This window comes from Musa acuminata, chromosome BXJ3-3 (assembly GCF_036884655.1).
Source record: "Musa acuminata AAA Group cultivar baxijiao chromosome BXJ3-3, Cavendish_Baxijiao_AAA, whole genome shotgun sequence".
NCBI lineage: Eukaryota > Viridiplantae > Streptophyta > Magnoliopsida > Zingiberales > Musaceae > Musa > Musa acuminata.
Genome location: NC_088351.1, coordinates 25,024,012 through 25,168,190, shown reverse-complemented (window position 1 = coordinate 25,168,190; position 144,179 = coordinate 25,024,012). Strand labels below are relative to the sequence as shown.

General features: G+C 39.2%; 2 protein-coding genes, 2 long non-coding RNA genes and 2 pseudogenes across 6 annotated transcripts; 3 read left to right on the top strand and 3 right to left on the bottom strand.

Annotated features, from left to right (window-relative positions):
- Positions 1–24,990: 24,990 nt before the first annotated feature.
- On the bottom strand, positions 24,991–27,879 carry LOC135633192 (uncharacterized). The gene is made up of 2 exons (XR_010494934.1): positions 27,553–27,879; positions 24,991–25,408 (listed from the first exon to the last, which is right to left on the bottom strand). It is a non-coding gene; the product is annotated as an uncharacterized LOC135633192 (long non-coding RNA).
- Positions 27,880–31,376: 3,497 nt separating this feature from the next.
- On the bottom strand, positions 31,377–69,840 carry LOC103978348 (protein SPIRRIG-like; annotated as a pseudogene).
- A 2,943-nt stretch (positions 69,841–72,783) lies between these two features.
- Positions 72,784–77,296, bottom strand: LOC135632965 (uncharacterized). 3 transcript variants are annotated; one of them, XR_010494859.1, is made up of 4 exons: positions 77,172–77,296; positions 74,033–74,257; positions 73,028–73,657; positions 72,784–72,922 (listed from the first exon to the last, which is right to left on the bottom strand). It is a non-coding gene; the product is annotated as an uncharacterized LOC135632965 (long non-coding RNA). The 3 variants fall into 3 exon arrangements; XR_010494858.1 differs by having other exon boundaries at positions 72,785–72,922; positions 73,129–73,657; XR_010494860.1 differs by having other exon boundaries at positions 72,791–72,925; positions 73,129–73,657.
- Positions 73,197–75,467, top strand: LOC135632964 (protein IQ-DOMAIN 19-like). The gene is made up of 4 exons (XM_065141891.1): positions 73,197–73,619; positions 74,038–74,271; positions 74,397–75,041; positions 75,143–75,467. The coding sequence occupies exons 1-4, from the start codon at positions 73,197–73,199 to the stop codon at positions 75,161–75,163; spliced, it is 1,323 nt and encodes a 440-aa protein (XP_064997963.1). The 3' UTR covers positions 75,164–75,467.
- Positions 77,297–89,293: 11,997 nt separating the features above from the next.
- Positions 89,294–93,124, top strand: LOC135633172 (sulfate transporter 3.1-like; annotated as a pseudogene).
- A 44,008-nt stretch (positions 93,125–137,132) lies between these two features.
- Positions 137,133–141,716, top strand: LOC135632797 (type IV inositol polyphosphate 5-phosphatase 7-like). The gene is made up of 13 exons (XM_065141578.1): positions 137,133–137,162; positions 137,283–137,364; positions 137,606–137,674; positions 137,788–137,875; positions 137,963–138,067; positions 138,139–138,642; positions 138,727–138,862; positions 138,986–139,170; positions 139,264–139,372; positions 139,457–139,605; positions 139,696–139,994; positions 140,066–140,151; positions 140,360–141,716. The coding sequence occupies exons 1-11, from the start codon at positions 137,133–137,135 to the stop codon at positions 139,916–139,918; spliced, it is 1,680 nt and encodes a 559-aa protein (XP_064997650.1). The 3' UTR covers positions 139,919–139,994; positions 140,066–140,151; positions 140,360–141,716.
- The last annotated feature ends 2,463 nt before the right edge of the window (positions 141,717–144,179 follow it).

Below are 144,179 nucleotides of genomic sequence, written 5' to 3'. Positions count from 1 at the left end.
TCGAGCTCTGCCAGGTGATGCAACCATCGAGCTCAGTCTTCGAGCTCTGGCAGAGAGAAGCAATCGGCAGAGCTCAGTCTTCGAGCTCTGCCAGGCGGTGCCACCTCTCCAGTCGAGAGGTGCAACCGCCTGATCCCAGAATTCTGGGATTTGATCGATTTGATCGTTTTGAGCTCGAATTTTGAATTGGGTTGGGGCCTATAAATACCCCACCCATTCAGCACTGAAAAGATACAGACCTATACCGAAATCGTGATCTTTTCTGTGATTCTAAAGAGCTCAAAAGTGTTGTAAAGCCTTTAAGTCTCCTCCTTCTGTTCTTCAAGTTTTCAATTGTAAAGTGAGGAGAGAAAGGTCTGTAAAGGTTGTCTCCTAAGCCTGCCAAAAGGAGAGAAATTGTAAGAGGGAAGTTTGGCCTTCGCCCATTGAAGGAAGGCACCTAGTTGACGTCGGCAACCTCATCGGTGGAGGAAGCCAAAAGTGGAGTAGGTCAAGGCTGACCGAACCACTCTAAATCTCTGGTTTGCGTTTATTTTCGAGCACTTTATCATTACTGCAAACCTCCCTCATCACTACTGCTCTCTGCGCTTTCACGAACAAGATCTAAGTGCTGTTCTTCCAAATCTGCATTCAGACGTAAACTCGTATTTTCATACATTACAGTTTACGTTTACGTTTGATTCTGCAGAACTGTTTTCCGTGCTTTTACGAACGAGCTTCCTTGCAGTTTACGCTTACATCTTAATCCTATTAATAACTGCAATCTGTCCTCTACGATTTTACGAACGAGTTTCAACATTTAGACGTAAAACTGCATTCAGACGTAAATCGGCTTTCTTCGCTCAATCATCAGATTTCAGTTCACGTTTACGTCTTAGTTTCAACTGCATACTGCCTTCTGCGAGTATACAAACGAGTTTCAAAGTTTAGACGTAAATCTGCGTCTAACTGCGTTTAGACGTAAATCTGCGTTTAGACGTAAAACTGCGTTTAGACGTAAAACTGCGTTTAGACGTAAAACTGCATTTAGACGTAAAACTGCGTTTAGACATAAATCTGCGTTTAGACGTAAAACTACGTTTAGACGTAAAACTGCGTTTAGACGTAAATCTGCGTTTAGACGTAAATCTGCATTTAGACGTAAATCTGAGTTTAGACGCAAAACTGCGCTTAGACGCAATCTGCGCTTAGACGCAAAACTGCGCTTAGACGCAAAACTGCGCTTAGACGCAATCTGCGCTTAGACGCAAAACTGCGCTTAGACGCAATCTGCGCTTAGACGCAAACTGCACTTAGATACAAACTGAGAATTTGCTTTTGCATCATAATAGTTTTTCAACAAACGCAGCTTTTGGTTTTTAATCGTTATAAGATTTCCGCTGCACTAATTCACCCCCCCCCCCCCTCTTAGTGCTCTCGATCCTAACAATTGGTATCAGAGCAAGGTTAACTCTCTAAAGGATTAAAACCCAAGAGAGATGGCATACGCCGGAAACCAAGAGGGGCATTCGATTACACGTCCACCCATGTTCAGTGGAACGGACTACACTTACTGGAAGACCCGAATGAGGATCTTTCTTATTTCTATGGATTTTGAACTGTGGAACCTTGTTGAAAATGGATTTTCAAAATCTTCTCTTCCAATGATCGATTGGAACGATTTGGAGAAGAAGGCTTTCGCTCTTAATGCAAAGGCTATGAATGCCTTATTTTGCACTCTTGATAAAAACGAGTTTAATCGTGTTTCAACTTGCGAAACTGCTTTTGATATTTGGCACACACTTGAAGTGACCCACGAGGGCACAAGTAGAGTGAAAGAGTCAAAAATCAATCTGTTGCTGCATTCTTTTGAACTTTTCCGAATGAAACCGAGTGAAACCATTGGCGACATGTTTACCCGTTTCACGGATGTCGTCAACGGTCTAAAAGGACTCGGAAAGAGCTTTTCGGATTTTGAGCTTGTTAATAAGATACTAAGATCCCTTCCTAAGTGTTGGGATCCTAAAGTCACCGCCATTCAAGAGGCAAAAGATCTGCGAAATTTCCCTCTTGAAGAACTAATCGGGTCATTAATGACCTACGAAATGACCTGCAAAGCTCATGAAGAGCAAGAAGACATCCTTCCAAAGAACAGGAAGGATATGGCACTTAAAACTTCTGAATGCCACTTGAGAGAAAACTCAAGTGATGAGGATTGTGACGATGACTTGGCACTTTTGACAAGAAAGTTTAAGAAATTCTTCAAAAGAAACAAGTTTAAAAACGATGTGAAAAATAAACTTGAATCAAAGAAGGACCAAGTGATCTGCTACGAATGTAAAAAGCCGGGACACTACAAAAGTGATTGTCCCCAAGTCAAGAAAAGAACAACAAAGAAGAAGGCGCTCCAAGCAACATGGGATGATTCGAGCGCATCTGAGGAAGAGGAGTCCAACACCGAGCAAGTTGCTCATTACGCCTTTATGGCCATCGAAGAGGAGGTAACGGATTTATTAGATGCTGATTTATCTTTCGATGAATTACTAAATGCCTTCCATGATTTATTTGATGAATGCAAAGTTATAAATAGAAAATACAAGTTGCTAAAAAAGGTACATGATAATCTTACTTGTGAGTTTGATAAATTAAAAATCGAACATCATGATAGTTTAAAGTCATGTATCAAATGTCATGAGTTAGAAACTATACAAAAAGAGAACTTGCTACTTAAGGACACCTTGAAGAAATTCGAGGTTGGTAGCAAGTCATTAAACATGATCCTTACAAACAAGGGTCATGCTCCCAAAAGAAGTGGGATTGGATTTGTGAGGAGTCCTCACCGAAATCCAACTACCTTTGTAAAAGGCCCCATCTTACACGTTCAACACCAAACCAAGTGCAACTTTTGTTGCAAATCTGGACACAAGACACATTGTTGTCCATTCAAGAAAATAAGTCCAAACAAATTAATTTGGGTTCCTAAAGGAACCATGATAAACTCTATGCAACATGATAGAAAATGTAGATCTATTTATGAGGCACCCAAAAGCAAATGGGTACCTAAACGTCATCCTTTCTTGTAGAAAACTAAACAATCGCAAGCTAGGAGCAAGAAATGGTACCTTGATAGTGGATGCTCAAGGCACATGACCGGAGATCCATCTCAATTCTCTAAGCTCTCTAGCATAGACGAAGGATATGTCACCTTCGGAGACAACAACAAGGGTAAAATCATTGGCAAAGGAACCATAGGTAACAAATCCAACCTCTCTATTGAAGATGTTTTACTAGTTGATGGTTTAAAACATAACCTCTTGAGCATTAGTCAATTATGTGATAAAGGATATATTATAAGATTTGAATCTAATGCCTGCATCATTGAAAAACCACACAAAAATGTATCTATGATTGCATTAAAACAAAACAACGTATACACTATTGACATCAATGACTTATGTGATGAAATGTGCTTTGCCGTTATGAATGAGGATGCTTGGCTATGGCATAGAAGATTAGGTCATGCTAGCATGAAACTAATCAATCAAGTATCATCTAGAGAACTTGTAAGAGGAATTCCTCATATCAAGTTCATCAAAGATAATGTATGTGATGCTTGCCAATTAGGTAAGCAAATTAGGGGTAGCTTCAAAGCTAAGAATCAAATAAGCACCTCTAGGCCCTTACAATTGATCCATATAGACTTGTTCGGACCAATCTCTACATCGAGTCTAGGAGGTAGCAAATACGCCTTTGTCATTATTGATGACTACAGCAGATATACATGGACCTACTTCTTAAAACAAAAAAATGAATGCTTTAGACATTTTACCAAGTTTTGTAAACTTGTTCAAAATGAGAAGGAATCTATGATTTCGTCAATTAGAAGTGATCACGGTGGAGAATTTCAAAACCATGACTTCCAAGAATTCTGTGAACTCAACGGATACAACCATAACTTCTCTACTCCAAGAAATCCTCAACAAAATGGGGTAGTAGAAAGAAAAAATCGAAATTTACAAGAAATGGCAAGAACCATGTTGAATGAACATAGCCTACCCAAATATTTTTGGGCCGAAGCTGTAAACACTGCATGTTATATTTTAAATAGAGTCCTAGTAAGACCCTTACTCACCAAAACTCCTTATGAGTTATGGAATAACAAAAAACCCAATGTCTCATATTTTAAAGTCTTTGGGTGTAAGTGTTTTATCTTGAATGAAAAGGATAACTTAGGAAAATTCGATGCTAAATCTGATGAAGGAATCTTTCTTGGTTATTCTTCGGTTTCTAAAGCTTTTCGCATCTTCAATAAAAGAACCTTAATTATTGAAGAATCCATCCATGTTGTTTTCAATGAGATTTCAGAAATTAAGAAAAATGATCTTGATGATGATGTTAATTTTGATTCCTTGAATTTAAACGAAACCCCGTCTCCAACTAGCAACTTGGTTGCATCCACTTCCAAAACATCCTTACCCAAGGATTGGAAGTATATAGATGCTCATCCTAAGGAGCTAATCCTAGGAGACACATCAAAGGGGGTTCAAACACGATCTTCTTTTAAAAACTTTTGTGCCAACGCCGCTTTTCTCTCCCAAATTGAACCCAAATGTGTTGATGAAGCCATGAAAGATGATTCATGGATTATCGCAATGCAAGATGAATTAAATCAATTTGAGAGAAATGAGGTGTGGACGCTTGTTCCTAGGCCAAATGACCATTTAGTAATTGGTACTAAATGGGTCTTTAGAAACAAGCAAGATGAAAATGGTATCGTGGTTAGAAACAAGGCTAGATTAGTGGCCAAAGGTTTCAACCAAGAAGAAGGTATCGATTACGAAGAAACCTTCGCACCTGTGGCTCGATTGGAAGCCATAAGGATGCTCCTTGCCTACGCTAGTTGCAATAATTTTAAGTTATTTCAAATGGATGTTAAAAGCGCTTTTCTAAATGGTTTCATTTCCGAAGAAGTTTATGTTGAACAACCTCCTGGATTTGAAAATAATGGCTACCCTAATCATGTGTTTAGATTAACTAAAGCTCTCTATGGTTTAAAACAAGCCCCAAGGGCTTGGTATGAGAGACTTAGCTCTTTTCTCATTGAAAATAATTTCATAAAAGGCAAGGTTGATACTACATTGTTTATCAAGAATTTTGAAAATGATTTTCTCATTGTTCAGATTTATGTTGATGATATTATCTTTGGTTCTACAAATGAATCTCTTTGTGAATCCTTTGCGAAAACTATGAGTCATGAATTCGAAATGAGTCTAATGGGAGAGTTAACATTCTTCTTAGGCCTACAAATCAAACAACTAAGCAATGGCATCTTTATTAGTCAAACCAAATATGCTGTGAGTTTGCTAAAGAAGTTCAAAATGAATAATTCAAAAGCCATTGACACCCCTATGAGCACCTCCACTAAGTTAGAAATTGATGAGAATGGAGAAAGCTTCGATCAAAAAGCCTATAGGGGTATGATAGGAAGTTTACTTTACCTCACTGCCACCAGACCAGACATCATGTTCAGTGTAGGACTTTGTGCTAGATTTCAATCAGACCCTAAGATATCTCATCTCAAAGCAGTCAAAAGAATACTCAGATATCTTAATGGAACTACCAATCTAGGATTATGGTACCCAAAATCAGAAAATTTTGAATTAACAGCCTATGCTGATGCGGACTTCGCTGGCTGTAAACTAGACAGAAAAAGCACATCAGGATCATGTCAATTTTTAGGACATGCCCTTGTATCCTGGTCATCTAAGAAACAAAACTCGGTTGCCCTATCAACAACCGAAGCTGAATACATTGCAGCAAGTGCATGCTGTGTACAAGTTGTATGGATGAAAAACACTTTAGAAGATTACAAAGTGAATCTTAAAGATATTCCCATTAAATGTGATAACACGAGTGCAATATGCTTAACTAAAAATCCTATACAACACTCAAGAACAAAACACATTGATATTAGACATCACTTTATACGAGATCATGTCACTAATCATGATGTAACCATAGAGTTTATTGATACCAAACATCAACTAGCTGATATCTTCACAAAACCCCTATGTGAAGAACAATTTGATTACATAAGAAGAGAATTAGGAATGTTGATGTGTCCGAATACTTAAATTTATTTTTCAAATGTTATTACTATTACATGCCTTGACAACGCTTGATCAAATAACATGTTGCAAATTATGTGACAAATATTTTTAAACCAAATGCATGTAAGAAGTTCATTTTTCGGGTTGTATGCTAAAAATGGGATGTTCCCGTACACTCTTATGAAAACTCTTTGGAAAATGACTTTCCTCCGTCAAGCAAAAACAATAAAGAGATATATGTGTCATGACTTCCTTTATATGCTTGATAATGCTATCATGCTTTTTGTTGATGACAAAGGGGGAGAAAAATATGAATTGATAAACACTATGTCATAGCTGAACTGCCATAATCATATCTATGTCATAGTTGCAAATACTTGAGTGATGCTATAAACAATGTTATGCCATCCTTGCATCACCAAGAGATATGTGAACATGTACTATAGTTTGCATCATATCTTGATTTGATATTGTGAAGAAAATGCAAACGTACTAGAAAATCTCAAATGTGAGCATCATGTCAAAAGTCCTTCGTAGCTTTATATGATTACATGATGATTGGTTACAAACACTATCATACAAACTTGATGTTGTATGTCATGCCTTGACATAATTCTTGAAGAGATACATCATGATAGGCATCATGATGGGAGCATTGATAAGTTTAACTGATCTAACTTATCAATACGTCACTTGAATTCTTAGGTCTTGAATTCAAGGTTGACTTATCTCAACTATGGCATATAGATAGGGGGAGTTAAGGACAACTCCTTTATCAATTGATTGTCATCATCAAAAAGGGGGAGATTGTTGAATCTCGGATTTTGATGATGAAGTCAATTGTCATTTGTTATCTAATCTATGTGTTGAGATAAGTGTGCAGGATTAACTACGATGAGAGTAAGACAAGCAGCAGGAGTTGCGCCGGAGTCAAGATCATGATCACGTTGGGAGTTCGAGAGTTCGACGGAAGTTCGGACGGTCGTCGGAGGTTCAGAGAGAACAGATCCGAGAAGTCCAGAAGCTTGCCAAGCGAAGCTCGTCGGAACTCGCCAAGTGGATCGTCGCAAAGTCCAGGAGTATGCCGGATGTCCGCAGAAGGATCACCGAGGGTTATCGGTTGATCGACGGAAGTTGGCAGGAAACTCGCCGGAAGAAGCGATTGACGCATCGGAGCAAAGCTGCAGAAGTTGTCTTAGAGTTAATCGTAGTTAGCACGATGATTAAGCATGAAAATGGGAGGTGATCCCATTAGCTTAATCTTGGGGCAATTGGGCCCCTGAAAAGATTCAAACTGGGCCGAATGGAGTGAACCATTCGGACCCTGATTGCACCAGGAGGTGCAACCGCCCTAGCCAGGAGGTGCAACCGCCTGGGCTGTGGGGTTGAGAGGTGCAACCGCCCCAGCCAGGAGGTGCAACCGCCTGGGCTGTGGGGTTGAGAGGTGCAACCGCCCCAGCCAGGAGGTGCAACCGCCTGGGCTGCGAGGCTGGGAGGTGCAACCGCCCCAGCCAAGAGGTTGCACCGCCAGAGCTCAAGTTCCGAGCTCTGCCAGGCGATGCAACCACCAAGCTCAGTCTTCGAGCTCTGGCAGAGAGGTGCATCAGCCTGAGCTCAGTCTCGAGCTCTGCCAGGTGATGCATTCACCAAGCTCAGTCTTCGAGCTCTGGCAGAGAGGTGAATCAGCCTGAGCTCAGCTTGGAGCTCTGCCAGGTGATGCAACCACCGAGCTCAGTTTCGAGCTCTGCTAGGTGATGCAATCACCAAGCTCAGTCTTCGAGCTCTGCCAGGTGATGCAACCATCGAGCTCAGTCTTCGAGCTCTGGCAGAGAGAAGCAATCGGCAGAGCTCAGTCTTCGAGCTCTGCCAGGCGGTGCCACCTCTCCAGTCGAGAGGTGCAACCGCCTGATCCCAGAATTCTGGGATTTGATCGATTTGATCGTTTTGAGCTCGAATTTTGAATTGGGTTGGGGCCTATAAATATCCCACCCATTCAGCACTGAAAAGATACAGACCTATACCGAAATCGTGATCTTTTCTGTGATTCTAAAGAGCTCAAAAGTGTTGTAAAGCCTTTAAGTCTCCTCCTTCTGTTCTTCAAGTTTTCAATTGTAAAGTGAGGAGAGAAAGGTCTGTAAAGGTTGTCTCCTAAGCCTGCCAAAAGGAGAGAAATTGTAAGAGGGAAGTTTGGCCTTCGCCCATTGAAGGAAGGCACCTAGTTGACGTCGGCAACCTCATCGGTGGAGGAAGCCAAAAGTGGAGTAGGTCAAGGCTGACCGAACCACTCTAAATCTCTGGTTTGCGTTTATTTTCGAGCACTTTATCATTACTGTAAACCTCCCTCATCACTACTGCTCTCTGCGCTTTCACGAACAAGATCTAAGTGCTGTTCTTCCAAATCTGCATTCAGACGTAAACTCGTATTTTCATACATTACAGTTTACGTTTACGTTTGATTCTGCAGAACTGTTTTCCGTGCTTTTACGAACGAGCTTCCTTGCAGTTTACGCTTACATCTTAATCCTATTAATAACTGCAATCTGTCCTCTACGATTTTACGAACGAGTTTCAACATTTAGACGTAAAACTGCATTCAGACGTAAATCGGCTTTCTTCGCTCAATCATCAGATTTTAGTTCACGTTTACGTCTTAGTTTCAACTGCATACTGCCTTCTGCGAGTATACAAACGAGTTTCAAAGTTTAGACGTAAATCTGCGTCTAACTGCGTTTAGACGTAAATCTACGTTTAGACGTAAAACTGCGTTTAGACGTAAAACTGCGTTTAGACGTAAAACTGCATTTAGACGTAAAACTGCGTTTAGACGTAAATCTGCGTTTAGATGTAAAACTATGTTTAGACGTAAAACTGCATTTAGACGTAAATCTGCGTTTAGACGTAAATCTGCATTTAGACGTAAATCTGAGTTTAGACGCAAAACTGTGCTTAGACGCAAAACTGCGCTTAGACGCAATCTGCGCTTAGACGCAAAACTGCGCTTAGACGCAAAACTGCGCTTAGACGCAATCTGCGCTTAGACGCAAAACTGCGCTTAGACGCAATCTGCGCTTAGACGCAAACTGCACTTAGATACAAACTGAGAATTTGCTTTTGCATCATAATAGTTTTTCAACAAACGCAGCTTTTGGTTTTTAATCGTTATAAGATTTCCGCTGCACTAATTCACCCCCCCCCCCTCTTAGTACTCTCGATCCTAACACAATCGCCTGAGCTCAGTCTTCGAGCTCTGCCAGGCGGTGCCACCTCTCCAGTCAAGAGGTGCAACCGCCTGATCCCGGAATTCCGGGATGTGATCGTTTTGAGCTCCAAATTTGAATTGGGTTGGGGCCTATAAATACCCCACCCATTCAACACTGAATTGACAACAGATCCACACCGAATTCTTGATCTTTTCAGTGATTCTAAGAGCTCAAATTTGTGTAAAGTCCTAAAGTTCTCCTCCTTCTGTTCTTCAAGTCTTGAGTTGTAAAGAGAGGAGAGAAAGGATCTGTAAAGGTTGTCTCCTGAGCCTGTCAAAAGGAGAGAAACTATAAAAGGGCAGTTAGCCTTCGCCCATTGAAGGAAGGCAGCTAGTTGACGTCGGTGACCTCGTCGGAGGAGGAAGCCAAAAGTGGAGTAGGTCAAGACTGACCGAACCACTCTAAATCTCTGGTTTGCTTTTACCTTGAGCACTTTATCATTACTGCAAACCTCCTACATTGCTACTGCCCTCTGCGCCTTTACGAACGAGTTTCTAAGCTCTGATCTTTCAGAATCTGCATTCAAACGTAAATCGTGTTTTCGTACGATCTTCACACTGCAGTTTACGCTTACATTCGGATTCCATTTATAACTGCAAACTGCTTTCTACGTAAAACGCTTTTCAAGGTTCAAAACTACATTTAGACGTAAAATTACGTTTAGACGTAAAACTGCGTTTAGACGCAAAACTGCGTTTAGACGTAAAACTGCGTTTAGACGTAAAACTGCGTTTAGACGTAAAACTGCGTTTAGACGCAAAACTGCGTTTAGACGTAAAACTGCATTTAGACATAAAACTGCGTTTAGACGTAAAACTACGTTTGGACGTAAAACTGAGTTTAGACGCAAACTGCGCTTAGACGCAAACTGTGCTTAGACGCAAACTGTGTTTAGACGCAAACTGCGCTTAGACGCAAAACTGCGCTTAGACGCAAACTGCACTGTGATTCTGCTTTTATATCGAAATCGTTTTTTATCGGATGAACGCAGCTTTCGTTTTTAAATTACTGTAAGATTTCCGCTGCACTAATTCACCCCCCCCCCCCCCTCTTAGTGCTCTCGATCCTAACAAGTACCACCCAGTAATGGCGGTGGTACAGCCAAGACCTTGGAAATCTAGGAATGGATACTTTTATGCTCCATTTTTGAACTTATTGGGGTCTATAAATACTGTTGAATCTCGGATTTTGATGATGAAGTCAATTGTCATTTGTTATCTAATCTATGTGTTGAGATAAGTGTGCAGGATTAACTACGATGAGATTAAGACAAGCAGCAGGAGTTGCCCCGGAGTCAAGATCATGATCACGTTGGGAGTTCGAGAGTTCGACGGAAGTTCGGACGGTCGTCGGAGGTTCAGAGAGAACAGATCCGAGAAGTCCAGAAGCTTGCCAAGCGAAGCTCGTCGGAACTCGCCAAGTGGATCGTCGCAAAGTCCAGGAGTATGCCGGATGTCCGCAGAAGGATCACCGAGGGTCATCGGTTGATCGACGGAAGTTGGCCGGAAACTCGCCGGAAGAAGCGATTGACGCATCGGAGCAAGCTGCAGAAGTTGTCTTAGAGATAATCGTAGTTAGCACGATGATTAAGCATGAAAATGGGAGGTAATCCCATTAGCTTAATCTTGGGGCAATTGGGCCCCTGAAAAGATTCAAAGTGGGTCGAATGGAGTGAACCATTCGGACCCTGATTGCACCAGGAGGTGCAACCGCCCCAGCCAGGAGGTGCAACCGCCTGGGCTGAGGGGTTGAGAGGTGCAACCGCCCCAGCCAGGAGGTGCAACCGCCTGGGCTGAGGGGCTGGGAGGTGCAACCGCCCCAGCCAGGAGGTGCAACCGCCAGGGCTGAACGGCTGGGAGGTGCAACCGCTCCAGCCAAGAGGTTGCACCGCCAGAGCTCAAGTTCCGAGCTCTGCCAGGCGATGCAACCACCAAGCTCAGTCTTCGAGCTTTGGCAGAGTGGTGCATCAGCCTGAGCTCAGTCTCGAGCTTTGCCAGGTGATGCATTCACCAAGCTCAGTCTTCGAGCTCTGGCAGAATGGTGCATCAGCTTGAGCTCAGTTTGGAGCTCTGCCAAGTGATGCAACCACCAAGCTCAGATTTCGAGCTCTGCCAGGTGATGCAACCACCAAGCTCAGTCTTCGAGCTCTGCCAGGTGATGCAACCATCGAGCTCAGTCTTCGAGCTCTGGCAGAGAGAAGCAATCGGCAGAGCTCAGTCTTCGAGCTCTGCCAGGCGGTGCCACCTCTCCAGTCGAGAGGTGCAACCGCCTGATCCCAGAAATTCTGGGATTTGATCGATTTGATCGTTTTGAGCTCGAATTTTGAATTGGGTTGGGGCCTATAAATACCCCACCCATTCAGCACTGAAAAGACACAGACCTATACCGAAATTGTGATCTTTTCTGTGATTCTAAAGAGCTCAAAAGTGTTGTAAAGCCTTGAGTCTCCTCCTTCTGTTCTTCAAGTTTTCAATTGTAAAGTGAGGAGAGAAAGGTCTGTAAAGGTTGTCTCCTAAGCCTGTCAAAAGGAGAGAAACTGTAAGAGGGAAGTTTGGCCTTCGCCCATTGAAGGAAGGCAGCTAGTTGACGTCGGCAACCTCATCGGTGGAGGAAGCCAAAAGTGGAGTAGGTCAAGGCTGACCGAACCACTCTAAATCTCTGGTTTGCATTTAATTTCGAGCACTTTATCATTACTGCAAACCTCCCTCATCACTACTGCTCTCTGCGCTTTCACGAACAAGTTCTAAGTGCTGTTCTACCAAATCTGGATTCAGACGTAAACTCGTATTTTCGTACATTACAGTTTACGTTTACGTTTGATTCTGCAGAACTGTTTTCCGCGCTTTTACGAACAAGCTTCCTTGCAGTTTACGCTTACATTTTAATCCTATTAATAACTGCAATCTGTCCTCTACGATTTTACGAACGAGTTTCAACATTTAGACGTAAAACTGCATTCAGACGTAAATCGGCTTTCTTCGCTCAATCATCAGATTTCAGTTTACGTTTACGTCTTGATTTCAACTGCATACTGCCTTCTGCGAATATACAAACGAGTTTCAAAGTTTAGACGTAAATCTGCGTCTAGACGTAAAACTGCGTTTAGACGTAAAACTGCGTTTAGACGTAAATCTGCGTTTAGACGTAAAACTGCGTTTAGACGTAAAACTGCGTTTAGACGTAAATCTGCGTTTAGACGTATAACTGCGTTTAGACGTAAAACTGCGTTTAGACGTAAATCTGCGTTTAGACGTAAATCTGCATTTAGACGTAAATCTGAGTTTAGACGCAAAACTGCGCTTAGACGCAAAACTGCGCTTAGACGCAATCTGCGCTTAGACGCAAACTGCACTTAGATACAAACTGAGAATTTGCTTTTGCATCATAATTGTTTTTGAACGAACGCAGCTTTTTGTTTTTAAATTATTATAAGATTTCCGCTGCACTAATTCACCCCCCCCTCTTAGTGCTCTTGATCCTAACAATTGGTATCAGAGCTCGGTTAACTCTCTAAAGGATTAAAACCCAAGAGAGATGGCATACGCCGGAAACCAAGAGGGGCATTCGATTACACGTCCACCCATGTTCAGTGGAACGGACTACACTTACTGGAAGACCCGAATGAGGATCTTTCTTATTTCTATGGATTTTGAACTATGGAACCTTGTTGAAAATGGATTTTCAAAATCTTCTCTTCCAATGATCGATTGGAACGATTTGGAGAAGAAGGCTTTCGCTCTTAATGCAAAGGCTATGAATGCCTTATTTTGCGCACTAGATAAAAACGAATTTAATCGTGTTTCAACTTGCAAAACTGCTTTTGATATTTGGCACACACTTGAAGTGACCCACGAGGGCACAAGTAGAGTGAAAGAGTCAAAAATCAATCTGTTGCTGCATTCTTTTGAACTTTTTCGAATGAAACCGAGTGAAACCATTGGCGACATGTTTACCCGTTTCACGGATGTCGTCAACGGTTTAAAAGGTCTCGGAAAGAGCTTCTCGGATTTTGAGCTTGTTAATAAGATACTAAGATCCCTTCCTAAGAGTTGGGATCCTAAAGTCACCGCCATTCAAGAGGCAAAAGATCTGCAAAATTTCCCTCTTGAAGAACTAATCGGGTCATTAATGACCTACGAAATGACCTGCAAAGCTCATGAAGAGCAGGAAGACATCCTTCCAAAGAACAGGAAGGATATGGCACTTAAAACTTCTGAATGCCACTTGAGAGAAAACTCAAGTGATGAGGATTGTGACGATGACTTGGCACTTTTGACAAGAAAGTTTAAAAAATTCTTCAAAAGAAACAAGTTTAAAAACGATGTGAAAAATAAACTTGAACCTAAGAAGGACCAAGTGATCTGCTATGAATGTAAAAAGCCGGGACATTACAAAAGTGATTGTCCCCAAGTCAAGAAAAGAACAACCAAGAAGAAGGCGCTCCAAGCAACATGGGATGATTCGAGCGCATCTGAGGAAGAAGAATCCAACACCGAGCAAGTTGCTCATTACGCCTTTATGGCCATCGAAGAGGAGGTAACGGATTTATTAGATGCTGATTTATCTTTCGATGAATTATTAAATGCCTTCCATGATTTATTTGATGAATGCAAAGTTATAAATAGAAAATACAAGTTGCTAAAAAGGGTACATGATAATCTTACCTGTGAGTTTGATAAATTAAAAGCCGAACATCATGATAGTTTAAACTCATGTATCAAATGTCATGATTTAGAAACCATACAAAAAGAAAACTTGCTGCTTAAGGACACCTTGAAGAAATTCGAGGTTGGTAGCAAGTCATTAAACATGATCCTTACAAACAAGGGTCATGCTCCCAAAAGAAGTGGGATTGGATTTGTGAGGAGTCCTCACCGATATCCAACTACCTCTGTAAAAGGCCCCATCTTACATGTTCAAAACCAAACCAAGTGCAACTTTTGTTGCAAATCTGGACACAAGACACATTGTTGTCCATTCAAGAAAATAAGTCCAAACAAATTAATTTGGGTTCCTAAAGGAACCATGATAAACTCTATGCAACATGATAGAAAATGTAGATCTATTTATGAGGCACCCAAAAGCAAATGGGTACCTAAACGTCATCCTTTCTTGTAGAAAACTAAACAATCGCAAGCTAGGAGCAAGAAATGGTACCTTGATAGTGGATGCTCAAGGCATATGACCGGAGATCCATCTCAATTCTCTAAGCTCTCTAGCATAGACGAAGGATATGTCACCTTCGGAGACAACAACAAGGGTAAAATCATTGGCAAGGGAACCATAGGTAACAAATCCAACCTCTCTATTGAAGATGTTTTACTAGTTGATGGTTTAAAACATAACCTCTTGAGCATTAGTCAATTATGTGATAAAGGATATATTATAAGATTTGAATCTAATGCCTGCATCATTGAAAAACCACACAAAAATATATCTATGATTGCATTAAAACAAAACAACGTATACACTATTGACATCAATGACTTATGTGATGAAATGTGCTTTGCCGTTATGAATGAGGATGCTTGGCTATGGCATAGAAGATTGGGTCATGCTAGCATGAAACTAATCAATCAAGTATCATCTAGAGAACTTGTAAGAGGAATTCCTCATATCAAGTTCATCAACGATAATGTATGTGATGCTTGCCAATTAGGTAAGCAAATTAGGGGTAGCTTCAAAGCTAAGAATCAAATAAGCACCTCTAGGCCCTTACAATTGATCCATATGGACTTGTTCGGACCAATCTCTACATCGAGTCTAGGAGGTAGCAAATACGCCTTTGTCATTATTGATGACTACAGCAGATATACATGGACCTACTTCTTAAAACAAAAAAATGAATGCTTTAGACATTTTACCAAGTTTTGTAAACTTGTTCAAAATGAGAAGGAATCTATGATTTCGTCAATTAGAAGTGATCACGGTGGAGAATTTCAAAACCATGACTTCCAAGAATTCTGTGAACTCAACGGATACAACCATAACTTCTCTACTCTAAGAAATCCTCAACAAAATGGGGTAGTAGAAAGAAAAAATCGAAATTTGCAAGAAATGGCTAGAACCATGTTGAATGAACATAGCCTACCCAAATATTTTTGGGCCGAAGCTGTAAACACTGCATGTTATATTTTAAATAGAGTCCTAGTAAGACCCTTACTCACCAAAACTCCTTATGAGTTATGGAATAACAAAAAACCCAATGTCTCATATTTTAAAGTCTTTGGGTGCAAGTGTTTTATCTTGAATGAAAAGGATAACTTAGGAAAATTCGATGCTAAATCTGATGAAGGAATTTTTCTTGGTTATTCTTCGGTTTCTAAAGCTTTTCGCATCTTCAATAAAAGAACCTTAATTATTGAAGAATCCATCCATGTCGTTTTCAATGAGATTTCAGAAATTAAGAAAAATGATCTTGATGATGATATTAATTTTGATTCCTTGAATTTAAACGAAACCCCGTCTCCAACTAGCAACTTGGTTGCATCCACTTCCAAAACATCCTTACCCAAGGATTGGAAGTATATAGATGCTCATCCTAAGGAGCTAATCCTAGGAGACACATCAAAAGGGGTTCAAACACGATCTTCTTTTAAAAATTTTTGTGCCAACGCCGCTTTTCTCTCCCAAATTGAACCCAAATGTGTTGATGAAGCCATGAAAGATGATTCATGGATTATCGCAATGCAAGATGAATTAAATCAATTTGAGAGAAATGAGGTGTGGACGCTTGTTCCTAGGCCAAATGACCATTTAGTAATTGGTACTAAATGGGTCTTTAGAAACAAGCAAGATGAAAATGGTATCGTGGTTAGAAACAAGGCTAGATTAGTGGCCAAAGGTTTCAACCAAGAAGAAGGTATCGATTACGAAGAAACCTTCGCACCTGTGGCTCGATTGGAAGCCATAAGGATGCTCCTTGCCTATGCTAGTTGCAATAATTTTAAGTTATTTCAAATGGATGTTAAAAGCGCTTTTCTAAATGGTTTCATTTCCGAAGAAGTTTATGTTGAACAACCTCCTGGATTTGAAAACAATGGCTACCCTAATCATGTGTTTAGATTGACTAAAGCTCTCTATGGTTTAAAACAAGCCCCAAGGGCTTGGTATGAGAGACTTAGCTCTTTTCTCATTGAAAATAATTTCATTAAAGGCAAGGTTGATACTACATTATTTATCAAGAATTTTGAAGATAATTTTCTCATTGTTCAGATTTATGTTGATGATATTATCTTTGGTTCTACAAATGAATCTCTTTGTGAATCCTTTTCGAAAACTATGAGTCATGAATTCGAAATGAGTCTAATGGGAGAGTTAACATTCTTCTTAGGCCTACAAATCAAACAACTAAGCAATGGCATCTTTATTAGTCAAACCAAATATGCTGTAAGTTTGCTAAAGAAGTTCAAAATGAATAATTCAAAAGCCATTGACACTCCTATGAGCACCTCCACTAAGTTAGAAATTGATGAGAATGGAGAAAGCTTCGATCAAAAAACCTATAGGGGTATGATAGGAAGTTTACTTTACCTCACTGCCACCAGACCAGACATTATGTTCAGTGTAGGACTTTGTGCTAGATTTCAATCAGACCCTAAGATATCTCATCTCAAAGCTGTCAAAAGAATACTCAGATATCTTAATGGAACTACCAATCTAGGATTATGGTACCCAAAATCAGAAAATTTTGAATTAACAGCCTATGCTGATGCGGACTTCGCTGGCTGTAAACTAGACAGAAAAAGCACATCAGGATCATGTCAATTTTTAGGACATGCCCTTGTATCCTGGTCATCTAAGAAACAAAACTCGGTTGCCCTATCAACAACCGAAGCTGAATACATTGCAGTAAGTGCATGCTGTGCACAAGTTGTATGGATGAAAAACACTTTAGAAGATTACAAAGTGAATCTTAAAGATATTCCCATTAAATGTGATAACACGAGTGCAATATGCTTAACTAAAAATCCTATACAACACTCAAGAACAAAACACATTGATATTAGACATCACTTTATACGTGATCATGTCACTAATCATGACGTGACCATAGAGTTTATTGATACCAAACATCAACTGGCTGATATCTTCACAAAACCCCTATGTGAAGAACAATTTGATTACATAAGAAGAGAATTAGGTATGTTGATATGTCCAAATACTTGAGTTATTACTATTACATGCTTTGACAACGCTTGATCAAATAACATGTTGCAAATTATGTGACAAATATTCTTAACCAAATGCATGTAAAAAGTTCATTTTTCGGGTTGTATGCTAAAAATGGGATGTTCCCGTACACTCTTATGAAAACTCGTTGGAAAATGACTTTCCTCCGTAAAAAAAAAAGATATATGTGTCATGACTTTCTTTATATGCTTGATCATGCTATCATGCTTATTGTTGATGACAAAGGGGGAGAAAAATATGAATTGATATACACTATGTCATAGCTGAACTGCCATAATCATATCTATGTCATAGTTGCAAATACTTGAGTGATGCTATAAACAATGTTATGCCATCCTTGCATCACCAAGAGATATGTGAACATGTACTATAGTTTGCATCATATCTTGATTTGATATTGTGAAGAAAATGCAAACTTGCTAGACAATCTCAAATGTGAGCATCATGTAAAAAGTCCTTCGTTGTTTTATGATTACATGATGAATGGTTACAAACACTATCATACAAACTTGTTGATGTATGTCATGCCTTGACATAATTCTTGAAGAGATACATCATGATAGGCATCATGATGGGAGCATTGATAAGTTTAACTGATCTAACTTATCAATGCGTCACTTGAATTCTTAGATCTTGAATTCAAGGTTGACTTATCTCAACTATGGCATATAGATAGGGGGAGTTAAGGATAACTCCTTTATCAATTGATTGTCATCATCAAAAAGGGGGAGATTGTTGAATCTCGGATTTTGATGATGAAGTCAATTGTCATTTGTTATCTAATCTATGTGTTGAGATAAGTGTGCAGGATTAACTACGATGAGATTAAGACAAGCAGCAGGAGTTGCCCCGGAGTCAAGATCATGATCACGTTGGGAGTTCGAGAGTTCGACGGAAGTTCGGACGGTCGTCGGAGGTTCAGAGAGAACAGATCCGAGAAGTCCAGAAGCTTGCCAAGCGAAGCTCGTCGGAACTCGCCAAGTGGATCGTCGCAAAGTCCAGGAGTATGCCGGATGTCCGCAGAAGGATCACCGAGGGTCATCGGTTGATCGACGGAAGTTGGCCGGAAACTCGCCGGAAGAAGCGATTGACGCATCGGAGCAAGCTGCAGAAGTTGTCTTAGAGATAATCGTAGTTAGCACGATGATTAAGCATGAAAATGGGAGGTAATCCCATTAGCTTAATCTTGGGGCAATTGGGCCCCTGAAAAGATTCAAAGTGGGTCGAATGGAGTGAACCATTCGGACCCTGATTGCACCAGGAGGTGCAACCGCCCCAGCCAGGAGGTGCAACCGCCTGGGCTGAGGGGTTGAGAGGTGCAACCGCCCCAGCCAGGAGGTGCAACCGCCTGGGCTGAGGGGCTGGGAGGTGCAACCGCCCCAGCCAGGAGGTGCAACCGCCAGGGCTGCACGGCTGGGAGGTGCAACCGCTCCAGCCAAGAGGTTGCACCGCCAGAGCTCAAGTTCCGAGCTCTGCCAGGCGATGCAACCACCAAGCTCAGTCTTCGAGCTTTGGCAGAGTGGTGCATCAGCCTGAGCTCAGTCTCGAGCTTTGCCAGGTGATGCATTCACCAAGCTCAGTCTTCGAGCTCTGGCAGAATGGTGCATCAGCTTGAGCTCAGTTTGGAGCTCTGCCAAGTGATGCAACCACCAAGCTCAGATTTCGAGCTCTGCCAGGTGATGCAACCACCAAGCTCAGTCTTCGAGCTCTGCCAGGTGATGCAACCATCGAGCTCAGTCTTCGAGCTCTGGCAGAGAGAAGCAATCGGCAGAGCTCAGTCTTCGAGCTCTGCCAGGCGGTGCCACCTCTCCAGTCGAGAGGTGCAACCGCCTGATCCCAGAAATTCTGGGATTTGATCGATTTGATCGTTTTGAGCTCGAATTTTGAATTGGGTTGGGGCCTATAAATACCCCACCCATTCAGCACTGAAAAGACACAGACCTATACCGAAATTGTGATCTTTTCTGTGATTCTAAAGAGCTCAAAAGTGTTGTAAAGCCTTGAGTCTCCTCCTTCTGTTCTTCAAGTTTTCAATTGTAAAGTGAGGAGAGAAAGGTCTGTAAAGGTTGTCTCCTAAGCCTGTCAAAAGGAGAGAAACTGTAAGAGGGAAGTTTGGCCTTCGCCCATTGAAGGAAGGCAGCTAGTTGACGTCGGCAACCTCATCGGTGGAGGAAGCCAAAAGTGGAGTAGGTCAAGGCTGACCGAACCACTCTAAATCTCTGGTTTGCGTTTAATTTCGAGCACTTTATCATTACTGCAAACCTCCCTCATCACTACTGCTCTCTGCGCTTTCACGAACAAGTTCTAAGTGCTGTTCTACCAAATCTGGATTCAGACGTAAACTCGTATTTTCGTACATTACAGTTTACGTTTACGTTTGATTCTGCAGAACTGTTTTCCGCGCTTTTACGAACGAGCTTCCTTGCAGTTTACGCTTACATTTTAATCCTATTAATAACTGCAATCTGTCCTCTACGATTTTACGAACGAGTTTCAACATTTAGACGTAAAACTGCATTCAGACGTAAATCGGCTTTCTTCGCTCAATCATCAGATTTCAGTTTACGTTTACGTCTTGATTTCAACTGCATACTGCCTTCTGCGAATATACAAACGAGTTTCAAAGTTTAGACGTAAATCTGCGTCTAGACGTAAAACTGCGTTTAGACGTAAAACTGCGTTTAGACGTAAATCTGCGTTTAGACGTAAAACTGCGTTTAAACGTAAAACTGCGTTTAGACGTAAATCTGCGTTTAGACGTATAACTGCGTTTAGACGTAAAACTGCGTTTAGACGTAAATCTGCGTTTAGACGTAAATCTGCATTTAGACGTAAATCTGAGTTTAGACGCAAAACTGCGCTTAGACGCAAAACTGCGCTTAGACGCAATCTGCGCTTAGACGCAAACTGCACTTAGATACAAACTGAGAATTTGCTTTTGCATCATAATTGTTTTTGAACGAACGCAGCTTTTTGTTTTTAAATTATTATAAGATTTCCGCTGCACTAATTCACCCCCCCCCTCTTATTGCTCTTGATCCTAACAAATACCTCATCCTTTTCTGCATGAAAGGGCACCGAAATCTTGACATTATCTTGAGTCGTTGAGGCCTTAAAGTGTTGTAAAAGCTAGAGTTCTCCTCCTTCTTTCTTTCTAAGTGTTGAGATCATCCAAGAGATGAGTGAAAACTTGTAAGGATTATCTCCTAAACCCATCAAAAGGAGAAAAGCTGTAAAAGGGTGGTTGGCCTTCACCTATTGAAGGAAGGCCTCTAGTGGACGCTGGTGACCTCATCAGAGGAGGAAGCCGATAGTGGATGTAGGTCACGTTGACCGAACCACTCTAAAATCTTGGTTTGCCTTTACTTTGAGTATCTTTCCTTTATAACAAATTGCCTCTCCTCCTTACTGTGCTTTAAATACGTCTACATTCACTTTGACGTAAAACATCTTCTGAGATCGACTTTCTACGAAGACTTTATAAAATCTATGTTTTTTCATTTATGTGATTTACATTGCTGCAAATCACTTAGTCTTCTCTTGCATTTTCACTTAAGACTTCAAGCTTAAATTTCTTCCGAAACGAATTGAGTTGAGATCATTTTTGTTGAATCGGTTTTAATCAAAATAAGGTTTTTTGAAATAGCGAAAGTTTTCCGCTGCACTAATTCAAACCCCCCCCCCCCCCCCCCCCCCTCTTAGTGCGTTCTTGATCCTAACATAGATCACCCTTAGAGAGGAGGGTAGTTGACCTCCTTTATCTTCTTTCATAAATTTGTAGGTTTTCATGGATATACGATCTCCCTAGGTAACACATCTTTCTTATACGTGTAGTTTTTCGATTTTACGGGTTTTTGCGCACCAATCTTCGCACGACAATGAACATCTTTTTGGAAAATTTGATTTTTATTTTTCTATTCTTCTACTATGCATGTGATATCACCCCTAGATTTCCCAACAGTGTCAATGGCCTGAGACTTTTTATATATTAGATAAACATAGCTATATCTGGACAGGTCATCTATAAATATGATTAAATACCTTTCTCCACTAAAACAAGGAATATGGAGATAATCTCAAGTAATTCTTTACTTCTTGTGGTATTTTTCTTTGTATATTTAGTTTATTTGTGTCAATGGCCTGAGACTTTTTATATATTAGATAAACATAGCTATATTTGGACAGGTCATCTATAAATATGATTAAATACCTTTCTCCACTAAAACAAGGAATATGGAGATAATCTCAAGTAATTCTTTACTTCTTGTGGTATTTTCTTTGTATATTTAGTTTATTTTTCCTTAGCATTCTATACAAACATCAAAATCAGTAAAGTCTAAATGTTCCAAAATATTTTTCTTCACTAATCTTTCAATTCTTTCCTTGGAGATATGCATCAATCATCTATGTTATAATATAGAAGATCTTTCATTATTGAAATTATATTTCAATCCAACACTTGATTGTTGGGTCAATAATGCCTTTGTAAACTTAAGAGTCAAATTAATTCTGTACAAACCATCACACAGAATTCTAGAACCAACTTTTATTGAATCATAAAATATATTGAATTTACCATTACCAAAAGAAAGATAATATCTTAACTCATTAATTCTAGATAGAGAAACTAAATTTCTAGAAATAGTAAGAATACTATATGTGTTAACAAAATCCATCAGATGACCCATCTCTAGGCATAGACGATAAGTCCCCACTGACATCACTTTCACTTTGAGACGATTTCTCATAATAATGAATCTTTTATGTTATTTTGGTTTTCGGATTGAAAGAAATCCTTGCATATTATTGGTAACATGAGTTGAAGCACTAGATTCAATCCACAAGTATTAGAAAGAATTTTTGTAATGTTTGATTTAAAACATAAAAATGCCAAGTTTATACCTTTCTTTTTTAACTAACTCTTATATTTAATGCAATCCTTTTTCACATGTCTTTTCTTGCCACAAAAGAAACACTTTACTATAGAAGCTTTATTTTCATTAGTCTATTTAACATTTCTAGACCTATAAATTTCTTTGATGGATGATGCTTTGATTTTCTTTTTTTGTTACTAACTCGCTGAGTAGTAGTCATGATATTATATGAACTTTCCTACCTTAATTTCAATTCTTTATGAACACACATACTAGTTAACTCATTCAAGTCTTACTTATCCTTATTTATATTGTAGTGAATCTTGAATGAGCCAGAAGGAAGAGAATTAAGAATGAATTGCATGAGGAAAGACTCATCAACATTCATGCCTACTTTAAGTTTTATAACTTTATCAGCCATATTAAGGATGTGATCTTGAATTCCTCGAGTACCATCATACTAAACTGTAGTCAGTTTTTCATTAGTGTACCAGCTAATGACTTATCAACAAATTTAAATATGTCTTCAATAACCTTTAAATATTCTCGTGTGCTAGTTGCAATTGGTAATGAAGTGTTTATGTTATTTATAATTGTCATTCTCATAGACATTAAACTAAGCCTATCATATCTTTCCCAAGCCTTCATTTTATTAACTTTTTCCATAGTACTTTCATCAGTTAAGCTTGTATGCTTTTCAACAAGCAATACTAAGTTAAGATCTAATATGCCAAGCGTGAATTTTATATGCTTTAACCATTCTAAATAATTTGATCGTACAATGACATTAGAAGCATAAGAATGTATGGACGAAAGTATCACTGCAAAATATAAAATAACATTAATGCTTTGAGTTTTTCAAAATTTGATGAATTATTGATATCATCCTTATTTCATCTTTGGATAAAATATTGACATATCTAGTGTTCACTCAAGATCATTTATAAATGGCTAATACTATCCTTATGGAATAGTATTGTTACCTTTGGGTATATAACCTTAAACTATAAGGATATTCAAAATAGTATCATCCTATCCCATCACATAATTATTTGAAGTAGATTTTCCTTTGAGATTATCTAAATCTCCTAATTATATATGTCATTATAAATATTATTTTCTTAATATCATTTAGGATTAAGTTCTTAATATAATTTTATAAGTTATTGGTTTATGTCACTTTGATGGTTGCAAGACCAATACAATAATATAAAATATAATTTAAAATATCCTATAAATGATAAAATTTTTATTGTAATTCACATCTCAAAACCCTATCATCCTATGCTACTTTGGTAGCTACAAGTTAGATAAAAGTTAGGGACATGAGTTACAAATAATATTCATCAAATTTTTTCAATTTAATTTATAATAAGCAGTTCAATAATAGAATAACAACCATAATAATAATTAAACATTAATCAATAAAAGAAAGAAAAAACTTATATGATAATTATGATAATATATAAATCATGCCTTCATGTGAAAGATAAATATTATTTTATAATTTCAAATATATACATGAGAATAACCAAATGAATATCCAAGAACAATAATTAGATTTTATTTACCACATGTACAAATATAATCAATAAGTGAGAAAACTATAAAAGAAAACCGTAATTTATATTTTTAATAATCAAAATTAAATCCAATCAAATAATTAAAATATAATCATGATCAAATTCAATCACAATTATAATAAATCATACTTATCAATTTTATAATTGAGGATAAAAATTATAAATTCTCAATTTGATAAGGGCAAAATTGTAAATATGTTGATAGGACATAAATTGAAATTACCAGATTTGTAAAGGCCAGAGCTATAATTTGATTTTTTTTAAAAAACCTAGTCTCAAGGGCAAAACTATAATTTTGCCTAAAACCCCCTTGAGCCCCGCCGGTGTGGCTTGCCCGCCGACGTGGTTTCTACCGTCACGCGACCGTCACATGTGCGCATTGCCGCCTGTGCGGTTGCCTGCACGATCAACCCAATGCTCGGCTTGTGCCCATGGGTGGTTGTCGTCTGGGCGTGGCCTGTGCCCGTGAGTGGTTGCCACCTGCGTGGTTGTTGTTACCTGCGTACAGTTGGCCACGACCCCTGCCTGTGCATGGCCATTGCCTAAGCATAACCACTGCCCACGCATGACTGCCGCTTGGAAAGTTAGACTCTTTTCCTCTTTTCTTATCATGTTAATATGCTCTCTTCCTATCTTTTTATCTTATCTTTTTAAAGGATCACTTAGATTGATAGTTCAAGAAGGTTGAGAGAAACTCATTTATTAGATGTTTTATTTAGTTCTTAGAGATCCTGTTTAGTTATAGATGAGAGTAGAGGATCTCTGATAAGTTATTATGAAAGTTTCTCCCATCAAGGATATCCTCTCAGGAATCCTTGGTCAATATTTATTATCAGAATTCAAATAGTTCTATTATCAGGATATCCCCTCACGAACCCACTGCAACAGTTCCTTCAGTGGGAGCAACGGATTGACTGCTTGATCTAATTGGATGCATGACTCACAAAGCAAGCAGACTCTGCCCGGGCTGTTCCCTCTGAACAAAGTAGAGTTCTTCAAAACCCAAAGCATAAATTTGGTGAAGGAAGAGAATGACAACAGCTTTTGAGCTTGTTTTAGAACAGATTTTGGGCTCTGATAGAATTGGGACATGTTTTCATTTGATAGTTAGAACAGTACTTTCGTGCTGCATCGCCTGCAAAAAGGACACAAAACATCGAATTCTGACTACCAGCTAACGGTCCTTTGAGGGCCTCAAATTGATGTTGATTAGCTACCAAGTGGCAACAAACAGGCATTAATAGCCACCTGATGAGTTCTTTCCCAGGTTTCAAGCTGCTTCCTCCTGCTTCACATCTGCAGCATTTGTGCCACACTTGACCTAATTGATCATTAATTTCCTTCATTACTAGCATCTCTTTCTAAGAAATGTCTCACTTTTGCTGCTGATGCTATGTTTTGTGCTTAAGCTGCCTCCTTCCAAGAAAATGTAGTTTGTTGTGAGATGTAGACAAGTTTCATGTGAAATTAACAGCAGCACTGTAATTGAACATAATTTGAGCTTTGAAAGTGATGAAATCACATACAAGAAATAAATATGAGTGATGAACTGAGGATTGTTTTCTTCAAGATCATCAGCGTGCATCTGCTTTCGATCAATGTGAGAAAAATGAATCACAATTACTTGATTCGAATATTTGAAAGGAATGTAAGAAATTGCTTCATTACTACATATGAGTTGAAGAACTCTTCGAGTGCTTTCTAGGAGACATTTTTTGCAGCAATAGTTTAGCCATTACTGCTGCCTGTATAAGAAAATGGTCAAGAAATACTGGATGCATGTAAAGACACATACAGAAAGAGGGAAGAAGTGGAAAGGAAAAGCATCTCATGGTGCTCAAGAATTTGGTGTGTTTTTCTTCTCTAGAAGCAAAACCAAATCCATCCATGTTTGCTAGCCTATGGACTAAAGACAACAAATCCAACCACAATTACGTACTGTCAACTTTGAGTAAAACCTTTTGCCGATGATCTAATTGTTAGTGCAGCACTGCACAGACAGGAGTATTATGACACAAAAGTTAGTATGATAAACTTGATAATGATATAGAAAATGTCACATCCTGCATGCATTATTTGCAGCAATAAAAACAGAGTTTTTAGTCAAGGAATTTTGGATTGATCAAGTAGATATCTTGCTAAAAGTTTAGCCATATCAAAGCCAATGGCTATTTGCCTTTATCATCAAGAAAGTGGAAATCATCAACAATTGAGCCTCCCTATCTTCCTGAGGTTGCAAACGGGTTTTCCAACGCAGCAACAAAGATGATTAACTGGTCTAATGGTTGTCAAACCGAAAGATAGACCTCAAGCACTTGATCTGCTGTGATGAACAAGCTAATGGTTGTCAATCCAAGAGCCTCTCATCTTCAGTTCCACACTGTCCAATAAATGCAACTTCGAGTTCTTCATCTTCTGCAGTCGTGTCTTTTCAACCAACCATACAAATAAGCTGAGCTAAACAAGTCAACTGAAAGGCCACTTTTGCCATCTTGATGTTAGGATCAAGTGACAAGGTATTGCTCGTCATTTCATAAGGACAACCCAAAGATGCATGCTTGCAAACACTAAAGAGGAGATACAGTTCTCGATCCCCTCCATGCAGTAGCAGTAAAGATAACGCAAAGGTGGATGACTTCCAAAGTTTTTGTGGCATGGATAGCAATTCTTCAGCTTCTTTGAGATAGTATGGAAAAGGGATTAGTGCTCTTTAAAATGAGAGGAGAGAATTGAAGAGAGAGAGAGAGAGAGAGGTATCAGGAGTGTTTGCACCAAGGAAGGGAAGGGAAGATGTGGATAAGACTATCTAGATTTGAAGCCTCAGTGCATGCTTGGGAATCTATAAGCATCAACTCCAATGAAACAAATGCTACAAAACAAACTATATCCAAGTGGATGTGCAGGATAGGGTCCTTTAAGAATATGGCAGGAGTGACCAGTGTTTAGGAAAAGATGAGTCTTCCTGTGTGCTTCACAGAGAGAGAGAGAGAGAGAGAGAGAGAGAGAGAGAGCAAAGGTCCATTGTTCCGCAGTACAATATATAGCTACAAAAAGAATTGATGACACTGTTGCCATGAGCTTTTCATCAAACCCAGGACATATTTTCATCCTAGAGAAGCCTATTTTTTGTTCTTTTGTGGAGGGAGAAGAGGAAAGGGGGTTTCAAAATCACTAGGGTTCTTGACACAAAATGATGTAAGAATTTGTGGGTGTGAGCACAGTCTGAAACGCATGATTTATTTGGTTTGACATGCATGCAAGCATGAGCAGGTAGGCTTTTGTCTACTTGTAGGGAATACAAGAGTACTGCTATCAGTCTCACAGTCACAGATAAAGAAGAAAGAAAGCTCAGAGATGCATGTGGAGGTGTTTTTAATGGTGCTACAAACCAGATTGAAATTTTTCAGCAATAGAACATATCTAAAAACCCAACTTATTACTACAAAATTAGTAATAATAATCCCTAGTATTAGGAAACAGAAAAATAACAGCAAGAATTAATGTTGTGGACATGTACAAACTTCAGCTACTTGAATTAAGCACTAGATCTGACCTCTCCATTGTCTCCCTGAAGAAACCCTGATGAATTAGGGTTAGGGTTTTCATGTGCTCCCATCAGCAGATGAAACTGCCAGATGATCTGAGTTTTTTTTCTCCCTGTGGAGATCCATACAATACACAGATCCAGGATATGATCAGATCATGCTGGCAGCTTCAGCTACTTGTGGTGCACACCGTAGGAAGATGGAGTATCGACATGAGATCAATAGAACAGTAGTCATAGGAATTAAGAAAAGAAGAGAAGAGAGGCTTTTGATGGTTGTACAGAAGGAGGCTTTTACAGGAGGGGAGAGGAGGGGATGATGAGAGGAGAAATATATAGGAGAAGAAAGGAAGAGTGCTAATGTGAAGGGGGTTATAGCTTTTATCATTTAATTTGTGGAAATGGAGGTTGGCATTGACTATAAGAGGAGTTAAGAATAATTTTATGGCAGTGGTCCCAAAGAAAAGGCAATTTAATGCTAATGTCTTACCTGCAGCCTAAGATTTCCATATATTTTCCTTGATCTTTAGAGAGAGAGAGAGAGTAGGGGTCCATTTTGCATGGAGTTTTCTATGTAATGCATATGACTGTCAAGAAAAGGAGTGTATATCATCTTTAACCCAGGAAGCTCAGGAGACATACTCCTCTCTCTCTCTCTCTCTCTCTCTCTCTCTCTCTCTCTCTCTTTTGTGTTGTCTATTAGGATTTTTTTGTATATAGAATGATGGGTTTTATTGGTGAAAGGAACAGTGCTGCCCTCTGTGACAGGCCCAGTTGGTTGCTCACTTGCAGTCATTAAAGACATCAGCCTCTAAGCGGCAAGAACTGATCTAAGAACTGTCCCCTCTCTTTAAGGAGGTAGAAAAGGAGATGTGTGAGGCTAAAAGCTTCTGACATGCATCATTTGCATGTAATTTCCCAGGAACTGTGCATCCATGGCCGGTCTCATGTATAGAACCACAACTCTACAATACAGTTAAAATTCCAACCCCACTGTCATAAATGATGAAAACATTCACATATAATTTGTCCTATATCTTTGTTGTTTAGTAAGCCATCCATGGATGAATTGTGATTGAAGTTGAATCAGTGATTGATTTGTCCATTGCCAGCAGTATCAGTGATTGAAGTTGAATCAGCTTGAGGTTTAAGGGTCAAAGTCTGGCAGATAGGACAGCCGAATGAACAACCAGTTTAGAGCTGTCTTCTAAGCCATAACCTTTAATGAGTTCAGACCAGTAGGTGATCACAAGATTGTAGGTGTAACTACTGCCATCTAATGTTGAATTGGTCAGCTTCATATAAATGTGGCCATTTACATTTATAGCTGCAAATTTCTATATGAGGTTACAAGGAGATGGATGAAGTTTATAAATTAGGATATGGTGAAATCAGGTGAAGGCATATATGTTGTTGCCCCCACATGGTCGACAAAAGCAGTAAAAGAAAGGAAAAAGGAAAATCTGATAAGCAGCAATTTTCAGCTAAAAACATTTCTGTAGCTTCCTTCATAGGCTTCCTGTTAACATATGATACAGCAGGGAAAACTGTCCCAAAAAGAAATATTTGTGAGATAGGAATGAATTGTAACTCATATATCAATCAAAGCATATTGCTTGACTGATGTGGGTGGGGGTAATCAGATTGGGGCATTGTTGTTTTTCTCCTCACATTTTTCATCTCTGCATTCTTGCTACAACGCAAGGTTTATACTTATTGCTACATCTACCTCACAAGCCACCTTATAGATAGGTAGATAGACATCAAATCACTCTCTAGTAGCTTGGACTCTTCCATGCTTCTTGAGAAAAGCCAATTTGGCTCTATTGCAATCTGAAGAAGCACAAGCAAAAACAATTTGTTGCTATGTTAATCAGATGCAAGTCTACACCATATAGTCTGAAAAGAAAACAAGAAAAAAGAATTGACTTGGACAAAGTGATGAAAGCCTGTAAACAGAAGACTCAACGTACTGCAATATACATCTTGCATTTGCCACAAACTTCAATAGGCCTATGAAATGTTATACATCTTTTCTCAAGCAAAGAATTGGCATCTGTGTCTCAAGGATATTATGGATTATTGGTTTAGATTTTCATATTGCTCCTGTAATTTCTAGAGCTCATCGCTACACCTCGAAGAACATTTTTCTCAGGTACTGTACTAGGAACATTCTCTCGGTGATGGAGAGTAAATTTATGATCCAGTGTGATGAGATAACTTGATAAGATAATTGATTCGTTTAGAAATTGAACTACTAATCGAAAATGCTTAGGCTTAAGTTAACAATAATACATCACTCTTATAAGTCAATCTAGATCTCAATTCACTTTCGATACGAGACTAAATCGAAAGCATTAGGATAAAGATTAGGATGAGTTTCTTCCTGGTAGGTAGCACGGTAGAATCCCGACTGACGTGAGAGTTGAGAGGGAAGAGAAGGATGAGAAGATTGGCCATGTGATGCAACATGCTCTCCTTTCCATTCTTTAGTGAGTGGGGGAATCTGCCATGCTCAATAATGAACAAATGAAGCTGCCAAGCATGACCTAGCTTTGCAGCAGCTTCACTTTTTTCTATCTTAAGTCTTTTCTTTTGTTAGTCTCAATCTAATAATACAGAACTTTTTTGATTTCATGCAATCTTAAATCTTTAATCATCAAATCATGCTGACATCTTCACTGATTCACCCCTAAAGGTTTTTTTAGTCTTAATCTAATAATACAGAACTTTTTTGCTTTGATACAATCTTTAATTTTTAATCATCAAATCAGGGTGACATCTTCACTGATTTCCTTGGGCACTTTCTGAGGAAGGATCGAGTCTACTTTATTTGGGAATGATGATGGGGATTGAGGATCAAAAGATAAATCCCCAAGAATTTTCTTTTTCCTGGAATGGATAATTTGTTTGAACAGACAAGATAATATATACAAGCACATAGAGACAAAAGCGCATGCCCAACTTGGGTGGCCAAAGCATCTGAAAGGAGATTGAGGCGTGACAAAGTGAAAGAACCGCTGCCAATAGCATGCAAAGATCTCGAAACATTTCATGTTCCATCTTTAGTCAGCTGTCAAATGACAAAGGTTAGGAAGCTGCAGGCATCACACCATCTCGGTGCAATAAACGGTCCAAAAGTAAAAGCTAAGCACACGCGAGTCAAAGAAAGCTTTTCGAACACCGCAACCGGCAACGAGAACAGCAAGAAAGATGAAGCAAACACAGATCATGAAAGCAGAGAAGAGGATTGTAATCTGCAACACACCACAGTCAACTGAAGAAAGCAGGAGATGTAAAGCAAACCACATGAAAGAACGGAGAACACACATTGACTCGAAAGGAGTGACAGGTAAATTACACCGAGCAACACTTGCACTGACTCAGAAGCAGTGACACATACTGCAGCAAGAGGCTGTCAAATAGATGCTACTGACTTCAATGTGTGTCATCCACAAAATGAATGAACAATGGGTGCCAAATGACACTCACGAAAATAATCAATGACTAGAAATAATGTTAAATTAAGCAATGTGTGTCAATCCCCTTGTCGAAGCCCTTTCCCACCTATATTACCAAAAGCTAGTCATGGTGCCACCGGAATAATTTATGCTCATCCTATACAATTTTACAGGCATTGCTTATCATGTATTTATACCAAGACAGGTTAATCACAATCAACTGCATGGGATAAAAGAAGCCGCCCTGCTCGCAATGCTTTGCTTGGTCGTCAGCTCAATCATCATTCCACCCGTTAGCTATCGGAGCTTTTAATGCGATGATGAATAATGCTTTTCTCTATCACTTTCAGGCCAGCCTGTGGTTACTCGAATTCACTCGGAATGCACCACCGAGTTAAGAAAACCATGCCCTGAAGGAGAGGACACAGGCTATATCAAACATTTGCAGATCGATCCAGCAATGTCATCCTTGCCTTAAGAAGCTCTCAGGCTATCCTCCAGAAGGATCCATGAGAGCAAGTGCCCGCTTGAGTCACCGCTCAACAACTGCTTCAGATCGCTCGTAAGATGGAGTGTTGTAACAGGACGCTTGTGGGATTTGAGCACTCTGTGCATGGTCAACTTGTACTCCGGTAACCTCCCATTTAAATCCAGCCTTCCCACGTCATCAGTCAGTGACTCACTCCTTCCATTGGCCTCATCTGTGGAACAGTGCACCATGTTCCACACCTTCAGTGCTCCGCTCCGGTGGCCCGTTACGTAGCAGTTTGTCTTGCCAATCAGAGTGCATCGGACTCATCACTGACAAGATAAGGTCAGAAGGGAGTTGCGAGGTGTTCACCACCACAAGGCAGTCCCAGTTGATGCTCCAAACTGCAAGCATAATTCCTGCAGCCATCACAACTATCCCTGTGAGTTCATTCACATGGACAGCAGAGACTGGTGCCAGGAATAAAGGAAGCTGCTTGACAAAGACCAGGTTAGTTAAATCCCACAGAATTACACTACAATCTTCAGATCCCGTCACGATAAGTGAGTTAGCCTGGCTGACATGGAGGCACGTTATCTTGCCAGTATGGGCACAGAGGGCCCTCATCAAACTCAGGCGGTTGTTTTTGTCAAATCTCCAAACTGCAACAACGCCATCATCGGCACCAGTCACAAGAAACTGTGACTGACTCCAATGCATTGAATCTGGTTTCCACCATGAAGATTCTCATGAGTCGAAAGAAGCTTATCCTGGTCATAGCTCATTATTCTCAAACTTCTATCGGGGAAACCCCAAGAGAAATACTTGTTATATGTCAATGGTTTGAGCAGGCTATTTTCCTTAGCAATGAAAATCTTTTCAGTGAAAGTCACAATCTGAGAGATAGAAGAAGAAGATTGACCAACTTGCTGGGGCATGAGATTGGTGCTGTAACAAAGAGGGTGAGGGGGAATTTTCCTGTCAGTTCGTCGCTTAATGTGGGGTTTCAGGAATAATAGCTTAGGTGTCTGCCCAAAATGATTTATCTGAGCCAGTATTGAGGCTTTCATGGTAGGGTCTGAAACTGAATCTATGTCAACATTTCCTTCATATGTGTAGTGATAGAAAACATTAATAGCTTCTTCAGCTGCCTGTGAAAATTTATGATAAAAACAACTATAAGAACTCATCAGATCTGGCATAAGTCCAGAGTGAAACAGAAAAAAAACTCAATAATGATCATAAACTTCATATTAGTCTTCCATACTGTAAATCAGATTAAGAAAAAGCCACCATTATTTTCTTCTATATTTTCATGGGCACTGAAATATTCCTGAAGATGATGCATCTAAAGCTCATGCACTTTGAAAATCATTGCTACAGTTTATTTCAAGTATTTTCTACTATGCTACTGTTGAAAGTTACACAGAATGGCAGGGTCTGCAACCTCATTAAGACTTTACAACAGATTGTGAAGTCTTATTCACATACTGGAACCCTCAAAGGTATACACTTTTCAGCTTCCATGGACAAATTCACCAAGAAATTATTTTTTTATGCAAACTTAATAGTTTGTTTCACTGTATAAAGTAATGTTGAATTCAATTTAATTTAAATTTAAATAAACAAAATCGGCAGTGTCCTCCAATAGGAACTTGAGAATGGGGATTCAATGCTCATTTAGAGTTATTAAAGTTTTCAAGTAAGATGATTTTAGGATTTTTCTGTATTGCTAAATGTTTGGTATTCATAACCATGGTTTCAAATACTGGCCAGACCAATCCAGTATTTGTCAGCCTAACCAAGAACTGCTAATGAATTGTATAGCTTGGTAGCGGTTGGTGTTTTTCTTTTTTGTTATCTCTTCAGCAATACCAAGCTGTACAAGTCTGTACACTGACCAGTATACCAGTCTGACAAGTTGTCAAAACATACCCAATAGTCAAAAGTTGCGTTCTCTAAATGTTGACAATAAAATCAGGTGACAAAAACTTCCATCAAAAAGAATGGAAATGCTATATGGGTCATAATCCAACATAGCTAAACTAACAAAGAAGGGACAGCAATTCTAAATAACTGAAAAATATAGGATAAGCGATATGGAATGGGTAAAACAGTGAGTTCATGCTTAATAAAAGTCAGTAGTCTTCTTGGTAAAGGAAAAGGCATACATCACCTGAAACATTTGCCTTGAGCAAGAAATTTTTTGTCGCATCTGGTGACGGTACATGGCGTGCATGATTTCAAACCATATTTTCCTCCACATGAAGTAAGAAAATTTTTCTTTAAGCAAATATAATTTTTGCATGGATAACAAATTGATAGGTTGGTTGGAGATCATACAAAATTTAAGATCATGATCTATGAAGTGCTAGTAAAAATGTTGAGTTTAGAGCTCACCTTCCCCCTCTGCTTATATCCAAAGATGAGGTCTATCCAGCAATGCAGATTTTCAGAAACATAATCTGATTCCAAAGCTTCCCAGTGCTTCCTTATGAACTCTCTAGCACTGCCTTTGGCCCAAGGGGGCAGAACTTCGTCACCAACCTGAGAAAGAACTTCTTCTGATTCTCAATGCACTAAATGTAAACAATGATATCCAACAAAATCAAGGAGAACCCATATGCATATTTATGTTGCATTTGCAAAAGCAAAATCAAAATTTAGCTCTTAATATACCTTTTCACCTGATTGTTTTATGCCCAAATCTAGATTAAACTGATTCTCTAGAAACTCAGGTATGTAAAAGAATTCGGGGATCATTTCCTTTACATCTGATGTGTTACTCTTTCCAGCTGCAGTTAACCATGTATCTTTTACACTATTAAACAAACAATCTGCATGGTCAAACTGGCCCCCCTGTAATTTCTGATTTTCAGTACTGAATGGTGGCAGCCTTACGAGATAGAAAAGAACAATCCTGGCACTAGAATAGTGAGATCCATAGTGAAATTTTGGGACATCAGGGTCATCCCAGGTTTCATATCTGAGAAGGCACAAATATGGAAATAAGACATCCATAATTTCCTGAATTCATCCTCTCGCTCTGCTGTTTGGGATCCCATTGGTTTATCAAATTTACGGAAACTTTGAGGACTTTTCAGATCCAGAGTTTCACTCTCATAGTCTGCAAGAACCCAGGGAAATACTGGATATTGAGTAAGATCACTATAGCCACGTCCAGCAAGAGTGTTCAGGAGCATGAGGTATTGAAAGTTGCTAATTTCTCCATTTTGCCATCTCTTTAAGAAGGACTTAGCCATGACCTTAAAAATATGGCTTCCTTCATTGCCTTCTTGTTTTGATGACCCAGATATTGTTGTGTCCAACCTGTCAATTTGTTCTCTCAGGGCCGTATTATCACGGACAAACTTTTAAACAAGGTGTTTGATGTAATGCTTATGTATGTCCATGTCTTTTGGCATGTTCATGCCTTGTACAGCATGTAGAGGGGCGGCCGAAGGCTTAATAGTCTCATTTTAGTTGGGTTGGTGGCCTCTTTAAGCTTGTAAATAAAGGTTGTGTCATGTGGACACGTGCGAGAGATTGTCGGTCTGTAATGGACCATTTTACCCTTTGTTGTGTCACTGTTCAGAGCTTGTAAAGTTTGTTTGTAATTTGCATTGTCTATGAAGTGTTTTTCAGAGATGTTTGCTTGTGGATCCCGATTGAGACGTTCTCTCTAACCCGTTCTCTCTTTTGTTGGTCCTAAGGGACAATAGGAGGCTTCGGGGAGGCTGACCTTTGCGGACGGACACGCAAGGGTGCTGCACGACTTAGGCAAAACCAGCTAAGTCCGTAACAGATGGTATCAGAGCGGGACAAGCACTCATGAAAACACTTAGCATGCAAACGTAGGGGACCTAGCGGGGCTGCGTTGAGGGCAGTCAGCACACGCGCGACCGTTTGGGGGAAAACGGGCATGGAGATGTAGGGAAAAGGAGTCGCTCGGTGAAGCGGGCATCTGACATTGGCATTCAGAGGAATGGCCAACCCTTCGCGCAAGAGGCACCACGAGAACAGGCAAGCTTGGAAGAATGTGGAGCGCACAAAGGTTGGGATGGCTGAGTTTGAGCTATGGCTCAACGTTGACAACTATACTTGATGGTGCTCAAGGCAAGCGAGACGCTTGGTAAAGGATGAGACCATGCAAGGTGGAATGAGTTGCTCAACGTCCAAAAGAGTTATGCAAAGCTCACAGAGGTGAGGGGAATTGCTAACTCGAAGAATTTGGTACTCATGCATAGGCTTGTATGCGGACGATGGAATGTTCGTGGCCATCCCAAGGCGACCGAAACTCGGCGCCATGGAGTATTGGAACTTTCTCTTTGGCATGTGAAGGATACGTCCGTAAGAGGCTGAAGTGTGCAACGAGTTCAGCATGTTGCTAGGCCTTGAGTGGTGCAGCAGGAGCTGTATTGACATGGAGTCGCAATCTAGCAAGTGCGTTTGCAGGAGGCAGAACAATGCATAGTTTGTTCAGCAGATCGGAGTAGTCCAAGGGGATGGTGGTCTCCGAAACAAAGAGAGATGTTGCTCCAATGGGACAGTTATCCAGGAGGGATAAGTCCCGGCTCTCTAGAGGGAGAATCATGTGAGACGAACCTCACATGTTGAGGAGTACCTCAACAAACAACAACTCCACGAAGCTCGATGGACTGAGCAAGCGGCGAGGAGTCGTCGCATGATCTCGCTTGAGAGAATGCATTGGTGGATGCATTGCGAGATCAAGTGGGGGAGCGACCCAAAGCAACACAAATGAAGGCACACTTGGAGTCGATGTGGAGATCGGACTCAAGGGAGGGTTGACCCGTGGAATGGTGGGCGCGAGGGCCACCATCGACTCAATGCAAAAACGAGGAGCGGAGCAACTTGGGTGTAACTTGGCGAAGTACCCGAGCCGCATGAAGGGAGCCAGCATAGAAGTTGGAACATGGAGCAGAGGCACAGTGCTTTCCTTAGACAAAGGTCAAGGACATGAACTCTTGCAGAGGCAAGAGTAGGATCATGTTGTTCCATGGGTCCTTCATTCTGACGGAGCGGACTCATCTTGCATGGTGCCAAAGACGAAGGGAGCTTCTGGGCACATGCACCTTATCTCGGAGAAGCATTTGATGGAGGAACTAAGGCGACTCAATTTGCGGAGGCGAAATTGGGTTCAGAAGGCCTTAGCACGGGGCAAGAGGACTCAGAGGTGGGTACTCTTGAAGAATATGCCACAGTGTTGCCATTCAAGTTGCCATGAAGGAAGCAGTGCGCAGCGGAGATTGTGCTGGTAGGGGCAGAGGCCCAGGATCCAGACAATGGTGCACAAATTACAGTGAAGTCGGTGGACTTCGGGAGCTACTAGGCGACGGACTATCCTAGAGCGGTGCTTCATCTAGGTGTGACCCAAGAGTAGGTGGATGAAGGTTGATTGCCAAAGGAGCGAACAAAATCGAAGATGGAAGAGACCCTGCGATGTATTGGCAGAGGCCACACATGGAGGGTTCACAATTCGAGTTTATTCCACAAGGATCAGAATGCAATGGAGATGTCACCAGGAGGCGACATGGTGCAGCGGATCGTGGTGGAATAGTTCGTAGCAATGCGATACACACGACATAGTCCCGGGAGGGACTAGATCATACGGAGGTATGATCAGGAGCTATTGGAAGCTCCACTTCGGTGAACAACATGATGGCAAGAAGGGCTATGGATTCAAGGAGTGAAGCTATGGTACCGCAGAGGCGGGTCTTCCGGGCGTGCATCGAATTTTGCATCGGATGAAAACCTTGGTCATCAGCATATGGGGGCTGTGTTCCACTAAGGGAAAAGTTCGAATGCAAGTACCAGTGAGTCTCATGGGAGGGACTTAATCATGCAGAGGTATGATCGAAGCAGCTGGAGAGTTGGACTGCTCCAGAGCTCATATTCGCTTAAGGGAGCCCGGCAAGTCAAAGGACAAGGCCGAGTAAGCGAACATTGCTACCAAGGAAGCTAAGGAGAACAGAATCGGTGCAAACCCTACAACGTGATGGCAGAGGCCATGCATAGGAGTTACAGTCTGTCTTTCCATCGACCAAACGGACTGCTTGGAGAACACAGAGGTGTTGAAGCAGGGGGTCGAAAGGGGCGAGGAAGCGACGACGAGTCCAGAGGGACTTAGCTACCCAAAATCAAGCCTCAGTTAGAATGGAGGTGGACTCAGAGGAGTGCCACGGAGACATATCTACCGATCGTGAAGAAAAGGGATGCAGATGCGAGGCGACGGATAGTAGGGCCATAGGCATGGCAGCGCCATGGTACCGCAGAGGCGGGACTTCCGTAAAAGTCATTGATCCCTTGCTCTCATAGAGGGAGAGCGCTTGGTCGTGAAAGGGTCCAAGGAGGTGGAGAATGCAAAGGCAATCTCCAAGTACCGAGACAAGGCTGAAGGGTAGAGGCCGAAGAACTTCGTAAGACCGATGTCAATGTGCTTCTCATTAAGATAGCCGAAAGTGAAGGACTTCGGGTCATGCAAGAGTGCATAACCAAGGAACGAAGCAGGTAGTACGCGGTGCTGTACCTTTGCTACTCAATGGAGTAGGCGGCAGGGTTGATGGAGAAGACGGTACAATCCCAGAGACGACCAAACCTATGAGAGAATTACTCCAAGTTGGGGTGAAAACTTCCTGCATTCCAGAAGTTCAATGGCATTGAGAAGGTGAATCATAGTAACTAACTCAACGCAAAGAGTGCAAACACTTCAAGGGCTTCAGAAGTGTGAGCAAAGAGTAGGCGAAGGCTAGTAACCAGCTCGATGCATGGAGTACAACCTCGAGGAGGCGAGCGAAGTCAAGTAACCTTTGCCTTCTCAACCCTTAAGAGAATGGGCGAAACCGAGTACCCCAATTCTCTTATCTATCCAGCAGAGGAGCTCTGCACAAGTTCAAAGACCCTTCAAAGATAATGGAAGACAATAGTTGTCAAATCCTCACCAACGGTGATCAGTGCTACTGAGAGTAGATTGTCCGCTTCATTTCCCAACGAAATGCCAATCGAAAGCGGAAGTGATGCGAACCTACTTGGATGTGACAACTATGTGAAAGAAGAGTCAATGAGCAAATTTTGTGGAGGAAGGACCCAAAACTTCAGAAGTTTGCGAGACGATGCTCGTTAAAGCTCCAACAAGCATCCACCCAGTTCAAGCAACATGAGGAATTTGAGAGACTGCCGCAGTAAGGATGGTCTTTTCCTTCATCTGGGGGATCCGCAGGAATCAACAATGATTAACACAACTCAACCAACCCCACACTAGAATCAGAGTCATTGGTGAGTTGAAGCAGCATGGCGGATCAAAGATTCGACTACTCAAAAATAGCAGCGGAGAGCAGCTAGGAGCCAAGAGGCGCATTGTAGCTGGAGCAGAAGATTGAAGATTCAGCAAAGGCGAGGAGTTGCAGTGTCGACAAAGGCTTCAACGAGGACGTCGAAGGAATAAGTGAGGGAGAATGTCACGGACAAACTTTTAAACAAGGTGTTTGATGTAATGCTTATGTATGTCCATGTCTTTTGGCATGTTCATGCCTTGTACAGTATGTAGAGGGGCGGCCGAAGGCTCAATAGTCCCATTTTAGTTGGGTTGGTGGCCTCTTTAGGCTTGTAAATAAAGGTTGTGTCATGTGGACACGTGCGAGAGATTGTCGGTCTGTAATGGACCATTTTACCCTTTGTTGTGCCACTGTTCAGAGCTTGTAAAGTCTGTTTGTAATTTGCATTGTCTATGAAGTATTTTTCGGAGATGTTTGCTTGTGGATCCCGATTGAGGCGTTCTCTCTAACCCGTTCTCTCTTTTGTTGGTCCTAAGGGACAATGGGAGGCTTCGGGGAGGCTGACCTTTGCGGACGGACACGCAAGGGTGCCGCACGACTTAGGCAAAACCAACTAAGTCTGTGACAGTATGGAACTAAAATGTTGAATTACACAACTATAATCGTGATGTGCAAGAGAGACAAAACAGCATATGTAGAAACAAAAAACCACCATCCCGGACCTCCAGATGCATCATAGTGACATAGAAGTAAGAACTTAAAACCCAGAATCATATTAACTCTACAATATGAAACAGTGATTCAGGTAATTATAACTAGGGATCACCTAAATGGGTATAGTTTAAACTTCAAAGAATTATCAAAACACAAATAGATGAAAGTCACATGTCAAATGGCGTCAACTTTGCTTGATAACTTATTGTTCGACTGCAAATATTGTACCACCTAGGAGATGTTCCCTTTAAGTCATTTCTCATCATTCAAAAACTAAAAAGAAGATACTATCTATACTTTTGTCTTATAACATCTCATTTATTTCTCATAATACACAAGGATTCAGGTCAACAAGGGCACATGTTTTCAATAGAATTAGTTCCTAATTACAAAAAAACAAAGTCACCAAAAAAGACTCTGATTAAAAAAAAAAGGGCAGGTACCAATTGCATATTTATGCACAAAACTTCATTAAATACATCACAATAATAAGAGGATCTGGTTGCTGATAAACTGCATAATTAGCTTGTAATTCAGTTTTTTTAGAAAAATGAAACCTAGTATACTTTTCAAATTGGATGTATTGAAATAGGCTGTCATCTTCTGCCACATCCCAGATTTATAAAAAATAAACCATTATTTCAATATTCATAATTTAAGAAGATTTTTTTTTATTTTTTGAATTCAAATCCTTGTCTTTACAATAATAAATATTTTTTTAACTAAAAGAAGATCACATTTTCTTGGTAAGACCACAAGTGACAAAAAAGTTTCTTCCACCCAAACATCAGATCTACTACAAAGTAGTAAGCTACTCTGAAAATAAATATAAGAGAAAAATACATCAATAACCACACATGCTAGTAGGAACATTTGAAAAACTATAAAAATAATTATAATATTCATGAAATATATATAAATGTTAACAACTTAATATGAAATAATAACATATTAATTCATTATGAAACTCATATATCTGAAAAATAATGATAATTCTTAAATAGTAAATAAAATCATGCATTAGTCATATGCAACACATCTCGATGATATATATAACAAGGTTTGAAATTTCGTACCGTACCGGAGTTTCGACGATCTCTCGGTACGGTACGGAACGGTATACCGCTCGGTATACCGAGCGGTATACCGAGTGATATATGTATATATATATATTATATATATATATTTTTTAATGGCCGACGTCGCATCGCCTCGGCGACGTCGCTTTTTCCTTCCCCACACAGGGCGACGTCGCCGAGGCGACGTTTATTTAAATTATATATATATATATATATATATAGCGACGTCGCCGAAAAAGGCGACGTCGTGTCGCCTCGGCGACGTCTCCGAAAAAGGCGACGTCGTGTCGCCTCGGCGACGTCGCCGAAAAAGGCGACGTCGTGTCGCCTCGGCGACGTCGCCGAAAAGGCGCTGCGTTACCGCCCGTTACCGAATGGTACCGGGCGGTAACGGTCGAAATTTCGACCGTTACCGCCCGATATTACCCGTAACGGCCGATACGGGATATTTTTGCGTGTACCGCCCGGTAGGGGGCGGTCCGCGTACCGGTCGCCTCTCGGACCGGTACGTACCGCCCGTACCGGGCGGTACGATTCGGTAAGTAAAACCTTGATATATAACAATCAAATAACAAAAGTATATATCACACCTAATAGTACACTCCCAATAATGGATAAAAATACATACTCTATGGGATGGATTCCTCTTAACAACGGATAGAGAGAATCCATATCGCACTCCCAATAGCGGATGAAATGATATCTCTTACTCACCCAAGTGGGAACACGTTCCTCCCAACACCGAATGGAGGAACCATCTAATTGTCATGTCCGACGACTAGCTAATCCCCGAAAGAAATCACCCTATTTGCCCTTAACAAGGATCCATAAACAATCATGATCATTTATTTACATACATACATTCATTCATGCATCTAAGAAATAGTATGATAAAATATTATAGAGACAATGCTTGATGAATGATCTATTAGACTATGTCCATTGGTGGAACCACACTGTATGGGCCCTTAGCTCCTTTCACAGGCTATACTTCCAATGTGAACCACTAGTATAGTTACATATTCTACATGATAATAATCACATCAATATCATAAACTTAATCTAAAAGAAACTGTAGAAAATCAATAATCATTTCTAAATGACACATTCAAATAAAATTTTTAAGTTCATTAAATTATAAATACATGAGACATCAATCTCTCAATAGCCTTCAATCAACTAGAACCCTAATAAAAATAGCCTAATTGACTGAAACCAAACTAAATCCAATTAGGACATAATGGAACCAATCTTAAATCCTTATAAAATTGATCTGGAATTACCCTAGACTGATCTAATTTAGATTTAATTGATTCCAATTAGGTCAAGTAGGTTTGAACTAGTCAAGTTGTTTTGAAATCACGTTAAATCGGCTTGAACCGATCAAACTTGTCTAATTCAATCAATTAACAAGCTCAAATCAATAAGAGACGAAGAAATTAGACTATGTCACATAGTGCTAACCCAGACCAAACTGACCCACCTAAGTCTTAAATGGGTCACATGCGCCGCATATACATTGAGGTACTAAGTTAGGTTAAGGTAAAATGGTTGAATAGAGATACAAACTTAGTCCTAGGTACTATTAAGTTGGGTTGAGGTACAATGGTTGAATAGAGAAATATATATAATGTCAGTCACATAGCTAGGTGGACCTAAGCTTAGTGGTCTGGGTTGAGCCTCACTCATGAGTTGGGTTAAGCCTCACCACTGAACTGGGTCACGCTTGACTCGCAGGCTGGGTCGTGCCTAACCACATTGGTTGGGTCATGCTTGACTACATGGGTTGGGTCATGCCTGGCCACTTGAGTTGCACCGTGCTAAGCCACATGAGCTGGGTCGTACTTGGCTATATGGGTTGCATCATACCTAGCCACATGGTTGGGTCGTACTTGGCTATATAGGTTGAGTCATACCTAACCACATGGGTTGGATCATACCTGGCTACATAGGTTGGGTCATACCTAACCACATGGGTTGGATCATACCTGGCTACATAGGTTGGGTCATGCCTAGTCACATGGACTGAGCTGTACCTAGTCACATGGGCTAGGTCATACTTGGTCACATGAGCTAGGTTGTACTTAGGCATAGGCTGGGTAATGCTTGACCACACGAGTTAGACCATTCCTAACCACATAGGCTGGGTTATGCCTAACCATATGTGCTAGGTTATACTTGACTATATGGGCTAGTCTAATCAATCAATTTAACTCAGGTCAGACCCCCAATTTGACCCCTCTTATTAAATTAGATTTTAATATTTTTAATTATTAAAAAGTAACTTAAATCCATGAATTAAATAATTTAGATTCATGGTCTTAAATTTAAAATTAATTAAATCATAAAAATTCATATATAATTCTTGTAACATAGATATATTTAATTAAATGAATTAGAGCTATTATGTTAATCCAAAAATAAAAAAATAATAATAAATCAATCTTAAATTTATTTAAGCTTAAGAGACCCAATATAAGTCAAATAATCATTCTAAAATAAAAAATCAATTATTATTTATTAATCATAAAATTTTAAAATTAAAACATTATTATGCATCATAAAATTCTAACAATCCTAATATCAATAAATTCAAAACATAAATCAAAACTGGTTAGAAAAGAATAGAAGATTTAACCTCTCCTTAGAGATCCTCTCCTCAATCCTCACATTATCGGCTCTATGAGGAATGAGTGAGGAGCCTTTTTATATAGAAGAATATGAGGTCTCCCAAAAGATAAGCAATAATTTAATTTTTATTTTACTTTCACACATAAAGATAAAATTATAATATTTATTTCTTATGGTTTACACACAAAAATAGAATTTAAACTATTTACTTTCTAAAATTCTCATCACTCATTAGGAAATACATCAATTAATAATTTAATTAATTAATAAAATTTTTAACTTATCCATATAATTAAGGAAATCAATTTTAATCATTTCCTTAACCATACTATACAAACAAGAAAGTTAATAATTTAAATAAAATATATTATTTATGGTAATTAATTTATGTTGAGAAAAATGATCGATGATTACATCTTTTCACTTAAAATCATTACTTACAGGCTGGGAGTATTTATGATATTCTTAATATTCTATATCTCCTACGACACCACCATAATTGTCTATTATTTTTACTAGATTTTAAAAACAATTAAGGCCTTCAATGTTGTTCTAGAAAGAAATCAAGAGAAAAAAATCTATATAGAAGAACTACAGTGACTCTTCAAGCTCAGAATTATGCTTCAAATGGAAGGGATCTAGGAGTGAGTCTGAAAGAAAGAAAATGTGCGAGGGAGGGTTTCCTTTGTATACAGTTATTTATGCTTGAATTTTTCTTCATTTTTCATAAAGCAAGGACTGGTCTACAAGTCAAAACACTAACAGCTAAAAATGGAACTTGTTTTTTATTTAATTTTTGGGTAAAAATATAACAGCTCTCATAATGAGAAGCATTACAACTCCTAAAGAAATCTGATGACGTTTCAGAAAACCCTCCTTTCCACTAAATATGCTACAAATAAGAAAGATATGGAATTAAAAGAAAAGATTAAAAGAGTAACTAACTTCTTCATATTTCAAAATTCACATTTGAAATGAAAAAAAGAGCAATCAATTATACAAAGCACCAATCAATGTGGAGTCTTGGAATGGTTAATGTAAATAGCCTTCACCCTACAAACAAGGAGGCGATTTCCATGGCCAAAACCTTGGTCATTTATATTGCAATGAAGCAAGCTGCAGAAGACTCACCCTCTTGAATACATCTGAAGTAAAGATGCATATGCTAAGTGCTTTCTATTAGCATTCACATCTGAATTCACAATATGGAATTATTGAGTGGTGCAGATCATGACAAACTTGAGAACCACATAGTAAGACAAATAAAGCAGAACAGGGAAAAGAGAAAGGTAAAAGCAAATGAAATGAACATACATGGAATTCCATGGAAGATTCATAGCAATCAAGTTTTTGAAGACTTCCTCTCTCTCCTTCTTGTGGAAAATCAGAAGATCGTTACATCCATCCATGCTAAATATCTCAATAGCAACAGGGCGAAGCTAGTAATCACATTTCAAGAGTTCATAAATACTATCAAGCTTCCACATACGCCATGGATGTGGCAGGTTACTACTGCTACAAACCTTCTCCTTTCCCCAAGCACCTCCATTATATGCCCATGCTCTTCCACCAGCAAATGCCTTTGCTGGTGTGCTCCATGTTGATGAGGATTTTAGCTGGAACTCGCTGTTACTTGAAATATCCATTTTCACACCTAAAGCTTGATCAATCACAGATAGTTCATCCTCACATAATTTTTCACATATGCAGCCAGAGTCATTAATATAGAAGTTTTCGATAACATATAAGCAGAGCTCACCTAAAAGAAATATACCATCATGCTTATCAAGACCCACAACACGTTCACTATTATACCTGAACCTTATCTTTTCTGAAGGTTCAAGGTAAGGCCTGATAAGATATTCACCATTATCAAGCAGTTCCTTCTCTTGCTTATCCTCTGAAGCTCTCATATTATGAACCTCAAAAGACAACTGCCTTGGAGAGCTCAATTCAGATTTTGTGCCCTCTGCTATCTGAACAGAGAAGGAACTTGACCTGATGCCAAACTCCATGGCAAAGTGAACACTTGGTTCATGCATACTACCATGACCATTATCATTCCACCCAATCTGAGCAGATGATAAGCTTTCGATTTTAGAACTTTCTTCTTTAAATAAGGTCTCTTCATGGTCACCACCATCATAGCCCTTTTCCTGAGCATCATTTGATGATAAATTAAAACACGAATCTGATTCGGATCCAGATGTATGTGCAACATTTTCATGTTTTTCTGTAACCACCTTTGGATTTTTCAGCATAAAATCTCTGGCAAGGATATTACAAATTGTATCAATTTTTAGTTTGCAACGTTCAAGCTTTTTACGCATCCGATATGGTCCTTCAATTGGACAGAGCTTCCATTCAGGTTCTACAGAGGCATGCAGTATAGGAAAAATCCCTCTTTCATGAACAAGTTGTTGAAGCTGAGTTTGCCACTCACTTTCAGCATGAAGAACCCAACCATATTTATCCTGACGAATAGATCTTAGCTCAGTAGACATTAGATCTTGACCAGACTCAAGTGCATATCTTCACTCATATATTTGTTCCCAGTGTTTTATATCTAACTTTGTAGCTTCCTGTGCTTTCCTACTAATTTTCCCCTTACGACGACCTTCCATTCCCATTATTCTGACCCTTGGAAACTTTGCCGATCCAGCTACATATTGCAGCCACATAATAGATGAACATTGTTCCAAGACTTTGTTGATAGTTTGCTCAGAGCTCTGAAGCCAGTAAAAAAATGAAGAAGGCCTTCCTGTTAATAACTTATCCAGACCGCCATGCAAAACATCCAAAGTATGCCCTTGGTTTGGCTTCGAAAAAAGTAAGTCTTCAAGTGCTGAACGACGACGCACTAATAAGTACTTGATGATGTCCACTGCCAGATTTTGAGCAGCTGATCTCTTGTCATGGAGAATAGCAATTAAATTTACACACACACAACAAATCAGATAAGTATCAAGATTGCTATGGCAGAGTATCAGTTGCTTGTTAGCAATTAACAGCTGCAAAATCATGCATATATCAACTGATGATTCATCTTGCAGTTCTTTGAAAGGTAAGCCCTTGCCTGTCTGAGATTGAAAGCCTAAACTCAAAAGCAGGTCATCTTCACCAATGGACTTCAAGAATGAAGGTAAGAAGTAGTACATTATAATGTGATTTGCATTTTTCAAGATGGCATTGATATATGCCTCAAGTTGCTTGCCTCCCCTGGCTATGGACAATATTCCTTTTCCTGCAGGTACTGCATCTTCCACGTGACCATCTTTGTTAGCAAGTTGTAACATTGACAACACAAACTCCAAAGTTCTAATTACCCCAACTGGCTTAGGAAATGATCCCATATATAAGTGATCGACGATCATCCAGCAAAGAGAATCTAAATTTACAGACCAACAATTCTTATCAAGCTTCTTATCATCTTCTTCATCATCACGCAAGAGGCGCCTCTCCAGAAAGTCCATCAATCTACTTAAACACAATCCCTGAAAAACTAAAGTAGACTCAACATCGACATATAGTGGAACAGACTCTAATATATTCTCTACAGACTGGGTTGCTTTCAACTGTTCTGAGACAACATCAGCAAGAACTTCAGCAATAAAATCTAATGTGGCAGCAGCTCCTGCAGAACAAGGACCACCTCCATAGCCTGAATTATCAATTTCAAGTAATAGCTTTGGGTTTATCAGAAAGAACATGCTTGTGGCAGATGATTCATGCAAAGTTCTTATATCAGGAGATGAATCAAACTCATTTAAAGAAAACGATCTCAAGGATGGAGCAGCAGTTAATTTTGCTTTTGCATCACTTTCACTACTAGTGTTGCCAATCCATGAAGTTAAAGCAGGAATGGGAGATGTACTAGGTGTTGCTGCATCTTTCAGGTTTGATCTCTCAGACAGGGCTAAAGAACAAGGCACACTCATAGAGGCAGAGCTGAGTGAATCAGTTGGCTGAATGGGAATTTGAGTTCCATTGGAATCAAGGTGCTCAATATCAGGCACATTAGAAGTAAGAGATACATGCCTAAAACTTGGTTCATCAAGACTCAGTCTCAGTTTCGCCACCTTCTCCACTAACAGATATTTTTGGATTTAAATTTGTTGCATCACCTCCTACTTCAGCATCACCTGAAGGATAATTAGGTGACCCTTGCATTACATCAGCATAGCCCAAAGGATAATTAGGTGACCCTTGTATATCTCCAGAGCTAATAGTTTTTTGCTCATGAGGAAAGCTTCTAGTGCTCGCAGAAATTTTCACAGACTGCACATTCTCTAGAGGCTCGCTACAGAACATATTTTGAGAATACTTTGCATCAACATCAATGTTCTTCTCCTCTGGTGCAACAGTTGTGAGATTTTTGGCCATTTTTAATGCGCAATAAGTCCTGGGTAGCAGTATATTCAGTCACAATACAAGAAACAGTAACTCTTTAAGAAAAATATATTATACAGAAGTTAGGAAAGTGCCTAAATTTGTAATGAAATTAAACAAGGTTTATAATCTCAGTCCATCACTGATGCAGACCGGTGGCCAGACTTGTATGGTATCAGTACAATTTAATGTACTGATAACAGACAGAACAGCAAAGGAGAAGCAAAACTTAAATAAAAGATTAAAATTTCCTGATAACAGACAGTAGGCTTACTGCCTGATGTACCTATTTGTACGGTAACAGTCATATTCAACTGAACCTCCTGGCACCATAAGTGGCCCAAGCAGCAAGTGGTACCAGGTTGAGATAGGTTGGTTTTTTGAACCTTGGAATTAAACCCATGGATTGTCAGAAATAAATAAAAATACTACGGCATCTAGCAACAAACCTCACACAAGAAAAATATAGATCAACGCAGCTTTCAAGAAACTCTGTTCTCCTACATAGCATAGAATGGTGGACATGTTTTTGCCAAGTCAACCATGAACCACAAAATTGAAGTTGCAGCAATAGGTGCTCCTGTCATCCCACTCATTAAACATGAGGCATATGTCTTGTGCAATAAAGCTTCACCCCGAAGATCTCCTGCAACATCTGTTGTTGCCTCTGCAAGCTCTGCAACTAAGCTACCATTGAAATGTGACATATTACCATCTTGATTAGCAATCATTGATTGCATACTAAATCTATCATATGTAGCTTTTGCCATAGCAATCAATATTTCTAACAGGTCTAAAAATTTGAACTCGCCATAATTACCATCATTTGGAAAAAGGGAAAAGAAGTCAAGCATGCGGACCTTGGGTACTCTTGGATAGACAGCCTTACCAAATATCAAACAGAAGAGGATATAATATATTTCAGGAGAATCATGAAACCTTGGAAGAACACGTGACAACCCATGGTAGCTTCCGCTGCTCTGAAACTTAAAAGAAAATGTAGGAGAAGAAGAAAGACAAACTCCCAGAAGAGTCATGATCCATCTCATACTGGTCGGGTGTACAGCTTCATCAAGAAAAAAGGCAATCAACTTGGATGAGACAGTCTTATGCCACTGCTCAAGCAACTCTTCAGCATTAATAGTTACTTGTAAATCAATAAGCATCTCCAGTAACATGTTTCTCACGATAATATGCTTTCCCATAGTCTCTCGAACAATTTGATCTCATGGAGTCAATTCAGGTGGATCAAATGTCATAAGAACAAATCTGACAACAAGTTCTAACTCAGAAGCTAAAAAACCATCCACAAGAATGACGCCAAGCAACACTACCAGCTTTTCTAAAACAACAACTTCCACATCACCACATTGCAGAGTTACTAGTAAATGCTGAACCAGGTTAATATGACGTAAGATTGTCAGGTTATGATGTCTATACCAGTGCATGGACACGATACATTCAAGAAATCCAAGAAGAGCAATTTGAATTGGAACAGGGGCTCTAACCCACAATGTCCAGTCTAACAAGACATGCTCAACCATGTCAGCATTTGAAAGGACAATACAGTCTGAGTTAGCTTCTGACAAACCAGTATTCTCAAGTTCGGAAAAATGACTGATTGAATCCTTTTGAACAGAATATTCATCCAGATCTCCATGTGAATCAACTGAACAAATATCATCCGAAAATTTTGGCAAAGAAAGATCCTCGATACTTGCTTCTGAGGAAGTTCCAGCAGGGAAACTTGTGCCCATTTTTGCTTGAAGCCTTACTGGTTCAGTAAAGGAGGCTTCACATGCTGCTATATGAAAAAAAATGTCAAGTGAATGCATGTCAAACAGTGACATCCTGCGGTGCAGAATAAGTGCGAGCAAATGATATCCCCTCAAGGATTGCATGTCCTTAACATTCTGCGGGCACTGCTGAAGTGAACATGCAAGTAATCCCAGTGCCATGTGTAGCATCTCCTTAGTTTCAGCAGCTTTAACAAGAACAAGCACAATGGGGATTCCACCAATGGAGTGTATGCTATCTCCAATCATGAATTTATTGCAGATGTAAATATCTCCAGAAAGACGACCATAGCGTGGTATACCTGTAAATTGAACAAGTGTTACTTCTCAAAAGAGATTGGGGAGAGAAAGAGAGCAAGAAAGAAAGAGAGAGAGAGAGAGAGATGAAAAAAGAAACATGTGTTGCTTCACATATCCCATGAGGTTACTCCCATAAATTCGTGTACTTTACATACCACCCATAGGAGAAGCAGCAGATGAGGTTGGATCAACAAGATTGAGCAAGGACAATGTTCCAGAAGCTCGTAATGCTTCTGAGGATGTTCCATCAAAAGCAAAGATGGGCTTCTTGCCAGAAATCTGTAAAGAAAGATTTGTTAATCTTTCCAAATCCCAAACAATCCCACTGCAATCTGAATTAGTTGTTCCCTGTTTGCCAGAACTATCTAGTCGTTGGGAATTCGAAGCTATGGGGAACTCAGCTTCCACAGAATCTAGCATTGCTATACTACCCCCACCACATGCTTGGTTTGGGACAAACCTTAGAAGATCTAAATCTTGGAATAGTCCCCTATATCCTCGTCCAAGAATATACATGAAAAAAATGTTACCTGATGTGAGAACCTCCTCATAAAGATAACAGCAACAAAGCTTCCATGATAGATCACTGATTTTTGCACGAGAAAGTGGTGTACCAAGAGTAACTTGCAACGATTTGCCAACAGGAGACAGTGAGTAGCCAAGCTTTCCTGTGTGTATCAGCTTTCCATTGACATACAGATATGCTACACTATTTTGGAATAACCCTGCTAATGCATTAGGCTTACTATGGACAACTGCAAGGTGATGCCACCTTCCTTCTTCCATTTCTACACCAGGAAATGATAACGAGCAAGAGTTGTGTTAGAACCCTTGCAGATTCTAAACTTGGGGTTGATCTCTTTAGGGGATCGGCCTCCTTGGAACTCTATAGGGGTTCCTCCCTCCAAGTTGCTGCTCAAAGGTTGCAGAAAAGATTCATCTATTGCTTAAGAAAAGAGAAGGAATACATGGCTATTTATAGGGCTTCTAAACCCTAACTCCTAATAGGACTCCTACTTAAGACTCTTACTTCTAACCAACTCCTAATAGAACTCCTACTCAAGACTCATATTCCCTTACAACTCCTAATTCTTCTCTAAGAAAAAACCTCCTACATGAATGCCCCTCACAATTAGGACTCTCCTAGCTAGAGTCCTAACAGAATGTCCCTCTCAATTAGGACTCTCCTAGCTAGAGTCCTAACATTTTTACATGAATGTCCCTCTCAATTAGGACTCTCCAAGCTAGAGTCCTAACAGACCCGCCCTCTTCAAATCAGCCTTGTCCTCGAGGCTGATGATTCATGAATTTTGGGAATTTGATCTTCAAGTCGTCATAGTTCTCCCAAGTGGCATCTTCTTTTGGTAGGTTCGCCCACTGTATTAGCACTTCATTAGTGGGTCGTCGTCGTCGAGTCACGATCCGTCGATCAATAATGGCACTTGGCTGGGTCTCGAGTTCTCTTTGGGTAGTCATATTTGGTGGGTGGCTTTGGGTTGTCTCCAAGCACCTGTTTAAAACTTCCGGTTGGCTGTTGGTTTGTGGGTGATATGTCGTACTCCTTTTCAATTTAGTACCCTGCAGATAGAATAACTTTGTTTGTCCAAAATCTGCTATTGAAGATGCAAGTAGAATTTGTCACAAGCGCAATACGTCCCTTATAGTGTAATTCTTTTGAGTCCCAATTGTAATGAGCCATGGGGCTTGGTGCTTCCTCCAATTTTTTTATAATCTTACTAGTATCTGAATCTTCCTTCCATTCCATCTTAATATCCTCAAGGAAGTCGCTGGTCGAAAGTGAAACGGTCGAAACTTCAACTTGCTCGGGTAGCTGCGAAGGCGCATCTGCAAGAACATTCTCTTTCCCCTTTTTGTAAGTTATTTCAAAATCAAATTCAAGAAGTTTTGTTACCCATTTTTGCTGCTCGGGGGAAGATATCTTCTGCTCCAAGAGATATTTTAGGCTTTTATGGTCGATCTTGATTTGAAAGTATCGCCTGATCAAGTACAATCTCCACCTCGTTGCTGCGCGCACAATGGCGAGCATCTCCTTATCATATGTTGACATATTTTGATCGGAGGGAGATAATGCCTTGCTAGTGTATGCGAGTTGTCGACCATCTTGCATGAGAATGGCTCCAATTCTGACTCCAGATGTGTCGGCCTCAATAATGAAGGGTCGGTTGAAATCTGGTAGTGTTAGCATCGGCGTCGTCGTCATGGCTGCCTTAAGTTTGTCGAAGGCAGCGGAGGCTCTGTCCAACCATTGGAAGACATCTTTTTCTAGTAAGGAAGTAAGTGGTGCACTGATTTTTCTATAGTTTTTCACGAACTTGCGGTAGTAGCCTGTTAAACCCAGAAAGCCATGTAGCAATTTTATGTTTCTCGAGGTCGGCCAGTTTTGCATTACTCCAATTTTGAAGGGGTCCACTGCCACACCTTCCTCTGATATGATATGCCCAAGATATTCCACCTTTTGTTGAAGAAAGCAAAAATTCGTGGTTGTTGTGTGTTCAAAAGGTGGTTTTCCGTATGTCTTCTTCGCATGCTCGTATTTGATGATACCCGGATCAAAGGTACAGCTTTGTAAAGATTTGTGCTCCCTTTCATCTAGCAATTCATCTACTATTGGAATAAAGTATTTGTCCTTGATGATTATGCCATTGAGAGCTCGGTAATCAACACATATTCGCCTTGTTCCGTCCTTCTTGCGTACAAGTAGCACCGGCGAAGAGTAGAGGTTGCAACTTGGCCGAATAACTCCTGTTTCGAGCATCTCTTTTATAATCCTTTCTATTTCATCCTTCTGGAGATGTGGATACTGATATGGCTGAGCATTTGCTGAAGATTTGCCTGGAAGAATCATTATACAATGATCATGCCGACAGGTAAGAGGTAGGTTGCGCGGTTCGTCAAATATATTTGAAAATTCAGTAAGCAAAGGAAGTAGATTTGGATCTTCAAATTCTGTTGGCTCTCCCTTAGTTTGCTGCTTAAGTTGTACCAAAAAGCCGCTACATGCTTTATGCAAAACATTCTTCATTTGTTGTGTGCAAATCGTTGTTATGTCGCCCCCACGTTTCCCGTGCAATGTCACCTGTTTCTCCTTACTGTAAAATTTCATAATTAGTTTCATAAAATTCCAAGAAATATCACCTAATGTCGTCAACCATTTAATTCTGAGCATGGCCTCATGATTGTTAAGAGGGAGAAGGAAGAAATCTGCAATTATCTCTTGGTCCTGCAGCAATAGTTTCTCCTGCAAGCGCCTATGATCACAATTCAAAATCCGTCCGTCGGTGACCTTAACATCAAACCTGCAGCGATTCTCGATAGGTAATGATATCCGAACAGCAAGCTTACTATTTAGGAAGTTAGTAGTACTGCCCGTGTTGATGAGAACAGTGATTGGTTGTTGTTTGAGAAGGCCTCCAATTTTCATCGTTTGCGGGTTTGAGTAGCTAGCTAGTGTATGTACCGTAACTTCGGTCGGTTGTGGCTCTTCTTCTGCATCTTCTTCTTCATGTTCAAGGCTCTCTTTTGGATGTTCAATGACCTCTTCTTCTATCGGTTCAATCATAAGTCCCCCTTTACTACAGCGATGCTCACGGCTCCACGGCTCGTCACAATGCCAACATAACCCCTTCGCATATCGCTCCCGAAGCTCTTCTCTTGTTAACCTCTTTAGTGTAGGGACTTGGTCGACAGTAGGGGGGGCTAAGGGCTTCAATATTACTGGTTGAGGAGAGACCCTAGTCCTCCGAGCTTCATGGTTCAATTGCTCCTCTTGATGTCGTGCGAAAGAGATGGCTGCCATAAGCGTATACGGTTGTCGCGCTTTAACTTCTCCTCGGATCTCCGGCTTCAAGCCCTCAATGAAGGTCCACAATAGCTGTTTTTGAGACCAATCATGAGTTTGATTAGATAACCTTTCAAACCTGGTTTGGTACTCCTGAATGGTGGAGGTTTGTTGGATCTTTGCTAGTTTTTCGTCAATATTCTCGTAATCGGTTGGTCTGAAGCGAATCAGCAGTCCTTCTTTGAATTGTCGCCATGAAAGGACTCTATAAGTATGTTCAAACCAGTCAAACCACTGTATAGCATCCCCTTCAAGATGTATAGCTGCAATTTTCACCATAGATACATCCGCAGTTTTGTGGTACCGAAAATATCGCTCCGCGCGCGAGATCCAACCAATCGGGTCTCCTTCCCATCTAGGGAAGTCAACTCTCATGCATGGATAGTTGGGGTTGGTCATAGAGCTTCCCCTCTCTTGGAAGTCATATCTTTGGGGTTGGTGTGATTGGGCAAAGCTCTCTCCTTGATGTGATTTCTTTGGGCTTAGTGGTCGGCCCAATCTGAGTTCGGTAAAGAGCATCCGAATCTTATCCTCCATTCGCGCCTCCAAGGCTTCGAATTTAGCATTGATTGCCTCCTTAGATGTCATAATATATGCCTCCAAATCTATGATGTTAAGATCTCTCTTTTGTTGTTAGGTTAAAGGCATATATAGGTTGAGAGAAATGATGGTCAAAAGGGTTGGTGGATTGGTAGATGTAGGCTACGATTTAGGCTTGTTTTGTGGTAGTTTTGGGTGCAGTTTGAGGGTGTGGTTTAGTAGAGTTTTAGGGCTATGGTTGAAAGTTTTGGATCTGTGGTAGATGGTAGCAAAGGTTTGACAGAAATCCGTGGAAGTTGCAGCAAGTATGTGCTGTCTTGTAAGAGTAGAATTGTCGTCGAAGAAACAACGGTTTCTCGACGTAATTTCCACCAAAAACTTGAGAGAATTGAGGAGGGAATTGATAGCAAAATCACAATTTATATGACAGCAAGGATATCTAATTTAATCAAGAAAATTTCGGCAGAATAACAGCAAGGAAATTGGTGCAAGTTGCAATTGCAGAATTATCGTCGAAAAATTTCAGCGGGTTACGATGAAAATTTGTAGCAACATAAAATCATTTTTAGAGATGAATTTCTTAATAGATCAATCTTAGATGGAAGTCAAGATGATCTATGAAGTGTATAAGAAATTTCATTCAAAAAAGATTGCAAATAGATGGGTTAAGGCAACGATATACAGCTGAAATTTTCTGCAGCATAGATTTTCAAGTGCAGCAAATTGGACAAAAAAGATCAGTAGTTTATATTGAGAATTTTTCGATGAAACCAAAGAGAAATCTACTGTTATGAAGTGTCAAAGATGTCATGAAAATTTCGTAGAAATTTGGATAGAAAAAGCACAGTAGCAAGCTCAAACAGATGGTGCTATGCGGCTTGAATTCTGCAATTCAAGTGCAGCAGATTGGACATAAAAGATCAGTAGTTTATATTGAGAATTTTTTGATGAAACCAAAGGGAAATCCACTGTTAAGAAGTGTCAAAGATGTCATAAAAATTTCGTAAAAATTTGGATAGAAAAAGTACAGTAGCAAGATCAAACAGATGGTGCTATGCGGCTGGAATTCTGCAATGTATCTTTCGTCGTAGAGATGAAAACTTTGTGACGAAAAGTTTATGCAGCAATATAGGAACGATTTTTTTTTTTTTTTTTTGGATTTTCGAATAAGGATAACTAAATTGCAGCAGCAGTAAGGTAGGAAACCAGAACCTGTTGCAATTCACGGGGAGATCAAAGGATGATCCGTGGTGGTGGAGATGATGACGGAATTCGGTGACGATCTTTTAAGCAATTGTGGGAATTGCTTTGGATAGTTGTAGAGGGTTGATGGATGGCTGTGGAAGGGCAGCGAGATGCCAAGAACGCTGCTCTGATACCAGGTGTTAGAACCCTTGCAGATTCTAAACTTGGGGTTGATCTCTTTAGGGGATCGGCCTCCTTGGAACTCTATAGGGGTTCCTCCCTCCAAGTTGCTGCTCAAAGGCTGTAGAAAAGATTCACCTATTGCTTAAGAAAAGAGAAGGAATACATGGCTATTTATAGGGCTTCTAAATCCTAACTCCTAATAGGACTCCTACTTAAGACTCTTACTTCTAACCAACTCCTAATAGAACTCCTACTCAAGACTCCTATTCCCTTACAACTCCTAATTCTTCTCTAAGAAAAAACCTCCTACATGAATACCCCTCACAATTAGGACTCTCCTAGCTAGAGTCCTAACAGAATGTCCCTCTCAATTAGGACTCTCCTAGCTAGAGTCCTAACATTTTTACATGAATGTCCCTCTCAATTAGGACTCTCCAAGCTAGAGTCCTAACAAGTTGCTTGTTGCTAGAGTTAAGACACCATTTTCTTGGAGGAAGAGCTCTGCATATAGTACGTCCCCATCATTCATTGCACCAACAGAAAAAATACACAAAACCTATCCATCAGAAGCATTCCTTTTGCTAAATCCATTCCTGGACACTTGCACTGATTCTTTAATTTCACTTTTACAGTAAATTACCAAACTGAAACCAACAAACAAATGAATAACCGGCAGCTGGAGGCCAAGTTCTTTCTCCTAAAGACACCTGGATTGATGCATGACCCACTTTGCTCATGTCCATCTCAACAAACGGAGCTACAGAAACACCCTCCGATCTGATATCTTCCATTTGAATTAATTTCTCCATCATATCAACAAAAAGCTGACCTGAATTTTTCAACTTTAGTAATAGAATATGTCTCACCAGAACTCGAAGTTCAGAAGAAGACAGCCTAATAACAAAAGAATTATATGTAACTACAAGCAAACAAGTATACACAGTAGTTGGACATAACTGATTTGCAATGCAGCATTACACAAACCTGAATGCTGCTAGAACTTCCACAATTCGCAAAACATGTGTAAGTAGAGGAGATGAGCCCTCAAGGAATGGGCTTATGGTCTCCAGCAAAAGTGCAACAGATCCTAAATAATTGTAAATACAAGAAAAGCATAAATGCTGCATCCAGCATAATAGAAAACTAACAGAGACTTCATATAATTTTTTTTGCCTTACCAACAGAAGTCAAATCGTCCTGATTGAATGGACCAGCACAAGCAAGCTTCTCAATAAATTTCAGAATATCCAATTGCACTTTTGGGGTAAAAAGAAACAAGGATTTTACAAGAATGCCTACTGCACTAGCATTGTATATCCGCACACCATCAAACCTAGATAAACCAAGAGCAACAGTCAAAAAAGAATTTGGCTCATCCTTTAACGTATTGGAGGAAGAAGCATTTTCTTGAAGAACAAAAGACGGTGGAAGAACAGTCTCAAGTGCAAGTTCGAACAACTGGACAACTTGTTTCTCACATTCCATGCACAGCAAACCAGACTCAGAAAGAAGCTCATAAAAGGTCTGGGATGACATAATTTCATGGAGTCTCAATCGGTTGACAGCATTATTGCATACCCCAGCAGTGATAGCTCGCATTAGAAAACTAAAAACTTTCATGGAAGATTGAATGTCTTTATGCTCACTGCTCTGAAATCCATGTAACATGATTAACAGTAGGGAAAAGCCTGTGGCCTCCCCGAAAACTCCCTGCGTTGAATACTTTGCTCCAAGGATACGCCATATTGCACCTAATATGTCGCATTTAGCATCATTTTGAAGTTTATATTGAGATCCAGAAACATTTGTGACCATCCCACTCTTGAGAATCTCAACAAGTGCACCTAATTCTCCTGGATGAGCCTGATGGAAGAGAGAAACTTATTATCAACAAGATGAAAGAAACAATGTTATCTGGGAGTCATACTAAGCCTTTAAAATAGTAAAAAGCATTTTCCACAGTAGAGAAAAGAAACCTTTAGAGGATAACTTGCAAAGCAAATAACTCCTAGATGAATACAATAATCTACATCAAGCAGAATTAGATACTATTACTGTATTACACATGGTTTGCAGTGCCGGTCCATACCGCCCGGTACGGGCGGTACGTACCGGTCCGACAGGCTTCCGGTACGCGGACCGCCTGTTACCGGTCCGACTGTAGCAGTACTGTAGTACTGCTACAGTGCTCGGCACGCCTGAATATACCGCTCGGTACACCTGGATGTACCGAGCAGTATACCGTACCGTACCGGTACCGAGCCCAGGTCGAAACTCCGGTACGGTACGTTATTGCGAACCTTGGTATTGCATACCTGAAGAGCATCTTCAATAATCATGTAAGACAACAATCAAAGAACACCAGAACGATGACTATCTGATATTAAAAAGGGAAGAATGATGCTGACCCCATTGGATGATCGGAATGATTGTTGGTTAGATTCAGATCTCCTTAACAAAGAAAAAATACAATCCCATGCTACAGCTGTAGTCCCTTCATGTTCAAATACAGAAAATTTGCCAGAACTAGAACCCCTTAGGTTGGATGAAGAAAGAATGATATCTTTGTTGTCGATATGTTTTCTGAAGCTGCTAAAATTTGATTTTGTCTCTGAACCACTGGAAATCCTGTTTTATGGCCCCACTCCAGAAAAAAACTTGTTCTGTTTCAGATCATCCAGTAGAACCTCCAGAACTCCGACCTCCCTAAGTACTTTCTTAAACTTCTGATCGAAGGACAGGAGCTTAACAAAGAAAGCAAGGACAGCATGCTTCAGACTTGCGGTAACTGGTTGCTGCAATAAGCAGCAAAGTGAAAGCAATTCTAGTTCAGGAATACAGTTTACAACAGTCACAGCATGTTCTAATATTTTGAGAATAATTTCCTGTAATGATGAAGGAATGCCTGCCATGTTAAGGATGAAGAGTGGCAAAGTTTGCAGTTGCTGACACAACTTGTAATTGTCAAGATGACATGAAAATACTTTGAACATTCTATTCAACACCTCTGCCTGCAGTTCCACATTGTCAGCCTTCAGAAAGATATCTTGAAGCATCTGTATAGCTTCAAGATCTTTAACCTTGGAATCACCTTTCTCCTCATCACCAAGCCTATCAAAAGAAGGTGTCCAACTTCCGTGGTTTGTGCCTTTACTGAGTAGATTTTAAAGATTTTCCACCAGCAGGTTCTACATGACCTGTTTGTGCTAAATTCACAAGAACGTCAAGTAGCTTTATCAATGCAGGAGAAAGATGCGGCGATGAGGCATCACTTTGACTTTCCAGCTGCCCCAAACTTTCAGCTGCATTTGGATCATCCAATTCGAATGACTCTTCATGTGAGAATATTGAGCTGACTGACTGCGCAACCTGAACCTTTTGCAAGCTGGATAATTTCAGGGCAAACTGAACAAGAAACTGATAGCCATGTGCATTGTGTACGTCTCCCCTAAGCCTAATGGAACCAGACTCTGGAGATAAAGTAGAAAAAGTATTGCATTAAAAACAAATCACCTGGCTAACAATTGATGGGAGGCAACCCATTATTAGTTTAAATTAGCTCCAGCTCAGATGATAATTTGGTTTGATCTAAGCAAAATATCCAAGTTCAACAATTAAAACAAGACAATGTGAATTCAAATTACCAGATCTATATGATAATTCAACACATTCAAGTAGCAATTCTACTATCCCCATGGTGTACATGGCATCGCCCTTCTCAGGACTGTCAATCTTTGACAGCCATCAAAAGGACCTTTATCTAAACACAAGACCAGATAAAGCACTAGATAAGATAACACACCAAAACCAACACTTTTTGCTGAAGACTCATAATAGGATAAGATAAACGAATAAAGAAAGGAAAAATCAAGAAAAGCTCCTATAAACTTCATATTATTTATTTCACATAATGAAACCAATAATATCATAAGCAGTAAAGAATGATAGAGATGTCTCCTGCCAGCACGATTAAAGTCAACAAGCACAACAACAAAATCCCATAATGTCTGAGCTACTACGGAAGGGATATCTAGATCTTTTCCCACCATTGAGCCTTGTATTAAATAATAAATCTAGTCAAATTTTGAGTATTTAATTATCTTCTTATTGTTTCCTAGTAAAGTTTTCTTATATCTCTTTTTAACTCTCTTTACAGCACTAACTCTAATCATTTCACATCATTAACCATTGTATTCATAAATCCTCCAAATACCATCTTATAGATCACTCGGGCTTACTCTCTTTCTCTCTCCTTGTCCAGATCACCATCTCCTTTCATCCTATTCCTCTGCCTCCTTTGACAATCTTCTTCCCTCTTCTTTTCTTCTTTCTCTTTGATTTGGGTCATGGTATGCAATTTCAAATGGTACCGCCCGATACGGGCGGTACATACCGGTCTAGCGGCATACTGGTATGCGGACTGCCCGCTACCAGTCGGAACGTGCTACAGTGCTACAGTGTAGTAGTGCTACAGTGCTACAGTAAGAGGAAGAAATATTTAAAACCGCTCGGTACGCCCTGGTGTACCACTCAATATATGGTACCGTATCGTACTGAGCCAACCTCGAAACACCGGTATGGTACGGTATTACATACCTTGATTTGGGTCATACCAATCCATCACTATTCTGGCTATCAATCGACATTAGACCAAGCTTTTAAACATGTCTTATGTACCTGTCTTATATCAGATTGGTATCAGCATATTTGCCCTACATCAAACATTTCTTTTTCTTTCTTGGTAATTTTACATCCACCTCAACATTTTAATCTTAACTACACAAGCTAATTATACATGTTTTTTTAACCAAATAGTAGTTAGATTCATAAATCATGGTTGATTTAACAAATGTCTTATAAAATGTTCTTTAACATAAGAGGCACTCAATGATAACTGGATGGTCCACTGTTGATTCCCATATAAATTAATAAATATGTATTGGTTTGAATGAAATTGCATTCCTTAGTCTTAAATTCTTAACCAATATTATAAAGCTTCCACCGTTTCTCAGTTTATAAAGCAATGCACATGATTAAAATTTAAACATTTTTTTATATTAATTAGTTAAATTGCTATTTAAATCATAAAGCAACAGTGATCATACACCATTGATAGCTGCATGTCCTTGAACTTTTTTATTTGAAAAGTTTCCTTTCAAAGAAGTTCACATGACTATGATTTTGCTCAATCCTACAAATAATCAGATTACATTTCTTTCTTTAAATTGTAAATGAAAACAACAAGATTAAAATTTTGGTCATATCCTTCTAACACTTAAGTTCTCTTTTTATACAGGATTTAGAAATTGACATTAGAAATGAACTGGACAAAACCATCAAGAGACTTTAATCACAATTCTAGTCACAAAAGGAATTAATATTATTTTGATATATCTATTCAAGAAAATCAAACTAAGAAGCAAGGTATGCAATATCGTACCGTGCCGGAGTTTCGACGTTCGCTCGGTATGGTACGATATTGTATACCGTTCGATATACCGTTTGGCATATATATATATAATTCGGTGACGTCGCCTCTCTCTTCTCTTAGGCGGGGCGACGTCACCTCGTTTATATATATATATATATATATATATATATATATAAACTCGACAACGTCGCCTTTTATAAAAATATTATATATATATATATATATAAATATATATAAATATTTATTTATTTATAAATATTTATATATATAATATTTTTTATAAAAGGCAACGTCGCCTTTTCCTTCTCCCGCGCGGGGCAATGTCGCCAAGTTTATATATATATATATATATATATATATATATATATATATATATATATATATATATATATATATATATATATATATATAAACTCGGCCACGTCGCCCCGCGTGGGAGAAGGAAAAGGCGACATCGCCGAGGCGATGCGATGTCGCCGAGGCGATGCGATGTCGCCGAGGCGACATCGCCAAGGCGATGCAATGTCGCCGAGGCGATGCGACGTCGCCTTTTATAAAAAAAAAAAAATATATATATATATATATATATATATAATATTTTTATATAAAAATATATATTTATTAATTTATATATATATATAAACGAGGCGACGTTCGCTCAGTATATAATATCGTACTGTACCAAGCGAACGTCGAAACTCCGGTACGGTACGATATTGCATACCTTGTATATATATATATATATATATATATATATATATATATATATATATATATATATATATATATATAATTTTATATATTATTTTTTTATAAATTATTTTTTATAAAAGGCGGCATTGCGTCACCTTGGCGACGTCGCCTTTTCCTTCTCCCACGAGGGGCGACGTCACCGAGTTTATGTATATGTATATGTATATGTATATGTATATGTATATGTATATGTATATGTATATGTATATGTATATGTATATGTATATGTATATATAAGATTATATATATTTATATATAAATATTTATATATAAATATTCTTAAAAAAAGGTGACATCGCGTCGCGTAGCGTCGCCTCGGCGACATCGCCGATAAAGGCGATGCAACGTCGCCTTTTATAAATAAATAAATAAATATATATATATAAACTCGGCCACGTCGCCCCGCGTGGGAGAAGGAAAAGGCGACATCGCCGAGGTGATGCGATGTCGCCGAGGCGATGCGACGTCGCCTTTTATAAAAAAAAATATATATATATATATATAATATTTTTATATATAAATATATATTTATTAATTTATATATATATATAAACGAGGCGACGTTCGCTCAGTATACAATATCGTACTGTACCAAGCGAACGTCGAAACTCTGGTACGGTATGATATTGCATACCTTGTATATATATATATATATATATAATTTTATATATTATTTTTTTATAAATTATTTTTTATAAAAGGCGGCATTGCGTCACCTTGGCGACGTCGCCTTTTCCTTCTCCCACGAGGGGCGACGTCACCGAGTTTATGTATATGTTTATGTATATGTATATGTATATGTATATGTATATATAAGATTATATATATTTATATATAAATATTCTTAAAAAAAGGTGACATCGCGTCGCGTAGCGTCGCCTCGGCGACGTCGCCGATAAAGGCGATGCAACGTCGCCTTTTATAAATAAATAAATAAATAAATATATATATATATATATATATATATATATATGTATATATATAGTTCGTTCCGTCCTATAAGGGGCGATCCGTGTACCGGTCAGTTGACGGACCAGTATGTACCGCCCGTACTAAACGGTATTATTCAAAATTGCATATCTTGCTAAGAAGTCTATGCAAAACTAAAGAGCTAACGAGAAAACGAGTGGACCAATTTTTGTTTCACTAATCATCCTTTTTAATCCATTGGTTGATCTTTTAAGAAAAATATATAAGATAATGTTGATAATCTCACTTTAACTTTAATTTTCAAATTTTTGTTCTTATATAGATATTAGAAATAATTATTACAAAATTCAAGACACAACTTCATTTTTTAGACCAAAATCCTCAGATTTTACCTTTTTCACACTTTAGAATGCATATATCTATTTGCTTATCATTACAAAACTGATAATTCCCTTGATTATTTTAATGTTTTGAAAAAATCTAAAAACTACCAATTGTTTAACTCTATCTTAAATTTTCAGGATTCGATTCTACTTGTGCTTACTATTTTCTCTCAGTGAGACTAACATACACCATTGCAATGATTTGGCATGAAAAATTAATGAGGAAGAATAATTAGGTAAACAATATACCAAATGATGCATGTGTATGTACTTTGCTGTGCTTCCATTGTCAATGACAAGAAGTAGGCCAAGTATCTGCACCACAAAGAGCAACAAAATCATTCAAATAAATATGCATACGCAGATCATAAATAAATTTCTACAAACATTTATTACGCACGTATAAAGAATAAAACCTGCATGGCATGTCGTTGAAGTTGAATGGTATGGAAAGGAACAAGGCCATCTTTAAATTGGACAAATACAGCCAAAGAACCATTTGCAACCATATGAAAGAGAACCTGAAGTGAATCATCTTCAATCAAACTTGCTGCTGCTGAAGGATGGCTTGCTAATGCCTTCATAATATGCACTATACTTCCCTCTATCTGATTGGAGACCAATGATAATAAGCGCTCATTAGATCATCAATTAATCACAACTGGAAGCGTGAAAATTGTGCAAGAACGAGAACCTATACTAGTAGCTAACTGTAACTTTCTCCGTCTCTACCAGCATACTTTGACCATTCACTGTGCTCCCAGATGTCTAAATAAGTAAAATTACTTCAGCATGCCTGTTATAATCTCTTAACTTGGAATATACTTATGAGCATTCATGCACAATTGTCCATTCACAGTGCTCCTAGATAAATAAATAACTACAAAGAGTGCATGAATGCAGAATTTCCGAGCTTAAATTGGCATAACTTTTATGGCATTAATGAGCTGAAATACTTCAGTTAGGTTAGAACTAGCTCAAGTGCCTACTTCTCCAAAATTAGTTACATGTGCTCAGACCTCACAGAATTATACAACAAAAAAAATGACAAACTGAAATTGTACCATTATCACTGTAGTTTTCCTCTTATCTCTAGAAGGTACACAAGCATGGATTCATGTCTGCATGCATCCAAGTTATATGTTATACTTCTCAAAGAATATCTTTGTAGTGGTACCTCAAACAAAGTTGCATCTTGAACAGATATGGTCTTATAAACAAAAAACAACAAAAAAAATACATATCAAGAAAACAATAGAAATCAAGAATCAGCTTTGGTTAAGCTGCCAAGTGCAAAGACAAGAAAGTTGACAAACTCCAATTCTCAATCAATCTTCTCTGAGAATAAAACGAAGGTTCAAGGTGAAAATCTAAAGAATGAAGTGATGTCCAGATATACAGGCATATTGTTTCAGTTATCGAACCTTAAAACCCCTGTGTTTTATAGCACTGAAGAAATGACAAGAAAGAAAAACTTGATTTTAAGCTGGCCAGCTAAGAAACACAAGGCAACAGATCTCAATGGCATCTTCTATGGTCACAACTTCAACCAATGATTACTAATAGATGGCAATTGTTAACTCTCAAATGATGGAACTTGAGCATAGATCTAAATAAATGATAACCTATAAAAACAATATCTATCTTCATAATTTCAAGTAATGGCAGCTATCGGCTCTCAAAAGACAATAGAATTTGAGAGAAATCTAAATAACTGATATCCTAAAGCAAACAATATTGTCTTTCATTTTATGATAACCTAAAAATTCCAGTTTTCTGTAATATACAGTGAAACAATTCAGAACTGCCTAGCCAGGGATTCATTAAGAAGCACGAATAATTTCAAAATGTGGAAAAAAATCAGCACCAAAACATCTTATTTCAAAAATAACACATAAAGCTAGATTTCTAGTTCCTACACAGGATTTGGACTTCACAGCATGAAAATTATAACTCAGGAGGCCTAATAATTACAACAGTCAAATGCAGTGTTCCTCAATCCACAAGCTTTAGTTTACCTCAAGCTGCCGCACTTAAAGAGCTTTATCATCCATCCTGTTTTCACTTTCATTTGATTCTTCTAAGGTGTCCATTTGTTCTCCTTTGGACTTATCAGGATTCAAAAGCACACTAAGAATATGAATAAGACAGCACAGAATGCCAGAATCCAATAGGGGTTGCTTATAAATTGCCTGTGAATAAACGAAAATCACAATTCAAGTGTTAACTCAATCATCAAGTAGATATACTGTCAAAGATGTGCATGTTGGTGAATGTTTAATTTTATTTCTGCCATTAGCAATCTAGCTCTTGATAAACTGCATTTGCATAACTATGTTTTGGAATACCATATTAAGGACATTTGTTTCTTGCACAAGGGGTGATACCATGATAATACCTTCCTAACAGTGCAATTCCATGATGTACCAGCTGCTGGACCCCCTATGCCAGACAACATGTCAGAAATTACCCAGCTATAAGTCAGTTATCCCGACATTGTTTTTCATGGCATATGAAATTACCTCTAGAACAGAATGATTTAACCCTTGCTGACACATGCCACTCAGCTCAATCAGTACTTCATCATGTGTGTTTTTCACCTTCCTTTGGTGAATTGGAGATATTGTTATTTGTTCAAATCAAGCAGCAACTTTTCATAGCAAATTCTCCTCAAAAAGTAGCAGCATTTATCCAAGTTACAAAAAGGAATATTAAATAAAATATCATGTAATTCTCTACTCTAAAGTTCAGGTCTATTATAAATACTGTAAGCAGAATATGTTAGCATCAAATTTTGGCTATTCATCACATAAATTTCGAATACACTTAGGACCACTTGATAATCCTTGAATGCTTTTATTACTATAATTACAACAAGAACAAGAACATACCCCTGTTACAAGAACTTCTACTGCATGCAACAAATTAGAACCATGGCCGATCCCATCCTGCTCAATAAATAATTACATATTAAGTGCAAGCAGCTTTTTTTAATAAAAAAATTTTTGGGTCTTGAAGAATGACAAGTCATAAGTCAGAGTGACAGACCTTAACTTCAATAAATAATTTTATTTTGTCTGTCACATTCAGAGAATTTCCCTTGCTATAGATTCTCAACTTCTCCACATCTGTCACAAAGGCTCTTCCAACAACAAAAGAAAGCTTGTGTACTTCTACTAACCTGTAAAAAGGATTATAAGAGAGATTAATTTGACTAAAATAAATTCAAGATGTTTACTGACAAGTCACAACTGCTTTTGTGCCACGAAGATGTGAAGTAGGATGTTTAGTAATCAACAGTGAGCAAAAGTATAACCACCACACTTCCAAGGGACATTTGTTCACTAACATTTTGGCGCTAGAAGGAGAGCCATGTCGCAGGAGCATCCCGCGGGAGCTCTCCCCAAGGGAGAACCACCGGTCGGTCATCCTTTTGTCAGGCCCGGAGATCAGCCCCTCCCCGTCCTTCGAGATGGGGGGATCCCGACCTCGACGTCAGATCGCTACGGGCGCCCGTTCAACGACCCGAGGTTACCACCTCCCGGACTTATCACGGGACCCTCGGCCATGTCGTCCGAGGCGTTCCTCAGCCTGTCCAAGCAAGTACAAGCGATGCAGGGATGATGCAGACGCTCGTCCCACTCATTCCCCAAATCGTGCAACTAGCAGCTCTCTCGATTGACCCGACCCGGCAAAGGCCAAGCAGGGAGCAGGTTGGGACAGGAGACGCCCGAGACTAAACGACGGACCCAAGAGGTCCGCCCGAGCAGAGCATACCGCACCCTGCCGAGTCACACTACCCCACTTCGAGCTTGACACCGTATCGACGAACGACTCACTTAGGGCCCAATTGTCCCGGGTCAACCAATCTCTAGACACGTTCCAGTGTGAGTTTCGAAAATCGCGGGGCGAGTCCAACGAATGCAGCTCGGGCAGGTCCCCTTTCACTCAAGAAGTATAGGACAAGCTGGTACCTCTCAACTTCAGGCTGCCGACATTGGAGACATACGACGGCGACTCCGATCCCACGGAGCACGTCTTCGCATTCCGGGCTCAGATGGCCCTCTATGGTGTAACATCCCATTAGTCCCACATCGGAAGTGGGCAATGAGTATGATTGGCTTATAAGGGTCTGATGAGTGTACTACATTAACTCCCGCTTAAGCATTTTGGTCCGTGGTTGAAAGACCAAAATGAAGTTATTGGCCAGTTGGCTTATCAGACTCAGGTCGTGACATTTGGTATCAGAGCCGACCTAGCATTTGGGCAGGGTGAAAGGGCTCGAGTAGGAAGGGCTACCCGTGGATGGAGTCGAGAACTCATCACAGCGTGGAGCCACCACTAAGTTAAACCTTACATGCACTATGCTAGGGTTCGATCTGGATTATGTCGGGCCTTGACGAGGATGTCAAGCTAATTGAGTTGGGGATATTGTAACATCCCATTAGTCCCACATCGGAAGTGGGCAATGAGTATGATTGGCTTATAGGGGTCTGATGAGTGTACTACGTTATTGGCCAGTTGGCTCATCAGACTCGGGTCGTGACATATGGCACCTCTGATACATTGATGTGCCCAGGTCGCTCCAGATCGCCCCCGACTAGCGACCCGTCAGCATCAAATTCGGAGCCGAGCTCGTAAACGAGCTCGGTCCCCAGACTCTATATGGAGCCGAGCTCACAAACTCGATTCGGAACCGAACTTATTCGGTCTCCAGGTCTGATTCAGAGTCGAATCTATCCACTCGACCCCCAGAACCAGCTCCTGTCCAAGTCGCGCTAAATCGCTCTCGATTTGCAACTCGCCGGCACCCAAATCCAACGTCCGAGCCACACCTCACGACCAATCTTATGCTCAAGTCACATCTCGGTCGATCCAGCGCCCGAATCACCAACCTAGTCCGTTAAATCCAAGTCGTTCCACGTCGACCCCCAACTCACAGCCCATCAAGTCTCTAACCGAGCTGCCCCAATCACCAACCTAGTCCGTTAAATCCAAGTCGCTCCACGTCGACCCCCGACTCGTAGCCCATCAAGTCTCTAACCGAGCCGCCCCAATCTTATGCTCAAGTCACATCTCGGTCGATCCAAGTCTCTAACCGAGCCGCCCCAATCTTATGCTCAAGTCACATCTCGGTCGATCCAGCGCCCGAATCACCAACCTAGTCCGTTAAATCCAAGTCGCTCCACGTCGACCCCCAACTCACAGCCCATCAAGTCTCTAACCGAGCTGCCCCAATCACCAACCTAGTCCGTTAAATCCAAGTCGCTCCACGTCGACCCCCGACTCGTAGCCCATCAAGTCTCTAACCGAGCCGCCCCAGCTCGCTCGCCAACTTGCAAACTCGACATCCGTAACTCCGAGCCGTGCCAAACCCGTCATCCGACCTAAGCCACGTCGATTTCGACACATCGGGCCCCTATCTCTCGATCAGCAGAGTCAATCCTGCCCGTAGCACGGGGCGTCGCCCCTCTAAATCGCCTTGTGACGAGTTAATCTAGCTTCCCCTTGTGAGTGATCAGCCAAGTCAGAATCCGTACTAAGGCACTGCTCGGCACGCCTCTAGCCAACATCTAACCGGAAGGAGGGAGAAAAAAATCAATGGATCACTCCACTAACTTGCTCGTCATAGGGGCCTCGTCGTGTGATCCCAACGAGAGCGATTTTTGCAGGAAAACGCGGCCACCTCACGACATCCAATGCACGAAGGAGAGCAACCAATCGGTCCGGATCCCGACCAACACCAACCAGCACTCCTTCCCGAGGGCGCGACCACCTCACGAAGACGAGCTGCCAACCACCCCGGAGAAGGAGAGATGCAGCTCGGCATACACGGTGCCCAGATCAGCACACCAAGGAACACTGATCAACACCCCGTTGCGAGGGCCCGATCGACCTTGGCATCCAGCTCAGCCGATAGAAGACTCTCGACATTGACCCGTAGACCAGGCCGTGCTGTGTCACCAACCACGGCACATTTGTTCACTAACAGTAGTATAGACCAGTAAGTTGACTTTGCATATGACACTAAATACAGAAAAATTAATGTGACGAAGGCATCCTGGGCAGAAAGATTAGGTGGCCGCACTGCACAAATCAGTTGTTTCCCTCAATATTTGTCGAAAATTATTTTGCAGCATAATATGCATATCATAATAGCACAGCCAGCAATTCCATGTTTCAGGTTACAAATACCAGTACAGAAGAACCATCTTCAACAACAATTCCAACGTACTTTTATCAGGAAATCCCTTTTTTTTTTTTTTCCGGATTGCATCATTTAATCGCATACCTCGCAGGGGATGAAACGGGCGATCCGTATCCCAACGCCGTGGCCGACTCGGGTGCGCCAGCAGCTCCACCATGTTCGGCAGCCAGGGAGAGCGAAGGGAACAGGTAGGAGGCAGGCTGCGGCTGGGAACCGGAGAGCCCGACCTTCTCCCTAAGGTCCTTAGGCAACGAGGACCATTTCAACGTTTTCCGCGATGACTGGAACATAGGTGGTCCTCATCCGAGGCGCACCTCCCGATCAAACGCTGGATCCGATCCCAGCTTCTTCAGGAAACCTCCTTGTTCCCGGATACGGTGGCGGGGGAGAAGAACAATGGACAGAATGCAAGGAAGGGGGCCCCGATCTCGCTCTCTGCCCCCGAGGAACCAATCGGCCTCGGCTCGACAACGGAAACCTTTCAACGGCGGATAAGGATTCGGTAGGGAGCAATTTGTTTCAGAGGAATGATCGCATTTGAAGCCCGGATTGAGGAGACGACCACCGAAACGAGTCTTTCTCCCTCTCTCTCGGTCTATCGATCGTCTCCCTGTCAGAGACCCAAAGAGCCTTCTCTCTCTCTCTCTGTCTCTCTCTCTCTCTCTCTCTCTCACGTTGTCTTGAGAGTCGAGAGCCCGACCCAAAGAGCCGTGTACCCGATGCCACGTAGGAATGAAGCACCGCTCCGCGGGGACGAGGAAAGGACGTGCGGGCCTCGTCGAGGCCGGATCCCATCCGCATCCGCAGATCTTGCAATTCCCTAGCTCGCAGCCCACGTGGCGGAGATCGACAACGACGTGTTAGTGGCGGAGGCGTGGGTCTCTTCACGTGTTCGTTTAGTATCTCCGATGGCGCGAACGAGAGTTCGCAGACCATGATTTAAAAGGCCCGTAGAAAAAAATAAAATTATATGAATAAATTTCCCAAAAAAAATATTTTTTAGGTTTTTTCCAAAGGGAGTAGCCCTCACTTGTAGAATTTCTTAACAACATCTTTTTTACCTAAAGCCAGTCAGTTAATATATTTTTTCTCTCTTTATTTTTCACATGGAATGGTCCAAATCGATTCCATTATAATATTTTTATATAAATTTTATAAAAATACTACGCTTATAATATTTTTTATTACTTTATAATATCTTTAATAATATCATAAAAACACTATAACCCAGTAAAAAATATTATAATATAGTGTTTTTACTATGTTAAAATATTTTTTGGTATTATTGAAAACACTATAATGTAGTATAAAAATACGATCGATCCATAGAAAAAAAAAATAAAGGAAAAAAGGGACAAGGTGATTAGGGATATTTCAGGCATCAGGTTAAAAGAAAAAAGAAAAAAATTTAAAATGAGGACACTTGTGATGAAAATCTCAAAAAAATATTTTTTTTGGGGAGTTCCTCCCAACTATAACAAATCATAAACATAGATCTTTAAAGTCATGTGTTCTTTGATAACGTAGCTGGGGATTTAATTTATTAATCTATTTTTATTACTCCTATTAATTGTACAACAATACCAATCGAAGTGGGGTTACAGCGAAGGCGACCGAAGCTCTCTGGGTCAAAACACAACCCAAAGACCCATCAAACAGAATGAATTCTACGCGTGTGAAGCGTCATCCAAAAGATTGGATCAATACGTGGTCAAATTGGAACCCGAAAGCTACGAGCTGCCCGAGAGAGGTGTAAAGGGTCGCCTCGAACCCGTTCGACTGTGGCTAAGATCAATTTGGAGAATCTTGAGCGCCACTACCAACATAATCGTGTATAATATGCATGGTATGATGAGCCATGGCCAGAGAGAAGAGGGATGAAGGCCAAAGCCTGGCCCATATATGAAGTATCAACATGAGATCCTCCTTTTCTTTGCCATTACTCTCTTTGCGGTAACAACAATGAGGAGTTGTGTGATGTTGTCTCCTTATCATAATGATCGAGACATTGGTTGTCATTTACTTGCATATGAATGTTTTTGCAGTACATGTGTACTTTTTGTTGTCTCTTTTTCTCATAACATGCATCAGCCCAAAAGATCGTTTTCAGATCTACCATTGTCGACCATCTCCCACATGACAGCCACGTGAATTTAAGATGCATCCTCAATCGTTTTTGTTGAATCACTTTCTTCGCTCTAGTATATTCTCTCATTGTGCAATAGAAAGATACAGTAAGCTCTCTGCTCTATTTGCTTGCAGTGCGTTGCCTATCAAAGTTGTTCTCACATAATGTGATATCAACTACACGGAGTCCAGATTACATTGCATAGCATGAGAGACTTAAAAAGTGTTCTCCTGTTGTGGGATTCGGACAATGCTTCAACTCTGCAACATGTCTCTTTTCCTGTACTATCCAGTTTGTACCAGATCTCTTCGCCACCATCTCCCATCTCTGTACAATTGACAAGACTTAGCGAGACTTATCAGTCGTCCACTATGGAAACGAGTGATGCTTCTGCCAGCTTTATTGCGATGCACATGTATGAGCTTTTAGCATGTGGGTCTGGTTTTAACACCTTCTCACAGAGAGAGAGAGAGAGAGAGAGAGACGGAGAGAGAGAGAGGGAGAGAAAAGGCTGTTCATAAACAAAGATAAAAGTACACTGAGGGAAAAAGTAATCACTTTCCGATTCATCTTGTGAAAATCATTAGTGTCTAAAGCTACTCTTCCTTTTTTTTTATTACTTTTTGATGAACACATTCCTATTGTTCTCGATTCCACATCTGTGCCACATCCAAATTTTAAAGTCAGGAATCTATTCCATACCCACGCCATATGCTAGCAGGAATCAAACAGTTGTGACATCTCATTGATGCAGAAGAAAAAGGCTCTTACACTCTATCGGCTTGCATAGTTAATATCACATTCAAATGTACTATGACAAATGAATGTTGTTGGCAATAGAAAGGAGGAAACTATTAAACAAGAGCAGAAGCTGAGTGATGCTGAGCCTCTTCCCGACAAACAGTCAACGCAGTAGTAGGATATGCAGTCGCATGTGACTGCCAACTAATTCCTTACTTAATGGCTCATTAGTTAATTTTTGTGCTGCTCGATGCATCTTTCCTTGCAGGTATCGAGATGGAATACTTTTGACACACATTCTCTTCCTTCCTTTTGGATTAATGTGGCAGAGCTCCCCCTGTCATTAGCGGATAATGCAATCTTATGAAGATCTGCTCCAGATAATGCCAGATTGAACTGTCCAAGTGATTTTGGAGTGAGCAGCTAGATCGAGTCTCGCGATAAATAACATGAGAGACAAAGATTTGAGTCACGGAGAAGGTAACTCTAATTCGAGAGATTGAAACCATAGAATCGATATAAACATGACAGATCCAGACCTTTCTCCTTCGAGTAGTACCGGCACTGGTTTGGGATCATCAGCCCCAACTGCAGGTACAGGGTGAAAAAGTTGAGGCGGCCTCGGTCACTGTAAGCCAATGATGGGATGAACTTTACGTAAGATGCTGACAACCAGAACTTGCTGTCCACACTGATCCACAGCATGTTCATGGCTATTTCCTTCACATGGCTCTCTGGCCCCTTCCTTAATCCTCACACTGTACACTTACCAGAATAACCTTGCTGAATCCCATCATTACTTCACCAGCAGAGAAGGCATCTTGGAAGTGGAGTGCTAGTTATTCTTGTAGAGAATCATGGGATCACTCTTGTAGAGGCTGGCAGCAAGTGGCTTGCAATGGAAATCCTGCTTCATAAATAAACAAGACCGCAGTTGAGTCCACGACCAGAAGAGATGGTGTGAGATTGGCAAAGGAAAAGGAAAATGGGATTGGAGGTACAATATGCATACCTTGTTAGCTATCGGAGATCAGAAAGGAAGAAGGATGACTTGTTCAGCTAGAAGAAATTAGAAACAGATGTAAAAGCTCTAGATGCCATCAATATTCATACCTTGTCTCATCTAGCTTTCCCAAGCGAATGACTCTTGACCCCTGCTCCTAGTGGTTGTACATGAGAAAATGGGGAAGGCAGGCAGATGGCTCAGGAGCTTCTTGACGGGGAAGAAGGATGCAAATAAGGAGAAAGCAGAATCTTCATCTCCATTGCCAACCAAGACTCGGTCAGTTCCAATCTCGGTGCCTGCTCCTAAGGAGAAAAAGAGATGGAGCTTTCGGAGATCAGCATGTCCAGGGAAGAGCTCGGGTTCCCCAGAGCTGAGCATAAGCGCGCCGGTTCAGGGGCTATCGGAGGCCGAGATTGAACAGAAAAGGCATGCAATGGCTGTCGTAGTGGCCACGGCTGCCGCTGCCGATGCTGCTGTAGCTGCTGCGCAGGCAGCAGCAGCTGTAATTCGGCTAACAACTGCTTCCACCAAACAAAAAACCAGCGCTGTCGAGGAAGATGCAGCTGTCAAAATTCAGTCTGCTTTCCGTGCATATTTGGTACTTCTCTAATCTTTTCAAGTTCCTGTTGGGTTTCTCTGTTCAAAAGAAGAACAACTGTGTCATTGAACTATAAATTATCTCATAAACAGAAACCAAAAAGTGACAATCTAGAATGAGAAATAAAGGGGATACAAACTGATGCATGTCATAGCTTCCTTAATCTGCAATTAGCTTAAGAAGTAGGACCAATCTCGTGAATCCATCAATAACAGCAGAGATACATCATAAGCATTAAACCAGCAACATCTTTGTAGTTTTAAAAAAAAATCTTCTCCATAAAACCAAGATCAGTCGAGTTCAAGTAAACAAGATGCATATAATTCTGCATTATATGTAAGATCTAGGCTAAAATTTATGGGAATTATGAAGGTAGTAAAAGATAATACTAATGTAACAGAATCAAATCTTACTGCAGGCTAGAAAAGCTCTATGTGCATTGAGAGGCCTGGTAAAGCTGCAAGCTCTGGTGAGAGGTCACCTAGTAAGGAAGCAGGCTGCTGCTACCCTTCTCCGCATCCAGGCTCTGGTGACAGCTCAAGAGCGAGCTCGAGCCCAGAGGATCCGCATGGCTGAAGAGTCGCATGTTGTCCCACAGAGGCAGTCCATCCACAGGAGATCACCTCAGCACCCACGATCTAGACAATCACATGTAAGTCAAATCCAATGCCTGAATCTACTAACAGAGAAGAGAGTGACAAATGCATTACTAAACTCATTCAAAAACCAATTTTCTAGATCTACCATTGTTAATGAAAAACATTAACATGCCTGTAGGATATGGATAGAAATGCTGAAGAGAACATTAAGATTGTGGAGATGGATCTTGGTGGACCGAGAGGCAATACAAAGAGTAGATACAGTTATTCAATCACAGAAATTGAAGCAAAAGATCACAGGTTTTCTGGATATTATGGCCATGTCCATACACCTTCCAAGATAGTCCAATACCAACAATTCTCACCTGCTCCATCTGTCTTGACGGAAATGAGCCCTAGGACTTACAGCGGACATTTCGAGGATTTCTCGTTCGCGACAGCACAGAGCAGTCCACAGTACTTATCAGCTATTTCAGTGCCTGATCCATCACACTCTTGTGATTATCCCTTTCCAAACTACATGGCCAACACTGAATCTTCAAGAGCAAAGGCAAGGTCACAGAGTGCACCACGTCAACGAACTGATACAATCGAGAGGCAAACAAGCAGGCGGAGACCATCAGTGGATGGAAGAAACATTCCTAGAAGCATAAAAATGCAGCGATCATCTTCGCATCTCGGCATGACGGCCAATGGGTATCAGTATCATCCTTGGTCTATCAAGCTAGATAAGTCCAACATGTCCCTCAAAGACAGTGAATGTGGATCAACGAGCACAGTGCTAACAAATATCAATTACTGCCGATCATTGGCAGGGTTTGAGGTACATATTTACAAATGTCAACATAATCTCTTTCATCACATTTAAGATTGGTCTTTGTTTCAGGAAACACTATCTAATATGCCATAAATTTGTGCTTCCAGGCTCACAGAAACAGGCACTGATTCTATTTCTGACCATCTCAATTGCTATATGAAATGTGCAAAGCGCCAAAGATTGAAGCCGCAGACATTCAGCATTTGGCTTCTCAAGAACAGTAGAAGACTAGTGTCAAGAAGCTACTGAGACATAGAATTGCAATTTTTTCTTCACATGTAAATGTGATTAGAAGCCATCTACCTGCTATTTCTGCTTATTGTGTACTTCATGTGTCTTGCTGTAAGTGGGTGTTAAGAGAATGACAATTTAACTAAAATTATGCTGATTATTTGTAACTATATTGAAAGCTCAAACTGATTTTGACCTCCATATTCAAAGTGGATGATGACAATCGGTGATTATCAACAGACCATGGAAATACAAATGAACTGGTCGTCATTCCATAGATAATGAAGTACAGGAATGGCTCAAGTTGTGTCCAATAGCCTAGAATGAGTCACCTATCAGCAACTGTCATGTCAAAATGATATGGGACAGTTACAAAGAGATAGCTGTTGCTTCAAACTTGTAATATTTTATAGTTTGGAAGAAAGAAAACGAAAATTAAATGATCAGCAGCCAGGTTGCTGACATAAAGACAACAAGAGAGGACTCTTTTGATGATGAAACAGTGATCAACAAGAAATGAACATACGGTATACAATAAAAGACATGAAGAATGTAGGATCCTACTTCAAGCTGGCTGCAAGGAGATGACAAAAATGTTCCTGCTTATATTTCTCTATCGCTACAGGCTTGCCAGCAGAATGACAGATAAAGCAAAGCTGATCTCTAGATGAGATATCAGTTGCTTGCCCACCGACCCTAAGCATGAATCTTGCAGCAGAGACCAAATTCTTCATCATGTCAAACAATTGCAAATATGGATCTCACGTGGCTACACAGTAGATGAAAATAATCTTCTGACTTGCAAGAAAGCATAGATACCTGTGATGCTAGCTAGAACCAAGGGATACATTAGCCCTATTGTTGTTATTACAGAGTTTATAGGAAGAATACCTGTTAATTCTGTCTTCAGTCAAACTAATTAAGATGGAACGTAATTGAGCTAAATTTCTTTATGGATTTTTTTTTTTTTTGCGATGTTCTCTTTAGAAAAAGTACAACTATTTGAAACTGCTCAGCCCGTAATACTTTGCTCTGAAGCCACCACAATGGCCCAACATATCTATGCTAGATGATTCTCAAAATTTGTACATCAGAGTCCTTAAACCTATAGATATATGATTTCCAAAATTGTTATCATCAGACTCCATAACCTATTAGACATAGGATGCACTACTGCATTGTAATTGCCTTCATTTTTGTAAAACCACTTAAAGATCATTCCAGACTGGTAACTTGTGCATACTGTAAATGCAAAGGAAGGAGGAAGATAATTATATACCTATGCTGATCGTCGACCCAACAACAGCAGCTGCAACTCATAATATCCAAGCTTCTCAAAAGTGGTACATCAGACTCCTTAAACCTATTAGATACAGGATTCTTAAACTTGGTGTCATCAGACTCCTTCAACCTATGAGATAGGATTCTCTACTGCGTTGTAATTGCCTTCCACCATTTATGTGAGACCACTTAAAGATAATTCCAGACTCGTAGCTTGTGCATATGGTGATTGCAAAGCAAGAAGGAGACAACCTTATCCAGATTCTTAAAGTAACAAAACTAATTAAGTCAATGCCGCTTGATCTTGGAAGTTGTAACAATAATTAAGTTACCCTTAACATATTACCCAATCACTGAACCCTAAACAAAAAACCCCAATACCCAAAAATCGCTTTGTGTGACCAGAAGATGTTACATGAACAGCATTTCCAGTGAGAGGACACATCACAGCGTAGGAAATCTCAAGAATTCTTGCTAAGCAAAAGTTCTGCATCGAAGCCTAGCGTACTACAATGACTAATTTTAGTCAAATATACTTCGGAAAACCCTATAGTGACGATAAAATCCCACGTGCAGTAAATCAAACAGAGAACTCTGCGTGCTGGATAATCGAAAAGCGGTCACCTTGGGGGCTTGGGCACGCGCAATCCCTGTAACCTCGAATCACGTGCTTTCGGGAGAGAGGAACGGGGGATCAGCCCCGAGCGAGGAAGAGCCACCTGATGCACCAGGCTGGTGCGAGCTTTCCGAGTGGAGACGGAGAAGGAACAGGGGAGGAGGAGCCAATAAGAGGCCGCGTCCAATGGGTCCGTTCAGCTAAAGGCCCATTATGACTCAAGGCCCATTTATGACCCTGCGTACACTTCCCATCTCCAACTTCTTATATATATATATATATATATATATATATATATATATATATATATATATTATGTAGTCAATTTGTAAGAAAAACTCTTCTTTTTAGCTTTTTTCCGAAAAGTATCTCTCAATTCCTTAATAGTATTTTTTTTTCCCTATATCTAAAATACTGTAGCCACCTATCTTTTTTTTTCAATGAATCAATCCAATTATAATATTTTTATATTATATTATATTATTTTTAATAATATTATAAAAATTATTATAATATAATATAAAATATTATAATATAATTGTTAGAATAGATTTAGATTATTTGAGTTGAAAGCTAACTCGGATTCAACATGGTTCTTCTTTGAGCGAGTCTCAAGGTGAAACTTTTCAAGTTGAATGTTCGACAATGTCTCTTTGATACTTAAGTCAATAATCTAATCTGATGGGTTGGATTGAGTTTATTGTGTATCTCTTGGGCATACCTATGTAGCTCCTTTTATAATAGGTGCTTAGGAGCAATATTACATAATTTTTATGACAATGAAAGCATAAAAATTAGCCATAACCACCTGTCATCGGTGTCAAACCATTATATTCATTTGTTACGCTAATCAAAATTGCCATCAACCAATGTTAGACTATTATGCATGTTCACCACATTGTTTGCATGATATTATATAGATCGTCTGTACTCATTTTTCAATTATTATTTATAGGATACAGTTACATGAATTTGAAGCAGTGACAAAATGTTGCTTAAATTGCTCTCACATATCGGTTAGGTGGTTTGACCATGTGAAGATGAGGTATCAAACATAGAATGATAGTGTTGGCATATAGTGCTGATGGATCGGTCATATAATTTTCACCATAACACATGCCTCCCCACTTCCCGAATTGAGAAGAATAGTGGAAATTGGTCTGGTATTGAGAGGTGTGAAAGTCTCACTAGGAGGAGACATGATTACTTCTTGGCTATCACTTCGTAATCTCTACATGTGGCTGAACGTTGAGTCCTTTCCTCTTTCGCCACTTTTTTATCTACATCCTTTATTTTCTTAGTAATTATTGATTTCATAATGATGTGGAAATTGATTTTCATAATGATATTGATTTCTTAGAATGATAGTGTTGGCATATAGTACTGATGGATCAGTCGTATAATTTTCACCATAACACATGCCTCCCCACTTCCCGAATTGAGAAGCATAGTGGAAATTGGTCTGGTATTGAGAGGTGTGAAGTCTCACTAGGAGAGGACATGATTACTTCTTGGCTATCACTTCGTAATCTCTACATGTGGCTGAATGTTGAGTCCTTTCCTCTTTCGTCATTTTCTTATCTACATCCTTTATTTTCTTAGTAATTATTGATTTCATAATGATGTGGCGGTTGGCCTCTTCCAAAAGTTTTAAAAAAATCATCATGAGTTTGAGTGATAACTTTATAGAAAAACTTAAAAAGCTAGAGATCAATGATATACGCATTGATTAGAATAGAGGGGGTTGAGTTAGTGATCAAATGAACCTCATTGTTGAATCTCCTTATATAATTCTCTTACAAATTTCTTTTCCTCCTAATGTGTATGGCCAAAAAAAGAAGTGATGAATTTTTTTTAGAGTTTATAGCCAATAAAACTAAATTCAAACTAATCTATCCAACTGCCCAAAAGAGGAGATTGGCTTAATGAGGAGCTTGATAAACCATTCCTATGCCACTCCCCTAAGAGCCGTAAGGAAACTTCAACATATAAGAGAGTCTATAGTCTCATAGAGGTCAGATTTTCTATGCCACTCCCTTAAACATCATAATATGTTTTAAGGGGTCAGATTTTCTATCATAAATGTCCAATAGAAAGTTTGAAGCCTTGAGGGATCAATTATTTACTTATATTTTTTTTATAAAAGAGATTGTAAGTATGAGTATATCTCTAGCTACTTTCCTTGCTTTATTTCTCTAGGAATATCCTTCAACTATTGATCCATTTTATCAAGATTGTCTTAAATCTTAGTTGGGAGGTTGATCAATTAAGCGATCAACTCATTCAGGAATTTTGGTTTCAACGGAGGAATTAAGTTTTGAGCTAATGGCGAGGAGTGCATCTTTGATGATACTTGGGCCTAAGCCAGGCAAAACTTGACTACTACGTTGGGAATAAGAATTAGTAGTGGAAAAAAAGTCATGATTAGTAGAGCGAATGCAGATGGGGTTTGATGGGCAAGCTGTGGAAAGTAGAGAGACTCTTTTAATTAAATCTGCATTTGTTGGATTAGGGTATGAAAGATTTTCATAGGAATAATCAGGGTTGCAGGAGCTATGGGAGGTGGTTGGATAAAGAATGAGTCTTGGAAAAGCTATCGGAAAAGGTTGGGGTCTGGCATGGGGAGAGAATTCAGATTGACTAACATTCTAGATTGCCCTTGGTTTGAGATCATTAAAACTAGAAGATTCGACAAGAGAGCATTCGGAGCTGTTAGAATTAGTTCATTCAAATTTGAGGGATTAAAATCCTTTGGATTCATCTGAGATGGGCTCATGAGTTTTTCTTAAGACATATAAGTCGGCCCTCCTTTTAGTGTAATTTGTTAGAGTCAATTTTGATTTTTCAAGCTAGAGGTTAACTTAGACTCAACCTAATTCTTCTTTTAGCCTATCTCAAAGTGAAAACTCTCTGAGTCAGACATTTGAACCTCATAAAAATTATGTCATGAGTATTTTTGACAATACCTCTCCGATGCTTAAGTCGATAATCGAGCTGGATAAGTTGGATAAGTCAGATATAGATTGTTATATGTCCCCTAGGCATACTTATGTGATTCTTTTTATAGTGGATACTTGGGGAGCTATTACGTTGCTTGTATGATAACAAAAGCAAAAACTGACCATAACCGCCCTTCATCAATGTCGAGCCATTATATCAATTTGTTATGCTAGTCAAAATCGTCATCAAATAGTGCTAGATCGTTACGCCCATTCATCATTCGATTTGCACGATAATGAGTGTATGAAGATCACTTAAATGACTCTCACATATCAATCAAATTGTTCGACCATGAGGTGTTAAAGATAAAATGGTAGTATTGGCATATAGTGTTGATGGATTTGTCATATCATTTACACCATAATAATATAAAAATATTACATCATAGTGTTTCTAGTATTACTGAAAATACTATAATATAGTATTTTTTATCACATTATAGTATTTTTATATTATCAGAAACATTAAATATAATATAAAAATATTATAACTAGATTGATTTACCTTATGAATCGGTTTATAGGAAAATGGTGGACAAAGGGATAGGTAGCTCACTCTTAAATCAAGAGTATTATAGATATTAAATAAAAAATGATGCTATTAGAAAATTAAAAAAATGGAGACTCGAGAAGAGAGAAACTTTTCCAAAAAATTCAACTATATATATACTATTTTCATATAAAATACTCATATTTTAAGTATTTCCCAAAAGGTATCGCTTTTTTCAAAATAATAGCTTTAAATTAAAAAATCAAAAATATCCGTTAAAAGTTTTTTGCCAAATTTTCTCACCTATTTTTTTATTAATTTTTAATTGTTATGGTATTTTCATTTAGTTTGTTTATAGTGTTTTTAATTGCATTAATAGTATTTTATTAATATGATAAAAATACCATAAACAACATTGAAAAACATTATAGGTGATATCATATGATGCCCATTGATTATCATTACTCATAAATCATTATAATATTATATTTTTAGACTTATAATTAGTTTGATTGAGGTCAAGAGTCTATTTAGATAATTTATTATATTTTTAATAAACTTTATTATGCTTTTATTGTGGTGATCAAAACACTATAATAAGCTAAAAAAAATTGAGAGATAGCTTAGATATTTTTTTAATTAGGAGTCTTATTTAAAAAAAAATAAAATAAAATGTGAGTACTGATTGGAAAAATATCAAAATATGAATATTTTCTTTATATATATATATATATATATATATATATATATATTCTCTCTCCTTTTGAGCAACAAGTTGAAGGATTCTGATCACATATGTGGCTGAATTATATTCTTCAGGGACAAAGTAATCTTGAAAGGTCAGATTATGTTAAGTACGAAGTAGTCTTGGCTTGTCCGCTCAATGTCTTGTTCTCCCCATCACTTACCATCTTCTCACTGATTCCCATGGCCGACACTGTTCATCATGTTATGCGCCCGAGGGACTGCAACAGTGTCACCACCTCTCAATGCGGGACCAGCCATTATACTTCACATCTCTGCCACATATTCCATCAGGCTTCTGCTCAGACGCCAAAGGGAAGCATGTTCGTGTTGCATGCACACGTCTTAAAGCTCACAAAGCTCAATTATATGATCCATTTTCTTCACTTCATTGCCAAGAGCTGACTTTAGATCGTTCATGTACCCAATGGGTGGATGATAGAGAGCATGCCCGCGTAGGCTGTTGGCCCGACGACCGAGCTAGCTCCATTGATCACGGGGTCTTCTCTCCTCCCACTATAGCCACCTCCATTGTTGATGCGCGTGCGTAAAAAAGGTGGCTTGATGTGTGTGTCTCCCTGTAAAGGAGGGGCCTTTGGTGAACCCACAATACGAGTGGAAGTTCCTCACCTCCTCGTGTTCCTTAATTCTCTCAGAACAGTCACAGTGACCGGAATATAGACTGAAGCATCCCATGATTAATCTTGCAGCATAGATTTGTGCTCATGATGGAACAATTAATGTACTTCTCTTTCTAGAGCTATAATTGATGTGAATAGATCAACTGATGAATTGAGTACTCCTCTTGCTTTAAGCTTGTGCAAGCAATTATTGCCCAACTCAGAGGTGGGAAACTATTGTTTAGATACGAATCGAATCCTTATAGGTGGACACGTTTCCCACTAAGGATCATGTCCTTGCTCTCTTAGGGAAAGTGGGAAGTGAGTGTGGAGGGAGAGGTTGAAACTGGCTTCGTTCTACATCTCACTCGTTTCCTGGGGGAGGTTTTACTCAGCTTTTGGTTTATCCAATCATATTAGCAGCTCCATTATTGTGGCTATCACTATAACTTACCCTTGCATGCATATCATGCTATATATATCTCTAAGGAGCCAGAAGCCCAATGTGCTTTCTTTCTTTTTCCATTCACCTTTTGTGATATAGTGGATATGAACAAATCTCATGACCAGTTCAAAAAGCATGTCAAAAAGGAAGAGAAGCACTAATCTACAGTGAAGATAAAACTCGAAAGGTCATATTCATGTTCTTCTGCCACTTGATCAGCAGCTTTGATCTGAGGTAGGCATTATTTTGTTGCATCAAGTGGAGCAGTAATAATTAACCAAGAAGCACTTATCTGAGGCAGCCATCACCTACAATTGTCCCAATGAAGCATGTGTTGCTGCAGCAGTTTGCCAGAGGATGAGAACGAGCAATCCGGCTTTCCGGCAATCCACTTCAAGGGACATATCATAATCACCAAAAACAACCGGTAGGTGCAGTCACAAAAATCTGAATGCATATATTCGAGAGAAAGGTCAAAGAGGACAACTTTACTGAAGAAACTGTCCGTTCCTTTTGGCATGAAGAACAATGTTGTGTCACCCATGGCCAAGATCTCGACACTGATCGAGTCTCTGCATGTTGCCTTTTCACTGCACCCATTATCTTCTCTATCATCTTATTATTGGTTTTTCCTTAAAACTTGGACAAGGGAAAGAGAATAATAGACGGACTTTAAACTATGTTTTGGATTGATGCAATTTAATTTTTAAAACAATGAAAAGATCTATTATATTCTAAATAAATCTTTTCATCCTAATTTATTTATTTAAATCTAAATCTTTATCTTTTATTTTATCTAATCTTAATTATTTAAATTAATCTTAATATACTCCCTTTATTCAAATAGTTGTAACTTAAAGTTATCTTCAAGGTAAAATTTTTCTTTTACTAAAGTTTTTGTGAATATATTGACAAACTCGTCTTCGGTATTGCATCCAATATTTTTTACATCTTTAACTTTTTTTTTGAAATCTTTAGTAATTATTTATCTCTCAAAAGACTCATGAGAGCTATTTTTTTTTAATGTTTGATATTTTTTAACTTATTACCCTTTTGAATGTTTATCATTAGAACTTTCTTCAAAGTTATCATCCTCATTTTTATTACTGCTAATGCTCTCTATTTTGGTAGCGGTAGATAAGAAAAAATCGAAAACTTCTTGTTTCTTTGATTTCTCATTACTTTTATTAGAACTTTCATCAACTTTAGTTTTATTCTAAGACATCATCTTATTAGTTTGAATTTTGAAAAATTCGTCATGTGAGATAGTTTGTATAGACCCATAAAACTTTAGATAATCAAAACTTTTATATTATAATGTCAATTCATTTAACAATAGCATCTAAGTAGAAATCCAAATATAATAAGGGAACATTTTATTTTTTGTCATCCTCATAATTACTATCAATTTTTTAATTTTATTATCATAAATCAAGGATTTTTCATCATTAAAAATAACATAATATCCTTTTCTCATTAATTTCCCTATACTAATGAGATTTTATTTTAAAATAGAAATAAATATTATATCATTGATAATTTTTTTCTAGATTTAGTGTTCCTTTTTCTTCCACTTGAATCTTATTATCATTTCCCATCTGTACTATTAATTTGACTAAATTATCAAGCCTTTGGAATAAACTTCTCCCTCGTCGATTACTGAATCTATTATAAAAAACCAAACATGCTATAAAAAAAAATTTATCCTTTTTTCATCATTATTTTTCTCATAATTTGTTTAATTTCTATTCCAATAATTTTTTCCAAAATGACCATTTTTTTTTCAATAAGATTATAGAGGAACATTTTGGATATTTATTTTTATACTAGTAATCTTTTTCAATATGTCTAATTATTTTTGCAACAAAAACATCGACAGGTTTCTTTGTTACCTTCGTTCAAGTTCCTCTAACCTTTATTTGATTAATCATGATCTTTAATCTCTCCCTTAAGATATGGCTTCTAAATTTTTAATTTTAGTCTTTCTGAATTTTTATTTTTAGTCTTTCTAATCTATCTTCGTTAAAGAGCATGAAGTTATATATAAATATCTATTTATTTTTTGTTTCTAAACTAAAAGGGAACCTATTAATTCATCGATAGATAATGTACTTGTATTTTTAGCTTCTTCTATAGAGGTACAAATCATATCAAAATTTAAAGATAAACTATCACATCCCGGATTTATAAAAAGAATAATAAATTAATATTTTATTATTCATAATTTACATAATAAACTTCTTATTTTTTTATTTTTGAATTGAAATCATTATCTTTATAATAATAAATATTCTATTAACTAGAAAATGATCATATTTTCTTAGTAGGGTCACAAGTTTCTTCCACCCAAGCTTCAGATATATTACACAATAGTAGATTACTCTGAAAATAGATATAAGATAAAAACATATCAGCAACCACACATGTTGGTAGGAACCTCAGAAAAATCATAAAAATAATCTTCAATATTCATAAAATATAAACAAATATCAATAATTTAATAAGAAAATATATCGATTTATCATAAAACTTATGCACAAGAAAGACGATGATAATTTCTTCTATAATAAACAAAATCATACAACAGTCACATGCAACACATACATAATAACCATATAACAAAGACGTACATCACACCCGATGGTGCACTCTTCCAATAGTGGATGAAGAGGCATACTCCACGGGATGGATTCCTCTCAACAATGGATGGAGATAATCCATATCGTACTCCCAACAGCAGATAGAGTGGTATCCCTCACCTGCCCAAGTGGGGACACGTTCCTCCCAACAGCGGATGGAGGAATCATCTAACCATCATGTCTGATAGCCCGCTAATCCCCCGAAAGGAATCACTATACCTACCCTCGACAAGAATACATAAACATCGATGATCATTCATTTATACTCATCTATTCACTCACACATACAACAAAAAATTAATATGATTAAATATTATGAGAGACAGTACTTAATGTAAATATGCTAAACTATGTTCATTGGTGGCTCCGCACTATGATGGGGTCGTAGCTCCTTTCACTGGTTGCTCTCCCAATATGAACTTCTAGTCTAGTCACATCTACTATATGATACTAATCATATCAATATCATAAACATAAGAAAATATAAAACCTCTAGTCATTTTCAAATGACATCTTCAAATAAAACCTTTAAATTCATCAAATCATAAAGGCATGAAACATCAATCTCTCAATAGTCCTCAATCAACCAAAACTCTAATTTGAATAGCTCAATTGACTTAAACCAAACTCAATTCAATTATGATCTAACCAAAACAACCTTAAATCCTTATAAAACTGGTCTAGAATCACCCTAGACTGGTCTAATTTAGATTTGATTGATCTCGATTATCTCAAATAGGTTTGAACTAGTCAAGTTAGTTTGGAATCACCCTAAACCGACTTTAACTAATTAAACATATCTGATTTAGTCAATTAATGAGCTTAAACCAATAGGGAGGAAATTGGACTATGTCGTATAGTGTTAACCCAGACCGAACCAACCCACCTGAGTCTTGAATGGGTCACATACACTGCATATACTTGTTCCAAGTACTAGGTTGAGTTAAGGTACGACGAGCTATATAAAAGGAGTGACGATATGTCTAATGCAAATCGCATAGCTAAGTAGGCTTAACTTCATGGACTAGGCTAAGCCTCACTTATAAGTTGGGCTAAGCCTTACCATTGAACTAGGTCATGTTTGGCTCGCGAGTTGGTCCTAGACACATGAGTTGGGGTCGTATCTAATCACATGAATTGGGTTGTACTTAGCCGCATGAGTTGGCACATGCCTGGCCACATAGATTGGATCGTACCTAGCCACATGAGTTGGCCCATGCCTAACCACATGGGCTGAGTCATACATGGTCACATGGATTAGATCGTACCTAGCCATATGGGTTGAGTCATGCCTGACCATATGGGTTGGGTCATACCTTACCATATGAGCTGGCTCATATCCGATCACATAGGTTGGGTTATGCCAAGTCACATGGGCTAGGTTGTACTTGGTCATATGAGTTAGGCCGTACATGACCACATGGGCTGAGTCGATCCGGTCTGATAGATCAACTTGACTTAAGTCAGATCCCAATTAGACTCATCTTATCAAATTAGATTTTAATATTTAAAATTATTAAAGAATAACTCAAATACATTAATAAAAACTTTAAATTCATTATCTTAAATTTAAATCTAATTAATTATAAAAATTCACATATAATTTTTGAAACATAGATATATCTAATTAAATAAATTAGAACTATTATGTTAATTTAAAAATAAAAATTAAATCAATATTAAATTTCACTTAAGCTTAAGAGATCAATATAAATCAAATAATTATTCTAACATCATAAAATAATTATCATTATTTACTAATCATGAATTTCGAAATTAAAACATCATTATACATAAAAAATTATAATAATCTCAACATCAAGATTTCAAAATATAAATCAAAGCTAATTAAAAAAGAAAAGATCCTACCTCTCTTTAATTATATCTTCCTCAATATCATCTCCTCGGGAAGTTCTCTCCTCAATCCTCCCATTGTTAGACTTGGTAAAAAATTATGGAAAAGTAGTCCTTTTATGTAGGAGAAGATGAAATCTCCCCGAAAGATAAGTAATAATTTAATTTTTATTTTTAATTTATTTTTCTTTTACTTTCACACATAAAGAAAGTAATATAATATTCATTTCTTATAGTTCACACACAAAAATGAAATGTAAACTATTTCTTTCCTAAATATCAAATCACTCATTAGGAAATAAATTAATTAATAATTTAATTGGTCAGTAGAATTCCTAACTTATCCATATGATTAAGGAAACTAAATTAAATTATTTTCTTAACTATAGTACATAGATATACAAGTTAATAATAAAGCAATACATTATTTATAGTAATTAATTTATAGTAATTAATAATAAAGCAATACATTGGTGATTACATAAACTTTGTAAAACCTTTTCTACTACAGTTTGATCTTTTATGTTTTCATTATAAGATCTCGTTTGATTCATAATTGATGATATTTTTTAGAAGAAATTAATGATAAATTTAGAATCTTTTATCATAAGAGTTTGGAATTCAAGAATTTGAAGCCTTGAAATTTTTACTTTGTTTGTGCCTCTAAAGACACTTTTTAATATTTTATAAACTTTTGTTGATGTTGATGCCATTATGATTTGGGGAAATAGAGGCTTATCTATTGCTTATTGTAGCATGTAGAGGGCTCTTACTTCTTTCTTTCTATATATGAATTTGATCATTAGTAATATTAGGATCTTATAAATCATACTTAACCAAATCATCTTCTACTAAATTCATAATCCTTATAAAATAAATAAAATTTTTATATTAAAAACCTAAAATTGATAATTATCGCCTTTGAAGATATGAAGAAGTTGATTAGAAATACATACTCCACTATAATCTTCCTTGTTTTTGTTTTTTGATCTACTAGTCTTCCCTTATTTTTTAATCAATGTACTCATATTGATATTTTTCAAATCAGGCTCAAATATCACATTATTAGGAATACTTTCGCTTTGAATTGACCAAGAACTCTTATTTATATTGACTAAAAGATAAAGTAATTTTTTTAAAATAATAAAAAATCTATCATATCTCAAATAAAATTTTTCATCTTAATCTATTTATTTAAATCTAAATCTAAATCTTTTATTTTATCTAATCTTAACTATTTGAATTGGTCTTGTATACCTTTTTCACTTTCTTCATCACAACCTTTTAGAATCTTGTGCTAGAGGTTTATCAAAGAAAGCTGCTTAGCGAACTCATTGAAATCGAGGATTATAACCACGCATTCACGTACAACTCTTATCACTGTGCTTGTCGTCTATCCAACTATGAAGTCAAAAGACGCATAAAACTAAACCCTTGTCGAATCCTTCTATGTTGTTTGAATCATTGCCCGAAAGCAGTAATCCATGATACAAAAGATGATCTAAATCCCAACTTAGATGTCTTAATTAATCTTGCGTGATCTGTAAAGCAGTGTTCTGGATATCTCTTACAGTATAAAATGGCTAAATAGCAGGTCAAAAGTCAAGAATTAGGTAGCCAATAACCAAAAATTTACAGATTCCAAAACTATTTTTATCAGATCCTTTCAATATAAAGATAATGCAAGTAATTGAATAGGGACTTCGACCTACCACCTATGAGAATTGCATATATTCATCCTTTCTAAAATTTCTTTGAAGGAATCGTTTGACATTATTTTTTTCATTTTAAAATATAATTTGAAAACCCCTTTAAATGAAGTGTTTTAGTAAATGTCACATTTTAATTATCTATATATAATAAATTTAACCACTTTTATTAAGCATTTAATTATCAGAGGTAGGCAAGTCCACGTGCAATTTGAGATATCACTAATCTTGTTCTTGAAATCTACCTAAAGCACAAAGCGCATAAATTGGATTACGTCCGACTTTGCATCTCCGGTTGACGCGGAGTCAAAATTGTTGACTCTCACAGAACAGTCAACGTCAGTGGGGCGTGTGACAACCGCCGTCGCGTCACCTTCCCACGCGTTGTCAGCCCACGGGAGCTTCGGCACTTCCGTTAATGAGAGAAGCTGTGATGCGTGGGTCCGCGATCCCGTACCGAGCCATCAGAAGCAACCACGTAGCTTAACTGCGTGGGTCTCACCGTAGCACACAGGAGGCAAAGCGTTAGGCCTCCTGTGTGCTACGTGGTCCTTCAACCACCTGCGGGCCCACACCCCACGACTCTTTCCCTCTAAATAGCTGCCCATCCTTCCCCTCGCTCATCGGCGCTCGATCTTCTCTTCCATCTCCTTGCAATGGTGACGGTGGAGAACTCCGATGCCGTGTTCCCCGCCGGGACCGTCGAAGGGGTAGAGTTCGCGCGGCGCGTTCCACTCCCACCCCCTCGGCCATTCCTAGACACCTTGAGGGCCAACCTCAAGGAGACTCTCTTCCCCGATGATCCCTTCCAGCAATTCAAGAACGAGACGGGGTCAAGAAGGTTCCTAGTGGGATTGAAGTACTTCTTCCCGGTCTTCCAATGGGCTCCGAGATATAACCTTAGTCTCTTAAGGTCGGACCTCGTTGCGGGGTTTACGATCGCCAGCCTTGCCATACCCCAAGGGATTAGCTACGCCAAGCTCGCCAACCTGCCGCCAGTCCTAGGCCTATGTGCGTATATCTTGGTTTGGATTGAAGCTGTTGTGCGATTGACGTAAGACTCGATCATGTATGCTTGCTGTTGTTGTGCATGCAGATTCGAGCTTTGTGCCGCCGATGGTGTACGCAGTGATGGGGAGCTCGAAGGATCTCGCAGTGGGGACTGTGGCGGTGCCATCGCTGTTGATTGCGTCGATGCTGGGAAAGGACGTGCCGCCGTCGCAGAACCCGACACTGTACGTGCACTTGGTCTTCACCGCGACGTTCTTTGCTGGGGTGTTTCAAGCGTCCTTGGGGCTGCTAAGGTACATGGATTCATTTCATCTTTATGTTTTGATGTCTTTTCCTGGCATGAAGTGATCTGAAAACCAAGCCATGTTATGGATGCATGAAGAGCTCGATCGGGGGTACAGAACTAAACAGCTGCATGAAGAATTTTATGTTCTCTTTTTTCTCTCTTTTTTGCGTCTTGAAGAAAGAAGAGTTCTATATTGCTATCATGAATACGAAGATACAGACCTGAAAGGAACAGATCAGTATGCTAGTGTCGAAGTGCTTTTACATTTGTCAAAAGGAAAAAGAGTTCATGGAGGATTAATTGGAGAGACAGAAGATGTTGTCGTGGAGACCTCACAGACTAAACTGTTTCTGGAGAGGAGGTGACCACTGAGGAAGTACTTAGACACGCACACATACATACCATTCTTTTCTTTATTTTATCTCTTTAATAGTCTTTCATTTGGCTTCAATAACTTTAATCTCATCAACTTCAGGCTGGGTTTCATAGTTGACTTCTTGTCGCATGCGACCATCGTGGGATTCATGGGGGGAGCTGCCACAGTGGTGTGCCTTCAACAGCTGAAGGGGATGCTGGGCCTCCAACACTTCACCACAGCTACTGACCTTATCTCGGTGATGGAATCTGTTTTCACACAAACCCATCAGGTTCTTGATCACCTCTCTTCCTAGTGACACTGATCAATTCCAACTAAGTACAGTTCATCCGACTTTTACCGGCACATGTTTTTCTTATAACAAAGAATCTCATTTTTGTCATGCCACCACTTCAGTCTCGTGCATATTTGACCTTTGAGATTAATGGAAATCCTGCATGTCACAAGGTCTCCGACGAATGGTGATGGTTGTGGTTCCTTTTTCTTGCAGTGGAGATGGGAAAGTGTGGTTCTCGGCAGCTGCTTCCTGTTCTTCCTCCTCCTCACACGCTTTTTAGTAAGGAGTCACTCTCACATGACTGTTGACTTGCTCTCATCATTCAATGAATAGAACAAAGCTATGATGACATTATCATTCGTCCTTCCTTCCAAATCATCGGTAATATTATACTTCTATTTCTTTGTTTAACTGTTCAAATATTTTTGCTGTGATCAGAGCAAAAAAGGCCCCAAATTCTTCTGGATCTCCGCAGCAGCTCCATTGACATCGGTGATACTGGGGAGCCTCGTGGTGTACCTCACCCATGCAGAAAACCACGGTGTGCAAGTGGTGAGTTCTCAGTCCCTCTCCTCGAAACGACAGCCACTAGATATAGATCATCCTGAACTCAATCTGGGTTGTCATCTTGAAGATTGGCTACTTGAAGAAGGGTCTGAATCCACCATCACTGAGCAATCTGGTTCTCTCAGCACCGCACATGATGGTGGCACTCAAGACTGGCATCATCACCGGGATCATCGCCCTTGCGGTATATACTTCCTCATGATGTAACATACCATCAAATTTGGTGGAGAAAAATGACTTTGATGTGCACTGCAGGAGGGGATCGCTGTGGGGAGGAGTTTTGCCATGTTCAAGAACTACCATATAGATGGCAACAAAGAGATGATCGCCTTTGGGACGATGAACATCGCCGGATCTTTGACATCCTGCTACCTGACCACCGGTGCGTTTCTCTGCAGGCATTCAAGTTTTCTAGCTAGCTACTGTTTAGGAGTTGTGATCCCAATGCTTTGTACGATCAGGGCCGTTCTCGAGGTCGGCGGGAACTACAACGCCGGCTGCAAGACGGCGCTCTCCAACGTGGTGATGGCGGTGACGGTGATGGTCACTTTGCTGTTCTTGACGCCCTTGTTCCACTACACTCCTCTGGTGGTGCTCTCCGCCATCATCATATCTGCCATCGCCGGCCTTATCGACTACGAGGCGGCGCTGCACCTGTGGCAGGTCGACAAGATCGACTTCTGCGTCTGCATGGGTGCATACTTGGGCGTCGTCTTCGGCAGCATCGAGATCGGGCTTGTCATTGCCGTACGTTCTGCGTCACAATCTATATTGAGACATCAGGACAAGCATAAGCTAACTGCATTAGACGCTGTTGCAGGTGGCGGTCTCCATGCTTAGGATTCTACTCTTTGTGGCGCGGCCGAGGACCACCGTCCTCGGAAACATCCCCAACTCGTCGACCTACCGGCGCATGGATCAGTATTCGGCGGCGCAGAGCGTTCCCGGAGTGCTCATTATCCGAATCGACGCTCCGATCTACTTTGCCAATGTGAGCTACTTGAGAGAGAGGTAAGGCATGCATAAATCTCATGTCCTGTAGTGATTGAATTATCTGATGGATATGGTTTTCATTGATTAGGATAACAAGGTGGATCAACGAAGAGGAGGACATGCTAAAATCCAAGGCAGAGACCAGCTTACATTACGTGATACTAGATATGGGAGGCAAGTGTTTCCTCTTCTTCTCGCTTTCCTGAGATTCGTGATGAATCGATCCAGTTTTGCTTGACATGTCACGACACTCCTCATCTGCGGCAGCTGTGGGTAGCATCGACTCAAGTGGGACTGGCATGCTGAAGGAGGTCAAGGAGAGTTTGGGCAGAAGGGGCCTTCAGGTACTGAGCTCTCTGGTGGCTCGATCAAGCAGGATGCTTAATCCTGATGCATTTATGTGACCCGGATTTCACCTTGATGCTTTGATGATTATCCATCAGCTGGTGCTGGCAAACCCTGGAAGCGAGGCGATGAAGAAGATGGATAAGTCGAAGGTGCTCGAAACCGTCGGTCAAGAGTGGATCTTCCTCACCGTGGGCGAGGCAGCTGCTGCGTGCAACTTTATGCTCTGCACATGCAAGTCCGGCATGGTCGATGAGGCAGAGCGCGAAAACATCGTCTGAGAGCGTGGATGGAGTATATATATATATATATATATATATATATATATATATATATATATATATATATATATTTGTGTGTGTGTGTGTGTATGGAAACCAAAATTGAAGTGATGGTTTCGTGCGCCAAAAAGAGGCAAAATGTTGGCAAGAACACGAAGCTCTGTTTACTCCTGCTTTCTTGTTCATGCTTTATGTTTTCGGAGGAACATTACTGAATTATCACTGAATTATCTTGAATTGTATCAGAAATGTTGTCTGTCAATCTCCTTGGGCCTCATTTTCTAATGGAAGAAGACTCCTGCCACCACAAGGAGATTTTATGAGATAGCAGCTAAGATTTCGAAATTTCACTGCTCTATTAAGAAAAATCTTATTCTGTATAAATGGGAAGCATATATCAAACACAAAAAATATCTTCTTCATGTTTCGTTCTTTCATGGGATCATAGCCTCTCTTGCCTTAGCAAGATTTCCTCTTCCTTCCTTTCTATCCTCGCTATCTAGTGACAACGATTACTTTGATCTCCTCGACGACAACAACTTTGATCCCGGTGGTCCATCTTCAGTATATGCACCCTTGTTCTCTATTACACGACACACTCCCATCTTCCCTGCGTTTCGTGCTCATCGTCGATCTCTTGCTCATTCTCCTCCATATTTCAACGACCCATAGTGTCTCTCGTTGGGACGATGATCTCAATCACCTCTCGCCCATGACACTCGTTGCATGCTGCTAAAGAGTGAACCCTATTAGGAATAAGTTGACACTAAGAGGGGGGGGTGAGGGGGGGGGGGAGGTGTGTGAATTAGTACAGTGGTAAAAACTTCGATTCAAAAATCTTTTGTTTCGATTAAACCCGTTTCAGAAAGATCTTAATTTAAAAGCGCAGGGGAGCATAGTGAAAGCAATAAGAAGGTAAAACAATTTATAGTAAAAGTAAATTGCTCAAAAGAAAATATAAACCGATTTTATAGTGGTTCGATCGTTGTAATCTACATCCACTCCCGATTCCTCTTCACTCGAGGCCATCGGCTTCCACTACCGATCTTCCTTCAATGGGCAAAGACCAATTACTCTTTTACACCCTTCTTCTCCTTTTCACAGGGTTAGGAGATAACCTTTTACAAGTGCTCACTCCTCTCTAAACAGAATTCTAAACTTAGAATTAGAGGAGGGGATCTCTCAAGTGATTACTACAACGTTTTTCCACTTTTAAATTCTCTGTGCTTGTGTTTGTTAACCAAGGATGAGAGATATATTTATAAGCTTTAAGTAGATTCAAACTTAGAGCCTAAAAATATCTCATCCTTGGTTTTCGAGGTACTGGCGGTACCATCGCCAGTGCTAGGCGGTACCACCGCTTACAGCACTAACATTGGGCGGTACCACCGCTTGACACCCTAGGTGGTACCACTGCCTGACAGTCTCTCGGAGATTGTGTCTGGACGGTACTACCACCTAGACTAGTGGTACCACCGCTTGACACAGTCTCAAAGACTGTGCCACGACGATGCCATTTGTTGGGTCACTATTTGGGCCTTTCACTTGGCCCAACACAGCACAAACTTGGGCCTAATTGACCCCTAATTGAGTTGGCTCAATTTCAACCCAATTATGTGCTAACTACGAATTTTAAGATATTCACTAAGCTAAATAAGTCCGTAAGTCTAGGTTTCTTCCGGCGAGCTTCCAACAATCTTCCGGTGAACTTTCGACGATCTCTCGGTAATGTTCCAACGGACTCCCGGCAAGCTCTTGGACTTCATTATGATTTTCTTAGCGAGTTCTGATGAGCTTCTTTGGCAAGCTCCTGGACTTCTCGATCAATTCCGGTAGAACTTCCGACGAACGTCCAGACTTCCGACGAACTCTCGAACTCCCAATGAAATTTCGTTCTTGACTTTGGGACTTCATTTTGCTTTATGCCTTGATCGCTATCATAGTTAATCCCGCACACTTGATACCTACTTCAATCTAGATAATTATTATAAAGCTAATCAAATATTGTCCGGTATGTCATTGGTTCATCGACGCTTCATTCGAATCTTCGGCGCATCGTCCTCTCTTATGGCCTATTGCCCAATTGGCTAATTGACCTCTGCAACTCCGATTTCCTTAGCACAATTTTCGCTCTTCTTAGCCCGATGCCCGAACCTATGGCCCGAAGCCTTTTATCGATACGTCGATCGATCCTTCGGTTTGATGTCTAATCTTCTGACAGGTTTCTCTCCGTTCCAATATGATTTTTCCTACTTTAATTGTCTCACTCTGATCGAAGCTTCCTGTGTCACTCAAAATACAGATTAAATTACAATCACTCTCAATTGGTTTCATCATCAAAATTTAAGATTCAACAATCTCTCCCTTTTTATGATGACAACCAATTGATAACAGAGTTAACCTTAACTCTCCCTATCAATATGACATATTGATAGAACATTGAATTCAAGTTGAATTCAAGTTAAAGCAAATTTTAATCATGAATATTTACAACACGTCATCATAAAATCATACATAATCAAAATTTCAATACATCATTCCATGCATAATCATTATTATAACTTCTCCCCCTTTGTCATCAACAAAAAGGAGAAATGCATTTAGCAAGTTTCAAATCTTAAGTTTTATCATCATGTAAGCTAGCAATAATTTTGAGTTTTGTAAGTTTGTAAATTTTGCTAGATGTGTAAGTTAGCATGTTTTGCTTCTTGAGATAGGCAAGATAGCACTTTTGCTTCTCTTGAGATTGCAAGCTAGCAATTCTTGGTGATGTTCAAGATAGTAAGTTCTACATCATGCAAGCTAGTGAATTTTACATTTTAGAACATGCAAGCTGGCAATTTTGAGATATTCAAGAAAACAACTTTTGTTTCTTGAAATATGCAAGTTAGTAATCTTTGCTTCTCTTTTGAGATGAGCAAGCTACCATGTTTTGCTCTCTTTGCAATGTGCAAGCTAACAAGTTTTAGCTTCTTCTTGTATATATCATCATGCAAGTTAGCAAATTTTATCTCCCCCTTTGTCATTAACAAAAAGAAGGGAAGAATATAATTTTGTAATTCCTTTTCCCTTTACAATAATTTTCAAAGCATGACAAAGATAAATAACAAATTTACATTAATATTCCAATCATAAAAAATGAAAGATTAAGTCATGATTTTTGACATATATCTTCTTTTATATATAGAAGGAATGATAGGGAAATGATTTTGATTCAAAAAGAAGATTCAAGTCTAAAAGTCGAGAAATCAAGATCATGATCCAAAAAATGTATACGAAAAATTTATATATTTGGGAGATCTAATATGTCTAAGTTTATCATTCAAGCTAGCAAATTTGGTTCTCTTGAGATACTAGCTATTTTCTTTCCCTCTTTGGTCATATTATAAACAAGAAAGAAGAAGGGAAGAATATAATAGTGTAAATGTTCAAGTTATCACAAAAAAATTAAATTGGTAACGAGAAATACAAAGGAATATTAATAAATCATGACATGAAAGATATTAATATCAAATCATGAATGCCACAAGATATGATTTATTTCAACAAATCTCTTCTTTTATAAATAGCAAAAAGAAACATAGGAGATCAATTGATATAATATCTTGATTCATGCAAAAGAAATCTCAAGTTATAAATCTCGAAAAATCAAGATAAAGCTCATTCATATTCAAATCATCAAATCAAAATTATTTTTAAGAGATTCATAAAAAAGACAGAGATAGATTCATTAATCTCTCCTTTTTGAAAAATCGATAAAGTAGAGAAATTTTTTTTTTCAAGGAGAAAGCTTTCCTTTTTTAGTATTTCAATTCATATAATTGATTTCATATAAGCATACCCCAAATTTTTATACCAAATAAAAATAAGAATCAACGTTTAAAACTAAAAAAGAACTTTCAATCAATAGTCCATAAATCACAAGATTCATCGTGCATAATTTTAAAATATAAACTCATTAAGTATAATCATTATGCATTATTACTTTGGGCATGCTACCAAAACATGGTTTTACTTTTTCAAGGTATAACATGCATAATTTCAAACTATAAACTCATTAAGCATGATATCAAACATCTTAACATTTTCATTAAAACATCAGTTTCATTGAACATAAGGCATCTTTAATTAAAATCAAAAAGCAATATGGAAATCAACATAATACACATTATTACTTCTTAAAAACATACATAAGATTAATCTTATTAGATATGCAAGTATTATTACAAAACGTACAATTGTCATGATCAAAATAATATATATGTATTATATTTAAAACTAATCATGAAAAGCACTAAGTAATTTCATGGTAAGGAAAAAAAGATTCGATTGAGTCGCTTATCTCGTTGACGAAAGCTGTCAAAGTGCAGTTCACCACCTTGCCCTTATTGGTTTGCTCATCGTCTTCCGATGAACTTGATTCGTCCCACGCCGCATTGAATGTTTTCATGAACGTTTTAAATTTTATAGTGAGAATTTCAAAGTCATCATCATCATCACTTGAGTTATCACTCAAGTGGTATTCTAGTGTTCGAAGTGCCAAATCCTTCCTGTACTTTAGAATATTGTTCTCATGTTCATTTTGTTTTATATAAGTCATTTCATAAGTCATCAAAGACCCAATAAGTTCTTCAATCGGAATATAGTTCAAGTCCTTTGATTCTTATATTGCCGTTACTTTCGAATCCCAATTTTTAGAAAGTGATCGTAAAACTTTATTCATAAATTCAAGATTTGAAAAATTTTTACCAAGAGTTTTTAGACTATTGATGACATCAATAAAATGGGTGTACATGTCTCCAATAGTCTCGCTTGATTCCATATGAAATAATTCAAAATCATATATCAAAATATTTATTTGAGTCTTTAACTCATACTAGTGCCTTCGTATGTAATTTCGAGTGTGTGCCATACTGAATCTCAGATTTTGATGATGAAACTAATTGATTGTGTTTAGATGTTTAACTACATTTTGTGTGATGCAGGTCCACTCGATCAGGATTAGACAGTTGACACAGGAGGAATTGACATAGCGCCAGAGGAGATCATGTCAGGATATTGGACGGTAGAAGGCTTCGGACGTCGGGCATCGGGCCAAGGAGAGCGAAATTGCGCCAAGGATATCGGGATTGCGGAGGTCAACTGTCGATTGGGCAACAAGCCGCAAGAGAGGATAATGCGCTAAAGAATCGAATGAAACGCCAACCAATGACGTGCCGGGCAACATAATGTCAATTCGCGTTGTAATAATTGTCTAGATCGGAGTAGAGTTTTGGCTTGTGTGTGCAGGATTAACTATGATAACGATGAAGATATAAAGCGAAACAAAGTGTCAAAGTCAAGTGCGAAGGATTTGTTGCAAGTTCGAGAGTTCGACGGAAGTCCGAAGGTTCATCGGGAATGCTGCTGGAACTAGCCGAGAATGAGTAGGGAGCTTACCGAAGGGTTTTTCGGAAGCTCGCCGGAAGGTTCGTTGGAAGTTCGCGAAGCTCGCTGAGAAAGGTCGGAGCTTGCCAAAGAAGCTCGTTGGAACTCACCAAGATCAAATCGTGAAGTCTAGGAGCTTGCCAGGAGTCCGCAGAATGTTTTCCGAGAGTTTTTCGGAAAACCGCCGGAAGTTCGCTGGAAGCTCACTGGAAGAAGTCTTGACTTACGGACTTTGTAATAGCTTAGGAAATGTCTTTAAATTCATAGTTAGCACATTAATTAGGGTTAGGATTAGGTGTTAATCCTATAACCCAAAGTAGGGGCCAATTGGGCTCGAGTTCGGACTGGTTTGAGCCAAGTTTAGAGCCTAACCAGTGAGCTGAAATAGTGTAGGCTATGGCACCGCCAGATTAGGCGATGACATCGCCCAGAACTCGAGATCTGAGCGGTGGCACTGCCCAGCACCCGAGAGGTCCGGCGGTGGCACCGCCAGCCTCGGAAACCTAAGAGAATTCAAAATTTGGAGCCCAAATTTGAATCCTCTTGGGGCCTATAAATACCTCTCAATTCTCAGCTGAGATTACAACCTTTGAGAAAGCAATAGATTGAGATAAAAGTCTTAGAGAAGTCTTTAACAAGTCTTGTTTTCAATTGCTTAAGTGTTCACCTCCTTCTTTCTCTTCAAAAATTTGTAAGAGTGTGAACCACTTGTAAAAGGTTGTAAGAGGGATATTTGTCCTTCCCCTTCAAAGAGATTTGTTAGTGGAAGTTGGGAGCCTCATTGAAGAAGGCTTCGCAAGTGGATGTAGGTCATTTGACCGAACCACTTTAAATTGGCGTGTTAATTGAATGTGTGAGTACTTATCTTTCTGCAATCATTTTCTACTCAACAGCAAGTTTTCATTTTTCACTTTACTCAAGTTACTATCAAAACGAAATCTCCTTACATTTTACGAAATTATTTTCGAACTTAGAAGTTTTAATCCGCTGCACTAATTCACCCCCTCTCTTAGTGTTGCTCCGATCCTAACAATTGGTATCAGAGCCACGGTTTTCTACTTTGGTTTAACACCCAAATAGAAATGGCTCTTTACAGCTTTCAAGAGGGTCACTCTCTCATTCGTCCTCCCTTTTTCAATGGGACGGACTACACTTATTGGAAAACTCGAATGAGAGTTTTCTTACTTTCTTTGGATTTGAATTTATGACACATAGTCGAAAATGGATTTGAAATGTCTTCTCTTCCAATGAACCTTTGGAATGATTTGGAGAAGAAGATGTTTTCTCTAAATGCAAAGGCTATGAATGCCTTATATTGTGCACTTGACAAAAATAAATTTAATCGCGTTTCGATGTGACTCGGCTTTTGATATTTGGAGAACTCTAGAGGTCACTCATGAAGGCACTAGCCGAGTGAAAGAGTCCAAAATCAATATTTTTGTGCATTCTTATGAACTTTTCCGGATGAAACCAAGTGAGTCCATCGGAGATATGTACACCCGTTTCACGGATGTCATCAATGGACTCAAAGCTCTTGGTAAAAGTTTTTCTAATTTTGAACTAGTCACTAAAATCTTAAGATCCCTTCCAAAAAGTTGGGATCCAAAAGTTACGGCTATTTAAGAGGCCAAGGACCTTAAAACATTTCCTCTCGAAGAACTTATTGGGTCTCTAATGACCTACGAAATAAACAACGTGACAAAAAGGGAACTCGAGAACAACCTTCCAAAGGACAAGAAGGATTTGGGACATAGAACATTTGAAGACCACTTAAGCATAAGCTCAAGTGATGGTGAACTTGAACTCACTAAGAAATTTAAAAAGTTAATAAAACAAAAATTTAAGAACGAAAAGAACAGAACTGCTTGCTTTGAATGCAAGAAAAAGAGCAAGAATTGGGATGAATCGAGCTCCTCCAAAGACAAGGAGAAAATCAAGAAAGGCGAGGTGGCAAACTACGCCTTAACCACTTTCAACGATAAGGTAATCAAAATCCTCTCAATTTATTTTGAAATTACTTGATGCTTTCCATGATGCATTTTCTTTTTATTAGTTCAGAAAAATTATTTTTAATTGCTTAATGTAATGAAAATGAAAAAAAATTAGGAATCATACTTATCATTCTAGTAATTTTGAAAATAATCATGAAAATTGTATGTTTATGATAAACAAAATGATTTTGATTAAAAATGCCCTATATGATATCGTGCCTAATAAATTTATTTTTTGAAACTATGCATGATGATGATGAGTTTTGGGTAATTTATAATTTATTGATTTTGATGATTTCCATGATGATCTTTTGTGATTTATAGATTATCAATTTTTACCGTGATAAAAGTTGATTTTAAAAATGATGCACGGCTTATGTATGCAAACTAAGAATGAAAAGATAGATTCACTTAAAAAGAAAAATGCATGACTAAAACAAATAACAAAATGATTTTGTTTGAAAATGCCTTATGCCCAATGAAACCATCGTTGATGAATATGCTTTATATTTAATAGTTTCTTTGGCTTATATGCCTTATCATGATAAATGTTTTGAAAAGTTTGTATCATACTTGATGATTGTTATACATGATGATTTTGATTAAATGAAATCATGTTTGACTTGAAGTAATGAGTTGAAATAAATTTTTTTGAATTATGTGTTGCACTTTTTTTTATCTTGATGATTTTTGATCTTTCCGTTTTAAACGATGATGCATAGATTTGAAAAAAAAAAAAAGGACATGCATGTATGGAATCAATCAATAAGTTGAAACAAAAGGAGGAAAGAATTTTTTATTAAAATTTTTTTTTCTCTATCTTATTGATTTCTACCTAAGAGACCAATAAAATTATTTATGCCATTTTGAATCTCTTGAAAGAAATGTTGAGATTTTGATGATTTGGACGATTTGAATTTGAATGAGTTTTATCCAAAATCATGATCTTGATTCCATGATATTTACAAATTAAGATTTATTATGAATCAAGATTTTTTTCATTAATCGATCTCCTAAGATTTTCTTTTGATTATTTATGAGTAGGTTTTACAAAAAGAAATCATGCCTTTTGGTATTCACATGTTCTAATCTTTCATGATATGATTTTTATGCAATTCCTTGTATTCATGAAATGTTTATCGCATCACCCGATTACTTTCTTCTTGATATTCCTTATGTGGTGATATAAAATTATGTATGAAATACTCTTGATATTATTTTGATGCATACAAATGAAAAGTTATGATCATGAATGGTAGGATGAAATTTGACAAGTTAATACCATCATGATTTGAAACATTTATGATTTGAAATTATGCATGCAATTGCTTTTCATTGTGATGATATATGCATATAATGTATATCATGAATACTTTATTATCATACATGAAAATAGTGATAAATATTTTGAAAATAAATGTTTGTATCATGTTAGATGATTTTACATTTTGTGCATGATGAGTTATAGTGATGATTAAAACAATGATTGAAATAATATGAATGATGATTTGGAATCATGCATATAATGATGAGTTTATATGTTTTAAAAATATGTATGATGATTTGGTATTATGTATACAATACTTTAATGCACGCAATGATGAAATATTCATGATAAAATTATTATTTTGATATTCATGACTTGAATCTTCCATTCTTTTTGCCAATGACAAAGGGAGAGAAAGAGTTGCTAATGTGCTATCTTGAATTGATGTAAAGGGTCATCTCAAAAAGAAATTAGCTAGCTTGCACAAGTCAAGAATATGCTAACTTGCAAATCTTTAAATTTGCTAGCTTGTATGTAGTAAAACTTGCATATCGTAAAAATTGCTAGCTTATAGAGAAGCAAACATTTGCTATCTCAAGAAAAGCAAAAATGCTAAATTTGCACATCTTTAATTGCTACATTGCATGATGATAAAACTTGATATTATATTTTTTTCATACAATGTATTAAACTTTTTTATCTCTAAACACTTGATACTTAGAATATTTTAAAATGTGATCTTGATAATAATGTTTCAAGTTGCTCTTTGTGCTATATCTTTTCAAATGAATCATGAGCCTTGATATCATATATTTCATAATATAGAAATAACAAGATTTCTTTGCCTTGTATGCCTTATGTGATGATTGTACATCAATTTGCTTTATTATGAATTATATGAATCTTGATCGTGAACTTGTTAAGAATAATTTTAATGAACCATGAATCATATCTTTGGTATTCGTGAATTAATCCTTATTGATATATTTCATAAATTCTTTGCATATTTAGCTTGTTGAATGGTTGAAATTTTTAGCCATTGAGTCCTCCCTTTCTTTTTTACTTTGATAAAGGGGGAGAAGGGTTTGCTAGCTTGTGCATTGAAAATGAAAGTAAATTTCATAGCATGCTAAGGAAGTAAAACTTGCAAGCTTGCACTTCTCAAAAAGAGAAGAAAGATCTTGCCTATCGAAAGAATAAAAAAGTGCAAAACTTAGAAAACTTGCAACAAAATTGCTCTTGTCATGCTTTGTATCAAAAATAGGTTGATATCCTTAAAAGCATCGTATTAAATTTTTTAGTGTATCGCAATGTATCGCATGTATCGTAAATTAAAATTGTTGAGACTATTATCCTATCATGTTTAACAATTGATATCTTTCATTGATATGATAAATTATCATCTCACGATGTATCGCATAATGATATCATGATTTACGATTGTATCATGTGATCCTTGGTGAATTTTCACATTGATATCCTTCATGAAATGATTTCTTTGCATTATTGTCTTGTATGCATCATGTGATGATTGAAATATTGATTGATGCAAAGTTGATGTAAAAGTCTAAATCATTGGTTATTCTCCTTCTTTTTGACATTGACAAAGGGGGAGAAAGTTATTGCTAGCTTGCACACTTGAATGAAGAATTTGCTAGCTCGATCATTGTAATGAAGAAATTTGCTATATCAAACATCATAAATATTGTTACTTGCAAAGAAAAGTAAAGTGCAAATCTTGCACAAAAATTCAAAGTGTTGAATTGCCATGATTGAACTTAAGAATCTTGCTATGCTTTTGTGCTTATATGTTGTGATAAAAATCTAGCTTCATGTTGCAAAAACTTGTATATCTTTTAAAATAGCTAGAGCTACTTCTCCTTTTTGTTGATGACATAGGGGGAGAAGTATATTGATGACTTCATACATTGAATTGAATATTTTATATATATTTACATGATGGTTTAAATATTTTTCATAACATATGATGGATGTTACTTGGATTTGGGATAATCCAAGTGTTCTATTAATGGCATATTGATAGGGGGAGTTTGGTTAAACTCCGGGGAGTTAAGGTTAACTCCGTTAGTCATCAATTAGTTGTCATCATCAAAAAGGGGGAGATTATTGAATCTCAGATTTTGATGATGAAACTAATTGATTGTGTTTAGATGTTTAACTGCATTTTGAGTGATGTAGTTCTACTCGATCAGGATTAGACAATTGACGCAGGAGGAATTGACATTGCAACGGAGGAGATCACGTCAGGATATTGGACGGTAGAAGGCATTGGACGTCGGGCATCGGGCCAAGGAGAGCGGAATTATGCCAAGGATATCGGGGTTGCGGAGGTCAACCGCCGATTGGGCAACAAGCCACAAGAGAGGACGATGCGCTGAAGAATTGGATGAAGCACCAACCAATGACGTGCCGGGCAATAGAATGTCAATTCGCGTTGTAATAATTGTCTAGATCGGAGTAGAGTTTTGGCTTGTGTGTGCAGGATTAACTATGATAACGATGAAGACATAAAGCGAAACAAAGTGTCGAAGTCAAGTGCGAAGGATTTGTTGCAAGTTCGAGAGTTCGATGGAAGTCCGAAGGTTCGTCGGGAATGCTGCTGGAACTAGCCGAGAATGAGTAGGGAGCTTGCCGAAGGGTTTTTCGGAAGCTCGCCGGAAGGTTCGTTGGAAGTTCGCGGAGCTCGCCGAGAAAGGTCGGAGCTTGCCGAAGAAGCTCGTTGGAACTCACCAAGATCAAATCGTGAAGTCTAGGAGCTTGCCGGGAGTTCGCAGAATGTTTTCCGAGAGTTTTTCGAAAAACCGCCGGAAGTTCGCCGGAAGAAGTCTTGACTTACGGACTTTGTAATAGCTTAGGAAATGTCTTTAAATTCATAGTTAGCACATTAATTAGGGTTAGGATTAGGTGTTAATCTTATAACCTAAGTAGGGGCCAATTGGGCCCGAGTTCGGACTGGTTTAGGCCAAGTTTAGAGTCCAACCAGTGAGCTGAAATAGTGTAGGCGGTGGCACCACTAGATTAGGCAGTGGCATCGCCCAGAACCCGAGATCTGAGCGGTGGCACCGCCACCGACAAGCGGTGGCACCGCCAGCCTCGGAAACCTAAGAGAATTCAAAATTTAGAGCCCAAATTTGAATCCTCTTGGGGCCTATAAACATCCCTTAATTCTCATCTGAGATTACAACCTTTGAGAAAGCAATAGATTGAGATAAAAGTCTTAGAGAAGTCTTTAGCAAGTCTTGTTTTCAATTGCTTAAGTGTTCACCTCCTTATTTCTCTTTAAAAATTTGTAAGAGTGTGAACCACTTGTAAAAGATTGTAAGAGGGGCATTTGTCCTTCCCCTTCAAAGAGATTTGTTAGTGGAAGTTGGGAGCCTCATTGAAGAAGGCTTCGCAAGTGGATGTAGGTCATTTGACCGAACCACTTTAAATTGGCGTGTTAATTGAATGTGTGAGTACATACCTATCTGCAATCATTTTCTACTCAACAGCAAGTTTTCATTTTTCACTTTACTCCAGCTACTATCAAAACAAAATCTCCTTATATTTTATGAAATCATTTTCAAACTTAGAAGTTTTAATCTGCTGCACTAATTCACCCCCACCCCCCCTCTTAGTGCCGCTCCGATCCTAACATGCTAAATGTCAAAAGCCATTTTGCAAGTAGAAACCCGATTGAATTCATTTTTGCCTATAGCGCAAAATAGAGCATTCATAGCTCTAGCATTTAAAGAAAAAAATTTTCCTTCTCCAAATCATTCCATTCGTTCATTGGAGTAAATCCATGGAAAGTTGTTTTCAATAATATTTTATAAATTTAAATCAATGGAAAGCAAGAAAACTCTCATCCGAGTTTTCTTATAAGTGTAGTCCGTGCTATTGAACATGAGAGAACAAACGATAGAAAAGCCCTATTGAAAACTGAAAAGAGTCATTTCTCTTTGGTATTAAACCAAACAAGAAAAAACATAGCTCTCATAGTAATAGTAACTATTAGGAATGAGTAGGGACTAAAGGGGGGTGGGGGGTGTGTGAATTAGTGTAGCGATAAAAACATCGATTCGAAAATCTTTTATTTCAATTAAACCCGTTTCGAAAAGATATTAACTTGAAAGCGTAACGGAGTGTAGTGAAAGCAATAAGAACGTAAAGCAGTTTACAGTAAAGGTAAATTACTCAAAAGAAAATGTAAACCGATTTTATAGTGGTTCGGTCATTGTGACCTAGATCCACTCTCGATTCCTCTTCACTCGAGGCCACCGGCTTCCGCTACTAGTCTTCCTTCAATGGACGAAGGCCAACTATCTTTCTACACCCCTCTTCTCCTTTTCATAGGTTTAGGAGACAACTTTTTATAAGCACTCACTCCTCTCTAAATAGAATTTTAAACATAGAATTAGAGAAGGGGATATCTCAAGTGATTACTATAATGTTTTTTCACTTTTAAATTCTCTATGCTTGTGTTTGTTAACTAGAGATAAGAGGGGTATTTATAGGCTTTAAGTGGATTCAAACTTGGAGCCTAAAAATATCTCATCCCTGGTTTTTGGGGTATTGGTAGTACCATCGTCTATGCTAGGCAGTACCACCGCTTGCAGCACTGACACTGAGTGATACCACCGTTTGACACCCTGCTATTGGGCGGTACCACCGCTTGATAGTCTCTCGGAGACTATGCCTAGGCGGTATCACCGCCTGACATAGTCTCGGAGACTGTGCCACATGTTGGGTCACTGTTTGGGCCTTTCACTTGGCCCAACATAGCCCAAACTTGGGCCTAATTAATCCTTAATTGAGTTGGCCTAATTCCAACCTACTTATGTGCTAACTACAAATTTTAAGACATTCACTAAGCTAAATAGCTCCGTAAGTCTATGTTTCTTCCAGCGAGCTTCTGGCTATCTTCGAACGAACTTCCGACGATCTCTCGACAATATTCCAGCGGAGTACCAACAAGCTCCTGGACTTCACAACGATCTTTTTGGCGAGTTCCGATGAGCTTCTTTGGCAACCTCCTGAACTTCTCGGTCAATTCTGGCAAAACTTTCGACCAACGTCCAGACTTCCGATAAACTCTAGAACTCCCAACGAAATCTCATTCTTGACTCCGGGTCTTCATTTTGCTTTATGTTTTGATCGTTAGCGTAGTTAATCCTATACACTTAAAACCTACTTCGATCTAGATAATTATTATAAAGCTAATCAAATGTTGTCCGACATGTCATTGGTTCATCGGTGCTTTGTCCGAATCTTCAATGCTTCGTCCTCTCTTGTGGCCTATTGCCCAATCGGCCAGTTGACCTCCGTAACTCCGATTTCGCTGGCGTAATTTTCACTCTTCTTAGCCCAATGCCCAAACTCATGGCCCGAAGCCTTCTGCTAATACGTTGACCGATCCTTCGGCTCGACGTCTAATCATCTGACATATTTCTCTTTGGCCCAATATTATTCTTCCTGTTTTAATTGTCTTACCCTCATCGAAGCTTCTTATATCACTACAAATACAGATTAAATTATAAACACTCTTAGTTGATTTTATTATCAAAATTCGAGATTCAACAAACCCCACCCTCTATGGCACCTCATATTTAATCGAGTCGACTTCGAGAACCCCCTCTCCTTTGCCTCGATGCATCTCCTCCTGTTCCACCGAGCCGATACCGAGAACCCTCTCTCCTCTCCCATAGCTTTCTTCCTTACGGCGATTGCGACACTTCCTCGGTGAACAACAGTTGTCTTCCCCTGCTGTCACTCTGTGCCAGCATCTCTGCCCTCGTCACCCTAGATCGAGGAACGACTCCATCGCTCCTTGAAGCCTTGTGCCCTCGCCCGCCTCCGGGACTCCAGGATCAGCAACGCCAGATCCCCCTGATCTGCCACCCTCCCCTGCCTCTCCTCCTCCTGTGATATGCACCGTGAAACACAATAGCATCTCGATCATTATCACAATCCCTAACTAGTCTCTCCACCCACCCCCACCCCCCACCCACCCCACCCTCCTCCTCCTCCTGCGATATGCATCGATTGTAGCTGTCATCGCCTGCTCTGCACCAAGCGGTTGCCCCTCCTCCTCCTGCGATCGTTCCCTGTGAACTGTACTGCAGCGGATCCCTAACCAGCACTGCGACAGAGCGACTCACCCCATCTCGATCATTATCACAATCACTGCTCGTAACAGAAGCCACCCTCTAGGACGCACCTTCATTCCATCGAGAGGCTTCACTACAAATGGCAATGATGTTTCACGTCGCACCGTGAAACACAAATAGTCGGCTTCACCTCTTCCTTCAATTTCTTCTTTCGCTAACAGAACATACCTGCTCCTCCAGGTTGTACATTCAGCAGAATAGATCTACTTGCCCAAACGCCCTCTAGAGATCGTGGCCTCTATGGCAGCTTCAACAATAGAATAAAAAAGGTGGAGCAGCGCATCTAGGAACTCTCTGCCCTGGGCATCGACTACACCATCATAAGCATGGGAAGATGGGTAATAGTTACTTCCAGCATCGCCCCAACCTCCCTGTCAATCGCTTCCTCAAGGTCGATAGCCTGTCCACCACTAGGGAGGTCCAATCCATCATTGATGACATCTTCTCCCTCCTCGCTGTCCAGCCTCTCAATGGCATATCGAGCCATCTCGAACATTAAGAACTCTTAATCCCCTTGATGCCCATCACTGCCCTCGCTGCTAAGCAAGGAATAATAGTGATTCTCACTGGCGACCCCATCTCTTCTTCATTGAGCACTTTCTGCCAGCAAAGGCTCTCTGCTCTTCCTCATTAGAGAAGCACCCGCGTTGCCTTCTAGCGGAGTTCTACGCTACAATACTCTTCATGTTCTTCACCAACTAGATCCTCAGCTATGGGAACTTCTGAACGAAGATATATAACTTTGCTCAATACCCTCCACACTGCACAAAGCTAAAACGTCTTCCTCCTTGATCGCTACTATCTCTGCATCTTGTTGACCTGCTGTCATCACTGCAGCAACAGTCCAGTTCCCCAAGAAGCACACCTAGTTGCAACCATCTTCTCACCCTCCTTCTATAGCTAAAGACTCCTACCTTCTCCCTTAGATTGATACATATCATCAACATATCTTTATCATCTACTTTGATGCTCCAATTACTGTCCCCATAGGGAACCATAGCACTTCTCAACGCATAGGCCTTATCTCTATCAATATTGTAACTCTCATTCTCTTCAAGTTATTCAAAGATGACTACTATGCATCTTAGCATGTATAATTTTCTAATCTTTTATTTGGATATGATTTATTAGGCTATATTGACGACTCTCTTCGTTGTCCACCAATGATGCTCAATATCCCAGGAGCACCCAGTCCAGTTCCAAATCTGGACCACAAACTATGGTGTAACTTAACATAGCACTTCTCAACGCATAGGCCTTATCTCCATCAATGTTGTAACTCTCATTCTCTTCAAGTTATTCAAAGATGACAACTACGCATCTTAGCATGTATAATTTTCTAATCTCTTATTTGGATATGATTTATTAGGCTATATTGACGACTCTTTTCGTTGTCCACCAATGATGCTCAATATCCCAGGAGCACCCAGTCCAGTTCCAAATCTGGACCACAAACTATGGTTACGCCAAGATTATCTCATCCTCCAAGCAATTTAAGCCTCAATCACGGGATCTCTTGCCCCACTTATATCTTCATGTGACACCACTGTTAAAGCCTGGTGCAAGTTGCAAATCACCTTGGCAAACTATTTGCATACTCACATGCTTAGTCTCTTATCCAGTCTCATGAAAACAAAATAAGAGAGAAGTATTATTACTGATTATCTACAAAATATAAAAGTTATCATCGATAACTTGACCTTGATAGGTTATTCCCTTAGTAATGAAGAAGTCATTGTCTATACCCTTAATGGCCTAGAGGATGAGTATAAGGAACTAGTAGCAGCAATATGAGCACGTGACTCACCGATGTCATTTAAAGAATTCTATGACAAGTTAACTAACTATGAGATATATCTCAAGCGTGATGACAAATTGCCAAGACCATCCATCACAGTTTAAGTCAGTCAAAAATCCAAGAAAAAGAAAAACCGGTATAACAAGATCATCAACAAAGGTCTGGCTAGAATGCCTCCTGAACTTATGAGCTCCAAACAAACCTCCCCTCCTCCATATCATCAACATTTCAATCACATCTATTAAGGTGGCTACTTCAATTATCCTCAGCCCCAGTATCTTGACTACACAAATCAACAAAGAGTTGTCTACTAGCTATGTGATAAAGTCGACCACTCTACAAAAGTTTATCGATCTCGACCCAAACTGCTCCATCACATTGGCCTCAAGCAAATCTCATGACTACTCCGAATACTAGTCAGTATAATTGGATTGTGGACTCTAGCATATCTCATCACATTACCTCTGATTTACAGAACTTATCCATCTACAACAACTATGATAGAAATGAAGACATCATCATCGATGATGGTAAATGAATCTCCATTACTCATACTAGTTTCACAATGCTTAATTCACATAGCACAACTTTTACACTCAATAGTGTACTGTGTGCACCTCACATTAAATGAAATCTCATTTTCGTTTCTCAATTCCGTAAATAAAATAATATCTCAATTAAATTCTTTCCTAACTCTTTTCTTATCATGAATTTGAGCATGGGGGCATCCTTGGTCCGAGGTCAGAGTAAGAATAATATTTATGAGTAGTCATCAGTTCCATAAATCACCGAACTCATTGTTTACTCTTCATTTGCAGCTCTAATTGATATGTGACATCGTTGTCTTGGTCAATCCTTATCCTCTATCCAGCAAAAATTATTTTTTTGTTATTTTTTTCCTACTCTTAAAACTAGTAGCATTATAACTCATTGTGATACTTGTTTCAGTAATAAAAGTTATCGACTCTCTTTTGGAATATCTCCATATCTAACTCTAAACATTTTGAAATTATTTATATTGATATTTGGGGCCCTACTCTAATCACTTCTTTTTTGACAAGTTTAGGTTTTATATCATTTTCACAACTTATTTCACTAAGTACACATGGTTATACCCTCTCTATCATAAATCTAAACTTTCAATAATTTTTACCATATTTAGAAGGTTAGTTGAGAACTTCTTTTAGTTTATAATTAAAAAAGTTTACTCTGATGGCAGAGGTGAATATTAAGCCCTCACATCCTATCTCTCAGCTTATGGTATATAACACTTTAAGTCACCCTCATATACTCCTCAACTAGTTGGCTTTGCTGAACATAAAAATCTACATATAGTTGAAACTAGTCTCACACTTCTACATCAAGCCTCCATGCCAATAACCTTTTGGTCTGTAGCCTTTTAAACTGCCATCTACATCATTAATTGTATGCTTATTCCAGTCCTCTAATACCAGTCACTATTTGAAAAACTATTTTATAAATTCTCAAACCTTCACAAACTCAAAGTATTTAGCTATTTATGTTATCAATGGCTACGTCCCTATGCCTCACATAAGATAACATCATGATCTAAGCCTTGTATTTTTATATGATACTCTCTTGAACATAATGTCTTTTGATGCTATAAACCCCAAACTCAAAATATTTTATCTCATATCATATTTTTGTGGAGTCTATATTTTCGTTTCAAAACCATGAGTCTTTTGTTGTATGACCTACTCCAACAAATATACATCATTGGAGTAAATCATCAATTCTATCAAATGAGCCTCCCATAACACCATCCAGTCCTTTTATAGGAAAATCTAGGGGCGATATCATATGCGCAGTGGAAGAACAAAAAAATAAAAAATTTAAATTTTCCAAAAAAGTGTTCGTCATCGTGCAAAGATTGGCGTGAAAAAACTCACGAAACTAAAAACCACGTGTGAGATAGTTGTGTTACCTAGAGAGATCGTATATTTTTGAAATCCTACAGATTTGTGTGAGAGGATGAAGGAGGTCAACTATCCTCTTCTCTAGCGGTAATTCACATGACGGGGGCTACAAATATGCTCCTTAAATCGCTATATAATTCTCCTTGCTGCGTGCACCATATAATAAAAAAGGGGTTGCATCTTTTTGCTATCCACATGACCCAAATAGGAGCTACAGGTTGAGGAGAAGAGGGAGAGAGAGGAGAATATGAGGTGTCAGCCAAAAAGAATGTAGCTCATGACCCTTTGGTTCTCTCATATTTATAGAGTCTCCTTATCAACTTATCATATATATATCATGTTATATTGGGTATTGAATATCTATCTAACTACCCAAGCCTCTCAAATTAGTAGTCTCTACTAAATAATCTCTTATTGGCTCTTATTGAATCTCATTCATAGGATCTAATAATTCAGGGGTTTATTGGATATCCAATAAGATAGGAGCTTTAGTGGATATCTCATATCCGAACCTCTACTTATCGCAACACCTACCATATGTGTATGACCCTCTAGGCCTAATATCGAATTGGCCGTGAGTCATATATATTAGAACTCCTTCTCGCTCAATTAATTATTATCCCCATAATAATTTACTTGACTTATCGATTACGGACATATTAGGCCACTACGTCGTAGTCTTCAAACGATACAGGGGAATTCAATCTATTGGATCTATCTATCCTTAGTTATCATGTATCTATAGTCCCTTATCCATCTAATATCATAGAGACCATATATCGGGTATGGTGTTATCAGGCCCATACAGTTTCTACTCGAGTCTCGCTCTAATCAGATTCTCCCGGATGACTCTTTCTCTCTCAATCTGAATGAATATAGCTAGGGATTTATCTAAGCAAGAACACATGAGATATTTTTCTCATGATATTGAGAGTAGATGATCCTCTATCATCACTCAATAGCTCTCATAAGGTTAGCTGTCACTCTCAATGATTGATTGTGCTAGATTTGGAACTTCCAGACCTATAAGTTCGGAATCAAAGAATGAAGTACACATATAAGACATCCTTGGTGTCTCAAGTCTAAGGATCATATATACCACTAGGACGATAAAATCACTGTTTGACAATAAGGCATCATCAACCATCCAACATTTCGTGAGCGCATCAATCAGTGAACTCATTCTCCAATGAGCACTTACACTGTATCCCTAGTGTCTCTACATGAGCAGCTATAAGACCAATCACTTCCATCATATGTATAGATATACAATATACTAGTCAATTCGATTATCTCGATGTCTCTCTCGAGTAACCTATGACCTGGATTATTTAGAGTCTATATTTAAAGGCGAATCGATCTCATTATCGTAATCTCATCATGATCCGATTCCCATTGCATAGATGCATGAACATCATAATATATTCATGCAATAAGCAATACAAAGTGATAAAATATCAAATAATATAATAAGTAAAAAGAATATATATTATATCATATGTGCCATTACTCACGTGATTAGCTTCTAGGGCACCTATGACTAGCACTTTTTCCTTAGGATCTACACTCTCTTGTTCTCCTGGTTCAGTAGCTTCTCACTCTTTCCATTGCTTCTCCTCTTTCTTCTTCACAAGTTTCCCATGTTGTTGAAATAATACCCTCGGAAACACAACCATTATTTTTACCCTCTTCTAGACCTAGTGACACTGAAGTACCTCAGCTTGCCTCGACCCGAGTCAGTACCTCTTCATCGCCCATACCAACAACACAACCTATAGCCCTTGAACATCCAATGACAATACACTCCAAAAGTGATATCTTCAAACCACGTTAAGTTCTTGACCTATATGCTATCACAAAATCCTCTCTTGAGACCAGTAAACCTACCACAATTACTCAAGCTAAAAAATCTTCATACTGGCATAAAGCCATATATGAAGAATATGATGCCCTTCTTCATAACTCTACATAGACCCTTGTATCCTTTGCTGGTCATAGGTGTCAAGACAAGCCAATCACATGAGTGATGACACGTGTGACATGATATATACTTTTTTTGCTTATTATTTTATTTGATATTTTATCATTATATATATATATATATATATATATATATATATATATATATATATATATATATATATATATATATTGTGATGTCCATGGATCTGTATAATAAGAATCAGATCATGATGAGATCACGATAATGAGACTGATTCGTCTTTAACCACAGATCCTAAATAATTTTAGTCATAAATTACTCGAGAGAGACATCGAGATAACTGAATAGACTAGTGTATTATATACCTGTATATATGATAGAGGTGGCTGGTCCTATAGCTGCTCATGTAGGGACACTAGGGATACAGTGCAAGTGCTCATTAGAGAATGAGCTCACTGATTGATCCGTTCACGGAATGTTGGATAATTAATGATATCTCACTATCAGACAACGATTTCGTTATCCCAGTGGTGTACTTGGTCCTTAGACTTAAGACACCAAGGATGTCCTGTATGAGTGCTTTATTCTTTGATACTAGACTTATATGCTTGAAAGTTTTAGATCTAGCATAACCGGTCATTGGGAGTGACAGCCAATCTTACAAGGACTGTTGAGTAGATGATCATCGGTGTCATGAGAGGAATATCCTATGTATTCTTACTTAGATAAATTCCTAGTCAGGGTCATTTAGATTGAGAGAGAAAGAGTTCTCTAGGAGAATCCGATTAGAGCGAGACTCGAGTAGAAACTGTATGGGGCCTAACAATACCATGCCCGGTATACAGTCTCTAGGATATTAGATAGATGAGGGACTATAGATATATGGTAACTGAGGAGAGACAAGTCCAATGGATTATATTCCCCTGTATCGTCTAGAGACTACAGTGTAGTGGCCTAGTGCATCCATAGTCGATGAGTCAAGTGAATTATTATGAAGATAATAATTCACTAAGCCAGAAGGAATTCTGATAGGTATGACTCATGACCAACTTGGTATTAGGTCTAGAGGGTCACACATATATGGTAGACATTACAACGAGTAGATGTTTGGATATAAGATATCCGCTAGAGCCCATATCTTATTGGATATCCAATAAGCCCTTGAATTATTGGATCCTATGGATGAGATCTAATAAGAGCCAATAAGAGATTATTGGATAGAGATCCACTAATCTAAGATACTTGGGTAGTTGGATGTATATCCAATATCCAATAGGGCATGATCCATTAGGGTTAAGTTGACAGGGGACCTCTATAAATAGGAGGGAATCATAGGTTTATAGGCTAGAGCTTCTCTTGGTTGCCATCTCATATTCTCCTCTCCCTTTCTTCTCCTTAAATAGTAGGTCTAGAGATTTGAGGAGCATCGTTACAACCCTACTATATAGATCACCACTAGAGAGGAGGACACTTGACTTCTTTTATCATCTCCTATAGATCTGTAGGGATTCGGAGATATACGATCTCCCTATATAAAACATAATATTTCATATACATAGTTTTTTGGTTTTGTGCGCCAATCTTCACACGATGATGAACACAATTCATGAAAAATTTAAGGATTTTTGTTTTCTTTCTTCCGTTGTGCATGTGATGTCGCCCCATAGATTTCCCAACAGCCTTTTATCCTACACAAAATATCATCAGATGTAAGTAGATCTTTCGAATTAAGTGAAACCTAGATGGATCTATTGCTAGATATAAAGTGCATCTAGTGGCCAAAGGTTTTCATTAACATCCTGGTGTTGACTTCACAGAGACATTTAGTCCCATTGTTAAGCCCATAATAATCAGGCTTATCTTGAGTTTGGCTATCTTAAAAGACTGGCATTTATGATAACTCAATGTTAACAATGCTTTTGTTAGGGAAATCTTTGGGGGCAATATCACATGCACAACGAAAAAATAAGAAAATAAAATCCCTGATTCCCAAAGAGATGTTCGTCGTCGTGCGAAGATTGGTGCGCAAAATCCACGAAACTGAAAAACTGCATATAGAATAGATTGTGTTACCTAAGGAGATCGTATATCCCTGTTTCTTTATAGATCCTTAGGAGAGGGTGAAGGAGGTCAAGCGTCCTCCTCTCTAGCGGTGATCTACACAGTAGGGCTGCGACGACGCTCCTCAAAACTCCAGGTCTACTCTGAGGTGGAGAAGGGAAGGAGAATAAGAGAGGCAAGCAAAGGCTCTGGCCTCTAAGGCTCTGAATCCCTCCTATTTATAGAGGTCCCCTATCAAACCCTAATGGATCCTCGTCTAGTGGGTATTGGATCTACATCCAATAACCAAAGCCTTTTAGATTAGTGAATCTCTATTCAATAATCTCTCATGGGCTCGTATTGGATCTCGTCCATGGGATCCAATAATTCAGGGGCTTATTGGATATCCAATAAGGCAATGGCTCAATCGGATATCTCATATCCGAACCTCTACTCATCGCAATGGCTACCATATGTGTGTGACCATCTAGGCCCAATATCGAGCTGGCCATGAGTCATACCTGTCAGAACTCCTTTTAACTCAGTGAATTATTATCTTTGTAATAATTCACTTGACTCATCGACTACGGATGTATTAGGCCACTACGCCGTAGTCCCTAGACGATACAAGGGAATCCAATCCATTGGACCTGTCTGTCCTCAGTTACCGTGTGCCTATAGTCCCTCATCCATCTAATATCTCAGAGATCGTATATCGAGCATGGTGCTGTCAGACCCATATGGTTTCTACTCGAGTCTCGCTCTAATCATATTCTCCCGGAGAACTCTTTTTCTCTCAACCCGAATGATCCTAGCTAGGGATTTGTTTAAGCAAGAACACATGGGATATTCCTCTCATGACACCGAGAGTGGATGATCCTCTATTGACACTTAATAGCCCTCGTAAGGTCGACTGCCACGCCCAATGACCAGCTGTACTAGATCTGGGACAACCAAACCTATAAGTTTGGTATCAAAGAGTGGAGCACTCATACAAGACATCCTTGGTGTCTCAAGTCTAAGGACCAGATATACCACTAGGACTACGGAATCATTGTCTGACAATAAGGCATCATCAACCATCCAGCATTCCGTAAGCGGATCAATCAGTGAACTTATTCTCCAATGAGCACCTGTACTGTATCCCTAGTGTCCCTATACGAGCAGCTATGAGACCAACTGCATCCATCATATGGACGGGTATACAACACACTAGTCTGTTCGGTTATCACGATGTCCTTCTCGAGTAACCTATGACTAGGATTATTTAGGATATGCGTTTAAAGGTGAATCGATCTCATTTTCATGATCTCATCATGATCCGATTCCAATTGCACAAATCCAAAGACATCATAATATATATATATATGCATATACGCAATAGTTATAAAGTGATATATGCTAAAATATAATAAGCAAAAAGATTATGTATCAAGTCACATGTGGCATCACTCACGTGATTGGCTTGCTGGACACCTATGACTAACAATCTCCCACTTGACCTAAAGCCAATCACCTATGTGTCTGATCCCCATCAAACCCCTATGATGCTCAAAGACAATCTGAGACAACGGCTTTGTTAGTGGATCAGCAATGTTATCTTCGGATGGAGCTCTTTCCACTGCTACATCTCCTCAGGTTACGATCTCTCTGATAAGGTGGAACCTCCTCAGAACATGCTTAGATTTCTGATGAGACCTAGGTTCCTTCGCTTAAGCAATCGCCCCGTTGTTATCGCAATATAAGGAGATCGGCTCCTCACTACCCGGCACGACTCCCAAATCTGTGATGAACTTCTTCAACCAGACTCCCTCCTTTGTTGCATCTGATGCAGCAATGTACTCCGCCTCTGTGGTCGAGTTAGTAGTAGTATCTTGCTTGGAACTCTTCTAACACACTGCTCCTCCATTCAAGGTGTACCCCGAATTTGACTTGCTATCATCGACATCAGACTGAAAACTTGAGTCTTTGTAGCCTTCAACCTTAAGGCTACTACCTTCATATATTAGTAAAAGATCCTTAGTCCTTCTCAAGTACTTAAGGATACACTTTACTGCTTTCTAGTACTCCAAGCCTGGATCCGCCTGATACCTGCTCGTGACACTCAGAGCATGTACTATATCAGGCCTAGTACATAGCATGCCATACCTAATAGACCCTATTGCTGAGACATAAGGTATCGTATCCATGTTCGCCCTTTTTTCTAGAGTCTTTGGGGACATACTCGTAAAAAGCGATATCCCATGTCTCATCGGTATGAGACCACTCTTGGAATTTTTCATGCCAAACCTTTTGACAATGGTTTCTATGTACTTGGACTGGGACAAGCCAAGCATCCTCTTAGATATATCTCTATAGATTCTAATCCCCAAGATATAGGATGGTTCCCCTAAGTCCTTCATGGAGAAGTATTTAGATAACCAAGCCTTTACTATGGATAGCATTCATACGCCATTCCCAATGATCAGGATGTCATCCACATATAACACCAAAAAGGTGATAGCGCTCCCACTTACCTTCCTGTACCCACAAGGCTCATCTTCATTCTTAATGAAGTCATAAGATCTGATTACCTCATCAAATTTTATGTTCTAACTTCGGGAAACTTGCTTTAGTCCATAAATGGATCTAAGCAACCTACAGACCTTATCTGGGCAGTTCTTGGACACGAATCCCTTAGGTTGCATCATATACACCTCCTCCTCGAGGTTCCCATTGACGAATGTGGTTTTCACATCCATCTGCCAGATCTCATAATCATAGTGTGCTGCAATAGCCAATAGATTTCTGATGGATTTTAGCATTGCTACGGGTGAGAAGGTTTCGTCGTAGTCAACACCTTGCCTTTGACGATACCCCTTAGCCACTAGCCTTGCTTTATAGGTCTCTACCTTTCCATCTACTCCGATTTTTTTCTTAAAGATCTACTTGCAACTGATGGGTACAATACCTTCGGGCACATCAACTAGGTTCCAAACCTTGTTGGAGTACATAGAATCTATCTTAGAATTCATGGCTTCTTACCACTTCCCGGAATCTATACTCATAATAGCCTCCTCGTAGGTATGAGGATCAATATCCTCAATATCCTCTCCACTAATATGTCCCACATATCTTTCAAGAGGATGGGATACTCTATCAGACCTACGTAAAGTTAAAACTTATGTATTAGGTACCTAAACAGATTCGGGCTATAGAGTGGTGCTTGAGCTTGGTTCTCCAATCTCACTCAACTCTATCATTCTCCCACTATCTTCGCCAAGAATGTGTTCCTTCTCAAGGAACACTGCTCTCTTAGCTACAAAGACCTTTTGGTCCTCGAGATGATATAAATAATACCCACAAGTTTCCTTGGGGTATCCCACAAATTTGCATCGCTCTGTCATTGATTCTAACTTATCGGGGTTGTGTCTTTTAACATGGGCAAGGCAACCCCAAATCTTAACAACTTTAAGATCAAGCTTCTTCCCTTTCCATATCTCATATGGTGTAGACACTACCGACTTAGTTGAAACTCTGTTCAAAAGGTAAGCTGTGGTTTCTAGGGCATATCCCCAGAATGAGATGGGTAGGTTAGCGAAACTCATCATAGACCGTACCATGTCTAATAGCGTACAATTTATCCTTTCAGAGACACCATTGAGCTGAGGTGTATAAGGAGGTGTCCATTGGAGTAATATCCCATGGTCCTTAAGGAACTGAGTAAACTCTGTACTTAAGTACTCACCTCCTCGATCTGATCAAAGAGTTTTGATACTCTTTCCAGTTTAGTTCTTTACCTCATTCTTGTACTCTCTGAATTTATCAAAGGCCTCGGACTTGTACTTCATTAAGTACACATATCCATACCTTGAGAAATCATCAGTAAAGTTAATGAAGTAGGAGTAACCACCAATGGCATGAGTTGACATGGGTCCACATACATCACTATGTATGAGTTCCAACAGCTCAATGGCTCTCTCTCTAGTTCCACTAAATGGAGAGTTGGTCAGTTTTCCATGAAGGCAAGGCTCGCAAGTTGCATATGACACATAGTCGAATGGATCTAGATATCCATCATTTAGTAACTTTTGAATCCTTCTTTCATGGATGTGACCTAGCCTACAATGCCATAGGTATGCACTGTTCATCTCATCTCATTTCCTCTTGGACATATTTACATTCATTATATGTGGAGTAGTGTTTAACATAAATAAACCATTATGCAATGTTCCTTTCGTGATGATCTTATCATCTAATAATATCGAACAATCGTTCTCAAAAACTAATTTATATCCACTAACTATCAAACATGAAATGGAGATAATGTTTTTGATAATAGAAGGAACAAAATAATATGCATTTAATGCAATAAAAGCTCCACCAGGCAGATGTAGGGCAACCTCACCAACAGCTACTACAACAACTTTTTCTCCATTACCCATCTTGAGGTCTATCTCACCTCTCTCTAGTCTCCTAGGCCTTGCTAGAACCTGCAACGAATTGCATATATGATAAGCACTACCGGTATCCAATACCCATGTGTTATCATAAGAGTATGACAAATGAAGACTGATCATGAATGTACCTGAAGCTTCATCAAGCTTTTGTTTTGCCCTTTCTGCAAGGTACCCTTTGCAGTTCCTCTTCCAGTGCCCATCTTTACCACAGTGGAAGCACTGGCCTTTGTCCTTTGCTGGGTCTTTCTTAGCAACCTTTGCTTTACTTGGTCTGCCCTTGCCCTTTCCCTTCTTAAGGGACATTTCTGCTTTTCTTTTCTTTTTGGTCTCACTAGTGTAGAGAACTGGCTTCTCTTTCTTAATAGTACTCTCTACCTCCCTCAACATATTGAGGAGCTCTGAGAGAGTCACCTCAAGCTTATTTATATTAAAATTCATTATGAACTGTGAAAAGGAATCTGGTAGGGACTGAAGCATAGTGTCCACACACAAGTTATCCTATAGGACCATTCTTAGACCTGTGAGTTTCTCTATCCACTCAATCATCTTTAGGACATGGTTTTGAACCGGTGTCCCCTCAGTCATCCTAGCGCGGAAGAGGCTCTTGGATATCTCATATCGCTGAGTCCTTCCTTTTTCCTCAAACAATTTACGGACATGTAGGAGAATGGATCTGGCATCCATCTTTTCATGTTGTCTCTATAACTCAAGAGTCATAGAGCCCAACATATAGCACTGAGCAAGAGTGAAGTTATCAGTATACTTCACATAGCGAGCGATCTCATCCTCGCTTGCCCCTTCTTCGGGCATAGGCATCACTGTATTAAGGATGTACACGATTTTCTCCGTCGTGAGAACAATTCTCAAGTTACAGAGCCAATCTGTATAATTTGGACCAGTGAGGTAGTTGACATCAAGTATGCCACGTAAGGGATTTGAAAGCGACATTTTCTGAAAATAAAGATGCAGTAGAAATGAATAACATGCAGATTTTGCAAGAAATAAACTACCAAGATATGGACTTCTATCTTAATATGCTCCTACTATTTTACTAACGAGTCACGCGACACCCTCAGCACGTGAAACGGAAGTCTCCGGTAGACTTCTAGTGGGGATTAGGATCCAATCAACGTCTTAGTATAACCTCGAGGGACTCGACCAATCACACTAAGCCTAAAAGGTAGGCAACTCTTCCCGATCACAACTCCTTGTGATTCCCGTCCTGTTCGGCCTCCGAATCACCATGGTCTCGAGGGACTCGACCAACCATGATGCTCGGTTAAGTCAACACCTTCGTTATAAGATGAGTCTGATTTGATGATATACCCTCGAGGGACTTGACCAAGCATACCATGTCCTCAGGTCACCGGTGACGTCTCTATGTCGTAAGCAAGATAGTGAATCGTGATATAGGTGAGTCTCGAGGGACTCGACCAACTCAACCTATACCGGGAATCGGTTCCTACTTATAACGATGGAAGGCCACGTGGGTCAATCTAATTGCCTCACATTTACTGACTTAATATTATCGAGAGAGATATTTCTATGATTTGGTCTCCTAATATGACATGTCACATATATACATATTTAATATATATCTATATCATATGCAAATATATATACATATCTAGTATGTGTATAAGCAATCACACCAGATGATCATGGACCATAACCTAATATGATTAGGCCCGAGCCAGTAGGCCTAATCACTCACATCAAGATCTATGTGTGCAACGGTACATCTCCATGCCCTGTGATCGTCCATCTCGTCCTCGTCGGTTCCGTCGACATCTCGATGCATCTTCATGCATCGCGATCATCCATCTCGTGGGTCCCGCTATCGCATCCACGCTCCCGCTGCGCCTCCACATGTGATTACAACTTAATCATAGGCACACAGGCCCGACAATAAACGAGAAATATAATGGAGGCTCGCAGACCCTAATAATAATAATCACAAGTACACACATCACACGGTCCATGATCATCCGTCCACACATCATATATCACATGTATAAATAATCATCATCATGTAGGACTACTAGATAATAATAAAAATAATAATCAAATAAACTTTTTAATTAATTAGTATTTTATGAAATCAGGGATATATAGGAAATTTCTCAATTCCTAGGGGTATTTTCATAATTTAGACAAAAGACAGAAATTAGAATTTCTCAAATTCCGAGGGGCAAAACTATCTTTTACCTAGAAAACCCTAATGCCCTCATCCTCCCTTGCTGCTGGCGGGGGGTTGTGCGGCGGAGGGCAAGGTCGCTGCCCTCGCCTGCAGGCGGCACGCTCGCTGGCGGCGCTGACCCTGCAGCTGGGCACCCCCGCGGGCGTCGCCGCCTTGGCGGGCGGGCGCCCCTGGTGGGATTTTGCATGTGGGAGCAGCGGCTACAGGCGCCGCTGCCCTATGGCGCGTCACCACGCGAGAGCAGCGGTCGCAGGTGTCGCTGCCCTTGCGGCTACTACTGCAGGCTGCCTGCCTGCACGCAGATAGCAGTGCTGTCATCTGCGACGATAGCGAGGGCAACAACAGTTGCTGTCCTTTTCCGCTTTTGCATCAACGATTTTGACGTCAAAAGCTTCTCCAAAACACAACACACGCAGTTTAAAACAAATCTATCGCACGAACAACCTGGCTCTGATACCACTGTTGGGAAAATCTTTGGGGGCGACATCACATACGTAGCGGAAGAACAATAAAACAAAATCTTTGATTCCCAAAGAGATATTTGTCGTCGTGAGAAGATTGGTGCGCAAAATCCGTGAAATTGAAAAATTACATATAGAATAGATTGTGTTACTTAGGGAGATCGTATATCCCTGTTTCCTTACAGATCCTTTAGAGAGGGTGAAGGAGGTCAAGCGTCCTCCTCTCTAGCGGTGATCCACACAGCAGGGCTGCGACGATGCTCCTCAAAACTCTAGGCCTGCTTTAAGGTGGAGAAGGGAAGGAGAATATGAGCGGCAAACAAAGGCTCTAGCCTATGAGGCTATGAATCTCTCCTATTTATAGAGGTCCCCTGTCAAACCCTAATGGATCCTCGCCTAGTGGGTATTAGATCTGCATCCAATAACCCAAGCCTTTTAGATTAGTGGATCTCTATCCAATAATCTCTCATGGGCTCTTATTGGATCTCGTTCATGGGATCCAATAATTCAAGAACTTATTTGATATCCAATAAGACAAGGGCACCGTCAGATATCTCATATCCGAACCTCTACTTATCGCAATGCCTACCATATGTGTGTGACCCTCTAGGACCAATATCGAGCTGGCCGTGAGTCATACAAGTCGAACTCCTTCTAACTTAGTGAATTATTATCTCTGTAATAATTCACTTGACTCTTCGACTACAGATGTACTAGGCCACTACGCCATAGTCCCAAGATGATATAGGGGAATCCAATCCATTGGGCCTATCTGTCCTCAGTTACCATGTACCTATAGTACCTTATTCATCTAATATCCCAGAGACCGTATATCGAGCATGGTGCTGTCAGACCCATACGATTTCTACTCGAGTCTCGCTCTAATCGGATTCTCCCGGAGAACTCTTTGAAAATATCGCAAGATTGATTGATCATATTGAAAGCATGCCTTACATTTATAGTATGAAATTCATGTGCAAAATCTTTGAGAATATCGCAAGATTGATTGATCATATTGAAAGCATGCCTTACATTTATATCATGAAATTCATGTTGAAAATCTTTATCTCCTGTCGTATTAAAAATTGTCTCTTATCATTCGACTTGAAAATGATTTTCATCGAAGTCTTGTATTTACTATTTCTTAATGAGAATAACGATAAGTTCTACGGTTAGAACTTATCGGTTTATGCTTGAATTCAATGGATGAAACTCAAGTGTTTTCATCTTCTCATAATATGGCATATAGATAGGGGGAGTTATGTTTAACTCCGTCATCAATTGATTATCATCATAAAAAATGGGGAGATTGTTGAATCTCGGATTTTGATGATAAAATCAATTGATGGATTAATTGATCTAATCCATATTATTGAGTTAAGTATGCAGGATTAATTACGATAACCAGAAAACACAAAGCAAGAATACCGGAGTCAAGTTCGATAGACGTTTAAGAGTCCGAAGAATCGTCGGAGATGCTGCCGGAACCAACCGAGAAGAAATCGGGAACCTGTCGAAATTTTTGGAAGTTCGCCAAAGAGATCGTCGGAGGTTCACAAAGATCACCGAGAAGGCTCGGCTACTCATTAAAGTCATCACAAGTTCGGGAGCTTGCTGGGAGCCCGTCGGAAGAAGTTCGTCGGAAAGCTCGCCGGAACAAGACTCGACGTTCGCGGTTGAAAACTTGCTTAGGATGTGTTTTGTTATGTAGTTTACTTGTAATTAGGATTAGGATTAAGAGATAATCCTATATCCTGGTTAGGGGCCAACTGGAACCAAAATTAGACTTAGTTTGGGCTAAATTTGAAGCCCAACAAGTGAACCGAAGGGTTTGGCGGTGGCACCGCCAGACTGGGTGGTTGCACTGCCCAGCACCCGAGAGCTGGGTGGTGGCACTGCCTGGCCTGGGAGGTGGCACCGCCCAGCACTGTCAATGTTTGACAATGACAGGCGGTGGCACCGCCAGCATCGGGAACCCAAAGAGAATTCAAATTTTGGAGCCCAAATTTGAATCCTCTTGAGGCCTATAAATACCCCTCAAATCTCAGCTGAGATTACAACTTTTTGAGCAGCAATTGTTTGAGAGAAAGGTCTTAGAAAAGTCTTTGCTAGTATTGTTTTCAATTTGCTAGTGTTCACCTCCTTCTTTCTTGCTGAAAATCTGTAAGAGAGTGAACCGCTTGTAAAAAGTTGTAAGAGAGGTATTTACCCTTCCCCTTCAAGAGATTTGCTAGTGGAAGGTGGGAGCCTCATCGAAGAGGGGCCTCGCAAGTGGATGTAGGTCATTTGACCGAACCACTATAAAATTGGCGTGATCTCTGGTTTGCATTTACTTATTGTCATTTACATTACTGCAAACCATTTGCACTTTAATGCTCTACTTCTTTGTCTCCGTCTTACTTATCTCTTCAAGTTAAAACGCAATCGAAACGGTTTCAAATGAAAACGTTACTTTTATCGTACGAAGTTTCTGAAAGTGTTTAAATCGTCAAAAGTTTATCACACTTTACCGCTGCACAAATTCACCCCCCCTCTTAGTGCCACTCCGATCCTAACAATTGGTATCAGAGCTAGGCTCACTCTCATATTTGGTTTGATACCCAAGATAGATGGCTTACTCCGACATACATGAGGGTCATTCTATCACACGTCCACCCTTGTTTAATGAGTCGGATTATACTTATTGGAAGACTCATATGAGGATCTTCCTTATTTCCATGGATTTCGAGCGGATTTAAAAAATCTTCTCTTCCGATGAGCGAATGGAATGAATCGGAGAAGAAGGTTTTTGCCTTAAATGCAAAGGCTATGAATGCCTTGTTTTGTGCACTAGACAAAAATGAATTTAATCGTGTTTCAATTTGTGATTCGGCTTTTGATATTTGGAGAACTCTTGAGGTCACTCATGAAGGCACTAGCTGAGTGAAAGAGTCCAAAATCAACATCCTTGTGCACTCTTACGAACTTTTCCGAATGAAACCAAGTGAGTCCATCGGAGACATGTACACCCGGTTTACGGATGTCATCAATGAACTCAAAGCTCTTGGTAAAGATTTTACTAACTTTGAACTAGTAACTAAAATCTTAAGATCCCTCCCTAAAAGTTGGGATCCAAAAGTTACGGCCATTCAAGAGGCCAAAGACCTTAAAACATTTCCTCTTGAAGAACTCATTGGGTCTCTAATGACCTATGAAATGACATGTCAAGCTCATGACGAACTCGAGAACCCCCTTCCAAAGAACAGGAAGGATATGACACTCAAATCATAAGAAGACCACTTGAAAGGAACATCAAGTGATGAGGATAGTGACAATGACATTGCACTTTTGACTCAAAAATTTAAAAAATATTTAAGAAAGAACAAATTTAAAAATAATGCAAAAAATAAATTCGAATAAAAGAAGGACCAAGTGATTTGCTATGAATGCAAAAAATCGAGACACTACAAGAACGATTGTCCTCAAGCCAAAAAGAGAACATCAAAGAAGAAGGCGCTCAAGGCAACATGGGATGATTCAAGCGCGTCCGAAGAAGAGGAGTCCAACACCGAGCAAGTTGCTCATTACGCCCTAATGGCCATCGGAGAAGAGGTAATGGATTTAATTAATGCAGATTTACCTTATCATGAATTGATAAATGCTTTCCATGAGTTATTTGATGAATGTAAGACAACTAGTAGAAAATATAAATTGCTAAAAAAGGAGCATGATAGTCTCACTTGTGATATCGATAAATTAAAAACTGAATATCATGATAGTTTAGCTACATGTATAAAATGCCATGATCTAGAATCTCTCCAAAAGGAGAACTTGCTACTTAAGGACACCTTGAAGAAATTCGAGGTTGGTAGCAAATCTTTGAACATGATCCTTACAAATAAGGGTCACGTTCCTAAAAGAAGTGGAATCGGATTTGTGAGAAGTCCTCACCAAAATCCAACCATCTTCATTAAAGGCCTCGTCTTACATGTTCGGCACCAAAGCAATTGCAACTTTTGTTGCAAATATGGACATAAAACTTATAAAAGTCCATTCAAGAAAATTAGTCCGAACAAACTAATTTGGGTTCCTAAAGGAACCATGATCAATTCTATGCAATATGATGAACAAGTTTTTAAGGAACCCAAAAGAAAATGGGTACCTAAAAATAATCCCTTCTTGTAGAAACATACACCATCACAAACTAGAGCAAGAGATGGTATCTAGATAGTGGATGCTCAAGACATATGACTGGAGATCCATCTCATTTCTCTATGCTCACTAGCAAAGAAGAAGGGTACGTCACCTTCGGAGACAACAACCAAGGCAAAATCATTGGCAAGGGAACCATATGTAACAAATTAAAATTTTCTATTGATGATGTCTTACTAGTTGATGGATTGAAACATAATCTCTTGAGTGTTAGTCAATTATGCGATAAAGGTTATATCGTTAGATTTGAATCAAATGTGTGTATTATTGAAAAACCAAACCATAACATAACTATGATTACATTAAAACAAAATAATGTCTACACCATCAACCTTGATGAACTAAGTAATGAAATGTGCTTCTCCGCTTTAAATGATGATGCTTGGCTTTGGCATAGGAGACTAGGCCATGCAAGCATGAAACTAATATCTAAGATCTCATCTAGAGACTTAGTGCGAGGAATTCCAAATATAAAGTTTATTAAGGACAAAGTATGCGATGCATGTCAACTAGGTAAACAAATAAAAACTAGTTTCAAACAAAAAACTCAAATTAGCACCACTAGACCATTACAATTGATTCATTTGGACTTATTTGGACCAATTGACACGACAAGTCTAGGGGAAAGCAAATATGCGGTTGTAATTGTGGATGACTATACTAGATACACTTGGACCTATTTCTTAGCTCACAAAAGTGATTGCTTCAAGTGTTTCTCTAAATTTTGTAAACCCACTAAAAACGAAAAAGGTTTCATGATTTCATCAATTCGGAGTGATCACGGTGGCGAATTTTAAAACCGTGACTTTCAAAATTTTTGTGAGGTTAATGGATACAATCACAACTTCTCCACTCCGAGGAATCCCCAACAAAATGGAGTAGTTGAAAGAAAAATAGAAACCTACAAGAAATGGCAAGAACTATGTTAAATGAACATAGTTTACCTAAGTATTTTTGGGCCGAAGCCGTAAATACGGCTTGCTATATCATGAATAGAGTCCTAATAAGACCATCCTTATCAAAAACTCCCTATGAATTATGGAATAACAAAAAACCAAATATTTCCTATTTTAAAGTTTTCGGTTGTAAATGCTTTATTTTGAATGAAATGGATGCCTTAGGAAAATTTGATGCTAAATTGGATGAAGGCATCTTTCTTGGTTACTCTTTCGTTTCTAAGGCTTTTCGGGTTTTTAACAAAAGAACCTTAGTAATAGAAGAGTCTATTCATGTAGTTTTTAATGAAATTTCTAATTTAAAGAAAAATGATTTTGATGATGATCTTGGTTTTGATAATTTGAATTTAAATGAACCCCCTCCTCAAAATAGCAACTTGGATGCACCTTCTTCCGAAATTTCCTTACAATGGAAGTATATAGATGCTCATCCAAAGGAGCTAATTATAGGAGATACATCGAAAGGGGTTCAAACTCGTTCCTCTTTCAAGAATTTTTATGCTAACGCCGCCTTCCTTCTCAAATCGAACCTAAATGCATTAACGAGGCCATAAAAGATGAATTTTGGATTATCGCAATGTAAGAGGAATTGAATCAATTTGAGAGGAATAAGGTATGGAAGCTTGTTCCTAGACCTAGTGACCATTTAGTCATTGATACTAAATGGGTCTTTAGAAACAAGCAAGATGAAAATGGTATCGTGGTTAGAAACAAGGCTAGATTAGTGGCCAAAGGTTTCAACCAAGAAGAATGTATCGATTACGAAGAAACTTTCGCTCCCGTGGCTCGATTAGAAGCCATAAGGATGCTCCTTGCCTATGCTAGTAGTAATAATTTTAAACTATTTCAAATGGATGTCAAAAGTGCTTTCTTGAATGGTTTTATTTCCGAAGAAGTATATGTCGAACAACCTCCTGGATTTGAAAATTCTCTTCTTCCTAACCATGTATTCAAATTGACTAAGGCTCTCTATGGCTTGAAACAAGCTCCTAGAGCTTGGTATGAAAGGCTTAGTTCCTTTCTTATTTTAAATAATTTTACTAAAGGCAAGATTGATACTACATTGTTTATTAAATATTTTAAAAATAATTTTTTTATTGTGCAAATTTATGTTGACGATATTATTTTTGGCTCTTCGGATGAATCACTATGTGAATCATTTGCCAAATGTATGAGTCATGAATTTGAAATGAGTTTAATGGGTGAATTAACTTTCTTTTTGGGATTACAAATCAAACAACTTAGTGATGATATATTTCTTAACCAATCTAAATATACATTAGAATTGTTAAAATAATTTAACATGGATAATTCAAAAGCAATAAACACCCCTATGAGTACTGTGACTAAGTTAGATATAGATGAAAATAGTGAAATTTTCGATCAAAAAACATATAGGGGAATGATAGGTAGTCTACTCTACCTCATTACGACTAGACCGGATATTATGTTTAGTGTAGGACTTTACGCTAGGTTTCAATCAAATCCTAAATTATCTTATCTTAAAAGTGTTAAAAGAATATTTAGGTATCTTAAAGGAACTCCAAATTTAGGACTATGGTATCCAAAATAAAAAAAATTCGATTTAATAGCTTATGCAGATGCCGATTTTGGCGGATGCAGGATAGATAGAAAAAGTACATCCGGAACATGCCAATTTTTAGGACATGCACTTGTTTCTTGGACTTCCAAGAAACAAAATTCAGTTGCACTATCTACGGCGGAAGCCGAATACATTGTTGCAAGTGCATGCTATGCACAAGTTGTTTGGATGAAAAATACATTAGAAGACTATGGAATTCACTTTAAAAACATTCCCATAAAATGTGATAATACTAGTGCCATATGTCTTACTAAAAATCCAATTCAGCACTTTAGAACTAAGCACATCGACCTTAGGCATCATTTCATACGCGATCATGTCCTTAACAATGATGTTGTTCTAGAATTCATTGACACAAAGCATCAATTAGCATATATATTTACAAAAGCTTTGAATGAAGACCAATTTGAATTCATTAGAAGGGAATTAGGTATGTTAAATTGTCCCTAAGAATAAACTTGTTTGAATGGATTTTTCTGTAAAGTTTTTCATCCTCTCTCCGTTCCTCGATGAACCTGATCCTTCTCTTTCGATTCTAAATGACATGTTAAATTATCTTATCCTATCTTGAGTCAAACACCGCTCCCATCTGATCAAGATTAATGATTTTATGATATCTTGTGAATCTCAAAATTGATTTTGATGGCTTGATTATGAGTTTCAAGTTGACGAATTGAATTTGAATGGATTTGTATTCAAATTATAATCTTGGCTTATTAGAGTTACTACTTGAAATTTTTTTTATCACTATCTCTTCCTTGTACATCTACAATTTTTGTTATTTATAGAAAGAAGAGATTTGATAAAATGGATGAATGCTGAATTTTCCTTTAAGATAAACTCTGCGTAAATATTTTAGCATACTTAATTTTGAATGATAAAATTTTTATGATCAATGCTGAATTCCTGATGTTATAATCACAAATTATGTGCTTCAAGTCTCATTCCCTTTTTGTTGATGACAAAGGGGGAGAAAAGTGATGACTTGTACCATTTTAATAGCATGACTTATATGAATTGCAAAAGCTTGTGTGATATGAATGTCTTATATGCCTTCAAAATCTTTGAGAATATCGCAAGATTGATTGATTATATTGAAAGCATGCCTTACATTTATATCATGAAATTCATGTGCAAAATCTTTGAGAATATCACAAGATTGATTGATCATATTGAAAGCATGCCTTACATTTATATCATGAAATTCATGTTGAAAATCTTTATCTCCTGCCGTAGTAAAAATTGTCTCTTATCATTCGACTTGAAAATGATTTTCATCGAAGTCTTGTATTTACTATTGCTTAATGAGAATAACGATAAGTTCTACGGTTAGAACTTATCGGTTTATGCTTGAATTCAATGGATGAAATTCAAGTGTTTTCATCTTCTCATAATATGGCATATAGATAGGGGGAGTTATGTTTAACTCCGTCATCAATTGATTGTCATCATCAAAAAGGGGGAGATTGTTGAATCTCGGATTTTGATGATAAAATCAATTGATGGGTTAATTGATCTAATCTATATTATTGAGTTAAGTGTGCAGGATTAACTACGATAACCAGAAAACACAAAGCAAGAATACTAGAGTCAAGTTCGATGGACGTTTAAGAGTCCGAAGAATCGTCGGAGATGCTGCCGGAACTAACCAAGAAGAAATCGGGAACCTGTCGGAATTTTTGGAAGTTCGCCGAAGAGATCGTCAGAGGTTCACGGAGATCACCGAGAAGGCTCGGCTACTCATTAAAGTCATCACAAGTTCGGGAGCTTGCTAGGAGCCCGTCGGAAGAAGTTCGTTAGAAAGCTCGTCGGAACAAGACTCGACGTTCGCAGTTGAAAACTTGCTTAGGATGTGTTTTGTTATATAGTTTACTTGTAATTAGGATTAGGATTAAGAGATAATCCAATATCCTGGTTAGGGGCTAATTGGGCCCAAAATTAGACTTGGTTTGGGCTAAATTTGAAGCCCAACAAGTGAATCGAAGGGTCTGGCGGTGGCACCACCAGACTGGGCGGTTGCACCGCCCAGCACCCGAGAGTTGGGCGGTGGCACCGCCCAGCACTGTCAATGTCTGACAGTGACAGGCGGTGGCACCGCCAGCATCGGGAACCCAAAGAGAATTCAAATTTTGGAGCCCAAATTTAAATCCTCTTGAGGCCTATAAATACCCCTCAAATCTCAGTTGAGATTACAACTTTTTGAGCAGCAATTGTTTGAGAGAAAGGTCTTAGAAAAGTCTTTGCTAGTCTTGTTTTCAATTTGCTAGTGTTCACCTCCTTCTTTCTTGCTGAAAACCTGTAAGAGAGTGAACCGCTTGTAAAAAGTTGTAAGAGGGGTATTTACCCTTCCTCTTCAAGAGATTTGCTAGTGGAAGGTGGGAGCCTCATCGAAGAGGGGCCTCGCAAGTGGATGTAGGTCATTTGACCAAACCACTGTAAAATTGGCGTGATCTCTGGTTTGTATTTACTTATTGTCATTTACATTACTGCAAACCATTTGCACTTTAATGCTCTACTTCTTTGTCTCCGTCTTACTTATCTCTTCAAGTTAAAACGCAATCGAAATGGTTTCAAACGAAAACGTTACTTTTATCGTATGAAGTTTCCGAAAGTGTTTAAATCGTCAAAAGTTTATCACACTTTACCGCTGCACTAATTCACCCCCCCCTCTTAGTGTCGCTCCGATCCTAACATATTCCTCTCATGACGCCGAGAGTGGATGATCCTCTATCGACACTCAATAGCCCTCGTAAGGTCGACTACCACTCCCAATGACCAACTGTACTAGATCTGGGATAGCTATACCTATAAGTCTGGTATCAAAGAGTGGAGCACTCATACAGGACATCCTTGGTGTCTCAAGTCTAAGGATCAGATATACCACTAGGACTACGGAATCACTGTTTGACAATAAGGTATCATCAACCATCCAGCATTCCGTAAGCGGATCAATCAGTGAACTCATTCTCCAATGAGCACCTGTACTGTATCCCTAGTGTCCCTACACGAGCAGCTATGAGACCAGCTGCATCCATCATATGGACGGGTATACAACACACCAGTTTGTCTGGTTATTACGATGTCCCTCTCGAGTAACCTATGACCGGGATTATTTAGGATATGTGTTTAAAAGTGAATCGATCTCATTTTCGTGATCTCATTATGATCCGATTCGCATTATACAAATCCAAGGACATCACAATATATATATATATATATATATATATATATATATATATATATATATATATATGCAAAAATATGCCAAAATATAAGCAAAAGATTCTATATCAAGTCACACGTGCCATCACTCACGTGATTGACTTGTTGGGCACTTATGACTAGTAGCTTTTTTACAGAGTACCCTAATTGAAGATGTCTTCATGTAGCAACCTCTTGGCTTTATCTATCCTTAGTATCCAAGACATGTTTTTAAACTACAAAAAACTATTTATGGACTTTGTCAAGCTTCAAGAGCTTGGTATATAGAACTTGGCTCGTTTGTGACATCTACTGGCTTCATTAACTCTAAGTTTGATACCTCACTATTTCTCTATCAATAAAGTGGCAATACAATATATCTTTGATATATGTGGATGACTTTATTGTCATGGGCAATAATCCCATGGAGATCAAGGCATTCCTCAAGTATTTGACAAATCGATTCTCCCTCAAAGATCTAGAAACCTTGAGCTACTTTTTTGGAGTAGAAGTAATATATATATCTTCAAGACTTTTCCTATCACAAAGAAAGTATATTCATGATTTGTTATCAAAGATGAACATGTAGGATGCAAAAGTGATTACAACTCCTCTGTCTACTGGTGAATCACTCAAATTATATGATAGAAGCTCTACTACGGACCCCACTCAATATCGCCAAGTATTTAAATTCTCACAATACTTAGCTGTCACACGCCCAGATATCTTATTGGTGGTTAATAAATTATCACAATTCATGTATCGACTATCTACTATGCATTGGTCTGTAGTTAAACGGATCTTACAACATCTTAATGGGACCCTCATGGCCTTTTTTTTTTTTTTAACACTTCTCACTTTATCTCCATGCCTTTATTGATACTGATTGGGTATGAAACTTTACTGATAGAATATCTATATCGGGGTGTATTATTATTATTGGATATAATATAATCAGTTAGAATTCTAAGAAACAAAAGACAATCGCATAATCTATAATTGAAGCTAAATATCGTGTCATTGTCACCGCTGTTGTAGAACACAATTGGGTCATAAATATGCTCAAGGAACTTTACATCGACTCCACATTTACTCATACAATATATTGTGATAATGTCGGAGCTACATACTTAAGCACCAATCCAGTGTTCCACTTATGCATAAAACACATTGCCATCGATTTTCACTTCATGCGAGATCAAGTTATCATATATCAACTACGTTTTTCTCATATGCATATGACTGATCATCTAGCAGACTCACTTACGAAGCTTGTCATCCGTAAATAATTTTTCTCGCATCAGTACAAGATCGACATTCTTGACAGGAGCACTATCTTACGGTGGCATGATAGCAGCTAAGATTTCTCTATCTGTACGATAAAATTTCATTGCTTTGTCGAAAGAAATCATCTTTCCTAACATATATAAATATTGAGCACATATTAAACACAAAAACATATCTTCATATTTCATTCTTTCATCGTGAAATTAAGGGGAATATCGGTTCCTGCTCATCATTGATTGCAATGCTTTACAAAAGCTTTAGCTTTTTGTTCTCGTCAAGAGCGAGTGTTAGCAGCATAACCTAAGAAGCCTGAATTCAATGATCTGTACATGGAAACACCTACAGAAAGTATGTAGAATTTTCTGATTAAAGGGTTCAGATTGTCAAAATCCATGACATCTTCAGGTGGTGTTCATCGATAATTTCAACCAGAAAGAAAAGTTATGGCCGCCATGGATCACCACTCAGAAAGCAGATGATGGTTGGATGATGGTTGAGCCCTGATCTCAAAGAAGCCAACAACTCCTATTGGCACAGAGACCAGCCACAGTGTAATACAACTCAACCTTCTGCTACTCGTGCAAACTGCAATCCGATGACTCATCGTTGTATTGCACATAGCACTCGCTGAAGGTGAACGAAACCTAAAGTTGCCATGTTTCTGCAGTTTGCAAAGTAGTCAAGAACACAGAGGCCATACATTCTGATAGCAGAATTGTGCCTGACGGTGACTGTCAAATCCAATGACCAAACGGTGATTACACTAGAACTCCTCCATCCTTTTCTGGTTCGGTGGTCCATGCGAGCGTTTCTCTGCTTCCTCGACCTGTCTTGGTGGGACAAAAGAAGTGACAAGGAAATGGCATTATGGCAGCAGAGAAAGTAGCTTCACTGTTGCAACATACCCCAGGCCATGCTCGTAGACCAACACTTGGATCCAAAGGTGCTTTGGGGAGAGGCAACAAAGGAGAGGCCTGATATGAAACCGTTAAAGAAGTGAAAGCTATGTAAGAAACCATAAGGTTTCGGAGGTAGAAAAAAAGAAGCAAAGACCAAAGATCTCCTTTGACTGATGAACTGTGGAAGCAAACTCTTGAACAAGGTGAATTTAGGTAGAGACACCAACATGTATTAGATTAGGTAGCTTATCATCACATCTTAGGATTGACACGTATATTTCATATCTGCAGGAAAACATGCCAGATGAATTTGCTTTGAGAGGTTTTATAAGGGGCCAAAACATCCTAAAAAACAGCAAATCCAAGAAGAAAAGAAAGTAAATTGTGTGAGCTATGGGAATTTAGAGTTAGCAAGGGACTAGTGCATGATATGGACCAATCTTATCCACTCTTAAAATTATTAGCGATTGAGCAAGGAAGATCTAATCACGGATAAGATTGAGTGCTTGGGTTGACAGTAAAATCATCATCTGGTTGTTGAATTAAGCTTTGGGTGCTGCTGCCTTTTAAATCCCATCAAGCGGTCAACATGAGACTCACAACGAGAGTTATTGGTGGGGAGGGAAGATTTGTCATCCAATTTAGAAGTGGACTCGTTGGTAGGAATGTTATTTTTCCATCATATCTTTTCCTTGGCCTCCACTTGCTCTCGTTGATATGATGTCTCAGCAAAATGAAGATTGCCAAATGAGTCGAGGCAAAGAAGACCATTAACTTCCTATCAGGAGCAAACCATGGAGGAAAGCTTCCATAAACTGCATGTTTGCTACAAAATGCTTATACCGAATTCTCATCATTGACCTCAGTCAGCTTTTCTGAGAGAACAGTTCACTGGCTGTGGTACAAATCAGAATTCACTGTTTGGAATTCTTGGTCATCACCTTGGCCAGGACATGATCTGACCAAGCTTTTCTTGGTTGAACAATGTAGGTTTGACATGCACTGTGTCATTCCATGATGTGACAAGCCCAAAGTGCCTCCCTTAGCTTTCTTTTGATGCTTCCACGACGAAATTAACCTGCATTTCTCTGCCTGTGCTCATCAACAGATCGATTCTCTTCAGTTTCTTTCTTCCATCACGAAGAACAAACCATGATGAAGATACGTGTCTCCGAACTAGCCAAACTAACAATGTCTCTGAACACTGCCCTAGGTTGAGCCAAGATCCAACCTCAAGACTCCCCCACTTCCCAAAGTTTTGCAGATCTATCTATCTGTCTCATCCAACACCCACTATGGTTGCAGACCACTCGAAAGCCATGCCGAAGCATTTCCAACAAAGTTCTCACCTTGCGGACCCCTAGAAAATCTCAACTCTTCTCCATGCAGGAATGGGAGCGCTGAACATTCCCCATGCCACATAGCATTTAGCCATCAACACCTTGAAGACAATGCAAAGAGTCACAAGTTTTACCAAAAGAGAGGACAGATGGGAAAAGAAGGAAGAACTACTGCTATCAAAAGAAACAGAAAGAAAAATTGTCTGAAAAGTATGTCTCTCCCCATGCAAACATACACATCACGACCCGGAAAAACTCGACATTTTCAAAGTTGAACAAAATCTCTCTCTCTCTCTCTCTCTCTTTCTGCATCCTTCTGTGTCATTTTCATTAGACGTTTTTATCGTTTTATTTCTTTCCTTCCCTACACCTGCCTCATGGGAAGGATCAAGGAGAGGAGGGGGTGTACGCCATACTGAAATGGGGCCGTTGTGAGGGGGAAGACTCTAAATGGTGTGTGGGGTCTGGCGGCTCTTCTTTTCATTTGTTCTCTCATTAGTTTCCATCTTAGATTTTCTTGCTTGATAACAACATTTTTGCTTCCATTCCCCTGTTATGGTTTTGTCTTGGATTTTGGAGGAAAAAGACATGAGAGAAGGGAGAGAGCGAGAGAGAGGGAGATGGGGGGCCTCTATATGCACTTTATTCTCTTAAAACTGGATACTTTAATCAACTCCTAGGCACAAGGATTTGAAGGAGAGCATGCCCCCAGTCTCTCCCTCCATTCTCCTCACACACCATCCCTTCCTACCTTCTCAAAGGTGCGTGCCTGCACTCTTCTTCTTCTCCAAGATCCAATCTTTTTCACTTCCTTGCATTTGAACTCTATGGTTCCCACTTCTTGTTTCAGTCAGCAATCCTCCACATCAAAACCCATCTAGAGAGGGGAACAAAGATCACAGCTTCCTTTTTCTGAAGAGAATCTGGCAGTGACTCTCTCCAGTTCCTTTTGATCTTGTTAGATAGCAAAATTAACTTCCTAGTAGATTAGTAAGTGAAGTAAAGGATCTGTATCTTTGTTTTCCATAAAAAATCTACTCTGCTCTCTGGTTCTCTGCATCTTGTTCTTCTCCAGGAGGAGGGAACAGTATGGAAACCAGAAACACCAACTGTTTCCATTCCCTTTCATTGCCTGGAGATCTGAAGACGACCGTTTATTCTGCTCTATGAGGGCATCTGAAACCATGAAAGATGGGACTTCGAAGAAAAGCAAGGTTTTTGCTTACAGATGCTCTGAGTAGACCTGTTGTTCTCTTACAGTCAAGTGCCACTGAGCTTCGTGGATTACTAATGCTTACCTTCTTTTTCTCCTTCTTTCATCTGTTTGAGAGCAGCTCTCATGGTCCAAGTCCCTTGTAAGATGGTTCAACATCAAGAACAAAGCTGACGACTTCCATTCAGATTATGTCAGTAGAGGTAGAGATGCTTATGTCACCCTTACTTCTGCTATCATGTTCATTGCTTGTGGTGCTGTTTTGTCTTCCACATCCCTTTTTCTTCCTTGTCAAAGCTCCCTTCTCTTCTCTCCTCAGCATCTGCTGAGGACCAACTGCTTCCCCTCCAACACTGTGAAACAAGTCATGGGTCTGATGCCCATTAATGCAGAACACAGCCTGGATTCCTTGTTCTTCTTAAAGTGTGTGCGTGTTCTTTTCAGGAGGCGATGAGGAATGGCGGGTCAGCATCACAGGGACAGAAGCTTACTCTGTCAAGCAAAGCAAAACAGGTTAAACAGTGCATCCTCCCAGCCTTGCAGCTTTGGACCATGTCTTCCTTCTCTTTCCCTTCCCTCTCTGAATTGTTCCTATTCCTCACACAAACTTCAATTTGTGTCATCAGAGAGATTGTCCAGGAAGAAGTCCGATCAAGTTCGACGAGGAAAGATCGATCTTGTTGCAGCTGAAGTCACCGAAACCCAGCACTACAGGTACCTTCAAACAACAACCAAGCAATCACCCATCCATTCCACTTCTTAGCTGCCTTGAGCCGCTTACCACTCGATTTCTTGGGCTAGGATCTTCGTTGCAACATGGAATGTAGGTGGGAACTCCCCAAAAGGTAGTCTGAATCTTGATGATTGGCTCCAAGCCTCACCTGCTGCAGACATATACGTCCTGGGGTACGTGCCTCACCTTCGTGCATCTTCCTCGAAGCGTCTGTGATGTGAAGTTGCCTGTTTTGGTCTCTCAGATTTCAGGAAGTTGTTCCTCTCAATGCGGGAAATGTTTTGGGGGCAGAAGACAATGCTCCTGCAAGGAAATGGGTTGCTCTCATTAGGAAGACCCTCGACGGTCTTCCCGGCAATGGCAGCAGCAGCAGCTACCAGACACCCTCCCCTGTCCCAAACCCAATCATGGAGTTGGACGACGACTTCGAAGGCGCGACGACGTCGAGACACCAGCATTTGCTCCACCGCCGCTCGTTCCAGTCCTTGAGCCGTAGTTTGAGGATCGACGGGGACGTCTTGGCCCCGCAGCCCCGGTTAGATCGCCGGCACAGCATCTGCGAGCGTGTCATTTTCGCAAACAGGCCAAGTGATTACGACCCCAGCTATCGATGGGGTGGCTCCGACGACGACGACGACAACATCAGTGGAGATTACTCCCCTAGCATGGCAGCACACTACTCGCCCATGTCGTATGGCCACGCAGCTTCCTCATCCATGGAGGGGCGAGATAGACCAGGACATCCAAGGTAAAAATAAATACCTCAGAACTATTTGAGCATTTGCTTTCCAGCAAGAACTCAACTGGAAGAAGGATTTCACCTCTCGACCAGGTATTGTTTGGTGGCAAGCAAGCAGATGGTGGGGATATTTCTCACTGTATGGGTGAGAGGAGATATAAGAGAGAGCATAAGGAACCTAAAGGTCTCCTGTGTTGGTAGAGGTTTGATGGGTTATCTTGGGAACAAGGTAAGATTTAGTTGCATGTCTCTTGCTGTCTCTAGCTTCAATGCAGTCAATTCCTTAATGCTGCTACCGGCTGCAACATGAGAACCACATCACTTGGAGGATTGTTAAACTTGTTTCTTCCAGGGTTCGATTTCGATTAGCATGTGTTTGCACCAAACAAGCTTCTGCTTCATCTGCAGCCATTTGACTTCTGGGCAGAAGGATGGAGATGAGCTGCGGAGGAACTCTGATGTGATGGAGATCCTGAGAAAGACCAGGTTCCCTTCGGTTCATGGTGACAGGTCACCTGAGACCATCCTTCAGCATGAGTAAGCCTGTTTGCCATTTGCTTGGCGAAGTGAACACCCGACTACGTTCCGCTAATGGCTCTCATGTTTGCCGTTTGCTCTTCTCCCTAGTAGTCGAATAATTTGGCTTGGAGATCTAAATTACCGCGTTGCTCTTTCGTATCGCGCGGCCAAGGTACTTGTCGAAATGCGTAACTGGAAAGCACTGCTGGAAAAAGACCAGGTAGAGTCGTGCTTCTTAGCGAAGATTTCATGTGATCACGAGGAACACTTTCTGGTGGCTCATTCTGCTCTTTCTCTGAAGCAGCTTCGGATAGAAAGGAGGTGTGGCCGCGTCTTCCGGGGATGGAACGAAGGAAGAATATACTTCCCTCCCACATACAAGTATTCAAACAACTCGGACCGCTACGCTGGAGATGACATGAACCTCAAAGAGAAGCGTCGAACGCCTGCATGGTATCATTTAAGATCAAACAATTTTCACTACAGTAGCTTAGAATCCATTGATCTGATATGTGAAGCTGATCAAATTGTTTCACGGATCAGGTGCGATCGCATCTTATGGTATGGAAGAGGCCTCAACCAGCTCTCCTACGTTCGTGGCGAGTCCAGGTTCTCTGATCATAGACCTGTTTCTAGCATTTTTACAGCAGAAGTCGAGTCGATTAATCACCGCCGAATACAGAACATGGATTGCGCTGGCTCTCAAGTAGACATCGAAGAGCTTTTGCCCTTCTCAAATGGTTACACAGATCTCAGTTTCTTTTAAAGATTGCAAGCGGTCAGATGCTCCAAGCTCTATCCATCCAGAGTTCCTAGAGAACAATCTCTGCAATCAGACCAAGGTATGCTTGCGGTCATGTGCATGTTTCCAGTGACTCGAAAGAAATACTAAGCAAGTTCTCTGTTGTCACAGTTCATAGACGTATTTGCTTGTGGAAGACTGATAGTAAACCTGGATCACTGAATCAAAAGTCAGCAACATTTTGCTGTGGTCTTCTGGTAAGTGCAATGAATTCCCATCATTCCTATTTGTCCATATAAATTGGAATGGAGATACATTAATGAAAAGAGCATGAAAACCTATAGTTTCATCCTACTTTACACGTTAGACTTCAAAGAATTTATGAAGTTACACTAATTTACATTCATATGTCTCATGCTTTGTGGTATTTGAACTCCCAACTGATTTCTTTCAATATGTTGACAGCACAGACTGATGAAAGAAGAGACTTCCCGTGAAGACTAATCGAAGGCAAAGATGGATACTCTTTTGACAACTTATGTTTGAACTGTATAGTATCAATACGTCTAATAATTTTCGTGTTGCTTTGTGTACCAACAGGTTGGGTGCATTCAACCCTCATAATTCTTGACAGACCACGATAGATTTCAACAGTCAAAAGAATAACCAGCAGAAGAAAAGCTACACTTACCCTATGTAGTTTTCTCGGTCAACATAACGACTGCAAGGTCCACATGGAACAAGGAGTTCCTGACAGTCGCTGACCAACACTGACATGGCAACAGTGGACTATCAAATTCACAGGTTCAATTTTTTGGCAGCTTCTATCACTTCTTCATTATATATTCTCTGTGAAGGAACATGGGAATTTTGCAGTTTGAGGTGGGGACAAACAGTAATAACTGGCCAATTCTTTTTCATATTTTACAAGTTGGGGACACTCATTGCACTGCAGATAAACAAGTGTTGTAGGTTATGACACAAGAGCATGGTCAAAGATCTGAGCTGCAAAAGGCTATTCTTTTTATATTTTGTGCAGATAACCTGTGTTATTTTCTTTTTTTAGTGTTGGAAGAATTACAAGAAGATATAGAAGTACAGATATGATCGTAACACTTGGATTATTGTTCTCTGAAATCAAACTAAGAGTACAAATCAATTTTTTTTTTTTTTGAGAATGTTGTATCATAAAGAGAGAGTCTTGTAGTGATGGTGTAACCTCGTTAATTCTCTATTAGAATCATGTAGTAAGCTGGAGATTGGCATGGGGCTTGTGATTCTCTCTTGTGAGTGTTGAAGTACCAAATGGCTGAATTATGATCACTGGGACCATTATTAAGTACTTAGGGCATGCAGTAGTGTTCAAGAGACTGAAAAGATCATCAAAACAAGTTACTGTGTGAGTGGGAGGATCATGGACTTGGGTCAGCATTGGATTTTGGGAGAACAGTGCCACAGTCGCCACTGGACTAGTGATGCCCTCTCATCATGCAGGTTTGGAAGGATACACATTAGACATTGTTGAGGAGGAGATTGCTTGACAAGAATGAGGCTGCAAAAGTCCCTTTATGGCGAGAAGCATACAAAGAATTAACTGGTTTCATTTTCAGAAACCAGATGGTACTGCACTTGTCATGATTACATATCATGTGAAAGGGTGACAGATTGGCCTCCTGCAAATCATCTGAGTGGTCATGCATCAGAGGTTTGACCCTTCACCAAAGACAAATGTACAGATTCTTCTTTCTTTTCCATTTCTAATAGAGAAGCCAATTTTTGTTGCCTCTGTTGGGTTTTCTTTTGTTCGAAAACTAGGAGGCTGAGATTCCTAGGTTTGTCTCAGAATGTATGTACAAACAAGCGTGATAACCATCACATCCATTTGTGTGAGGTTGTCCAATGCAGATATCCTTCATTCCATGCTAGAGGACAGTTCGTTAAGAATCATTGCTGAAACAGTGAGAGACTTCCGCAATTGTCTCATCAGATTGACTGAACTGTCTGTTGTTACCTATTGCACATGCAAAGAAATTAATTTTGAAAGTTCACCATTATTTTTGGTCATTGGCACACGACTCTTGAATTTTTTTTTATTTACCTGCTTAAGAACTTGGATAAGCAAATGGCCCTTCACAGTGTCCACATAGGTGCAAAATAAATCATTTGCAATCATCTGTCAAAGTCTTGTAATGCTAACCCTCGATATCACATCTTAAAAACCATTAAATCAAAGTGTTGTATAAGCACTGCTAATAAGAAATGAACTCTTATATTCAGCAAATATTCAACTCCAACCTATAATATTGAGTGGCCAGTCTTCATGGTACGTGAGTCCTCGACAGGACAACATTACAACTAAAAGAGAGACAAACACATGGAAACATAACATGATGAACATCAATGCTCGCAGTCAGAGTAATGAAGTACTCATGCTAACACAATGACACAAGCTACTACGATTTACAAATACCCAAACACCTAATGATATGCTTGATCAGTAACATGTGTGCTAAAGTTTCATTCTTCAATCACCTATTATATCAGAAACAAGAAGATAACACTTAGAATACACAAAGAACATAATAAAAAGAAGACGAACTGCAAAATAGTACCTTCAGTGTGGTTACAATTTCAGGTGCCCCATGCACACAACTCGGGTGCTCCCAGTGATGACATGCTTCACAAACCCGAGTTACCAACTGCCACCATGGTTGACGATCTAACTTCAAAGCTAAACAATACTATCTTACAAACTCTTGTTCTAATTTTGAAGAGACAAGCTAATAGAGCATAAATCAGCAGAAGAGATGACTAGTAAAAAGACAATCACAACCTATGACTTGTAGGTTGCAGAGAAGGCAAGAGGATAGAAATCGTAGTTCCAGCCATCCAGCTTCTTCATCCCTAAAACCAGAAGAAGTGGCAAGGGGAACTTTGACACCACTGCCTTAGAAGCTAAATGTAGAGTGACGGCGACGATGGAGGAGAAGAGGAAACATGGAAAAAGAACTAAAATAAGGCATGCTGACGCAATTAATCTTAACACACACTTCATGATTGAAGCCGCTTAGTAAACCTAGTGTTTATACAGAACATCTAACGAAAGAACAGAAAGAACACGATGAAAAGCTTGCTACCGACATACGACACCAAATGACAGCCAAGGTCTTCAACACCTGATTGCCAGATAGCTGTGAGGAAGTTGTAGGTAAAACCCAACTGTAATTTGATGTCTCAATAGTTCACTTGCTCTACCTTACTAAAACTTTCTTCCTTAACCATCATTAGGTTAATTCTTCACGAATTATCCACTATTCTTCTTCCCAACTATTACATTATTCCTTCCCCTAAATAAAACTCACCTACCTAAAGAACTCCAGCAATGCGAGCTAGAGAACCATAGTTAGTTAACATACAAAGACAAGCTAGCCATCAACTTATTCACTACCACCTACACAGGTTAAAACAGAAGACGTTTATGTGCAAAACTTTTGAACCTCCGTTCCCCTCCGTCATCAGCAACATCCCCATCTCAAATTCTCCGTGGCAGTGGCATGGGTAAGAAGGAAGTAGTTGATGGAAGAAGTGGATTCTCTGGTGAGAGAAGAGGGCACTGATTTTGATATAGGTGGTATTGTTGTAGAGAAATTTAGGGCGATATCACATGCATCGTAGAAGAATGGAAAATAAAAATCCTTAAAATTTATAAATTGTGTTTATTGTCATGTGAATATTAGTGCGCAAAATCTACAAAATCGAAAACTGCGTATATGAAATATCATATTTTACTTAGGGAGATCGTATATCCACAAATCCCTGTAGATCTGTAGGAGAGGATGAAGGAGGTCAAACGTCCTCCTCTCTAACGGTGATCCACATAGTAGGGCTACAACGATGCTCTTAAAATCTTCAGGCCTACTATCTGAGGAGGAGAAAGGGAGAGGAGATGACAACAAAGAGAAGCTCTAGCCTATGAACTTTTGGTTCCCTTATATTTATAGAGGCCCCCTATCAACTTAACCCTAATAAATCTTGTCCTATTGGGTACTGGATCTTTATCCAACTACCAAAGCCTCTTAGATTAGTGGATTTATATTCAATAATATCTCATTGGCTCTTATTAAATCTCATCCATATGATCCAATAATTCAAGGGTTTATTGGATATCCAATAAGATAGGGGCTTTGACGAATATTTTATATTCGAGCCTCTACTCATCGTAATGTCTACCATATGTGTGTGATCCTCTAGGCCTAATATTGAGCTGACAATGAGACATACTTGT

What these genes read in the sequence shown, in the direction of transcription:
- LOC135632964 (XM_065141891.1), top strand. Translation starts at nt 73,197, where the DNA reads ATGGGGAAGGCAGGCAGATGGCTCAGGAGCTTCTTGACGGGGAAGAAG. An exon ending in CTGCTTTCCGTGCATATTTG is followed by an intron (nt 73,620 to 74,037) that starts GTACTTCTCTAA and finishes ATCTTACTGCAG; the next exon opens with GCTAGAAAAGCTCTATGTGC. An exon ending in CACGATCTAGACAATCACAT is followed by an intron (nt 74,272 to 74,396) that starts GTAAGTCAAATC and finishes ACATGCCTGTAG; the next exon opens with GATATGGATAGAAATGCTGA.
- LOC135632797 (XM_065141578.1), top strand. Translation starts at nt 137,133, where the DNA reads ATGAAAGATGGGACTTCGAAGAAAAGCAAG. An exon ending in GGACTTCGAAGAAAAGCAAG is followed by an intron (nt 137,163 to 137,282) that starts GTTTTTGCTTAC and finishes GTTTGAGAGCAG; the next exon opens with CTCTCATGGTCCAAGTCCCT. An exon ending in TGTCAAGCAAAGCAAAACAG is followed by an intron (nt 137,675 to 137,787) that starts GTTAAACAGTGC and finishes TTGTGTCATCAG; the next exon opens with AGAGATTGTCCAGGAAGAAG.